Source organism: Nycticebus coucang, chromosome 2, assembly GCF_027406575.1.
Source record: "Nycticebus coucang isolate mNycCou1 chromosome 2, mNycCou1.pri, whole genome shotgun sequence".
Lineage (NCBI taxonomy): Eukaryota > Metazoa > Chordata > Mammalia > Primates > Lorisidae > Nycticebus > Nycticebus coucang.
The window spans coordinates 154,215,178-154,359,356 of NC_069781.1; the positions used below are offsets into that span (position 1 = coordinate 154,215,178).

At 41.4% G+C, this 144,179-nt stretch overlaps 3 protein-coding genes across 3 annotated transcripts; all 3 read left to right on the forward strand.

Moving 5' to 3' along the window:
- The first annotated feature begins 2,370 nt into the window (after window positions 1-2,370).
- MMP2 (matrix metallopeptidase 2) lies at window positions 2,371-29,080 on the forward strand. Its single transcript, XM_053601978.1, has 13 exons — window positions 2,371-2,835; window positions 5,737-5,963; window positions 6,716-6,864; window positions 8,157-8,285; window positions 8,501-8,674; window positions 11,271-11,444; window positions 12,672-12,845; window positions 14,638-14,793; window positions 15,959-16,100; window positions 20,407-20,543; window positions 21,770-21,929; window positions 25,841-25,950; window positions 28,179-29,080. Exons 1-13 carry the CDS (start codon window positions 2,683-2,685, stop codon window positions 28,280-28,282), a joined length of 1,989 nt encoding a protein of 662 aa, XP_053457953.1. The 5' UTR covers window positions 2,371-2,682; the 3' UTR covers window positions 28,283-29,080.
- Window positions 29,081-31,172: 2,092 nt separating this feature from the next.
- On the forward strand, window positions 31,173-111,625 carry LPCAT2 (lysophosphatidylcholine acyltransferase 2). The gene is made up of 14 exons (XM_053601992.1): window positions 31,173-31,490; window positions 47,170-47,309; window positions 50,197-50,414; window positions 51,654-51,766; window positions 54,043-54,103; window positions 54,934-54,992; window positions 56,649-56,683; window positions 59,872-59,926; window positions 72,463-72,545; window positions 75,642-75,767; window positions 78,112-78,265; window positions 99,027-99,125; window positions 105,628-105,763; window positions 109,621-111,625. The coding sequence occupies exons 1-14, from the start codon at window positions 31,320-31,322 to the stop codon at window positions 109,803-109,805; spliced, it is 1,635 nt and encodes a 544-aa protein (XP_053457967.1). The 5' UTR covers window positions 31,173-31,319; the 3' UTR covers window positions 109,806-111,625.
- Window positions 94,011-95,031, forward strand: CAPNS2 (calpain small subunit 2). The gene has a single exon (XM_053602002.1). It carries the CDS (start codon window positions 94,094-94,096, stop codon window positions 94,847-94,849), a length of 756 nt encoding a protein of 251 aa, XP_053457977.1. The 5' UTR covers window positions 94,011-94,093; the 3' UTR covers window positions 94,850-95,031.
- Window positions 111,626-144,179: the final 32,554 nt, after the last annotated feature.

Below are 144,179 nucleotides of genomic sequence, written 5' to 3' on the forward strand. Positions count from 1 at the left end.
CCTTATTTCCATGTGAGAATACATTCACAAGAGTTAGGACTTGAACACATCTTTCTTAGAGACATAATTCTACCCACCAAACAGTTTTTTTGCATGTATATTAGGATTGGCTAAAAAATGTAGTAACAAGTATATCCCAAAATCACCGTGGTTTATTTACTTATTAGCATCTTTATTTAGCAAGAAGATTATGTGTATTTTCACATTTTATTTATTTTACTTTTTAATTTTATTTTTTTCAGACTGATATGAGGGTACAAACAATTACATGGTTTTCATTTCTAAGGTGAAGTTCGACTTGTGGTTGAGCCCTTCACCCACACAGTGGTTTATTAAGTCAAAGTTTGTTTTTCCCTTATAAAGTCAGCAGCTGGTCTGGTTGCTTTCATCTTGTGCCTTTCCCAGATCTACATGGGGATCCCAGGGTTGCCATGGCAGGAGAAGAGAGATTCAAAGGGACACACAAGGGCTCTGGAGTATCTCTCACGGGCTCACCAATAAGTCCATTATCATTAGACATTACCTGTCCTTTCCTGGTCCCTTGGGCCTCAGTTTTTGCTGGGCACTGCCATGCTCTGCTGGGCATTGATGCCTGTGTCTCACTGACTGAGGTTTCTGCAACTGTTGCCAACTCTATCTAAATGGGCATCCAGAAGCACCCACACAAGACCCCGATGCTCTTGGAACGCCACAACTACATAGTTTGTGAAGAGGAGCAGTCAAAGCGGCCCTCTGCCAGAGAAGCCCCAAAGCTACCTTATTTAGGCCCCAGAGACTTTTCAAAAGGATTAAAATGCCAATCAGGCAAGTGATGTCAGTGAGCAAAACTGAGTGCTACAAGTCACGTGCAAGGCAATAGGGAATGGTGAGAACTGTGGCAAGCCAAAGTACACGCCTCATCTAGAGGGGGCAGCCACTGCTTAGCTTCACCTAATTATTGCCACATGGAAATTGGCACTCAGGATTGCCAGATCGTCGGGCATTTTTCAAAGAAAACCAGAAAGTCAGATTTTTACGTGAGGTTTCCCAAATTTCAGCATGCTGTTCAGGCTGGATTCAGCCCACAGGCCACGAGTTTGGAACCCCTGGTTTAGTGAGACGATGTTTTCCATTTTCACTCCCGGCTCTCAGCTCCCCAACTCAGCTCTCTGGCTATCCACAGGACATGGACCTAAGCCAAAGGGGCAGTACCCCTCCCCTACTGATCTCAGATTCACCCTCCCATAAATAGCCCAGGCTTCTCACTGGGTCAGGCTGATGGCAGTCCAGCAGCACGCTCCTTCAGGCAAGCCCATACTTGTCTGAAACCCACTGAGATCCAATCTGCAGAGGCTTCTCCGGCCCTTAAAATCAAGATTCTTCACCATGATCTCTGCTGACTCTTTCAGCCCCTGACCTTGCTCCTTAAACCAATCCTTGCTGACCCTGAATCCCATCCCCCCTTCCAGGCTGGTCCTCACTGACCCCTCCAGCCCCATCTTCTCACCTTGTGGCCCACTTTTTCGGAGAGAAGAAACATCTTTCTCCAGCGTATTTTGCTGTTTTTCATCACTGGACCTTTGTATACGTTGTGCCTAGACTGCGATTGAAACATCCTTCTCTCCCTCCCACCCAGCATTCCCACCTCTTCAGCTCTTCAGACCTCAGTTCTGAAGTCACTTCTTCCAGGAAGCCTCCTCTGTCTGTTTTAGCTCATTTTGGGTCTGAGGTCAGGCACTCCATAGCCTGCTGGAGTCCTTATGTCACCTACTTTAATTGTCCCTCCTGAGAGAGGGAGGTGACATTCCTCAGGGCTCAGACCAAGACTTCTCTCCTACCCAAAGTGTATCTACCTCAAGCACTCTGCCTAAGGCCAGGTTAATGCTTACATACTCTGGGAAGAAGAAAGGAAGGAGGGAAGGAAGCAAGCTGGGATCCTCCCCTTTGTATGTTTGCGTGTTTTTTACCTCTGTTCATCTCACCTCCCTCTCTCCATCTGTAAGCATCTAAAATCTCTGTCTCTGACTGATTATCAGTGCCGTTGACCATCCCTTACCGTCCCTAACCCCAAGGAATGCAGTGACCCCCACTTCCCTCCAATTAGCTCTGAACGCCAACCTCTGAAAGTCAAGGGCCCCAGCGCCAGATGTTTCCCAGCAGGGGGTCCTTGGACAGTGCTCCCGGATCGCGGGTGGGGGAAGTGGGATAGAGGGGTCGCACCCTGACAGTGGACGCAGTGGCCTGGGGTAGCCCAGGCGGGAGAAAGAGGCGGAGAACAGAAAAATGAGGAGAAAAGAGCAGGGGGAGAAAGGGGTGGAGCCGATGGGGGCGGGCCCGACTGCGCCCCCTCCCCCAGCCCGGCGCCGCCAGCGCCCTCCCATCCAGCCGGCCACATCTGGCGCTGCCCTCCCTTGTTTCCGCTGCATCCAGACTTCCTCAGGCGGTGGCTGGAGGCTGCGCATCTGGGACTTTAAACATACAAAGGGCCCGCCAGGACCTGCAAGAGCAGGCAGTGGCCGCGCGGGCTGGGGCTGGGGGGTCGGACCATGAGCCGCTGAGCCCGGCCCAGGCCGAGGCGACCGAGCCCGGGGACCCTAAGAACGCAGCGCGGCGCGGCCGAGCAGGCGCCAATCAGGCAGCAACGCGGCCACCAGCACAGAGCCAGCGACCCCCGGGCGACGCGCGGGGCCCGGGAGCGCAACCATGGAGGCGCGGGTGGCCCGGGGCGTGCTCGCGGGCGCCCTGCGGGCTCTCTGCATCCTGAGCTGCCTGCTGGGCCGTGCCGCAGCCGCACCGTCGCCCATTATCAAGTTCCCTGGCGATGTCGCCCCCAAAACAGACAAAGAGTTGGCAGTGGTGAGTTCCTACGCTGGCGTCGTGAGCCAAGTTCAGACAAACTTTGGAGGAAGCACAAGACGGGGGCTTCCCCGGTCCCCCGCAGTGGGCACATGGCGCGGGGGAGGAGCTTCGACCACAGCCTGGGGGGGTCTTTGGCTAGCTGTCGGAGGGATCTCTTGCGAAGGGTGGGGGAGCTTTGGTAAGTGAAGACTTTTGATATAACAATTTGGCAACCTTCGGGACACAGTGGAGGGGCAAGAAAGAAGACGGCGAGGGACAGAAGGGTATTTTGGAAAACTGCTGGAAAGGGCCCGTTTTGTAAATAACGGGGACATTGTCTAGTGTCTGGGGTATTTGGCAAGGGGGGGGGCTGGCTTTGTAAACAACTTTTGGACACATCTGTGGATTTGGAAACAGGCCCTTTGGCAAGCATCTTAGTAGGACGCTGGCAAACAGCTAAAGGGGTCTTTTTTATTTTTGCGAATGGAAATTTTGGAAAGGGGATGCTTTGGTACGCGATTTGGATAAAATTTTGCACACTTGAGGATGGCAGGGGGCTTTGGCTTAAGTGGGGCTTGCCAAACTTCTGGGACCTTTGGCACCAGTCTGGAGAGAGGCCTTAAATATTTAATGCAGCTCAAAGGGACCACTGGCAAGTAATTGGGGCAGGAGGGAAGCTGAGAGTGCATCTTTTCCGCTTAGTTTAATGGACTTCTTGGCCAGGAAGTCAAGGGTTGGGCCTCGGAAAGTTTCCTCGAACGTCCCCAGGAGATCGGAGGACAGGAGGGGACTGACCACGCGGGCTGGAGGAGGGAGGGAAGGTGCTGGAGGGCCCCTGGCGCGTGGGACGGGGGCGGACTCCAACCCGGCTCTGTCGGAGAGCAGCCAGCAAGCTCTCCTTTCTGGCCTGGCTCCCGAGCAGAGCTTCAGGCTCAGATGTTGTTTTGTGAGCCAGCGTGCTCCCTGGCTGGAGGGGCACCCTGGCCATAGCGTTGCATAAGGGGGTCTGAGGAGGGAGCAACTGAAAGATTTTACCTCCCATCCTGTGAGCACCTTGGGCTGAGGACCCCTTTGGATGCCCTCTCCAGCCCTTAGGACATCTGATACCTCCACCACATTGGCCTCCATCCAGCTTCCTCCCTAACCTGTCCAGGGCAGGATGCCCATGCCCTCTGGTCACTCTCCAGGATGTGACATTGACGCTCTCCCAACCCCCACCCTTGCCCAGCATAGATAGGTAGGTTGGGAGACCTCCTTACATTTGTAGAGGGCTGCTTTTTTCAAGGGTCTGGAACTGACTGTCATAATGAGGTGGCTATTGGTTGAGGGGTGAGAGTGGAACTTTGGGGTAATCCATTCCCATATCTACTCCGGGCAGTAGAAGTCCTGGCTCCCCAGAGGTAACATGGCAGGGGCTTGATGGCTCTGGACTTGGACTATATTGCTTCAAATTAAGGTGCACATGCATTACCTCATTGCCCTAGTAATCTGAAGCGAAGGACTTAACTTCTCAGTTTCTTACCTGCAAACTGGGGTATCTATCTCCAGGTGAAAGGAGAGGTGGTCTTAGAGGCTTGCCTGGCAGGAGGCAAGCCCTCAGTAAGCTTTAGCCATCAAGGGTATCATGTTACTGCTGCTGCTATACCCTGTAGCCCCCTTTCCCCACTGCCCTTAGCAGGGTTAGAGCCACCTTCATAAGCTTTCCTGCCTCCTTTCATGCGCCAGTATTTGTCACATATTCAATTTGTATTTATTTGTGAATTATCCACCTCCCTGCCTTGAGATTTGCACCCTGGAGACAGAACTGTATCTTGTTTTTTCCCTTTTTCTTTTTAGAATATAAAAGTATATTATGGGGGCAAGACATGATTGCAAGAGGGACTTTGTCTAACCATTGCAATCAGTGTGACCTGGCTTATTGTACCCTCAATGAATCCCCAACAATAAAAAAAAAAATTAAAGAAAAAAGAATATAAAAGGATAAGTTTATTTTCTATTAGAGAAAGGGAAGAGAGTGGGAGGGAAGCGATGAGAAAGAGAGAGAGCAGGGAGTGAGAGAAGGGAAGGTGGGGGAGGAGAAAAGGAGTGAGAAAATGGCGTGGCATCCCAGAGAAAGGAAGAATACCCACCCTGGCTATCTCGTTTCCCACTTTATCCCCAGCAGTGCACAGAGCTTGGCACGTAGTAGGTGTCAGAAAGTTTTCATTGAATAAATAAATGAGCCCATTGGTCCCTGAACATCTGTAGGTTCCTGGTCAGTTTTGGCCTCCATTTGGGCAGAGCCAGTTGTATGGTTTTGAAGGACAAAACCATTTTCTTTCTGGAAATGGCAGATCCAGGATTTGAGCCCAGGTCTATCTGCTGTCAGCACCCACACACATAGGCCTTGAGTCTCTTTATAAGAAAAAGAGAGGGAAATGATCCGTAAGTCGCCAGCTGCTTAGGTGGGTAGTGAGATGTCAGGAGTGAAGGAAGGGCTAGAGTGTCCTGGCCCTTAGCATGGGCTCTGGAGCCAGAGTGCTCCGTCTCAAATCCAGATCTGCCCTTTGTGAGCTATGAGATCTTAGGCAAGTTTCCTAACCTATATGTGCTTTAGTTTCTGCTTCTGAATGAAGGGGATAATATATCTGCATTATAAAGTTAGCATTAAATGAGTTAACAGATACTGACGTTAGTGCCTGGGCGTATAGTCAGCAGCCAGCACCCACGTGGTAGGCATGCTCTCTGTAGCTATTGTTCCACTCAATCAGTGGGTGACAGCGCTAGTTTAGGAACCCAGGACTCTCTACCCAGGGCTCTTGGAACCCTGGAATAAACCCTGTCTTTACTATGGGGCTGGAATGGGTCCCTGCAGCCCAGTCTGGTAGATACTATGCCATCCTAATGTGCTGCTTGCCTCAGGATGTTCATTTCTTCCAGCAATACCTCAACACCTTCTACGGCTGCCCCAAGGAGAGCTGCAACCTGTTTGTGCTGAAGGACACACTGAAGAAGATGCAGAAGTTCTTTGGGCTGCCACAGACAGGTGACCTTGACCAAAGCACCATCGAGACCATGCGGAAGCCGCGCTGTGGAAACCCAGATGTGGCCAACTACAATTTCTTCCCCCGCAAGCCCAAGTGGGACAAGAACCAGATCACATACAGGTGCCGAGGCTGGGCCGGGGAGGTCATGCCACTGGGCTGAGGGCCATGGATGCTCCCTGGGTCTTGCCTCTGCCCACTCAGGGGACCCACAAGGTATGGTCTGTGAGCACTTGGCATTTCAGGGAGTTTGGAGACAAAATTCTTAGGAAATGGAATCAGACAGACCTGGGCTTGAGTCTCACACTTACTAGGCATTGGTCTACTTTCCAGGGCTGTGAGTGTTGGCTTTCCATTCTACTAAATGGGGCTACAAAGATGCATCCTCACTGGGTAGGCTGGGGAACTAAGCTAGATTGCACTTACATAAAGAGCTTTGAGGGTGTTGGACAAGTTGCAAGAGCATAATAAATGTTAGTCATCATCATTTTATTAGGTGGGGTCATTAGGGCAGGCGGAGGGAATTTGATGATTGGGCGCTAATTGGGTTTTTATATTATAGAGTTGTTATAATTCATTGGTCATTGGGCTGAGAGCTCTATTCTGTATGTCTGGTGTTGGATTCCAAGGGTGGGATTTTTGTGCTGTGTCTCAGACACACTATTTGTGTCTCTACTCCACCCACCAGCCAGAAGTGAGAGATGGGAGTCCCGAGACTGGGCTTGAAAATGTTGACTGATCATGACCTCCAGGGGACTTCATGCCATTCTAGAGGGGCTGTTGTTGGCAGAGATCCCTGTTCAGCCTGCACACATGTACATACAAGCACACATGTGCACCCCTCACATACTTATGCATATCTCTACCATCTGTAGGATCATTGGGTATACACCTGATCTGGACCCCGAGACTGTGGATGATGCCTTTGCTCGTGCCTTCCAAGTCTGGAGTGGCGTGACCCCATTGCGGTTTTCTCGTATCCATGACGGAGAGGCTGACATCATGATCAACTTTGGCCGCTGGGGTAGGCAGAAGAAGGGCCAGCAGGGGGTCAGTGTAGAGACAGGGGGCGATGTAGGCATGCTTAGATCGCAGCAGAGCAGATGGTGTAGATAAGGAAGGTGGGAGAGGCGAGCAATGGCAAAGGCCAGCCACCAGAAAGGAACACCTGATTTTCGTGATAAATATGATAACGCTGTGTTAGCTAGTGGAGCCACTTTCTGTATTGCTGTATGGACATATGCAGTGACACAAATTGGAATAGAATGGAACCTGTCCCCTGTTGGCAGAGTCACCCCAAAAGAATGGAGAGATCAGTAATCATCCTAGCTGGGGTAATACTGAATTGTTTCAGAACCAACTCCTGGTTAGTTCTGAGATAGGGAGCAGGTGCTGAAGGGCCACATTGATGTGGGGGCAGGTGATGTGTTATGGTCTAACCTGGAGGCAGTGTCAGGCTTCATTGAGTGGTCTGCTGGACTGTCCAATGGGGTGGCCACTAGGCACATATGGTTATTTAAATTAGTTTAAAGTAAAAGGAAATTAAAACAGGTTTTTGGTTATACTGGCCACATTTCAAATGCTCAGTAGCCACATAGGGCTGGTGGCTATTGGATTGGACAACACAGGGAAAGTTGATTCCTATCACCACAGAAAGTCCTATGGACATTGCTAGTAGACCCTGAGGAATTATAGCAGGAAAGGGGGTCAGGTTCAATGGAGCAGTGTAGACATGAGAGTGTCATAGGACCGAGGGTCAAGGCGGCTGTGCAAGCTAGTGGTGTGAACACTGGCAGTAGCACAGACCTGAAGGAAGGTCTCGTAGGCACCAAGTAGTATAAGGGTGAGCATAAAGGGCCCAAGTGTGGGAAACAGTGTAGACATTGGGTGGTGCTATGGATGTCGGTGGCAAAGTAGGCCTGAGGGTTAATCTTGTAGACATTGATGACAGTGTGACCTAAAGATAGGGACATGGCCAAGAGGTCAGTGTTGATAGGAAGTAGATGATACACTAGGGACAGTGAGTGTAAGACACTGTTGTGGCTGTGTCGATATGTGGTAGGTAGAGTGGTGGTTTTGACAGTGAAGGGTGGTAATATAGGTCCTGGGTGCCAAGCAGACTTGAGGAAGCAGTGTAGACCACAGGATGGTGACTCTACTGAGTCCCTTTATTTCCCATCCTGGATAACCCCATTGGGATGGGGAAGGGGACAGAGGGTGGAAGGTCTAAAGGGCTCCACACATGGATTGAGGTATTGGATGGATTACAAGGTCCAGCTGGGGCAACTAGAAGCTGAGGCCTGGTGTGTGTTTCAGAGCACGGGGACGGATACCCCTTTGATGGTAAGGATGGGCTCCTGGCTCATGCCTTCGCCCCGGGCACTGGTGTTGGTGGAGACTCCCACTTTGACGATGACGAGCTATGGACCCTGGGAGAAGGGCAAGGTAAGAAGGGACGCTCTCCAGCCCTCTGTATCCCTCCTTGTCCCCCAGTGACAGGGGCTGTGGCTTCCCTGACAGCCCGGGAAAACTCCTTCTGCTCCATCCGTTGGACTAGGGAGATGGGAGGGGAAGGGAAGTCATGCACCTTGGTGAGTCAGAATTCTGGTCTCCAAAGAAAGGCCTGGAGGGTTGAACGTCCACTCTCTGTGCCACCCCAGTGGTCCGTGTGAAGTACGGGAATGCTGATGGGGAGTACTGCAAGTTTCCTTTCCTGTTTAATGGCAAGGAGTACAACAGCTGTACTGACATAGGCCGCAGCGATGGCTTCCTCTGGTGCTCCACCTCCTACAACTTCGAGAAGGACGGCAAGTATGGCTTCTGTCCCCATGAAGGTGAGCATCGCCCCACCCTCCACATTCCCAGGACTGGCACTTCCGGTCAACGGGTGTCCTCTCCACAGTCCTTCATTCAGGGCCCACCCTCCTGATTTAAGCCATCCCCATGTCTCTCCCACTGTACCATTATTTTCCTAACCCTTTGATGAAGTCAATTCAATTTTTTAAAAGTCTCACCACTGGCAGTGTTTGTGACATCACAGGTTTGATGCACTAATTATTTTTCTCATCATTTCCTAATTAGAATGAACTTAGAACTATTGAATTTCCCAGTAGTTTTCTCCAGAACGCATCTCTATACTCCAACCAAGATCAAGGGTTCGAAGGTATAAGGAGAGACTTGGGGATGGACAGAAAGGTCAGATAGGGAAGCAGGACACAGACCAAGGTTGGACCCCAGCCTGGCTACCAACTCGGGAATTTCAGTCATGGCGCCTGCTCTGTCCTGATGTGAACTCTGTTGATGAATGTGCCCATGTATGTCTGTGCATGTGTGTGAGTCTGGTGCCATCTGCCTCTCTTGGGCTGTGTCTTTCTCTTCCTCTACTCTGTCTAGCTTGTGTTTCTGGGTCTTGACAAAGGCATTAGGCTTGACTTAACATTTGCGTGTGTGTGCTTGTCATTGCTTGAAATGTAAAATTTTCAGAAATTTTGAAACCACGTGGGGAAAAATGTTTTAAAAGGGGGTAAAGAGTAAGGGTATTGATGTACTCAATCCTTTTGAAAATACCATTTCATAATCATAAATCACAAACAGACAGTGTTGTAACTTCATACTCAATCAAGTCCTTATACTTGATAGTTCTAGAGATTGGAAGCCCACAACATTTGGGAAAAAATAGGAGAAAAAAATCTGATTTCTAAATCCTACCTTCTTCCCCATCCCATGAAGACTCTTTCTTCTGCATGAAGATTCTGTGCCTTTGGGGCTGTAATTTTACATGTTTGTGAATCTTTCTGACCCCATTGCAACTGAACACCAACCATTGAGACAGAAGGAAAGAAACAAAGAACTAGTTAATTGTCTTCCTGTTTACGTTTTCCTTTCCAAAGCTGAACTTGATATTGAGCAAGAGTTCAAGCCATTCACTATTAGTAAGTCAGAAAATTTTCAGTAAAGACATTTTCTGTGTCTTACTTTTCCCAGTTGGGATTCAGGTGACGTTAACCCTTCCACATGTCAACCCTCTGATTGGAACAGAATGCCTTGATGATAGAAGTGAAAACAGCTGTGTTTCTTAAGTTTGGGAAGGGCTTTTCCCTGCATTGCACATTAGCTATTTACTTGGTGTCTAGCCAGGTATAAGCACAAACAACACGCACGTGTTTAGGTCGGGGCAGAGGTTCTTGTTACTCAGCCCCTGCTGACTGCTGAGTCAGTGTCTGATGCTTGCCATCCTCGTGGGGGATTTGGGAAGACAGGGGCTTCCTGGGTGGTAGAAACGCAGCTGATGGGAGGCCAGAGGCATCACTCAAAGTTAGCATTCTGCCTTTCCCCAGTCTGAGGCCATCAAGCTCTCTGGGCTCAGTTTTGCCTTTTTCCTAGGTCTCATTATTTCTGGCGTTGCAGGAAAAGGTGTCTTGACTGCGGGAGGGGAGAGGGGAGCAGTGAGGATGTGGGGCCCCAAGTCCTTCAGTGGGAGGTGAAGGACTGGGCTCCATTCTGGCCACAGCAGAGTTAACGGGGGCTGTGAGGTCACCTCTGGCGCCGTTGTACACAGATGGTCCTTGTTACGCATTTGTGGTTTGGCTAGTTGGCAATTCCAGAGACACACCATTCTGTAGCTTTGGGGTGGATGAGGGCCTGGGGGAGCAGAGGGAGGACCCAAGATGGGCAGACCGGGCTCTGAATTCCACTCTCCCCAGATCTTTAGTCTTGGAGAGGTTAGAGTGGGAGCCTGGAGTAAGTCAGAAAATTTTCAGTAAAGACATTTTTTGTATCTTACTTTTCCCAGTCGGGATGTTCCCAAAGACACCTCCTTCCTTCCTTCCTTTTCTCTCCTCCTGTCCCTCCTGCAGGAACTGCAACAAGGCCATCAGGGGGACGGGGCCTGTACATATGTGCACCCATGTGAGTGTGTGTGTGTGTGTGTGTGTGTGTGTGTCTGAGAGTGACAGAGAGAGTGGGAGAGGGACTGAGACAGTGTGTTTTGGAGTTTTCAGTTAGAGCTCTCAACCACTTCTGTGACCATGAACAGTTCCAGAACAGCTTTCTGCAAGCCTCAGTCCCCTTATCTACCAAGTGGACAAAGACTCGCAGTTCTGCCCACCATGGACAATATATTTAGCAAGCCCCTCGGGGTGGGCGTGGACCAGGCAGAGTGCTGGGGCAGGGTTCTGGGGGCTCCCGCTGTGTGCCAGGTGTTAACCATTTCCTTGCTGGGGATCTAGAAAGTCCCAGGGGAGGGAATGGGCTGCCCAGCGAGGCAGGCATCTCTTTAACAACCTGAAAGCGATAGTTTTTAGTATTTTACCAACACAGCAATCAAGCTGGTGCAAACTGGCTGGCGTGCAGCTGGCCAGAGGGCAGCCGGCCTGCCCTGTTTCTGCACAGCATCTCTCATGCCCATTCTCCCCTCTCTCCCCACCCCAGCCTTGTTCACCATGGGTGGCAACGCCGATGGACAGCCCTGCAAGTTCCCATTCCGCTTCCAGGGCAAATCCTACGACAGCTGCACGACCGAGGGCCGCACAGATGGCTACCGCTGGTGTGGCACCACGGAGGACTATGACCGCGACAAGAAGTATGGCTTCTGCCCTGAAACCGGTAGGTGTCACTGCCTCTTCCTGCCCTCTGGGCCCAGCACCTGACGTCTGACAGAAAACCCACAGAGTCCTCTAGCCCTCCTTTCCCCAGGACAGGGGTGGTGGTCAGAGTACTTGCCACCGGGACAGCCTGGGCGCTGAAATCAGAGCAGACATCAGGCATCAATGGCGGGTTCAGCAGAATTGGTGATGCCTAAATGTCAGGCCTGCCTGGGATCCTCTGACTGACCTATACCCCTTTTCTCCCGGCTTCCTGACTGGTGTTTCTCTCACCTCTTCTCTGACCTTGCAGCCTCTCTTTCTCGCCCTTCTAGTCTGTATCACTACCCCCCCCCCACTTTTTTTTGAGACAGAATCTCACTCTCTTGTCCCATTTTATTTATTTATTTATTTAGACACAGAATCTCACTCTGCTGCTACTTTAGAGTGCTGTAGCATCATAGCTCACAGCAGTCTCAAACTCCTGGGCTCCAGCATTCCTCCTGCCTCAGCCTCCCAAGTAGCTGGGACTATAGGCTCTTGCCAGGAAGCCTGGCTAGACTTTTTTCTATTTTTAGTACAGATGGAGTATCACTCTTGCTCAAGTTGGTCTTGAACTCCTGAGCTCAAGCAATCTATCAACCTTGACCTCCCAGAGTGCTAGGATTACAGGCATGAGCTTACCACTCCCAGCCTGTGTCTCCACCATTTAGTCTCTGTTTTTCATTAAGAGCTCCCTCCTTCCCTCCTTCCTCCTTCTCTCATCCCTCCCTCCTTTCTTCATGCCTTTCTTCAATATGCACATGCTTGGTGCAACAGACACAGACACTGGTGTCCTCAGGACCGGCCTGTTGGGACTCCCAGTCTAGGGAAGTGTGCCGGTGCCCCCAGCTCTGCCCAGCCCCCCTTGCCTCTGGCCCTGCAGCCCCATGCATGGGAGGCTAATTATAGCTCTGAATCTGGCTGCCTGGGTTTGAGTCTCAGCTCTGATATTTCCTAGCAGTAATATCTCAGGCAAGTTTCTTAATCAAGAGCTAGCTCCAGTTTCCCAATCCATGAAATGGGGGCAGTGTTGGCTCCCTACTGCTTGGGGTTGTTAGGGGGCTGGTCTGAGATTTGCATGAAGCATGTGATACAGTGGCTGGGACTGATGTAAGTGTGATTTGTTAATGTCGGTGTCATGTTGTGGTTTCCTGGGGGTGGCCTCAGACTCTCCGCTGGCCCTTGACCGGTGTCCCTAACTCCACAGCCATGTCCACTGTTGGCGGGAACTCCGAAGGCTCCCCCTGTGTCTTCCCCTTCACCTTCCTGGGTAACAAGTATGAGAGCTGCACCAGTGCCGGCCGCAGCGATGGCAAGATGTGGTGTGCGACCACAGCCAGCTACGATGATGACCGCAAGTGGGGCTTCTGCCCTGACCAAGGTACGAGGCCCTGGCCATAGGGCAGAGACACCGAGCATCACTCCCACCCCTACACCCAGGCTGAAACCTTCCTAAGACCCCACCCACCTCAAGCATAGACACTGCCCCTCAGACACCCACCTACCCTGGTGAGAACACTGCACCTCCTCCCAGTCTGGCCTACCTGGGTGGAGATGATGCCTATCCAGGCGGAGATACAGCCTCCAAAACTAGACCCTGTTCACACCAGCAGCCACCTCTTGGGTGGACATTGACACGCCTGAGGACATGGTACCTGCCCTTCTTTTCTTCCTCAGCCACCCTCTGGGTAGGGCTGTTACTACTAAAAACTGAATTCTACACCCACAGCCAGGTTGCTCTGCCCTGGAGAGATGATTCTCTTGGGAGACATTCCCACCCCAACAAAGAGAGGCCTTTAGGGAGTTGGGGGCAGTAGATGAGAGGGAAAAAGAAGTAGTTCTTGCTCTACCTTGACAGTCCACACAGCCTGGGAGAACCCCCAGAGCCCTGCCTGCCCCTTTACCAAGTACAGGGTAGGCCTCATCAGGGCTTAGGTGCTGAGGACACAGCCGTTGGGACAGGTCTGTGTCCTCTAAGACTCATGGGCTAGGGAAGGAGAGTGCCCTTACTGGGTTTAGTATGAAGAGCAGGGTACTTAGGGTACTGTGCCCATTTTAGTTGTGAGGGTTCAGGGTCCAGAGTCATTGGGCTCAAAGCTCCCTGATGGCCCATGGTGGCCAGCGGAGCAGGCTGCTCCAGAGCCTGCCAGAAATAGGCCAGCCTCTGCTTAGATTACTCTTATTCTTTTTACTTACAATGAGATGATGCTTGGCAAAGCCAGCTGATGGAAGCTGGGCAAGGGAGATTCTCTTTCCCTTGCTGAACTCTGAGCTAGGGTATATCCTGATTTTAGCTGCTCTCTCCAGCATTCTGCCTATAGGTGGGGTCTCCATCTGCCTGAGTGGCTCATCTGGGGTGAATATCAGTTGCCTAGGGCTGCTATGACAAAATGTCTACAATCAGTGTATCAGTGGAGCCATGTTCCCCTCTGCAGATCGCATCACTCCTGTCCCTGCCCCTGTCATGACGTGGCCTTTCCCCCTCTGTGTCTGTGCCTGTGTGTCCTTTCTTTTCTTATAAGGACACAGCCAAACTGAATTCGGAGCCCACTCTACTCCAGTATGACTGTATTTAAATAAATCTGCAAAGACCCTATTTCCAAATAAAGTCACATCCACGGGTTCCCAGGGTTAGGCCTTGAAAAAATCTTTTGTGGGGGAAGCACATTTAACCCACAACAGGGCGTGATGTGGAGTTTGCTCACTGTCTGTGGCTGAGCCTGGGACCCACTCCAAGAAGGAATGGTTTCTGCCGCTTTCCCTGGGGCAAAAATGGCGGTGCCACAGGGCCAGCCTCTCCTGACCCTCTTCCCTCTCTCTGCAGAGACCCCAAGGAATAGGTTTTGACCTGGGCTCTGTTGATAAACACAAAAAACCAGGAAGCATGATTTTCTTACAAACAGACATTTACATAGAAGATTTGCAGATGGTCACCTGTCCTCCTCTAAAGCATACCTGCAGTCAACACTGGAAAGGGACAAGAGGACTTTGGATGACCCTACTTGAAGTGATAGGCATAGTGTTTTAATCCTAGAATATCTACAGAAAGAAAACTCAATGCTTGCCACTTCCAGGGCTGTCAGCCCCACTGTGGGGATGTCCTCAAAAGTCTCCATCCCTGGGCCAGGTCCTGACTCCCTTGTCATTTCTCTCCCCTGCCTCGTGGCCCTCAGGGTACAGCCTGTTCCTCGTGGCAGCCCATGAGTTTGGCCACGCCATGGGGCTGGAGCACTCCCAGGACCCTGGGGCCTTGATGGCACCCATCTACACCTACACCAAGAACTTCCGTCTATCCCAAGATGACATCAAGGGCATTCAGGAACTCTACGGTAACTCTTAGTTTGGAGCCTCTGGGTGTGGTCTGGGGAGGCCATGCACCCTGGGATGGAGACCCAGTGGGTGGGGACTGCCAGAGACAAGGATGGGAGCCAGGAGTGTGTACCCAATTCTGGGGAGTTGGAGCAAGGCTCCACAGGAACATTGGAATAACCCTTTCCTTCCAGACAACACTAGCATCCATGTCACTCCTGGTTCTCCATTTCTAAGGCTCTTCATTTTCTAGATGAATAAACCAAGGCAGAGAAAGGTAATCTTTCTGGCCCAAGGTCACAGCGGTTTCAGCAACCGAGTGGAATTGAGGGTCTAGGAGAGTTAGCTAAGTATAGGGCAGAATTTTCCATTGTGTGGAATGACCATAATGATGCAGGAATAGAAGTTTCTACTGCTCATAATGTGTTTTTATTTTGTTACATAATAGAAACATAACAACTAGTGCCAAAAGCCTGTGATTTATTTATCATTTAGTGCTTACAGTGAGGCTGGAGTTTAAAGTCAGTCCAGTATTTGTTTTTTAAATTGAATATTTAACGGTTCTGGTGGTACCTGGACCAGGCCAAAGTAGAGTGAGCTGTGCTTGAGTGATAAAGCTTTGGGAACACTGGACTCGAGAGAGAACCCGAGATCTGGAGTGATAGGTGCCTGATTCAAGTGTGGCCTCCGCTGCTCACCAGCTGTAGGACATTGAACAAGCCTTTACTCATCTGGACTCAGTTTCCACCTTTCTCTGAAAGGTGGCTGGTAACATGAGGAGTGAAGGAATTAACCCTTGAGAAAGGGCTGAATCCCCAGTGCTGGACACAAGTAGCTTCCTGGCTACCTTGGTTGTAAGAATCTGAACTTTGGGTTTGAATTCTCAGCCCTTCTGGCATCAGTTTTCTCATCTATAAAATGGTATAATAATGCTACCTGTCACCCCCAGGATATGGAGGACTAATTTTGATGGTGTCAGTGAAAAGTATATATAAAGTACAAAGGGCCATGGATTCTGGTTTCCCCTAGTCCAGGTAGCTTGTCTTTATCTTAATGGGCTTACACTAAGGCCAGAATGCTACTCCATGGGACCCTTAGCAGGTGGGGTGGGCAGCTCTCTGGGCTCAGCCTGGGGAGGAAAACCCCTCGAGGTGGGGAGAGTCTGAGGTCGGTGTCTTCCCCCAGGGGCCTCCCCTGACACTGACATTGACACTGGTACTGGCCCCACGCCTACACTGGGACCTGTCACCCCTGAGATCTGCAAACAGGACATTGTCTTTGACGGCATCGCTCAGATCCGTGGTGAGATCTTCTTCTTCAAGGATCGGTGAGTGCCACAGCTCATCCCTTTCTTGCTCACCACCCCCGTCCTCTGCCCTTACCTTGTTATTCTCATGTCCCCACCCCTTGCTGAGGACTCTGTTGGCGACTTCACAATACTTGTATTAGACAGTGTTTGCTCCACACCACGCAACCTCCAGATCTCAGTGGTTTAAAACTCAGGCACTTTCCCTGGCGCCTTCAAAATCTGTGGGCCTACTAAGTGTGTTGGGTCCTGGCTGAACTTGGCATTCAGGTATGCTCTGCATGTCATCCTTTTCCCTGGGATTAGTGGCTACTCTTGGCAGATGACAGGGTGCAAGAGGCTAAATCAAATCACAAGCATATTTAAAGCTCCCACTCACATGTTCAACCCGACACCTACCCTCGGTAGGGGGTACTGCAGAGTCATAGGCCAGCACATGTGTGTTTAATTCTAAAATGCACCGTGACTCCATGCTAACAGTACAGTCTGTACAGACTTCAACCTTTCTGGGAGAGCACAGGTTATACCAGTTGTGATGTAATGGCATGAACTTGGGAAAGAGGAAAATAAGGGATGTTTTGGAGTTACCGGAAGACCATTATCTGCTTATTTTAACCACATGTATCTATTTCGAGTTATTTTTCCTTGATGGATATTCCACTTTCTTCCCCATGTTGTTTTTCCTTAGTCTCCCCTTTCATTTGTCTGCGGCATTTAGATAAATCTATCAAGGTGGTGGCTGATTTTATGTCACCTTGTGTGCCTGGATCACACTCGCTTTTGTCATCGCTGTGATTGTTGTTAGTGCCGCCGTATCATTTTAATGCTAGATCTTCTATAAAACTAATTCTTTTCATACCAGTTTTGCTTAGGAAGTTGGATTACAACCCATAGAACACACATGAATAATAGAATTTCAGTCTTATGGTTAGGAAATACATAGTTTGTATACAGTGAAGACATGGTTATTACACAACAGAAAGCATGAACTTTAAGCATGTTTGTGGAAGGTAGGAAGGTTTACCCCACTCCATCCTCTCCTGATCTCTGGTTGATATCTTACAAAAATTCTTACTATTAAAGCTTTACCTCTTTGGCTTACAGTGATAATTTATGTACCTTTCAATTCTTGTGCCATCATAGGACCATGATCTATTTATCTCAGCAGATCAGTTCTGTTAAAATAATATTGATTAATGAACAAAAAAATAATTAATTAATTTAATTTAATAAGGATGAAAGGAAGAAATGGGAACCATAATTCTGTTTACAACAGTCCTTCTGTGGCCTCAAATGGGCAAATTGCTCTGTGTGTGATTGTGAGTGACCACTGGGTAGAGAGAAGCAATATCCTGCATGCTATAGATAAAGGCTCAGTTGACCAAGGGATGAGATTCACCCTAATTTCAGAGACCCCTGGAGAATGGCAGGCAGTATCTAGGACCTCATTAAAAGACTCATCTATCTGTCTGTCTGTCCATGTCCATCTGTCCACCCATCACCGCCTCCATCCTTCAGTCATCCATCCAGACACACACAACTACACTCATCTTTTCATCATTCATCTGTCCACTCACCAGATGACCCCATCATTCATTACCCATTGTCCATCCATCCATCATCTATTACTTATCCATCTACCATCCATCCATTCTTTCATTCATTTTTAGAATATAGTCATTGAGAAAACAGATTTTGGAGTCAGATTGTGTCGGTTAGAATTCTGGACCTGCTACTTAATGTTAATGTGATCCTGGGCGAGTTAATTAAGTATCTTCCTTGTACCTTGGTTTCTTCTATAAAATGGGGGCTATTTTCCCACCAACTTCATAGGGCTGTTGTCAGGATCAGGTGAACATGGTGAACTTGCTGAGGGTAATGCTTGACTAAGAGTAAATGTATTCAGTCATATTAGCTGTTATTATTGACAAATAATTACTTGAAATCTACTCTGCTAAGTGCTTTGCTAGGTTTAAATAGGTGGGAGAGGGAGGCAGAGGGGCTACTTACCATCTAGATCGGTGTCCTCAAAGAGAGGTACCCGGGCTTTCTACACCGGAACCACCTAGAGTGTGGATATTAAAATTGTGGATTTTTGCTCCCAGCCCCAGGCCCTCTGATGGGGATTTCTGGAGGTGCGCCTTGGGAATCTGCATTTTAGCAAACTCACCCAATGATTCTGATGCACATTAAAGTTTGTACATCACCAGTCTGGGTTGGGAAACAGGCATAGGGAGTGACAGCGATACCTGGCAGAATGAAAGAGCCATCGGCAAAATGGTTTTGTGGGTACATCCCAATCTAGGATTGTTGCACAGATGAGGCAGCATTTGAGCAGAGGGTTTAAAGGAGAAACAAGATTCCAGTGGATGGTAATGGGACGACAGGTGGGGAGGGTGTTTGAGGCTGGGAACTGCCAAGCAAACCATAGAGATGTGACGGTTCCTAGCTTAGACCAGGAGGAACAGAGAGCCTGGCAAGGGTAGATGTTTCAGAAACTTTCAGGAAGGGCTTTCTCTGTTTTGGATACCGGATCAGGCACTGGGGTTCAGGTTCCCTGCCCCTCACAAGGCCTGGTGGCCAGCAGGGAGACGCCAGAAATGTGGTGAGAAACAAGACTCAGAATGCAATGAAAAATCCAGTTCCATCAGGCCTCAAAGGTCAAGCCAAGATGTGGAAAAGCAGGTATCAGTGCTGCCTGCAGTCCCCAACACAGGGATCAGCAGTGTCCTTTGCGTGGAGCACTTCCTACCCAGGAAGCCCTGACCATGTGCAGATCTGAGGGTGCAGCGGCCCAGGCTGGAGCCCTCTCTGGCCTGCCACATCACAAGTTCTTCCAAAAGGAAGTTGATGAGTGTTCAATGGGCTCATTAAAATAATCAACAAATATTGAAGCATTCTGATCCTGTGCAAAAGTTGATGCTAGCACTGGGGGACTAAGAAAGATAAAATTGCAGGGTGATTTAGCTCAGAGTTTGGAGTCAGATATGGATTTGAATCTTAGTAATAGCTAGTTTACTTAGTCATTTATTAAATGACTAAAGCTTAACCTTTCTGAGCTTCATTTGCCAAAGAAAGATTATGAAACCCTCCTGGATGAGGTTTGGCTGCAAATAATGGAGACACCGTGCTGCCGACACCAAACTCAACCCAGTTCAACAGTGGGGAGAAATTATCGTCATATGATATAAATTCCAGGAGTAGGACTGCCTGCAGGGACAGAGAGAGGGTCAGTGACTTAATGTCTTTGTCCACTGCCAACCTCTGGACTGATTTCCTCATGAGGCTGGGTTCCCTCATGGTCACAAAGTGGCTGCCAGGGGCAATTTGGGACTACAGCACCTGCCCACGCCCGGAAGGAGAGAGTGACAGACAGACAGACACACACACACACCTCCAGATGTGAAATACAAGTCTATTTGTTTAACTTTGTCAACTTATGGCAACTTCTGACTCTTATTGTTGACAAAGAATGCTAAGCTCTGACTGGCTTAGGCCAGTCATTCTCAAACTTCAGCATGCATTAGAATCATCTAGAAGACTTGTTAAAATACAGATTCTAGCACCAAGCCCAGAGTCTGATCTATAGCTCTTAGGAAGGACCCAGTAATTTGCATTACCAACAAGTCTCACATGATGCTGAGGCTGCTCGTCTGGGGACCATATTTTGAGAACCAGTGGCTTATACTAATCGGTATCTACTCCAAAAATGGGGATTACAGACACAGGGTAGGCGGAGGTGAAGGATGGGTCATAAATGTGGAGTTTTGCGAGGAAGGATGATGCAGAAGTAGGTAATAGTTGCTAAGTAGATCACCAGGAGTACATGTCATCTTAGACTATTGTGAGAATTAAATTATAAGATGCATAAAGTGCTTAGTACTCAGTAGGTCCTCATCTTGCCAAAGTGCATGAATCCATTCCATGTCAATGCCATTAAATGCTCTGGAGTGCCGTCAGCTTCTGCCTCAATTGGCATGTGATTAAGTAGGAGAGATAAGACAAATACACACACGCTACTGTTCCAAGCACTCCATGTTGATGACTTTGGGAGGCTTAAAGGAGGGAGGACATGGTGTGGACAGAGGTAGACAGGGAAGGCTCCCTGGAGGAGGCAGTGGGGGTGGGTGGAAAGGGGCAGAACGCATCTTGCAGAAGGGAACTCTGTCCGTCCTCCGGTCCTTCTCCAACCTTCCTTTGATCTTACCTCCCCTTCCCATCATGGAGTCATCCCTGGGATGATTCTGGGTGGGCTTGGGAGACGCATGTGGTTGGAGCTGCAGAGTGACTGAAGGTGTGGTTTCCTGTGTCCCCTGCCCGCCCCCAGGTTCATTTGGCGGACAGTGACACCACGTGACAAGCCCATGGGGCCCCTGCTGGTGGCCACATTCTGGCCCGAACTCCCGGAAAAGATCGATGCTGTATATGAGGCCCCACAGGAGGAGAAGGCTGTGTTCTTTGCAGGTGTGTGGGAAACATCCTGCCCCTGTCCTCAGCTCCCTGGGCGCTGGAACAGGGCTCTGGCCGGGCCAGGCTCACTCCCCTCCCAAAGCACAGTTCCTGTGCACCCATGGGTGCTCTCTTTTATGCATATGTCCCTTCAAGTTCATCCCAAAGAATGGGATTCCTTTGAGAGATGGGTTTAGACACCCAACATCAAGTAGCGTAAACCTGTAGAATGAACATTTTATTTTCTTTTAATTCTTCTTCAATCCTCCTGATTCCCTTTTTTAGAAGGAAAAAAAATCTCAGTTTAGTGCTGGCATCTCTCTAATACCACGCTAAAGCCTTAGGCAGGTTTTGTTTAGAATTTTTAATAAATGAATTTGTTTTTATTTTTAATGTTAAGCATGGAGTTATTTTAACAGAGGTTAGTTAGTTATAATAGGGTGGCATTTCAAACCAAGACACAAATGGATTACATGATAGATAGATGGTATTTTAGACAACCAAGACATTTTGAACAATAAATTTAGCTTTTAAGGATTTGAAAATGAATTCACCAAAAGCAAAATATTAAGTAAATCATAATAGAAGGACTCTCTAGAAGTGGTAAAAATTGTAAAAGGAGGGTTATTATGGCTGAAGTTTGGGAAGCCTGGCTCATTCAATACTGATTTGAGCATCTACCAAGAGCTGGGGTTTGCCACGCCCTGGGAGTACAGCCTCTGCCCTCACGTTGCTTGTAGACTATTCCAGGAAGGGTAGGCTGCTAGAAGGGAGAGCAGACAGGGCTGTGATCAGAGGGTCCAGGGGTCCCTGCCCTGGCCTGAGGGATCACAGGAAAGGCTTCCTAGAGGAGACACAGACTCTGCCAAGACTGTGGGGACTAAATGCCCCACCAGCCCAGATGCCATCTGCTCCATCCCGTAGTAATCGTAGGGCACATCTGTGCAAACAGGAAAAGATGCCTCTTTCTGGCAGGCATGGCCCTTGTGTGACTTGGTGAGCAGAGTGTTGGCTGATCTATTGTTCACTGGCCTCCTTGGCTGGCCACCTTCTACAGTCAATTTCTAAAACCCTATGTGTTAGCTCTGGTTCTAATTCTTCAGGAACCCAGAAGTAAGCAGAAAGCTGGGCCCTATTGAGAATGGTCCCAGGGGCGCACTGGCAGCCAAGTGACAGGAGGAACAGGCTGGCCTGGGGGACTTTAATATCAGCCACCAACATGCCCTTTGCTTCCACTCTAGGGAATGAATACTGGGTCTACTCTGCCAGCACCCTGGAGCGAGGGTACCCCAAACCTCTGACCAGCCTGGGATTGCCCCCTGAGGTCCAGCACGTGGATGCTGCTTTTAACTGGAGCAAGAACAAGAAGACATACATCTTTGCTGGAGACAAATTCTGGAGGTAACAGGGGGCGAGGGCGAGGGAGCAGCACATCCAGCCGCTGGAGTAGGGAAGACATACAGAGGCATTGTGCTTCCTGGGTCAAGTTCAGAGGTTGCTGGGCCATGGATGTCCACTCTTGGGTTTCGAACCTATCAGGGCTGCAGCTTCCGAGAAATCACCATTGCTGGTAAAATTTGGGTCAGTATCCCCTTTCCCTTTTTGGAAGTCTTTTGATTGGGCCTTTGTCTGGTCTGGATCCTCACATTTGGTGATAATTAGAATACAGAATAGCTGCTACTACTGACATCTTGTGCCAGACACCATCCCAAGGGCTCTGGGGGGTGGGTATTATTATTCTTCTCATTTTACACATGAAGAAACCTGAGTTCAGAAAGGTTGAGTAACCGACTTAAGGTCACACAGCCAGGTAGTGACAGGTTGCAATTTGAACCATTCTGGCTGCCAGAGAACATGCTCGTCTTCACTGTACTAGACTATACTATACCCCGGGTAGAGGGGTTGCCAAGAGATGGGAGTGGCAGAAACAGAGAAAGGAGGGAGCAAAATATGAAAGACACTGACAGGTCCTTCAGGGTACACCAGCCGTCCACAGGAACCATCTTTTGAATTAGGCTCTGGGAAGCAGCAGACACCTGCGGGAACAACCAGGGGCTGTCAGCGCAGATGGACAGGGGAGAAGCAGGGAAGCAGCCAGTTCTCTATGCTGGGTCATCTGCAGGGAAGGGTCCAGTTCTGAGAGGCCATGGTCAGGGCTAAGGGACCGAGGAGTCCAATATCCAGTAATGGTCAGTGAGAAGCAGTTTAAACCTCCAGAGATTGAATATAATTTTTCACACTGTCCACATAAGGAAACTGAAGTTCAAAGACATTAAGTAACTTGTCCAAATTATTTGTATGGAAACAAGTTGGCACAGAACCAGGATTATAGTTCCTTCTGCTGTCTTCTGACCCAGTCCCCCTCCATCCCCTGTGTCATTTGGTCAATGGGGTGGCCACAGAGGTTTCAGGGTGCCTTTCATCCCCTCTTCCCCAGTGTCCCCACACTCCTTCTGTGGGTGCCACTGCACTGGGGCTCTCTACCCAGGAGCTACTCAGAGGGCACCCCCTGGGCCCTTTGCCATTCTTAAGCAGTTGTGTTTCCTCCCTAAGGCCTCTCCATTCTCCCCCCCGCCCTGCCCCCAGCACCCTGCCCCCACCGCCCTGCCCCCAGCCACCCTGTGTCAGAAGCTGTTTCTATCCCAAGCCTGCCCATGTCAGGGTGGAATTCCAGACATATTGCTAAGACACTTAGCAACCTAAGCTGATTGATATCTCAGCCTCAACAAGAAAAACAGTCAGGCAGGAAACCACGAAGCAGGCTTTCTACCCACAGCTCCGAACACTCCCAGACAGGCGGCGAATGGTAGCTCAGCATTGCAGGAGCGTCCAAATCTGTGAATCTTAGCATTGTGGCTGGTGAGCAACACAGATCACAGACACATGAACCTTAGAAGCGTAAAGCCCTAGTGTCTGCGGATCCTGGTGTTGGAAGGACTTTACAATCACTTTCCCATGCACTCTGTAAACACACAAGAACAGATGTGTCCATATATGAACGTCGTGCACACACACTGACGTGCAGGCCGTGGCAGCGCCTTGCTGGGTTTTCAGGCAGACTTACCTGCCTCCTAGTCCGTTTCGACAACAAGCTCACCTCCAAAAGCCAGGGCCAGGATGGACAGCCCGCTCTGCCCAGGAACCTTCCTGAGACTTCTCTAAAGGGGCCAGAGCTGGAGGACCCATCAGAGGCTCTGCACTGGGCTTCCAAAGGAGACAGATCTGTCTCCCAGGAAAGGTGTTTAATGAGCTTGTGACCCTGGCCCAGGGGTGGAGTCTGTCGAGGCCTCAGAGGCCCCTTCTCGGAAGCTGGAGAAGGACAGAGAGACGGTTTGGGACAGAGGATGAGCCCTACCCCCTGCGTGCCAGGGAGTGCTTGGTCTCTGCTTTTAGAAGCTTCCACTAATCCCACAAATATCTGTTCACCATCTCCTATGTGCCTGGCACTTAGCTAGGTCCTGGGGAGACAGTGGTGAAGAAATAATCCCTCTACGCCCTCATGGAGCTTATAGTAGAGCAAGGAAAAGAAATGTAAACACGTCTGACTCAAATAATGGTGGCTTCTGGTACAGGGGACTGTGGCACATCCAGGCCTGAGGCTGTGCTCATCACCTGTATGTCTTGCTTTTGGTATATCCTATTATTAGCCCCTTCCTTCAGGTATGGAAACTGAGGCTGAAGGGGCTCAAGGATACAGATACGGACAAAATGTGGGTGTTTTGAACACCTGCTGTTCACTGCAGCTCCACAACCATAGATTAGATGGAGACCTTTCAAAATAGTGAGCCTTGTATTCTCCTGAATGAAAAGAACTTGGAAGCAAATTAGCTCACTCTCTAAGCCTCGGTTTCCTCATCTGTACAACTGAGTTGATTCCTGTCCTCCCCACCTTCAGTGGGTAGAAAGAGAAATAAACGAGGCCAAGGTCAAGCTTGGGACACATCTCTGAGCTATCACAACCTTAGGGAATCTAGTTTGAGGGGTGAGGGGAGGTGACAAGGATGGGAGTGTTGGGGTTTTGAGTTTGGGACCTTGCTGTTGATGACCCCAGTCATGAAGGGACATGGTAGGTTTTATAAGAAGTAGTCTCATGATGCGGCTGAGATTAAGGAAGGCTTTGCTGGCAGTTTGGGGGGTGATGGGCTGGGGTGGGGAGGGCCTCTACAGAGGTGGAGGTGGTCAGGCTGGCTGTGGGGAAGAAGAGGGTCTCCTGAAAGGCACTGCAGAGGGGGGTGCGGCAGCAAAAAGCTTGGCTTTCACCTGGACAGCACTCAAACACAGATCTCTCTAGAAAATTAGTTCCACAGGGTAAGACTTGATCTTGTTTACTGAGATATCCACAGGCACACAGTGGGTGCCCGTTAAATATTTATAGAATAATGAAGTGGAGAAAAGTAATCAAAACGTTATAGCATTTGAAAGGTTCTCCAAAAAATTAAGGAAAGACAGGGAGAAGAATATGCCAATGAATGCCCTGTGTGTTTACCTTAATTAAAGGCAGGGCCCAGGATAATGCCGTACCCTGCGAGCGGTGGCCGGAACTCAGCTGGCAGGTCATCCACCCTGTGACTAACAGGCCTTGGGCTCACATGCACCACCTTGCTCATTACCCTACTGCTCCAGGTTTGACAGATACGGGTTGGTATCTCTACCTGACACAAAACAAAGCAGGAAATTGTCAGAGCCACACAGTGAAAGAAGGACGGGGCAGGTACCCATTCCAGGCGGCTTCCTGGGGTGCTTCCCAGATGGGAGTGGGGTCTGTTTGTAAAGGAACTAACATTAAGTACCTGCTCAGTATTTATCAGACGTGGGAATAGATCTTTTGCATGGGCCATTTTATTTAATATATATTCAGTTAAATAAACTATAACCCAGTTTTACAGCTGGTAAACTGAGGCTCAGAGAGAGATTTGCAGCCCTGGTACCAGATGAGCTGGGTTGGATTCCATAAGGAAGCTGGGAGCCCATTTTAAGCCTCTGGTCTGTAAAATGGGCTTTTCAGTAATAACTGTGTCTTAGGATTATTGCAAGGATTAAATGAGAAAGTGCGTGGAAAGTGGTTAACACGCTGCTTGGCATGTAGTCAGCGCTTTATAAATGTTAGCAGTAATCACAAGATTGTTGTTATGGGACTGTCGGGAGTAATGTCATTAGTGAGTAGTGGGGTTGAGCCTCAGAGCCGAGTTCTGACTCCATGGCCTCCCACTGCCTCCAGCTGCCTCCCTGCAGAGCTGGTTTCTCAGGCCCACCCAGGAGCCGTCAGCTGGGCCCTCCTGCCCTGCTGGTTCACCCTGTCCACTTCTTTACAGATACAATGAGGTAAAGAAGAAAATGGATCCTGGCTTCCCCAAGCTCATCGCAGATGCCTGGAACGCCATCCCAGACAACCTGGATGCTGTTGTGGACCTGCAGGGCAGTGGTGAGCCTTCTAGGCCTCTCTCCACTTTCTAGGACTCCCGCCCCTAGCTAGGGCTCAGCTCCCTAAAGCACACACTCCCTCATTATGCCAGGCAGGCATGTGGTGCCGGGAAAACAAACCAGCCCCTTCAGCCTGGTGCTGGGAAGGCATCCAGACCCCTGACCTCTGCTGCCTGGGCCTGGCTCCAGGAAGGAAGGCCTAGAAAGGCTCCTCACAGCTGCAGGGGCTAGAGCCAGGGCAGGTCAAGGGGGAGGTTTGGAGGAGGTGGAGGAGGAACATGGGCTCCTTGCCCTGGATTCATTCTGGGGTTTGATCCAGCCCTTTGGGGTTCTGCAGGAGGCCTCGCTTGGGATCGCCTCCTGTTAGCAGAGGGATGGCGCCATTTGAGACAAGGCAAACTTTGTCATGCTCTGTTGCTCATGTGGCCGAGATCCCCTACGCAACCCGCTTTGCCCTGATCCCTCACTGAATAAAACACAAACCATATCAGCAAGGTATAGAATTTGGAGTTGGGAAACCATATTCTTGAGGTCTCTTCTAGGAACTCTCTAGGGCTCTAGAAATAAGTCCAATTTGGCTTTTTAGAAGAGATTTTAATTAAATTCCACAGAGTTTTTTGTTTTTGTTTTTTTTTTTTTTTTTTGATTGCCTACTATATACTAAGCACAGAGCTTTGTGACCTCTAGTGGCTATATGGCCAGAAAATGTGCTGTACAATCAGGTGCTAGATTAAGGATTATCTTCAAATCTTCAAGAGTAAACATCTTTTAAGCACCTATGTGCTAGGATATTTTAAAAAGCAAATGAGATCTTGTATGTCTGGAGTCACAAATTCCAAAATCTCCAGGGACCAGGCAGGCACCATACATGAATAAAGCAGGCAGTGACAGACTATAGGGAAGGGAGGGGTTTGTGGTGAACCAGCGAGCACATGGCTCATTTACAGGAACAGATGCTTCTCAGTTTCTGATGATTATTGGCTTGCAGGAAAAAGGTCCCAGTGTTGTTAGATAGACTAATTATTTTCCTTATTTTAATTTATTTTATTAATTTTTTTTGAGACAGAGTTTGACTTTGTCACCCTCGGGAGAGTGCGTGGCATCTTAACTCACAGCAAACTGGGCTTTTCAGTAATAACTGTGTCTTTAGGATTATTGTAAGAATTGAAGGAGAAAATTTCCAGAAGAGGACATTTTAAAAGTCTAAACCTCTGTTTCCTGCAGAGCACAGGTGATATCTGTTGGAAAGCTCTGAGGTTCCAAAGTAAACAGCAAAGCAACAAGCAATCCTCTTGCCTCAGCCTCCAGAGTAGCTGGGACTACAGGCGCCCACCACAATACCCAGCTATTTTTAGAGTCAGGGTCTTTCCCTTGCTTAGGCTGGTCTCAAACTCCTGAGCTCAAGCAACCCATAGGCCTTGGCCTCCCAGAGTACTGGGATTACAGGTGTGAGCCACCGTGCCTGGATAGTCTAGTTATTTGTAAAAGGAGCCAGAAATAATGTATTTTCGTGTGACTTTTCCAGATGTTAACATCTTAGCAACTTAGTCTGATTTAAAGACAAAACAAAACAACTTGGGTGAGTCAAATAAAACCCATCTGTGGGTTTGATAGGACTGGAAGCCTCTTGTTTTGCCACTTCGGGTACATGGAAAGTGCTTAGCTTGGTGCTTGTGCTAAGTGGGGTTGTTATTATTATTAATAGCATATATTATCTGATTAAATCCTTACCACAAACCTACAGAGTTGGTATCTTTACCCTCATCTTAGAGATGAGCTAGCAGAAACTAAGAGAGTTTATTTCTGCAGTTATCTCCCTTCCTCCAATCCCAGAGAGGTCTCTTCTGATTTAAAAGCTTCTCCCCAGGCCGGGCAGGGTGGCTCATGCCTGTCATCCCAACACTCCGAGAGGCGGAGGTGAGCGGATTGCTTGAGCTCACAGGTTCCAGACCAGCCTGAGCAAGAGCAAGACCCCATCTCTAAAAATAGCCAGGCGTTGTGGCGGGCGCCTGTAGTCTCAACTACTTGGGAGGCTGAGGCAAGAGAATTGCTTGAGCCCAAGAGTATGAGGTTGCTGTGAGCTATGACGCCAAGGCATTCTACCAGGGATGACAAAGTGAGACTGTCTCAAAAAATAAATAACTAATACTTCTTCCCTGTACCAGGCAGAACTTCAAAGCTCCCAGAACCTCCTGTGTGCCAAAAGTCAGACTTCTTTCTCTGTCCTAGGTCACAGCTACTTCTTCAAGGGTGCATATTACCTGAAGCTGGAGAACCAAAGTCTGAAGAGTGTGAAGTTTGGAAGCATCAAATCGGACTGGTTGGGCTGCTGAGCAGGCCCCAGCCCTCCCAGGCCTTTCCTCTGCAGTGCCTTCTGCACCCTGGGCCCTGAGCACCAGAGAGGGGCCTGTGGGGAGGGAAGGACCTGGCAGCCCAGCCCTCAGCTCTGTAGTTAACCAGCATTCTCACTCCCATCTGGTAATTTAAGATTCCAGGGAGTGTCTCGGCCCTGTGCCCAAGAATAGGTGCTGATTTGTACCTTTCCCAGGTGCCCTTCCCCCTCCAAACCCACCAACCCTCAGAGCCACTCCTAAAGAGATATTTTGATATTTTCAATGCAGCCCTACTTTGGGCTGCCCTGGTGCTGCCACATTTTAGGCTCTTCTCTACAACCTTCTGTGGCTCACAGCACCCTTGGAGCCAATAGAGACAGACTCTCAAGAGGGCACTGGTGGCCCAACAGCTTGGCATAGGGCAGTGGGATAGGGGCATGGCCAGGTGGCCATCCTGGATACTTTTCACTGCTGGCTGCCTTAGAATCTTCCCTACATTAGCAATTGCTTGGTATGCACTTTGTCCTTTTCTTTTGGTCTTTTTCATTTTCCACTTTGAAATTCCATTTCCTGACGGAAGGACTCAGGTCGTCTGAAGTCACTGCACAACACATCTCAGTCCACATAGTGGCGGTTCCCTTGTTCACTCAATTTAGTATGTCCTTTGCCAGCTGCTTCCTCCACTGGATGGAGGACAGCCAAGCCAGGGCTCCTGGCTCGGCCCTCCCTGCCTCTCCCTTCAACAGTTCCCCATGGGAAATGTCAACAAGTATGAATAAAGACACCAATTGAGTGGCAGTGTTTGCCATCTGTTTTAGCACAGACAGGTGCCGCGGCTCCCTCCAGAAGAAGAAATTTTAAAAGTCTGAACCTCTGTTTCCTGCAGATCACAGGGGATATCTGTTGGAAAGCTCAGAGGTTCCAAAGTAAACAGCAAGAGAACCTCAGGGTGGGTGAGCTCCTGTCTCATCTGCTCCTCTGTCCTGTAGAAAGAGCCCTGAAGTAGCAGCAACTCTTAGTTGTGGGGTCTGTCCACCATTAACTTTCTCTCTGAGTTTGTTCCTTCGTTAGCAATCAGCAATTCTAATGCTACCACTAATAATAACGAGAAACAACAATAATATCCCCCTCCATTAAAATGCTTGTGCCAGGCTCTTTACTCACATCAATTTAACCTTAACAACTACTGAAAGAGAAAGGCTATTACTAGTTGAGTCTTACTGATGAATAAACTGAGGAGTAGAGAGAAGTGATCCGCCCTGGGTCCTGTAGCTTTTAGGTAACAACATGCATTAAGGCCAAAGGATGACCAAGAGAAGGAGGTTTAGCCCTGAGCCCAGAGCCCCATCAGCAACTTTACCCTCCAGTACCCCCAAGACTACCCCAAGTAAACACTCCTAGGAGAGAAGTAATATGCTTGCTTCTAAACACAACTAGTGTTAATGGATAAGCTCCTTATTTCTCCTTCCTATCGGACTACCTCCCCTTAATCCCCTCCAATATATAAATTAATGGAGCCACTGCCAAAGAGAAATTTAAGGCCTGGGGTTTCTCAGAGGCCCCTTCTGACTCGGATAGTCCCATAGTGTATTGCTTCAGGCCTATCATGGTAGGGTTGAGGCGTAGACAGAACTCCTTTCTAGAGGTGACCTCAGTGGACCTAAAGTCCTCTTATCTCCTTCCAGGATCTACCCCCTGGCTCAGGTTCCTGAGAGTCCTGGAAACAAACTTTCTGTGAAAGTGTATGGCTAAAGAGCCTCAAGGGTCTGCCAGCCCCAGCTTGAAGACCTCCTAGGATGGGGAATCTTATATCATGGCTAGAATACAGTGTTCCATAACATAATTGTGCCTAAAATATGCCATTTCTTGAGTGATTTTCTGTGACCATTATGTGTACATTATTTTGTTTAATCCTTACTCTAACCCTGTGGGGTAAAAAATAATCTCCCATTCCTAGACAAGGAAACAAGCTCAAAGAGGTTAAGTGGCTAACTGAAGGCCACACATTTGTCTGGTAGCATTGGAAGATTGGGTGATTCAGTGCATATGTTTGGAGGAGCAGCCATTCCAGGGCTCATACTTAAATTCTCACTCTGGCCTACTTGCTTGCTACAAGCAGGGTTGAGCAGCAAGGATGAATTGTTTATGATTTCTACCTTTTAACTCCAGCCCCTCAGGGCTTGACCAGCTGTTCTCAGGTCCTCTTCTTCTCCCTCCTCCATCCCCCCATATAGGTCCATACAGGGCCTTGAACTTCCTCAGAGTGAAATGGAGCCACAGCTCAAGTCATTTCCCTTTTCTGAGTCAGGTTCCTCATCTAGTGTGGAGGGCAACTTGCTCCTGCCTTCTCTAGTAAAAGGAGCTCAATTTTCCTCTGGAAAATGATCTTCCTCCATCAGTCCATATGTTTTGAGTGTGACCGATTCCACTTCCTGCTACCAATTTCTGTATCAGGACTTTTTTGTTGAAACCAACAAATTGGTTTATGCAAAAACAAAACATACACCAAGAATCAAACACAGGTAAACAACCCTACTCTGGAAATATTTATGCATTTAATATTTAATGCATAAATAACAGTCCAGGGGAAGTGGTTTCTTCTAGTACTTCTGGATCCAGGTTCTGATTACCTGAGTTATGTTTATCTCCATTTTACAGAAGAAGGCATCTAAGGTTCATGGAGACAGCATTTTGGCCAACATTACAGACCAATAAAATGGATCGAAAATCCAGGTCTGCTAAAACTCTGCCTAAAGCGCTTCTCAGTCGAGTGTTAAGAATAAAGAACTGGGTCATTGCAAAGCCTTCACTTCCAAGGGGACGGGTTCTATCCCCAAGAGGGAGGAGCCAGATACCTAAGAGGGTGGGACCAGGGCGGGGCAACAACGCCGCGTCTTGGTGACCTGCGCCTGCGCAGAGGTACCCCAGAGGCGCCTTTGGCTGGGACTCCCTGAGACTCCGGCTGGGTTTCCACCGTGACGCTCTCCAGCGCGCTCCTCTTTGGTACCTTCTGTCGGGTCCCACGCCTGGCTCAGCCATGAGCCGGTGCGCTGAGGCGGCGGCGGTGGCTGCCACTGTGCCGGGCGCAGGCGTCGGCGACGCAGGGGTGCGGCAGTCCATGGTGCCACGCCAGGCGTCCTTTTTCCCGCCGCCGGTGCCGAACCCCTTCGTGCAGCAGACGCAGATCGGCGCAGCCAGGCGGGTCCAGGTGAGGGGCGTGGACCTAAGAGGGCGGCCCAGGGCGGCGTGGGTCTGACCCGGGAGGTGATCTAAGGGTGGCTGTGTCTCACTAGGGAGGTGATCTAAGTCGGGCTGTGTCTGACCAGGGACGTGACATGAAGGGAGCGGGGGTCTGACCGTGGAGGGCGCCCGATGGGGGCGTGGGTCTGACTGGGGAGGTGATCTGAGGGGGGCGTGTGTCTGACCAGGGAGGTGATCTAAGGGGGCGCGTGTCTGACCAGGGAGGTGATGTGAGGGGGGGAGGAGCGTGGATTTGACCGTGGAGTGGAGGGTGCTCAAAGGGGGCGTGAGTCTGACTGGGGAGGTGATCTGAGGGTGGCTGTGTCTGACCAGGGAGGTGACATGAAGGGAGCGGGGGTCTGACCGTGGAGGGCGCTGGATGGGGGCGTGGGTCTGACTGGGGAGGTGATCTGAGGGGGGCGTGTGTCTGACTGGGGAGGTGATCTGAGGGTGGCTGTGTCTGACCAGGGAGGTGACATGAAGGGAGCAGGGGTCTGACTGTGGAGGGCGCCGGATCGGGGCGTGGGTCTGACTAGGGAGGTGATCTGAGGGGGGCTGTGTCTGACCAGGGAGGTGATCTGAGGGGGGCGTGTGTCTGACCAGGGAGGTGATCTGAGGGGGGCTATGTCTGACCAGGGAGGTGACATGAAGGGAGCAGGGGTCTGACTGTGGAGGGCCACCGGATCGGGGCGTGGGTCTGACTAGGGAGGTGATCTGAGGGGGGCTGTGTCTGACCAGGGAGGTGATCTGAGGGGGGCGTGTGTCTGACCAGGGAGGTGATCTGAGGGGGGCGTGTGTCTGACCAGGGAGGTGATCTGAGGGGGGCTATGTCTGACCAGGGAGGTGATCTGAGGGGGGCTGTGTCTGACCAGGGAGGTGATCTGAGGGGGGCTATGTCTGACCAGGGAGGTGATCTGAGGGGGGCTGTGTCTGACCAGGGAGGTGATCTGAGGGGGGCGTGTGTCTCACCAGGGAGGTGATCTGAGGGGGCGGGGGGGATTTGAGCGTGGAGCAGAGGGCGCTCAAAGGGGGCGTGGGTCTGACTGGGGAGGTGATCTGAGGGAGGCTTGAGTTTGGGAAGCAAAGGCGTCTGAGAAAGAAAGAACTGTAGATCTGAGAGAAGAGGGTCCGTGAGTCTGAAAGGGGCAGAGGTGTGGGCCTGAGAACTGAAGACATTTGGACGGTGGTGTGAGGGTGTGAGAAGGGAAGACGCGGAGCAGAGGAGCACAAGGGAACCCGAGAGGATCTGAAACAGGAAGAGGCTGATCCGGCCAGTGGGAGAAGTGATATTCCATGCCTAAGAAGGGGGAGCGAATCCGACAGAACCTTCAACTTGAGATTGTGAGAGGGTAGTGGGAGGCGGATACCCCGCAGGAGAGTAGGTCTGGAAGTGTTTTTAGTTTAGTTTAGTTTAGTTTAGTTTTTTGCCTTGGAGAAGGAGAAGAGTCAGTCTGGGATGGATAGAGTGAAGGAGAAGGCACAGAGCCCAGCTCTGGATTAGAACAACGGGTAAGGCTGGAATGATCCAGCTGAGCAGGAGCAGCAAGGGTAGGAAATCAGAAATCAAAGAAAAGGTAAAAAACTGTGAGCTTAAGGTGTTCAAGCATTTTGGGTCTTGAATTTGTTTTTCCTCAAAAATTTTTCAATTCAAGACTGAGAGGTACCCCAGACTGTCTTTCACTTTTAAAATGGCTATACTGTATACAAAGGAAGTTTCTTGTAAAGGGCTGCTTTTACCATTAGCAGTTACACTCATTCTCTGAACTTCCTCTTTGTTGAAGTTAGTGATAAGAGAACAAGATAGCTCTGCAAACTGCATTGGCTCTGTGTGTTCTGCAAGGGGAAAATAGTTTTAATGTTTTCCTTTCCATTTCATACATTTCTTTGCTTTCCATCTGAAGTTGTGTAATTTTTGCAGCCTGCTTTTAGGCACCAAGACCACTGTCCTCTAAAGTGGGTGCAAGTTAAGGGCTAGTCTAAACAGCATGCTGTGGTGGTTAGAATAATTTTGTAGATGGGTGTCTAGTTAAAGAAGTATAAGAGAGGAAGGGGAAAATAAAGAATGTAGTAATAACCTCTTTGTAAAAATACCAAAAGTTAAGAAATTTGATGTTCATGTATTTAAATGGATAGATGTTTTCTTTGTATCTTAAAATGTCTGAAACACTTGTAAATCAATGACTCATTCAAGATTAAATTTAGTCTGATTTACTCAAATCAGTTGTATTTAAATGAAAATATGCCATCTATTTGATTCATTTTAAAGTGAGGGTCAGAGTGGCATATTTCTAAATATTTATATTGTACCTACAGTAAAATGTTAAGTTTTTAATTTCTTAGGTTGGTAATGTTTAAAGAGCTCTCCCAAAAAACTGTGGAAGTTGTATAATTGGAAAGATATCTAGTCTTAGTCAGAAAGGCCTGGTTATTTGTTAGTTATGTAACTTTGGCTAAGTCACTTAATCTCTCTAAACTGTATTTTTCTCATTTATTAAATTGGAATAGTAATACCACAAAGGAGTTTTAAAATTAACTGAAATTATGAAAGAATATGGTATTGTTTGCTGATCTTAAAATTGGTAGTTATGCTATTTGTTGTATACAAATCATACACTGTTCATAAAATTTGCTACTTGGATTGAATGGACTTAAACATGGTCTGGGTATGGAAAACATTTTTTTTTTTTTTTTTGCAGTTTTTGGCCAGGGCTGGGTTTGAACCCGCCACCTCCAGTACATGGGGCCGGTGCCCTACTCCATTGAGCCATAGGTGCCACCCTGGGAAACATTTTTAAAACTCATATAGGCCAAAGATACCAAAGAGGTTTTAATGACTTAAATGGTGGTTGTAACAGAATATTGTCCATATTATCCATTTTAAAAGATGGGCACACTGTCACTGAAGTATGATTTAATGTGATTAACTTACATTAAATGATCAAATTCACTAAATTTAATCTTGAATGATGATCAATGTCTTACTTAAGGACTGTTGTCCTTACATACATTTCACTGAGAAAGTTAAATGAGTACAAAAATATATAATTCCATGTTTTCATAAGTGACATGAAAGAAAACCACGGAATAACCCTGAGAGAAAGCTTGCCCCTACACAGATGACATATTACCAAATGGAAATACAGTGGATGGTCCCCTTAATTTATCAAAGAGTTACCTCAAAATTGATGTACCGTTAAGTACTATTTGTTGCAAATCTTAAAAATAGCACACAAAAAAAGCTGCCCAATATTTGGCAACTTGTTCAATTAAAATCCATATTGGTTGCTCAGTATAGATATGAGTGAATCTTAAGTATATGTACTTTCACCTCATTCCAGCTCTTTCTTCAGGTTCTATCTTATATAAGCTCCTTTCTTTGAGTCAAGGTTATTTCTTTGTCTTCTAGTAATGAGACCTCTTTGAAAAGGATCTCAGCTAATGACCTACCAGAGTGACTTAAGAAGTCATCTTCTCCACAGTACTGTTCTCTAGTACAGCAACCACTCAGTCATACCACCTACCCTAAATATAACTTTATCTAAAAGTAACTTGCCTACCATGTATATAGAGTTTCAAGAAACATCTTCTAGATCCAAGATGCCTTCTATGTTATAGTTCTGGAACTCCTATTTGTCTTACCTTATACATATACTATTTTATAAGAAGAAAAATGATAGCAGAGTTTCACTGGATTTGTAAGTCCAGTTCTGGTTTTTTTTTTTTGCAGTTTTGGAAAACTGGAACCCCCCCACCCCCACCCCGGTATATGGGGCTGACACCCTACTCCTTGAGCCACAGGTGTTGCCCTACATTTTTTAAGTGCAAAATAATTTAACAGAGCTGGTTTGGTCCTAGAAATGGTAGAGTATCATTTAGAAAAACTTTCCAATAGACAGTAATATTAAGTCCTGGTCAAAATATATAAAACTATCTTAAATGAAGGCATGATAGAGTGACAAAAATTAAACAAAAACCGAAGGATATTTGTTCCATGATGGAATAGTATTATACTATGTGTGATTCGCCCAACCACTCACTTTTTTCCCTGAAAGTTCTTGCTTGACACCTTGGGAGGGGATTGATAAAGCTTCATTTTTATTGGCCTGATGTATCAGATCACAGAGTTCAAGGCTACTGGTGTGGCTGGAAATTGAGAGGAGAAATGTCAGAAAGGAAGAAGCTAGAGATGAAAGAGCTCCCAAATTGGTACATAAATTTCTTCAAATTCTTGATTTCCAAACTGTGTTTTCAAAGAAAATTTCAAAGACCCTAGCGGAAAGCAACAATTGGAAGAATGAAGAAGCTGAGCAGACATTATAACTAGTGGACACCATGGTTAGAATCCCACCAAATAAAAGGGTCCTGGTAAAACCTCAGGCTTTACATTGAAACTTGACAAAAGTGACACTTTAGGAGAAAAGCTATATCCCTGTCTAAGACCAAAGGCAAACTTCAAACAATTTCTAATGAAGTATAAAACTGAGTCTCTATTTAGAGACAGTAATTAGCCATTATTTTACCTATATATTAGAAGAGTAATCATCACTCTTCAGAGAATAATGACAGAATCTAGAATATCTGCAATATATCTTCTAAAAGGGCCAGTATAATGTAAAAACAACACTACGAATTCAAGGAAATAGGAAAATGTGATTTATGGTCAAAAGAAAAAGGAGGAAATAAAAATAGACCCTAAAATGACCAGATGTGGGTTTTGACCTATATATATACTTTAAAGTCACTTTATAAACATGCCCGTGGACTTAAAGGAAAAGAATGTCATATGAGTGAAGAGTTGGAGGGAATTTAGCAGAGAAATAGAAATTGTAAAGAAAATCAAATGGACATTCTAAAACTGAAAATTATTGTATCTGAAATGAAAAACTTACTAGATGGAGTTATCAGCTCATTGGATATTGTAGAGGAAAAGAATTAGTGAATTTGAAGGTAAGTCATTAAAAATTATTCAACCTAAAAAGCTGAATAAAAAAATTGAGGTAGGACATCAACAAAAATTATATGATATAAAAGATTAAAAGATTATCAGGACTTCTGAAAATCATCTTCTCCATAAAAGCAATGAAAACACTAGCAAAAAATAAAAAAATTTAAAAGTAAAATAAACTTTGTTATAGCTCTGAAAATTAAGCAAATGCTTTCAATTGTCTAGAGAGCACTAGTCCAGCATTCAAGAGTGCTGACTCCTGTTCAAAACAATAAATTTTATGAGAATTTAACTTACTCTATTCTCATTCCCTCTTCTCAGCTCTGTAGTAGCCTTTAAAACCAACATCCTGCATTTACAGTAAAAGTCAGCAACCTGGTAGCCACTAAAGAGGGAAAAATAGTGTTGGAGCTTCAAGTCTCCATTCCCAGAGAATTATCATTATTTGCTTGGTCTGGTGGCTGCCTCAAAGACCTTGTTTGCCAAAGTTGTCTTTATTTGATTTGTCTTGGAGCTTTTGCAATGAAAATAGCCCTTTTTCAGGATATTTGTCAAAAAAAAATAAGAGGGAAGCTGAGCACAATGGCATTCACTTGTAATTACAGCTGCTCAGGAGGCTGTGGCAGAAGACTGACTTTAGTCCAGGAGTTTGGCGTTAGCCTGGACAACATACGGAAATCCTGCCTTTTTTAAAAAATCAGAGACAATTGCTTAACATCACAGCTGCCTGAGGCAGTGCCAGTTGGAGCAAATAATAGGCTAGCCAAAAAAGCCTAAAAGAAATAGGTAGGGGATGAGGTATCTATAGGAGACTTTGAACCCTTTGCTATATATTCCTGGGAATCTAGAATGCTATCTACATATGTAGGGCTGTATGCATGCTCAAGGATATGTATATGTCCTGAAAAGTTCTAAAAATACTCTAAGCTTTCTTAGTACCTCTGACTAACATTGAAGTTCTGTACAAGCAGGAAGAAGGGTAAAATAGAGCTGTGATCTTCTACTTGGCTTGAGTGTTTTGGTGTGACCCAAAATGGACACAGGAACTCTTTGCAAACACCAGGAAACTTATTGGTTCCAGGCACTGAAGAAAATCTCTAATTATTAGCTGACTATCTTCTAACTGATCAGAGACTTCAGTAACCACACATGACGAAGAATATAAAGTTTATAAAATTAATTTATAAAAGTCACTAAAAAAATAAATAACAACAATAGCAAGCAGCAACCGCAACAAACCCAGTAAGGGTGGAGAATTATACAGGATGTTTATGAAGTTTGTGTGCAATTTAAAATAGGCAACTATTTTGAATTGCACACGAACTTTACAGATACCCTGTATTTTCAGAGTTGTTTTGTTACATTTTTAAAAATGTTCAGTTTTCATTAAAAAATTGCAAGATGTGCAAAGAACAATAAAGCATGGCCTGTAAATAGTAAACAACAACAACAAAAACTCATCAATACGAATGTTTCCTGAGGAAGCCCTGACTTTGGGGCTATACAAAGACTTTAAATCAGATAATTTAAATATAGTCAAAGAACACCAAAAAAACTATGTCTAATGAACGAAAGAAAAATGTAAAATATTGTATGTAGCAAATGAATAATACCAGTAAAGATTTTTTTAACTAGCCAAATCAAATTTCTGGAGTTGAAAAGCACAATAGCTGAAATGAAAACTTTACAAGAGGGCCTCAATAGATTAAACAGAAAAAACAATCAGCAAACTTGAATACAGTTCAATTGAAATTACTCAGTTTGAGGAACATAAAGAAAAAGAAAGATGAAGAAAACTGTGGACATTATCAAATGTATCAACATATTTATAATGGGAGTCCCAGGAAAGGATAGAGAAAGGGGCAGAAAAATAGTTGTGGAAATAATGTCCCCAAACTTGCTGAATTTCATGAAAAACCTTAATGTGAAGAGCCAAGAAGCTCAAGAAAGTCCAAGTGGAATAAACTTAAAGATATCTATTTCTAGAGATATCATAAACTGTTGTAAGCCTAAGAAAAATAGTTTTGAAGGCAGAAAGAAATAACTCATCATGTACAAGGAATCCTCTATAAGATTAATAGCTGACTGCTTATTAAGATGACCAGAAAGGAGTAGGATAACATATTGAAAGTGCTAAAAGAAGTTGACTGTAGACAAAGAATTGTATAGTGGAAACTGTCCTTCGAAAATAAAGTAGAAATGAGCAAAAACTGAGAGAATGTGTTCTTAGTACACATGCTCTAAAATAAATTCTAAAGAGAGTCCCTAAGGCTGAAATGCAGGGATACTGAACAATAACTCAAATCCACATGAAGAAATAAAAAGGATTCTTTTTTTTTAGAGACAGAGTCTCACTTTATTACCCTCAGTAGAGTGCTGTGGCATCACAGCTCACAGCAACCTCCAGCTCTAGGGCTTACGCGATTCTCTTGCCTCAGCCTCCCGAGCAGCTGGGACTACAGGCGCCCGCCACAACGCCTGGCTATTTTTGTTGTTGTTGCAGTTTTGGCCGGGGCTGGGTTTGAACCCGCCACCCTCAGCATATGGGGCCGGCACCCTACTCACTGAGCCACAGGCACTGCCCAAAGTTTTGTTTTTTCAACAAATGGTCTGGGACAATTGGATTGACATATGCAAGTTAATAAAGTTGGATCTTTATCTTCTGTCTACTCAAATTAACCCAAAATGGATCAAAGTCCTAATTATAAATGTTATAAAATTTAATCTCTAAGGGTGGCGCGCGAAGCTCAATGGCAAGGGCGCTGGCCATGTACACTAAGGCAGGTGTATTTGAACCCAGCCCCAGCCTGCTAAACAATGATAACAACTGCAACAAAGAAATAGCAGGGTGTTGTGGCGGGTGCCTATAGTCCCAGCTCCTTGGGAGGCTAAGGCAAGAGGATTGCTTAAGCCTAAGAGTTAGAAGTTGCTGTGAGCTGTGACACCACAGCACTCTACCAAGGGTGACAAAGTGAGACTCTGTCTCAAAAAAAAAAAAATTAATCTCTAAAATTGAGAGAATTAAACAAAGAAATAGACAAAACATGATGGAGAATGTTAACACTCCTTTCTTAGTAACTGATGAAACAAACCAAAGATTATTAATATAGAAGATTTGAATAACAGTGGTAAGTGCTTTAGGAAGTGACATTTATGGAACACTATCCCCGACAACTGCAGAATACGTTTTCTTTTCAATGAAAGAAGAGAACATAGGTATAAATTTTCATGATTTTGGTTAGGCAGTGGCTTCTTAGATAAACAACAAAAGCACAAGCAACCAAAGAAAGAATAGATAAAGAGGACATCATCAAAATTAAAAACTTTATGAAAGCTATAAATTAGTTTTATAATAGGGCTGAGTACATTGGATACTTTTTCTTCCATTCTTAAGATACTTTGCTAAGTAGAATATTTTCCAGCTCCATCCATGTAAACATGAAAGAGATAAAGTCTCCATCTTTCTTTAAGGCTGCATAATATTCCATGGTGTACAGCACAAGAATATGGGGAAAGGAGCAAGGGAAGGGAGGTTAGGTGGAGGGAGGGTAATTGGTGGGACCACACCTATGGTGCTTCTTAGAAGGGTACAGATGAAAGTTACTAAATGCAGAATATAAATGTCTGAACACAATAACTAAGAAAATGCCATGAAGGTTATGTTAACCAGTTCGATGAAAATATTTCAAATTGTATATAAAACCAGCACATTGTACCCCATGATTGCATCAATGTACACAGCTATGATTAAATAAAAAAAGTTAAAAACTTTATGCTTCAAAGTACATTACCATGATATTAAAAAGATAATTTACAGAATGGGGGAAATACTTGCAAATTATTTATCACTAAGGGTAGAGTGTTGAATAAAGTATTCTTAGAATTCACCAATAAAAGGATATAGCCCAACCCAGGGATTAACTCAGAATTTTATATCCAATGAAAATATTCTTCAGGCTCAGCACTTGTAGCTCAGTGGTTAGGGTGCTGGCCACATACACCGGAACTGGTGAGTTCCAACCTGGCCTGGGTTTGCTAAACAACAATGACAGTTACAACAACAACAATAGCAACAAATAGCCAGGCATTGTAGCTGGAGCCTGTAGCCCCACTACTCGGGAGGCTGAGGCAAGAAGATTTCTTAAACCCAAGAGTTTGGGGTTGTTGTGAGCTGTGATGCCACGGCACTCTACTGAGTGCAACACAATGAGATTGTGTCTCAAAAAAAAAGAATTGAAAATATTCTTCAGAGATAAAGGGAAAATGAAGACATTTTCAGATAAGTAAAAATGGAGGGAATTTATTGTCAGATATGCATTCAAGAAATGGTATAGGAAGTTTTTTGGGTTGTAGGAAAATAACACCTGATTGAGACTTGGATATACAGGAAAGAATGAAGAATACTGGAAATGGTAAATATGGAAGGAAATATATGAAACTCTTTTTTCTCTTAATTTCATGAAAGAACTAGAAAATGTGATCACTTAATATAAAACTTTTAGTATTTTCTTATGTTTGCATGTATGTGGACGTAAACAATAACAATTCTGAAAGAATGGTATGTGAAAGTGTGGAATTATACTTTTTTTTTTTTTACACTTTGTGTGAAGTGATGGTATTAACTCTGAGTAGATTGTCATATGTTAAGGACACATATTTAAATCCTCAAGGGAACTGCTGACTAAAATTATAAAAATGGTATAGCTAAGGATCCATTAAATGAATTTAAGTGGAACATTAAAGAAAAATTTTATGACCCCCATAGAAAGTAGAAAAAGAGAAACAAAGAGATAAACTGATGAGACATAGAGAAAAGAATTAGCAAAATAGTAGACTTATACCCAAATGCATCAGTAGTTACATTAAGTATAAATGGACAAGCATTCTAACTTAAAGGCAAAGATTATCAGATTTGACAAAAAAAAATAAGACCCAGATATACATTATCTATCATACATGTAATTTAAATATAAATATATAAATAAGAAGGAAAAAAGTGTACTGTGAAAATAGTAAGTGTAAAAAGCTCATATGACCAGGTAAAGTAGACTTCAATACATGTTTTAATATTAGATATAAAGAAGGACTTATCATAAAAATAAAAAATTCAGTTCCAGGGCCTGTGGCTCAGTCGGTAGGGCGCCGGCCCCATATACCGAGGGTGGCGGGTTCAAACCCGGCCCCGGCCAAACTGCAACCAAAAAATAGCCGGGCGTTGTGGCGGGCGCCTGTAGTCCCAGCTACTTGGGAGGCTGAGGCAAGAGAATCGCTTAAGCCCAGGAGTTGGAGGTTGCTCTGAGCTGTGTGAGGCCACGGCACTCTACCGAGGGCCATAAAGTGAGACTCTGTCTCTACAAAAAAAAAAAAAAATTCAGTTCATTAGAAAAACTTAGCAGTACCTAACATCAGAACTTCAAAAACATGAAGCTAAAATTCAGAGAACTAGACAAAGAAATAGACAAAGCATGACGGAGAATGTTAACATTCCTTTCTTAGTAACTGATGGGACAATCACTAAAGATTATTAATATAGAAGATATGAACAACACGGGTCAGTGCTTTGGGAAGTGACATTTATGGAGCAGTACCCCCAACAATTGCAGAATACATTTTCTTTTCAAGTACATATAGAATGCTTACCAAAATATACCAAATGCTGGGACATAAAAACACTTAATACATTTCAAAAGATTGAAATATTACACAGTATATTTTCTGACTGTGACAAATTATATTAGAAATAAATAACAGAACTATATCTGATCAAAACCTACACATTTAGAAATCTGACAAAATCTGATAAAACCTACATAATTAGAAATCAAAGCATATACTTTAAGATAGTCTCTGAAATTGTAAATGAAATTACAGGGTGTTTTGAACTAAAGCAAAAATGCTACATATTAAAATTGTATTCTTCTTAGTAAAGTGTCTCAAGAATGGAAGAAAAAGTACCCAATGTACTCACCCTTATTATGAAACTAATCTAGGACCTTCACATGAAAGCTATAACCCAGTTACAACCTAAGAATAGGGAGAAGGGGGAAAGGGAGGTGAGGGAGGGGGGAGGTAAGTGGAGGGAGGGGGATTAATGGGATTACACCTGCGGTGCATCTTACAAGGGTATATGTGAATCTTAGTAAATGTGGAATGTAAAGGTCTTAGCAAAATAACTAAGAAAATGCCAGGAAGCCTATGTTAACTAGTGTGATGAAAATGTGTCAAACGGTCTATGAACCAAGTGTATGGTGCCCCATGATCATATTAATGTATACAGCTATGATTTAATAAAAAAAAAATTGTAGAACACAGTTTAAGCAGTCCTTGAAAGTAAACTAATACATTTAAATACTGAGAAAAGAAGAAAGTTTTAAAACTAATGATTTAGCTTCAGATGCTGGAAGAACAAATTGAACATAAAATAAGTCAAAGAAAGGAAATAATAAAGATAAGAGTAATAAGAAATGAAATAGAAAACAAACCACAGATAAAAGCAACAAAATAAACATTTGGTTAATAGAGTAATAGAATTGCTAAATCCCTACAAAATGAGAGAAAAATACAAATTACCAGTATTAAGAATAAAAGAACACACATGTGTTTGCAGGTTAAAAGGCAAATAAGGGAATATTATTAACAACTTTATGCCAGTGAATTTGAAACACATGTAGTATGAACAAAAATCTAGTGTATGGAAATAATCACAAGAATTAGAATATATGGCTAGCCCTTTATGAAAGTTTTTTGTATATATAGATATACACATATATATTTAAAGGAAACTTTTTGCTAATATTATAGTAAATTTTGTCAAACTTTTAAGAATCCAATAAAACTAAAGCAGGCTCTATCAGAGAGGGGAGAAGGATGGAATACTCCCCAACTGGTTTCACATAGCTTGATAACAAAAACTGAAAAAGACACTACAAGAAGAGAAAATTATAGACCAATATTCCCCATGGTCATAAGTCTAAGAACCCTTTTAAAAATATCTACAGGTCAAATACAGAAATATATAGAAAGGATAATATTGTACATAACTTCTAAATTTGTTTTATCTTAGGAATACAAGGTTGGTTTAACATATATGCATTTCAATTTAAGTGTAATCCTCCATGTGAGCAGACCATATGTTAAAAACCATATGATCATCTCAGTGGATGCAGAAATTTTGTTAAGTTGCTTTTCAAAATTCAACACCCACTGTTGATAAAAATTTCTCAGTAAATTAGGGCTAAAAGGGAACTCTCTCAATCTGATATAGGGTGTCTATGAAATACCTACAGTTACTATTTTAATGGTAAAATATTGAACTTCTTCTCTCAAAGTTTGGAAACAAGACAGATATCTTGTTTACCACTTCTATTCAACATTATACTGGAGGTCCTGGTTAGTAAAAAAGATAAGAAATAGAAATAAGAGGCATATAGATTAGAATGGAAAAAGTATAACTATTTTTATTCATAGATGACATAGATTGTATATGAAGTACTTCCTAAGGAATTAACAGAACAACTAATTACTAAAATCAATAAATGAACTTGGCTAGGTCATAGGATACAAGATCAAAAATTAAAATTAATTTTATGTCTATATTTTAGCAGCAAGTAATTACAGAATGAAATTAAATAATCTCAGTTATAATAGGAATAAAGTGATATTAAATACTCAGAAATACTTTTAACCCAAAACACATAAGACTACTCCACTGAAGGTATCAAAATATTGCAATGAGAAATTAATGAAGACTCACATAAATGGAGAGATTATACCATGTTTCTGAATTGAGAGAACCATTATTAGGTTGATAATTTACTGAAAATTGATACACAGATTAGTTGAAATCTCAATAAAAATCTCAACAGGCTTTGTGTACATGTGTATTTATTCTGACAAATTAATTTTAAAATTTATGTGGAAACGCAAAGGCTCGAGAATAGCTTCTAAAAAAACGTTGAAGCAAAAGTTGGAAGTCACACACCAGCTGATTTCAGGGTTTACTTGAAAGCCACAGTAATTAAGACAGTGGTATATTGACATAAGGACAGATGACTAGATCAATGCAACAATATAGAGAGCCCACACATAAAGGTTCAATTGATTTTGGGCAAAGTTGCCAAGAAATTCACTGGAGAATATCAAACCTTTTTCATAAAGGGTGCTGGAACGACAGGGTAAGTCTGTGGATAAAAATGAACTTTGATCCCTACTGCAAACCACACACAAAAAGTAATTTGAGATAGATCATAGATTAAAATGCTTCTTCTAGAAGCTGTGTGGTTTTAGCTTTTTATTTTGTGTTTAGTTCTTTTTTGTCCTTCTTAGAACTAAACATAAAATAAGAATTGATAAATTAGACTTTATACAAATTAAAATGCTTTTTGAAAATGATGCAATTATGAAAATGAAAAGGTAAGCCACAGAATAGAAGAAAATATTTTCAATACACATGTTGACAAAGGGCTTATATACAAAATATGTAAAAAAAAAAAAAAACTCTTACAAATTCATTAAGAAAAAAGACTAACAAGCCAATATAAATGGGCCAAAGACTTGATAAAACACTTAATATAAGAAGTTTAAGGAATGATCAATAAACATGAAAAAAGCACTCAGTATCTTTGTTCATCGAGGAAATGTGAATTAGAGTCACAGTGAGATGTCATTTTATGGCCACTTGAATGGCTAACATTAAAAAATTGATAACACCAAATATTAGTGAGGATGTGGAGCAACATTGTTAGTGGGGATGTAAAAATGGTAGCGCCACTTTGGGAAATAGTTTTTCAGTGTCAGGTAGTGGTAAATATATTCTGTGTCTTGATTGGGGTGGTGGTTACATGAATATACATTTGTTAAGACTCATTGAATTGTGTACTTAATGTCTGTGCATTTCCTGGTGTGCAATTTTTACCTCAAACTGGTAAGGGTCAGTGGTGAAAGAAAAAGTATGGAGTTGTTTGAGTAGTGTAATTAAATTATAGAAAAAATGGTGTACTATACCTAAGGACATTCTATTTCACTTAAAAGGTGGTACTTGTGTTTAAGATCAAAGATGTTCTATCAAACCGTTCAAATCCTGGTTTACCATCTACTAACTCTGTGATCTTAAGCAATTTAATTTAATTCTCCCTGTGCCACTCCTTTCTCGTATGTACAACTTAACAACTTGAGGCTATAAACACTTAGTAAATTACTATGTTCCAAGTGCTTCAAGTGCCTAGTACATAGTAAACATCCACATATTATCTACGATTCTTATTTATTTACTTTTCATTCTTATTTATTTATTTTACAAATCTGTTATTTTTATTAAATCATAACTGTGTACATTACTGCATTTATGGGGTACAATGTGCTGATTTTATATACAATTTGGAATGCTTACATCAAACTGGTTAACATAGCTTTCACCTCACTTAATTGTTGTGTTAAGACATTTATACTCTACTCTTAATAAATTTGACATGTACCCTTGCAATGCACAATAGGTGAGGTCCCATGGATTACCCTCCCTCCACCCAACCACCCCCCTTCCCTCCCCTCCCCTCGCCCTCCTCTTCCCTCCTTCATTCTGGGCTGTAGTTGTGTTTTATCATTCACATGAAAGTGTGGGTGATTATGTATTGGTTTCATAATAGTACTGAGTACAGTGGATACTTTTTCTTCCATTCTTGAGATACTTTACTAAGAAGAATATGTTCCAGCTCTAGCCATGTAAACATAAAAGAGGTAAAGTCTCCATCTTTTTATGGCTGCATAATATTTCATGATACACATATACCACAGTTTGTTAATCCATTCATGGGTCAGTGGGCACTTCTGCACTGCTGGTGGGAATGCAAGCTAATATGTTCCTTTTGGAAAGAAGTTTGGAGAACACTTTTAGGGAACTAAAAGTAGACCTCCCATTTGATCCTGCAATTCCTCTACTAGGTATCTAGATGACCAAAAATCATTTTACAACAAAGATATTTGCACAAGAATGTTTATTGCATCCCAATTAACAACTGCCAAGTTATTATTTATTTTTTATTCTTATTTTTTTCCATCTCTTTATTGTTATTAGGTCTAAAGGTCTGAAACGTGTATAAAACAATGAATGCCTCTACTTCTTCACCCTTTAATCATTAATGCCTTCATTCACATTCTTCCTTTTACGTATAACTCAGAAAAATAGATTTTCTTTCTTACCTAACTTCTGCTTATGTTATAAGACTATTCAGGGTACGCCTCTTCCAGGAAGCTTTTCCTGACTGCTGAGTCAGACACACCTGTACTTTGTTCCCCCCCGCATCCTCTATTCACTTCCATGAACACACATATCAAGTCTCTTAATGGTTTTCTTCACTTTTTCTTTTACTATTTAGTAGGCATTGTGAGGTTAGATATGTCTTAACTTTTCTTGATGCTTAAATCCTTGTCTAATACAGAATGATACTCAATTTATCCTTGAGTGGGAGGCTGAGGCAAGAGGATCACTTGAGCCCAAGAGTTTGAGCTGTGAGGTATGATGCCATGGCACTCTGCCAAGGGCAACAAAATGAGGGTGACAAAATGAGGCTCTGTATCAAAAAAAAAAAATTATCCTTGAGTGTATGCATGAATGGTGTGAAATTTTTCTGTTACATGTTTCTGTTTAGTGGCTATGCATTAAAGTCATGTCCATTCATGTGTTCTTTTTTTTTTTTTTAACTTACAGATTTTCCTTCTTGGAATCATCCTGCTTCCAATCCGTGCCTTATTGGTTGCATTAATTTTATTACTGGCGTGGCCATTTGCTGCAGTTTCAACAGTGTGCTGCCCTGAAAAGCTGACTCACCCAATAACTGGCTGGAGGAGGTAAGAAATAAAGAGGTCCAAATATTTGCACATAATATTAAGATAAGAAGTATTAAATCAAGATAAAAAAGAGTTTATCAGAGATTAGTCAGTGATCAATAGTTTTATCAAACTCCTGCCTCCTCAATTTCAATAGTTAATTTTTGTTTCTCAAATGAAACTGGTCTTACTTTATCATATGTGGAAATGACTGCTTAAGTATATAATAATAATCTTCTGTTGAAGCTATAATTTTCTAATGTTAAGACACTTTGTTTTCCGAGTTATTTCCAAAAAGTGATAGATCTCAGTTGTGAAAGGTATTGAGTTATGATACCTAAAACCATTGCAGCTATAAAAAACCTTTCTTGCTTACTTTTGCTTCTCATTTCACATTTATTCTTGTTCCTCTACATAATGACATGCTTTCTACAGTGATATGATTGTGCGTATTATTTTTTAAATTACTTTAGTAATTATTATTAATAACAATTTAATTATTAACCATTATAGCCTAGCTTTTGAAAATGTTAGTATTAAGGCAGAATGGACCTGCTTCTTAGGCTAGTATCTGTATGTCTTAAAAGTGGGACCTCTTAATTTGCCTTTTTTTTTTTTTTTTTTGAGACAGAGTCTCACTTTGTCACCTTGGGTAGAGTGTTGTGGTGTCATAGCTCTTAGCGACCTCAAAGGCTCAGGCAGTCCTCTTGCCTCAGCCTTTGGAGTAGCTGAGACTACAGGTGCCTGCCACAATACCCGGCTTGTTTTTTTTTTTCTATTTTCAGTAGAGACAGAGTCTCACTCTCACTCAGGCTGGTCTTGAACTCCTGAGCTCAAGCAGGAGTTGCCTTGGCCTCCCAGAGTGGAGGGATGACAAATGTGAGCCACCACACCCGGCCAGGGCCTCTTAATTTGGACTTCATGGATTCCACATTTACAGATAGGTTTACGGGAACTGCTTGAACTCTCTGAAATTATGCGGGATTTTTTTTTCCATGCCAAGAATATATTCCTTTCATCTAAATCTCAAATGTGAACACGTCCTCCAAAAATTTTGAGAAATACTGTTCTAGAAACTTTTAACGAAATATAGTTTGCTGTTCAGTTCATATTCTGGCGAACAGATGTCAATATCAAACACAAGGCTGGTTTGAAGTGGAAATGAATCCAGTGCTGCCCATGCCCTTGAGAATTCTCAATTCTTGCAAATCATACTCCTTTGTTTTATAACTCAGACTTGAGTGGTATAAAACAACACTTCAAGGGATGTTTTTCATGACTCACCAAATCTGTTCAGATCATCTCTTTGGTTTCTATTGTTGGTTGTTTATAAAACCTAGAATGATGGAAGAAATAGGCTAAGCATCCAGGAAATAGAATAAGTATTAGTAGATAGAATTAAGTATTAGAAATTTTTTTACTTTTGTCAATTACACCATTATCTCTGTCTCCTCTCAAACAGGTAGTGTTGAAGTTATTATTGAGCCATTTTTTAAACATTTAAAAAGAAGTGTTTAATGGGATAACATGAATATGGGATAAATATCATTATCAGAATAGTGCATCACTTTAGATAAAAAAATAAGAGGTTTGGAAATGTGTTAAAGAGGTGCACTTTGTATCCTTCTGTGAATAGAGATCTCACTACTACCCTGAACGGGGAGAAAGGGAGGTCCAGTCCCCATGGCCTCTGGAAAAGTACTTTAGTTTTCTATGTCTCACTTTTTACTGTGAAATAAAAGTCATAAAAACTTATTAGGAGCCAATCGCTAATTACTCTTCACTGTATTATTACAAGAATGTTGAGACAATTAAATAGGAAACCCATTTTTAAAAACGCTCATTAGATACCTCTTGGATGATGTATGTATTTTATTTTTCATGAAAAGCTACATACTTACTCACTTACTGAGATAACTACCCTGCATCTGCATTTCTGGGAGTACTTTCTGCTTTTCCTACTTGACTGAGACTGGATCTTACTTGTCTTAGTTGTCCAGCCCAGTTCCTGGCACAGTTTGATGACTTAATTAATGGTAGAATCTTTTTAGAAAGTAAGAAAAGCAGATTTCAAGAATTGCTGATGTGCATCTTTGTTCTAGGGAAGTGAGATGGTGAATATGTTTCTGAAGATTCTTGATGATGTCTGAGGGCTATAGCAATATAGATTAAGATTTTTTTTGAGTAATATAGACTAAGGATTACGGAAATGAGTGTATGTAAAGCATTTAGAATAGTGTCTGGCACCTGGTAGGAAGTGAGTCATGTAAGTATTAGCTCGTACCTTAACATGAAATTCTGTGACATGTTTTGGTTTTCTTCTTGTATTTTAGAGTAAAGCCCTGCTGCTAGCTTCAATTAGCAATATAGATATAGATTTTTTTTAAGACTTCCTTAAAAAAAAAACTTAACTGTAAGATAATTCTGAGGTCACTTTCAACATGAGAGTTCTAAAAGCGTTTTGGGACATAACAGCATCTTCATTACACTAACGTAGATTCTCAAGGGCAGCAGTGATTTGGATGTCTCCGTGGGGGATGAATGGAGAAGTGATTTATCTTTATCACTTTATCGTGTTAGAATGTTGGAGCCATTTCTTAGCCAAGTGTCCTTGGGTAAATTTACTTGACTTCTCTGTGTCTCAGTTGTCCTACTTGTAAAATGGTAATAATAATAAATAATGCCTACCTCCTAAGCTTAGACTAAGGATTACGGAAATGAGTGTATGTAAAGCATTTAGAATAGTGTCTGGCACCTGGTAGGAAGTGAGTCATGTAAGTATTAGCTCGTACCTTAACATGAAATTCTGTGACATGTTTTGGTTTTCTTCTTGTATTTTAGAGTAAAGCCCTGCTGCTAGCTTCAATTAGCAAAGCTAATTATGTCTTCTCTATATTTCTTTTCAAAGGCAAATTACTCAAACAGCTTTGAAGTTTCTGGGTCATGCCATGTTCTTTTCAATGGGATTTATAGTTGCTGTGAAAGGAAAGATAGCAAGTCCTTTGGAAGCACCAGTATTTGTTGTTGCCCCTCATTCAACTTTCTTTGATGGAATTGCCTGTGTCGTAGCTGGGTTACCTTCCCTGGTGTCCCGAAGTGAGAATGCACAGGCCCCTTTGGTTGGCAGTAAGTACTTGTAGCAGATAAAATATTCCGTGTGCATGCTTTCAATTAAAGGAGTAATATACAGTTTATTGATAAACTTTTTAAAAAGTTAAAATAATAAAACAGTTCAAACATGCTTATTGTAATATGGTACTAAGTAGGAAGAATGAATTTAGGCAAAAAAGATTAGAGACTTTATCTGAGAGCCTCATAATTCTTTTTAAAACTTAATCTTTACACCAGCATTTCTTTCTGCCATTGTATTTGTCAAGAAAGACTGATTTTCAGATACTAAACAGGCTTGATTTGAGACAATTTAGCGAAAAAATTTGTGCAAACACAGGTTACATGCTCCTTCATGAATCTTCAGGGTATTAGGCTGATAAATGCCCTAAGTCTGGTTTCTTCATTATTGTCCCCCAAACCTTCAGGAGGGACCAGTGCGGTAACTCTTTGAAAATTATGATGTGGCGGAACAATAAATGCTTCCTGCCATAAAAACCAATGAAGCAAGTGAAGTGTTTTTCCCACCAGATGCTTTGGTCTCTCTCTCTCAGGAATTAGTCTCCAAGTAACTGCTCCCTGTTGTCTCAAGTTTATTACAAACATAGAGATGAGAGTGGGTGTGAAAGTTGCCAATGTCGCCTTGGTGCTCTGGAGAAATAATAGTAGTTTTTCAGCTTTGTCATTCAACTAAGACTTTTTTTTTAAAAAAAATGTAACGAGTGTGCTTTATGTAATACAGCTTTTTCTTGAAAGATTATATAGCAATAGATTTTTGGTAAAATGAGGTTTAATTTGTCTGTGCTAGGAAGTTATTTATATACAAAATTGGTGTGCTGAAAATTTGAGTAAAATGAGTAATAATTGTACCCTCCTTACGTGAACTATGAATTTATATAATCACTTTTCAGGGGATTCCTAAAACGAAACGAGATTTGCAGTGTATTCCAAAGTTTTAAGGTGCACAGAGGAAGATGACTTTTAGGGAGAAAATTGCATTTGCTTCCTTTCGTACTATTGCAGCTTACTTCTACTAAATCAATGAAATATTTATAGTTCTAAATACCTACTTTTTCTTTGGAAATTAGAGGCTAAGTTCTAATCAACTTCGAATCGGAAGTTTTAAAAAATTGTTTACTTTGATTTACTGTCACTTAAATTTTCCGTAAAATTCGTTGTCTGATATATCCAGTATTATTGCAATGGTGGCTTTTACCCCCTAAATGGCTTGGTTGTGACTTTTTGTTTGTTTTAAAGGATTGTTACGGGCTGTGCAACCAATATTGGTGTCCCGTGTAGATCCGGATTCCCGAAAAAACACAATAAATGAAATAATAAAGCGAACAACATCGGAAGGAAAATGGCCCCAGGTAAAACACAGTAGAGGTTCACTTACATGTATGGACGGTTTATTTATCTGTACATCTGTAGATTTGCTCATTTGGATCCACAGGTCATATCTGGGGACATCTATGCTTGCTAGGAATCTTTAGCATAATAGATACAAAGTAAGTGGAGTCCTCTTTCCCATGAGATGCTCCATGGAATTAAATGTATCATTATTTTGTTTTATTCTTCAAACTTTTTATTTTTTTTATAATTTTATTTTTTTATTAAGTCTTTCGTACATAGATCATAAATACATTTATGCCCATTTCAGTGTGTTGATCATTAGTACAAATTGGACTGCTTACGAGCACATTGCAAGTACAAGTTGGTTCTATCATGTGTAGAAACAAATGTCCTAATGCTATAATTGGGTAAATGAGATGAAAGCTATGCTGATTTAGTATGATGTAAGCTCTTCAGACTTTTTAAACCAATTTTTTTTGTGTGTATCATAAAACACTTCTTTGAGTTTAATTACTGTTTCAGGTAGGGGATACTAAAGCTCAATTATACTTAACAATATTGGGTTTACTGAAAAAGTGATTAAGATCTTTAATCTTATCTGAAGTGTATTTAGATGTTTTTCAGTTCAAGGGGCACATTAAAATCATTGTAGAACCTTTTTTTTGAACTGTACCATGTCACCACCCCCTTCCCTGGAGTGCTTTTTGAGGGCAAGGAAGAGACAGCATTTCTGGTGTCATAAACCATGGGCGATTCTAGTAAGTATCCTTCTATTTTTGCCTGGTTGAAAACAAGTGGTATTTCCAGACTAATAGTCCTGCAGTGACCTGGCCACTCATGATAACATGAAGATGTTAAAGTAGAAGATATTAAAGTTGAAAGTATGACCAACCAGGTGATTTTAGAAACCAAGATACACAAGGAAATATTAAAAAGATAATTGGGAATAGCTGGTGTTTAGAATATAGGGTGTCCCAAAAGTCATCTATAGAAGTTGCAATGCATAGGGAAAATGGGTAATTGTAGCTAAATGTACCTTTATTTACAAAAAATTCATTACAAAATGTTTGCAAAATATTCTCTATGTGATGGCCACCTCTTTGTAAAATTTCCGTGTTTGATTTTTCTCTGTGGCTCCAAGGAATCTAAGACTAGTAGGTGGGAGATAACAAGTAGGCAGATTTCAGCTCGTTTTGCTCATGTTGAGAAAGAATTCTGTCTATACAGAGGTAGAATGGTCTGATTTGGAATCCTTTTCTAGAATCTTTAGGCATGGGCTGAACAACTATTTGGGCAGGGGTGGGGAAGGTTGGGGAGTGGATACTGTAGAAAGAATTCAAGCATTAGAGATGCTAGGTTACTTTTAATGCCCCTTCCAGCTCTCAGATTTTTATGATTTACTCTATATCCATCCATAGTTAATAGTATAACTGTAGAATTTCCACTTAATAGAATATATTTAATATTGTATCCCATTACTATAGGAAATCCATTTTTTTTAAATTAGAGGATGAAATTATACCTACTCATAATTTTCATTTTATGAATAACTTGTTATTGTGGCAGCATAGCTCAGTGTTTTCCCTCTTGAGTTATAGAATATGTACACATTGCTAACTGTAATAGCAATTTTCTCATGGCTAAATTTTAGAAGTATCAGAAAAATCAAGCTTCTATTTTATTTAATGAGAGAACTAACCGTACTACTTATCTTTCATATGGAAAGCAGAAAGAAACACAGTAAAAGCTAAAAAAACTCTCTTAAAAATAAAAGAAACATACTAAGTTGTATTCCATATGTCAACTGATTCAAATAAGCAAAAAGCACATTTTAAGCATTTCTTCCTGTCTCCAAGATATCCTTGAGACATATATGTATGTTGTAGGAGTGAATATCACTTAATGAAAAGTGAAACAAAGAAACTAGGAGATCATTCGGTTCAGGATGTATAGCAGAAGAAAGAATTTGCTATAATCTAATGTACATTTTGTGTGCCCTTTGACCATGACTTATACGCTACACCTCCTTTTAAGTCTATTCAGATCATTAGTGTCATCTTTAAGATTCATTTCAAAGCTTAAATCCATTTTTTGATCTTAACCTTCAGACTATACTTCTTCTAGAGGAGAATCTAGCAATCTGTTTCTAGCTTTCATTAGAATCAAGTACTAGGCCTTCATTTCATTTTTGTATTTTAAGCATTGACAGCTGTTTGTGAAGTCATAAGAAAGTAAGTAAAGAGGTAATTTATTAATTAGACTGAAATATTAAATCTATTCCTTTTCTCCCAAGCTACTAGTTTTCCCAGAAGGTACTTGTACTAATCGTTCCTGTTTGATTACTTTTAAACCAGGTGAGATAAATTGAATTATGTATTGTAATAAAGTAATATGGAAGATTTCTCAAATGATTTGATAGCAGTACACACGGTAACTGTAGTTTGCTCTGAGCGTTTCTTCTTTTCTGATAAGTTTTTAATGTTGCAGATCCACCGAACTCATCCCTTCCTTTCTCTTTTGGTATCATAACCCCTTTTGTAATGTTTCTCCCGTGTGTGTGTGTGCGTGTCTTTGAGCAGAAACCACCTATATTTTTCTTTTCCTCCAAGGAACCTCAGAGACATGTGGGGGGTTCTGTGTCATCAAGTAGAAAACCTGTATTTCATTATCATTATAAAGTCTTCACCTGCCTTATAAGGTTCACTGTTTTTAACATTACCATGTCAGTGACTACAGCTTTGGTTGTAATTTGTGACACTTTAAAATGTTGTATCAGCTGCTAGAATGCTCACCTGCCTAAGTTATGACTCACTTACTAGCAAGTCTGGTGGTTCTTGCTTTATGCATTTGGTTTCATGGAAACTTTCTTCTTATTTTCTCCTTCTCTTGATTGTGTCATTACTTTTTTAAAAAATCCTATTGAAGGATACGTATTTAGACAATGAAAACAGGTGGAGAAATAAACAAGTAAATAGATAGATAAATAGATAAATATTTTAAGTGGCTTAGGCACCACATTTAGTATTTTCTTAAATAGTTCTTAATCCTAAAAATTCCTCATTTTGGTAAAGAACATTAGGGATTTCTCAACATTTAGCAAATAATTTTAGTTATGTGCACTCTTATAATGTGCAGTATGTTTATACTATTTATTACTGATTTTTTTCTTTATCATAAAACTTAGGAGCCTTCATTCCAGGAGTTCCAGTACAGCCAATCCTCCTCAGATATCCAAACAAGCTGGTAAGCATAGTATTTTACCACGGGAAGAATTTAAAGGATTCCAAACAGCACACATTCCCTAGAACTTCTTTTAATATTTGAATAAGGTTGTAAATAGATACATAGGCAAGTGATGGCAGCAGATGGGCAGAGACTCATATTGCTCGCCACATCTAGTTTTCAAAATTCTGCAAGACAGGCGTATATGGTGATTATTTTGCTATTATTGAACTTCAGGAAGACATTTCCTTAGCCTCTGCTCTGTTGTTACCATGATCATGTGATTAAGTGTCATGTTAGGCTCTTGTTAGACTGAATGGTAGACATTTGTGATTTTCATTAAGCCTAGAAGGAAACTTTCTGGTTCAGGGGCCATGGCTAGCAGAGAAGTATTGAAATACCAAGATACATTTGGGAGAGGCTTGGTCTTTAATTGCTGCCTGAGCACTTATTACCTGTGTGACCCTTGGCAAGTAGCTTAGTTAAATAAGGAAGAATCTGAAAAGAACTGAATGTCTTTTTTTTTTTTTTTTTTTAGTATTAGATCATAGCTATGTACAGTAATGCGATCATGGGGCACCATACACTGGTTTTATAAACAGTTCGAGACATTTATATGAAGTCCAGAGCTGACTCAGGAGATAGTCTCTTCTGCTCCCGCTGGGTACATTGTTGTCCTCTGGATATTTATCGGTTGTACCACTATTTTCCTAAAAGAAAGATTTTTGAGGAGATATTTTGGTTCTGAGAGGAACTTTAAAAAAACCCAGAATTTTTATGCAAAGGGAGGATGTAATTATTAGTTATCTATACTATTTAAGATTAAGAGTTCTTGGCTGGGCATGGTGGCTTATGCCTGTAATTCTAGCACTCTTGGAGGCTGAGGCGGGTGGATTGCCTGAGCTATGGATTCAAAACCAGTCTGAGCAAGAGTGAGACCCCTGTCTCTGCTAAAAATAGGAAAGTTTGCCAGGCATGGTGGCAGGCACCTGTAGTCCCAGCTACTTGGGAGGTTGAGGCAAGACGATCGCTTGAGCCCAGGAGTTTGAGGTTGTTGTGAGCTGTGATGCCACAGCACTCCACCCAGAGCAACAGAATGAGACTTTGTCTAAAAAAAAAAAAAAAGAAAGATTAAGAGTTTTTGATTAGTTCAACTGTTCAATTTTGGAGGCTGATTTTGCAACCCTGGGCATCTATGATTAAAAAAAGAATTAAAATCTTTCAATTCTTATTCATTGTACTTCTACCTATAGGTTTGAATTTATCATATATTCGAATTCTTTTACTACATCCTACTTTAATCTTTTCTCTTCAATAACCTTTTTTACTTGAGAACTGATATATTCTGTTTTCTTGTGTGTAATTTAATGTCCAGACAGGTTCATATTAGGAGAAAAATAACTAAGTACATACAATAGGCTTTAAAAAAAAAAATTCATAGCAAATCTTCCATACAAAGGTAGGTGATGACATAAGGAAGAGGGGTCTTTGCTGTGTATGTATATAATCTAAGAATTCATAGATCCATTTACTGTTCTTTAATAATAATAATAGGCTTATTTTAGTTTTTAACATGTTGTTTTTAATTTCCGAAAAAAATGTGCACAAATGTATTACTCATCAAATAAGATGTTCGTTTTATTTGGGATAACAATTTAGACCTTTCTGTTATTGTAGGATACTGTGACGTGGACTTGGCAAGGATATACATTGTAAGTCACTTATATCTATTATTAGTTTTTATACATCTTATTTTAGTTTAGAAAAAGAAATGCCATTTATTCTTCTAAAAGAAAGTCTTGTTTATATAAAAGTGAAGATTTCTAATCAGTCTTAAATCTTGTAATGAATAAAAAAAAAAAAATCACTACCTTGCCCGTAACCACCGGTGTCACCTATGTGCAGAATTCCCGGCGTCTGTCATCTTCAGATGAGTCTCAAGTGTTTGTCTGCCAGTTTTTAAGTGAGCTTGTTTGCATCATACTTAGCTTGTATTTTGTGATTTCATTTAGATGGCACATTTAGCATTATCCGGTGTCTCCATCTTATTACTACATTGATTTGAGTAGTGAAGAGCAAGTTAGTCATATGCCCTGAAATAGCTGGGATATGTCTGATGTGAGCTGAGAAAATAGTCAACCAGGATTTCAGTTCCTGTTCTGGATTTTGAAAGCACTGGGATCAGCAGTTTCTATAAGCCTTTAAGAGAGGAGAGGAATACGGTTTCACTGTTTAGCAAGCTGAAGTGAAATAGGCCTTTAAAAAGAGCAGACCGTAGAGAAACTTGCTTTCTCTCAAGATATTTTGTTTTATTTCTCCCCGAGTAAGTCTGAGCCTGTTTAAGTTTTGGTGAGAACCATATGAAACACCTAGTTTTGAGGACTTTCCCCAGGGGCTTGCTTACTTTTGGTACTGTTATGCCCAGAATTAAAATAATGTTGTTGACTTGTAAATAGGTGACACTTAAAAATATTGAATAGGAAATCGTAATTTACCTTCAAGGACGTAGTGGGCCTCTTCAGATACCTTTTATATAATCCAACTAACTTCTGAAAATCAGATTTTTTAAATACTGCACAATTACTTACATTTCTTATCAATATTATAATTATCAGAATTTCTGCATTTTTGTAAAATTCTTTGAAATATGAACCGGTGGAATAAACATCAACATATGTGAAACATCTGTACTCTTGTTACAGTCCTTGGTAGTTGAAGATAAGCAATAACACCAAAAATAAAATGAATTGTAAAAGGTATCTAGACTGTGGATTATCTTTAACTTTTCAGAAACATCATTTTATTTACTTGTCTAGAATATAATCTCGTGCCACTACTGATCGTGAATTCCTGTTTTTCATCTTCTATAGGAGGGAAAATTAGGAGAAACTAATATAAGAGCACTTTAGAAAAAGAAGTGCCTTAAAATTGGATGAGTAGCTTGTTTATATCTCCTGAGGTTTGTTAATCTTTGGGCCTTTACAGGTTGAGTTTCACATGGAGGTAGCGACTTAATGGGTTTATGATACAATCTATATGACTTTTTTTACCTGCGAAACAACCCAGGTCGATGTGGAAATCAAATAGGAGAAGGCATTTTTGGAAGAGGAAATGAAAGGGTCTAGTTAATCTAGGCTTCTAAGCTGGGAAGTATGGGAAAAGGAGAAAAAGTAGGAAAGAGAATTCTGAACAGAAAGGAAGAAAAAGTATTTCAAAAGATTTCCTAGGGCTTATTAACCAAACACAAAATCTTTAAAACTCACAACTTTGGCTTGTCCAAATGCTACATTGCACTTGTAAAAAATCTTATTTTCACCTTTGTCTTCTCATCTTCTTAATGTTGTTATTAGTGCTGTGTGTATTGCTTCTAGAGCAATTTTCTCAATTGCCTTTGCTCCAAGTCTATTCTAGACACAGATGTAAGGAGGAGATTTTATACCAAGGGAGATAATCCTAAGGCAGAGAAGACTCAAGGAATAAACTTTGAGAAGGGCAGCTATGAAAAGCTGTTTTGTATGAGTCAAAGAAGTATTTGGTTTGAAGTATGCACAGACAGGTTTAATGAGATCTTTTGTGTGGTTTTTCTTTTTTTTTATGTTTCCATTCAAAATTTTCAGAATAGAATTTATATCTATTCAAATAATTGAATTCCATAGCTCCATTTGAATAATTTAAAAACAATTTACTTTATGGTGCATAACCTGGATTGACTTGGTTTGGAGTTTATAAATGTTTTTTCCCTTTCAGATGGAAGGTTTGAGAACTGACACATTAAGAGTTTATAATTATAATTTCTTCTTTTAACTAAATTCTTAAACTTCTAAATTTAAATTCCTAACTTCCTCAAGTTAGCCCCTTCAGGTAATTTTTACAGATAAATTATATCTGAATTTCTTAATAGAAAATAAAAATGTTGGGCGGCACCTGTGGCTCAGTCGGTAAGGCGCCGGCCCCATATACCGAGGGTGGCGGGTTCAAACCCGGCCCCGGCCAAACTGCAACCAAAAAATAGCCGGGCGTTGTGGCGGGCGCCTGTAGTCCCAGCTACTCGGGAGGCTGAGGCAAGAGAATCGCTTAAGCCCAGGAGTTGGAGGTTGCTGTGAGCTGTGTGAGGCCACCGCACTCCACCGAGGGCCATAAAGTGAGACTGTCTCTACAAAAAAAAAAAAGAAAAGAAAAATGTTGGTTGTTTGTTTTCTTAAACATGTGATATAATACATTCTGCCTGATTTCTGGGTCGACTGTCTAATGAGGCTAAGCTAAAAATCTCAAATCTTATCCAGATAACAGGTCAAAGTATTTACTAGAGTAGTAACTTAGGACTGTTGTTATAAGTAGTAACAACAATTACAAAAATTATCTTTGAGAGGTTTGGTTAACCACTTTAAAGAAAGACTTTGTGTAACTTTGCAATGAAATTGGGCACTTTTCAGATTTCCCCACAGTGAAAACTGGGAGAATTTTGATAAAATTTTTGCCTCTGAGGAAAAGTCCAATTTTTTTTTTTTTAATATCAGAAACTTTAGAAATGTAAAGTTCCACTCAGGACGTTTTCTATAAAACTCTCGTACCTTGAAACATAGCGTTTGGTAATTTCTCTGGAGACTTAGGCCTGTGAGTCTGTGTTGTTCAGGAAACTTCAACTTTGAGGTTTAATCTATTAAAGTGAAGCTCTGGCTGACAAATATGTATTGAGTATTCATTTGGTAATTTAACTTTTGAATATCAAGAATAATTGCGTAAGCCCAAGAAGTGTTATAGCTGCAGTGTAGCCTTTATTTATAAGCACATAATATACATGAAGTGTGATGTGGGGGTTTCTGTAAAGAAAGGATTGTTGGGTAATATTAGATGGCATTTGTATGACTATTTGAAGACAGCCTTCTCTTTTTTTCTTCAGCATTCAGCTTTGTGTGCTTACTTTCTGCCAGCCCTTCACAAAGGTAGAAGTGGAGGTAAGTCACTCAGACGGTAGCCTTGGTACTTGAAATTTGGCCTTTAATTTTGAATTTCTAGTCTAGGGAGACCATTTATAAAGGTTTACCATCTTCAAAATAAGCCCTGATGCTTTGCAAATTATGTATCTAAGCTGTCAGATTTAACCCTTAAAATTATGTCAGGAAGCACCTCTGACTTCTGGAAACTTGGAACATGTAATCCCTGGCAGAATGGCGCCACCTGTTCTTATCTTTTACTCCTCATAATTCTGACCTCTGCCAAGTTCAGTAATGTGCTTTCAGATCCTGCCAAAAGGAGCTTAGGGTAACTGATAGAGACCCACATTTCCTTGAAGAGTATGTTTTGTGAAAGCTGAGCAGTACTTTGGGAGGGCTTAGGGTGGAGACACTGAAGTCAGAAGCCCTCAGGGATCACTCTGCATATGGAAAACATGAAGAAATCACATCGGGGAGGCAGCTTGGACCATCATTCAGAAGACAGAGTCTTTTGAGCTATAGTGGCAGGTGGGATGTGAGGGTAAAATTAGAACATGTGGAAAATTCCAGCCAGATTTTTTAAGGTTCTAAAGGTTGACTCCAGAGCTGTTTTTAGTTTCTAAACATGATGCAGAATAGACCCCTGAATTCAGAATCCAGTGGGTTTTAGTGATACTCCGCACCGTGGTCTATGAAGAGAGAGGGTTAGAGCAGTGAGTCCCTGTATTTTTTTAATTGCATCCATGGACTACGCAATGAAAACCTTCAGTTTGCATATGTACTGCACAGTTCTGAGTCAGGTTCAAAGTGACAGGACTATGCAATTTAATTCACAGGAATACTATCTTCCTTTATTGGATAGCTTAGTGCTTCAGCTTAGAGGTTGTCATTAATGCCAAATGATATGGAGGGAAAATTATATTTCAAAATTAGTTTAACTTAGTGAAATTTTCATGAGCTATGTATGTTGTCTGCCTATCTTAAAAATATCTCTTTGTTAATTACATTCTATACCATTCCACTTTTAAAACCAGCTCACCATCTCTCAGTGTGGCAGAAAAACACTAGTTTGGGGAATGTACTTAGATGTTTTTTATTTTTTCATTTTTATTTATTTATTTATTTATTTATTTTTATTTTGTTGAGACAGAGTTCAACCCTATGCCCTGAGCAGAGTGCAAGGGCGTCATAGCTTACTGCAACCTCAGACTTAGGCTGTGGGCATCCTGCTGCCTCAGCCTCGGAAGCTGCTGGGATTACAGGCACTCGCTGGGGTGTCCGGCTGGGTTTTTCCATTTTTTCCCATGAGTTGGGGGTCTCACTGTCGCTTAGACAAGCCTTGAACTCCTGAGCTCAAGCGATCCTCCTATCTCAGCCTTCCACAGTACTGGGATTACAGGCGTGAGCCACCGCACCTGGCTTACTTAGATTTTTTTTAAATAGTGACTAATCAGTTGAGGAAGTACCAGTGTAAACAAAGTGAATCAGGTTTTTTTTTTTTTTCTTTCTTTCTTCTTCTTTTTTTCTGAAGACTTCTCAGTGCCTTCAAAATGTTTGACCACAGAAACCCATTTTGGGGGTATCTCCTGGAGCCAGTGTTCTATAGAATATATTTCAGGAATTCCTGTATCGTAATATTCCTGGGTACTCCAAGCCCTGCTCTTTTCTTCTTTAATAGCTGCTTGGGTAGTCTAGCCCTGTTTCGTTTTTCTAAAAAGAAACCAGAAACACCCATATTTAAAACAGCCGTGCTATCTTCTCTGCAAGATAACATCCCTCTTTCTCAATTGACTCCTCTGCAGCTAAAACACGATCTAGCAACAGATGAGGAAATGCGCACAGCGCTGTTCTTTTTTGTCTAGCATACGTGTCAGCGGTTAGGCTGTGTTACACCAGGAGGTACGCAGATTCCTCTTTTTTTTTTTGCCATGACCACTATTACCACATTTCCTTTCCATGTCATGGCTTTCTTGCTTTCTCTCTCTCTCTCTTTTTAAAATTACAATATTTGCATTCTCCAGCTGTTTCTGAGACCTATTTGGATAATATCTGCTGGCAAAGAAAATAATGTATCCTTTGTTCAAGAACTTCACAAACAAAACGGCATTCCTCTGATTGAAATAGCTGAATCGGTAGAGATTTGATGAATTTAGAATTACGGCACAAAGCAGGAAGATGAGAATTTGTGGACTTGAAATTTGGCACAGGTGTTCTTATGTTAATTATACTTCTTTTAGATTTATGATACTACTTTTCACCCAGCAACTCCTCAGTGCTTTATGATATTTGAATATTTTCATTCTTCCTGCTTAGAAGTAACTGAAAATGTATTCCAGCAGCCCTTCGGGCATTGGGTATATCCACGCCCTGGCTTGAGGCTGTAAAGAGCTGAGCCCTGTCTCTGAGGCTCCAGCTTTTCCAGCACGTCTGCCAAGGCCACGCTTGAGATTGGCTGGCCCTGGTCTCAGTTCATCAGTTGCTCCAATTTCAGTCTTACTCGTTCAGAACTAATCCTTTCTTCTTGTTCTTTAAAATGGATGGAAATCTTGTCATTATTTTGAACATGTTTTTAGAACTTCTTGAATATTAGTAAACCTAATTCAAGATGTATTATTTACAAACTCTAGTCTACATAGTATCCCACTTCCCCGAAAATAAGACAGTGTCTTATTTTAAGGCTTGCTCCCAAAGAAGCGCTAGGTCTTATTTTCAGGGGACGCCTTATCTTTCCTGTAAGTAGGTCTTATTTTCGGAGGATGTCCTATTTTCGGGGAAACAGGGTATTAGTTATATGGATTTTCAGATGAGCTGTGAGTGGACTGTTAAAGTGCTCTTGTAGACACTCTTGCTCCTGAAAGTCACAGGACTTCCCATTCTGTTGACTGTCATGTCCTTTAATTCTCCAGGTTTCCCCTCAATAATGGTGATTACCAAATTCTTTAGTTATCAACATCATTCAATATATAAAATTAACATAATATTGGGGAATATTTTCTTATCTCCTTTTCCCCATCCCTCTCTGCTTCCCTAACATAGAGACATAATATTTTTAAAAGGTGCTATACTTTTGACTCTTAGATCTTAAAACCATAAATTTGAAACCTCATGTCCTCTGTTATTGGTCTTCTGGCATCCTGGGGTAGTGAAGACATGTGTGTCTGCAGAATAGTTCTACTGAAAGTTTTTCTTTAAATCATCATGAGGCATCATGGATATGCTTACAGCTGTTTCACAAGTGTGGCTGAGTAAAGATATGGCTTGGAGGACAGAGAATAAGATAACGGGTAGGAAACCGCAAAACAGAACATAAATGAAGAAGCTGCTGGTTCATCTCAGGAGACAGAATACACCCTAGGTCAGAGTGCACAGTGGTTAAGTGGGAAGCTGCTAGTTTATGAGTGGAAACATGGCCTTCACCTTGACTGTCCAGTTTCCTGCCTCATAGGCTATCTGTTAGTTTGTATTCAAAGCATGTTAACTTTGGAAGTTATCCAGTATATTATGGATACATAAAAATGATTTGTCTGTGGGCACGTAGACAGGTGATAGTCCCCACTTGTCCTTGAGGGATGCATTCTAAGACCCCCATTGACGTCTGAAACCACAGATAGTACTGAACCACGTATGGACTATGTTTTTTCTTAGGCATAGTTATATGAATGTGCTCGCTGTCTCACTCAAAATATCTTACTAGATTATATTCAATTATATAGAAGAAAGGATGGAGCAGGCTGGCATAAGATGTCATCATACTACTCAGAACAGCATACGATTTAAAACTTAGGACCATATTTAGATAGAGGGCCTCATTCTTTTGCCCTGGCTGGAGTGCAGAGGCATGATCATAGTTCATTATAGCCTCAAACTTCTGAGTTCAAGTGATACTCCTGCCTCAGTATCCCAAATAGCTGAGACTACTGGTGTGTATCAGCACACTCAGCTAATTTTTTTTAATTTTGTAGAGACAGGATTTCACTGCGTTGCCCAGGCTGGTCTCGAACTCCTGGCCTCAAGCAGTTCTCCCACCTCCGCCTCCCAAAGTGCTGGGATTACGGTGTGAGACATCATGCTTGGCTTGAATTATTTATTTCTAGAATTTTTTTTTAATATTTTCAGACCTCAGTTGACTGCTGGTCCCTAAAACTGTAGAAAGTAAAACCTCAGATAAAGGGGGGCTACCTTTTTCAGGAAAATTTCTTTACAAAGGTTATCGCAAGCTTCTTGCTCACTAAAGCATTAGGCCTGAAATATACTTGATGGCGGAAACTTCATTGCCTTAAGTAATAGAAAGTGATTTTTTTTCCACTTGAAAGAATTTCTGATTTAGAAAAGGATTAAAATTTAATATAGAGTGCTATGATCGACACCTTTACATATATATCATTTTTTAAATTTTCAAAGAAGTAATTACTTAAGGAAGGTTCCAATACCTTTATATAATTTATTTAAATATTCAAACACACTAAAATTATTTGTAGTTTTGAATATAAAGAAAAACCTTCATACAACTAAACACATACAAATACACACATATATACTTGTCCTAACAAAGCTAATTTCTTCTGGAACTTGGTAAATTCTGGAATTTGTAAGTATTTATAGAGAAATGGAGTGGCATAAAAGGGTATTAGCTAGAGATTTTGTTGTAATACAAATAATCGTATACTTGTATGTACTTGAGAAAATTAGTTAAACCTCTCTATACCTGTGTTATCACTGGCAAAATGGGGATAATAGGAGTTTCTTTTAGGACTGTGAGGATTTAGTAGGTTACTTATGTGCTGACACTTGCTACTTTCTCTATAAACATTAACTTTGACTGCCCTTCTCATTTAGATGTTTCTCTGCTTTCGGGAAGAAAGCTGCAAATGTTCACAAATATTTCTTGTTTTGCATTTTCTCTCTTTGAAGGTTTAAGAGAATCACAGAAAGAACTAGAACTGCACATTTGTTAAAATTGATGGTAGTGCTGCGACTTACCAATCTACGTCTTCATCCATGATTTAGTTAATAGAGAAAAAAGTGCTTGATGTGGTCAAGAAGCAAGGAAGAAACTAGTTTTACTGGTGCTGAGCATTTGTGTAAAGGCCTGGCTCTGGTTAATGGACAGTCTTAAATAATACAGGGTGCCCCAGAAGCCCCCCCCCCATAAAGTCACCATACTCAGGGAAAAACGGGAAATGGTGGCTAAATCTACATTTATAAAAATATTCATTACGAAATACTTACAAAATATACTTTACATATTGGCCACCTCTTTGTAAAAATTTTGATGAATATTTTGTAAATAAAGGCTACACTTACCCTAGGTATGGACAACTCTGGGAATACCCCGTATACTGAAGAATTTTGACTTTATCTTGTGTGCATTTTAAGGCCCAGAAGCAGGTGGGGACTCAGGGTCCAAAAGTGCAAACAAGGGCGGTGCCTATGGCTCAGTGGATAGGGCACTAGCCCCATATACCAAGGGGGTGGTGGGTTTGAATCCAGCCAAACTGTAAGAAAAAATAGCTGGGGGTTGTGGTGGGCGCCTGTAGTCCCAGCTACCTGGGAGGCTGAGGCAAGAGAATCACCTAAGCCCAGGAATTTGGAGGTTGCTGCGAGCTGTGACGCCATGGCACTCTACCGAGGGTGATAAACTAAGACTGTCTCTAAAAAAAAAAGGGCAAACTAGAGGTTCTAGTCTGGGAAATGTGCTGATTATTCTCATCTGGGACAGGATGGTGTGGAGTTAAGTGTGGTAAAAGTATAGAGAACTCTGTGTCTGAAATGGGGAGGGGAGCTGAGCTGTAGAGCTAATCTGGGGTGCAGTGGAAATAGATCACATAGGCTGTCTTCTTTATAAAGTTGAAAGCGAAGTGCCATTGGGCCAGGAAGAATAAGGTCAAAGTGGAATTGCAACTTGAAAAGCATGGCCCTTGTAACTTCCTTTAGCCTCTGTCTGCGGTAACAGGAGTGGGGAGGCAGAATCAGAAGAGTGACCGAGGAAGTGATTGGCACTGTGAGTGTGGCAGAATGAGACATTCTGGGTGACAGAAAGGCCTATTGACATGTGTGACTCCCAAGTCCCGGGTATAAAGGAAGGTGGATGTTGCCAGAGGGAGTGGATAAAGAGGAAGCGGGGAGGCAGTCCTGATGTGACCATCAGATTGTCACAGTAAGACCAGATTAGGGGAGAAAAAACACTAAAGGACAATGAAGGGAAATTGCCTGGAGGATTTGTCAGGGGGAGATTAGATAGGTTTGTTTCCCTGACTGAGGGGGAGCTGAGGGGAGTGTCTGGGGCTGAGGTGTCAGGTGGGTCATCAGGGTGAGTACTGAGGATGATGAGGGAAGATGAAGGCAGACAGGAAAATGTGGGTCCTCGGAAGCTACAGTGTGTGTGTCAGGGGCCGCAATAGAGAGTAGCAGTCAACTTCCCCTCTCTTTGGTTCTTTCTTTCCAAATAAAGGGCATATTCATGCTATGAGTCTTGAATGACTTTGTACTAAATGAAAATATGATCTAGAGGCCAAATTCTTTTCCTAAGAGAGGCAACTTTTTATTGGAATTTCCTCTGAATTGCTTCTCGGGAGGCATTGGGCCTCCGAGGTCCATGAATGTCAAGTCCAGGCTTTTAATGATTTTGAACTCTCAGTGAAATTTTTTTTTTCCTGAAAAATAAAATGCAGTGCCAATATGAGAATTATTAAAAATGATTTTGTGGAAAATATTGCCTAACAGAAACCAAACCCCTAGTTCCTTGGGTTATATTTGATTAAAGGTATATCAGCGATTTACGTTTCAAGGTTTTTAGTATGTGCTTTTATGGCCTACAAATTATGCGTACTATAAATCGTCATTTTGCTTTTTTTTAAATGAAGAATTATTTGGCAACATAAAACTAATTTTTATACAGTTTTGTTAGAGATTTTATGAATATTAATTGTAATTTATGGTTTTCTTCCTCGGGTTTCATACTAAGCAAATATCAGAATTTTACTAGATCAGGATGAAGGGAATTTTTAGAAATACAACTTTCCAAGGTAGTTGGTTGTTCTGGATGTATTAGTATGTGGGGACCTCTGGTGGCTTAATTTATTTTTCCATCTGAAAGACCGCATGCTAAATGGAGAGCTGCACATAGAATTCCAGTTGGGGAAATGACGTTAGGGATCATCCAAACTTTTTCACTTGGCAGAAGAGTGAACCGAGACCCATAAAGGCTCAATGACTTTTCCAGGATCATAGCAGAGGCCGGCAGCAACCCTGGCCAGGTCCTCTTACTGCAGTATGCATGGTCCCCTTAGAGGGGCAGTAAGTAAGATACATGTTTTGAAAACTAAAAGGTCCTGTAGCACATTATTTCATCATTCATATGCATTTTAGCTAAAAAGTGTCACTGCATCCATGCTGTTCCTCTGCATCCTCACTCCCTCCTTTCAAGATCTGATCATCTCTCCCAACGGTAGTAGCTCCCAAATGTTCTCCCTGCTCTCGGCGCGTCCACTCCCTTCCAATGAAGTTACCTTTTAAAAACTTAGACCCTGGGCGGCGCCTGTGGCTCAGTCAGTAAGGCGCCGGCCCCATATACCGAGGGTGACAGGTTCAAACCCGGCCCCGGCCAAACTGCAATCAAAAAATAGCCGGGCGTTGTGGCTAGCGCCTGTAGTCCCAGCTACTCGGGAGGCTGAGGCAAGAGAATCGCTTAAGCCCAGGAGTTGGAGGTTGCTGTGAGCTGTGTGATGCCACGGCACTCTACCGAGGGCCATAAAGTGAGACCCTGTCTCTACAAAAAAAAAAAAAAAAACTTAGACCTGGTCACATTAAACTTGCTTAAATTTCATCCCTGATGTACCAATGCCTATAGGCTTCTTAACACGATTTCAGATCAATTTCAAGAAAGTGGTATAACTGTGCCGCTCATATGTGACCTTGGCTATATTGTCTAACCCACCCATGCTTCATGTATCAAATGCAAATGATAGGACTTGCCTCAAGGAATTACTTAGAGCAGGAATCTCCAACCCACCACTCAGGATGGCTATGAATGTGCTCATAAAATCACAAAATCATAACCTTACTTAAAACATTATGAGCTTTTTGGTGTGTGATTTTTTTTTTTTTTGTGGAACCCAATTGTGCTGTTCTGAAGTGAGAACTTTGCGTCACATTGTCACATAAAATAAACATAGGTACACTCTCACTGTTTACACACAGGTGTGGCTTCCAGTCTGTTATCTTCCAAGTGCAAATAGTTGAATTGACAACATAGAACATATCCACACTCTGGTGACTTGGCAATGACAGCAAGTTTCAATAGTATTTCAACCTACCATTGCAACATTAGGGTTTAATGTTATTTAGAAGTCAGGTCAGCATTCTTACGTGATTACTGAGGTTCTGCCACACCTTGGTGGCATCCTCTACAATCACCCCCTACCCCTGCATCAGCAGCCCAGATGTGGAAGGGCCCAGACCTTACTTTCTATTTGCCTCTCAATTTTCATAACAAAATAAACATAGTCCCTTATCTATTCATATTTGTTAATACCAACACAGCTTCTACAACAGAACCCCAGAAAGAAAAATCATGGATGAAGGAAGATTATTCAATGGAAAGTGGACAGATAACTACTTTTTTGTCAAGGCAAATACTAAGGCCCTCTGCTTTATTTGTAGGGAATTTGTGCAAGGTTTTAAAGACTGATTTGAAAGGCGTTATATGTAAAAACGTGCTGCCAAATTCGACGCATTATGTGGTAAGGACAAAATAGTGGAACTAATAAAGTCTGAACAAAAAAAATTTTTTTTTAAGTTACAACTTAGACAGATTTCATTGTAAAAGCTAGTTTTGCAGTAGCATATTTAATAGCAAAAACACCAAAACCATTTATTGATGGTGAGTTTACTAAGCACTGTAATGGCAGATACCATTTGCTGTGAAAAAAAAGGGAATATTTCTAAAACGACGTGTCTCATCAGCCTGGAGAATTGAAGATATTGGAAAAATCTATCAAAAAAGTTTGGAGAGTAAAGCTGCGATTTATTTTTTTGAGACATAATTTTACTCTGTTACCTTCAGTAGAGTTCCACGGAGTCCTAGCTCATAGCAGCCTCAAACTCCTGGACTCAAGTGATCCTCTTGCCTCAGCCTCCCAAGTAACTGGAACTACCAGTGACCACCGCAATGTCTTAAACTCCTAAGCTCAAGCAATCCATCCACATTGGCCTCCTCCTGTGGTTCTAGGATTAGAGGCGTGAGCAGCCAAGCTGCTGATTTTTAATTTTATGCTTTGGCAATGAAGGACAGCGCTGATTATACAAATACCGCTCAGCTTGACATTTTTATTAGAGATATCAATGATGAATATACTATCACTGAAGAAATGGCTTATTTCATGCCATTAAAAGGCACAGCTAAGTCAAGAGATTTATACAAAGTGGTAAAAAATATGTTAAAGTGATTTTCTTTGTCCATCATCTCTGTATCTGGTATAATTACTAATGGAACCCCAGCAATGGTAGGTAAAAGAGAGGGACTTATAAAATTAATAGAAGATGATGCAGTTGCCACCCCAAACTCACATTTGATGAAGTATCATTGCATAGTACAGCAAGAAAATTTATGTGCAAAAGCTTTAAAAATGGATAATGTCATGCAAATTGCCATCAAGACTACGAATTTTATAAGGGCCAAGGAGTTGAATCATTGTCAATTCCAGGAATTCCTTAAAAGTATTGATGTTGACTATGGTAATATCATTTACTTTTGGAAAGTAAGATAGCTAAGTTGAGACCAAATGTGGAAAATATTTTATGATTTGTAACATGTTATTGTGTATGGTTATCAAAAACCAAAATTGTGCCAGAACTTGATGATTATAACTGGCCCCAGATTTTGCATTTTTAGGGGATTTAACCATTCCTTTAAGTGAGTTAAACAAGTGTCTTCAAGGTGAAAACCAACTTCTTACAATGTTTCAAACCACAGTAGCATTCCAAATAAAACTGAAGTCATGATAAGCTTAAATTAAGGCAAACAATTTAATGCATTTTGACATTCAGCTGAACACAGTCCTGTGGGGGGGGGGGGGGAGGAAACAATGTAGCCTTGCTTTTCAATTTAATATAAGAATTTGAAAATAGATTTCAAGATTTCCAGGATTGCGTTTGGGACTCCATATTCAGTCTACATAAATATGTCACCTGCCAATTTTCAAACGGAATGCGTAGAGCTACAATCTGACATTCATCTTAAAGAAAAATTTGATGTCTCTTTGCTGGACTTTTGTAAGTCCCATCTTCCCAGGGACAGTCATGCCCACTTCACAGTCGCGTCTTGTCACTTTTTAGCAGCTCCCACATTTGCAAGCAACTATTTTCAAGAATGAAGCACATTTAAGAGCACAATTAGAACCAGAATATCTGACGAGCACCTTGAGAACTCACTGAGAGTTGCTGTTACTTCCATGGAACCAGAGATGGATGCATTAATTTCTTAAATACAATGTAATGTCAGGTATCTCACTAGTTTTATGTTGCCCACTTTTCTTTTACTTTTATAATTAAAAATATCAAAAAACAAAGGCATTTTATTACTTAGAAATGCATATTTTCCATGTTACATATTAGTGATTGTAAACTTGCTTGATGATTTTAAAAGCCTCTCTGAACAGGCTGCTGCATATTAGGATTATAATGTGAGGGTTCTTTTGCTTATCTGTGATGGTGGATATCATGCAAATTATGCACAGACCTTTTTTTTTTTTTTTGCACATCAGGTTTTGTTAGTGTTTGTGTAGATGTAGTGTAATGTGGGGCCTAAGACAACTCTTCTTCCAGTGTGGCCCAGAGAAGCCAAAAGGCTGGACGCACCTAGAGTAGAGTGTTAATCATATGAAGCCCCTCATGTAAAGTACCAGCACACAGTAGGTGCATAAAGGATGGGAGCTTTTTTTTTTTTTTTTTGAGACAGAGTCTCAGTATGTTGCCCTCGGTAGAGTGCCATGGTGTCACAGCTGATAGCAACCTCTAACTCTTGAGCTTAAGCAGTTCTCTTGCCTCAGCCTCTCAAGTAGCTGGGACTACAGGCGCCTGCCATAACCCCCAGCTAATTTTTTTGTTGTTGTTGTTGCAGTTGTCATTGTTGTTTAGCTGGCCCGGGCTGGATTCAAACCTGCCAGCCTCGGTGTATGTGGCCAGTGCCATAACCCACTGTGCTATGGGTGCCGATCCAGGTGTAATTTGGTTCCTTATATCATAAATTTCCACCCTACTGCCTGGAGAGCTTCTTGGGAGCAGGGACTTCACTGTCATGTCTTCAGGGCTTGGTGTAGTGCCCGACTCATCACAGGGACCTAAGTAATATTTGCTGAACAGAATTTAGCCGTGCAACTTTGAGCAGGTCATTTAACCTTTGTGAACCCCAATTCCTACGACAAAAATAGAGGAAGAGTTAATAAAAGAACGCACGTAAGACACTAGCAGGGTGCTGGATGGTGCTTGGTTTATAGTTATAACTCAGTGGACAGTAGCTACTGGCAAAATCACACTTAACCTTAAAAAGCCAAGATCAAGTATTAGCTCTTCTGTAGAACTCCTTCTGCCCAGGTACCACCTCCCCCAATTGGTTGCATTTCCCTGCCCCCTAGCAAAATTAATCATTCCCTGTTCATCACTCTCATACTCCAGAAAGTATGGTTTAGTGGGGAAAATAAAGTTTTTTTAATCTGATAAACATTGTATGATTTTGAATAGGTTAATTCAGCTGTTAAGCCCCATCTTTAATTGGATACTCAGCATAGGAGATTATTTTTATGTTGGTCTATCCTACTAAGCTGTGGATCTTCTTTAGAGCAGGAATAGGGTCTTATTAATCTGTCTTGCTATATAGTCGGTGCTAAAAAAAAATAGGTAGTGACTTGAATATGACGCCAAAACCTTGTTAATGTTAGCAAACCATAGATACAAATAGAGACCGTATAAATGAGGCATCACAGAGTATCAGGTGGAGGAAAAAAAGTAAAACTAAAAAAGACAAAGCAAAAAAATGATGTTAAGCCAAAAGCTAGAAAGCTAAGGGTCTTTAAAAAGCAGAAGAAATAACAAAACATAAAATTCAATCAAATAATACAAATATAGTTGATGCTGAATGGATTGAGAAGATAAACTATTTTAAAAAAGAAAGGAAATTAAAACATTTTCATATAGAGGAGTGTGAATGGTAGAAGATGCCGCTCTGAGAGCAAGATCGTAGTGGGTACAGTTTTAGAACTTCCAGAATTCCGGACATTGGCTCATTTCACAACAACTGGGGAAGTAATGGTCATAGTCTTATTTATAGTGTTGAAGAGACAGTTCAGCAAGGTGAAATAACATGCTAGTTAACACACAAGCAGAGCCAGGGGTTGGACGGGGAACTCCTGAGTATAAGCCCATTGCTCGTTTCTTACGTCATGTACCTATGCTCTAAGAAGGTAGGGAATTTAATTTGTTGAGAATTTATAGAAATTTATTCAGCGCTTAGTATCTTAGGCCTCAGGATTGTTACAGAAAGGTATATTTTTGTCTTTCAGTTTATGCCTGTTCAAGTTCCAAGTGATGAAGAGAAAGATGATCCTGTCCTTTTTGCCAATAGGGTTCGGAATTTAATGGCAGAGTAAGCGTCTGTAATTTTCAGTAGATCACTTGAAAATTATTTGTAACTATCATTTAACATAGTTTTAAGGCTCCCTCTCCCCCCAGAGGACCTCATTTCCCAGCTTATTTTGGTAAGTAAACTAATGTGCCCAGGACACCGTCAGTAAAACAATCTATAAATAGTTTCCCCAGCTGCAGCCCCCAAATGAGGAAATATGTCTTTACCAGAGAGACAGAGGGCCCAGGCTGGCCCATCTCTGTCAGACAAAGCCTTAGCTGCCCAGGGTCGGGCGTTTCGTAGGCATTAGTGGTTATAACACTGAAAAGGAGAGATTTTGCAAGGGACAGAGATAAACAGAAAAGGGGAAAGTCATTCCTATAGAGGGATGTCTATAAATTCAGGATTTAGGAACTGTGAAACGTAAGGTAAATATTTTCCTGCACTTAAGGGAGTTTTAACTGGCCACTGTTCTGAGTGGATAAGTCACTCCATTTTGTAATGAAACAATGTATTATGCTGTACTATCACCCAGCCATGCCAGAGCCCTCCAGGTGTGTGTCCCCCTGCCTCCCGCAGCCCTTACCTCACTCACTTACTCCCGATAGTAGATTTAGAGCTAATAGACCAGAAATATTTATTCTCTTAGTAAAAATCCAGTGGGAACTCTGAATTAAGCTTCATAGCTGAAATTTAGCTTTATAGCTAGATTTTTTTTTTTTTAATTTGGAGGCAGAGTCTCACTTTGTTGACCTCAGTAGAGTGCCGTGGAGTCACAGCTCCCAGCAACCTCAAACGCTTGGGCTCAAGCAACTCTCTTGCTTCAGCCTCCCAAGTAGCTGGGACTACAGGCTAGTTTTTATATTTTTAGTAGAGATAGGATCTCACTCTTGTTCAGGCTGGTCCCAAACTCCTAACCTCAAGAGATCCATCAGAGTATAGCCTGATTTTTAATTATACATATGTGTTTTAAAATTATTCATACATGTACTCGGGAGGCTGAGGCAGGAGAATCGCCTAAGCCCAGGAGTTGGAGGTTGCTGTGAGCTGTGTGACGCCACGGCACTCTACCGAGGGCCGTAAAGTGAGACTCTGTCTCTACAAAAAAAAAAATCATTCATACATGTTTTATTCTGACATATGTGCATATTTTTAGTATTTCACTATAGACTAACTTTATTTCAAAATATAATCAATGTTTAAGAAAAAAATTGCTGCTGTTTCTAGAGGTACTTGTTTTATATAGTTTCTAGACCAGCTACAAAATTTGTTTTTATGTTGTTTTCTTTTCTTGTTTTTTTTTTTTTTTGTTTGTTTGTTTACATATACATGTGTTTATTAGGTTTCCACTTTTGCCTTCACGGAATTAAAAAGGCTTAAAATTTAATAACAATAACAATGTTTAGAAACAAAAGCCTCGTAAAGAACGAATGACGATAAATACATTCAGAAAAGAAATCAGATTTTCTTGTGTTTTTATACCAGCTTCTGTTCAAAAGGTAGCCAATAAGGTAAATATTAGAAACTGACAGAACTTATATCAGGTATTTTTGCTTCCAAAATGTGCCTGAAAACAGAGAAAGGATTCACGTAGCCAGCGTTTTTCTTAACTTGGAGGTGTGGAGTCATAAAGGCGTTGGATAAAGAAAAAGAAAGACCCCGATTAGCTTCGCAACCTTGGACAAGTTTCTTTCAAGGCTACTTCTCCACACACGTGAAATAGGAATTAAAGTCATTGCCTTACGTTGCTCATGGTTTTAATTATTATGAGAATCAAGTAGGAACTTAAACGGTAAAAGCATTTAAAACCAGCAAAGAGCAAAGGAGGTGGCAGGTAGTGGTGTACTACAGCTGAATAAAGTATTTGTCAAGCATCCTGCTAGGCCTTGGTGTTGCTTAATGTCATGCTCACAGCAACTCTATAAGGTAAATAAGAATCAGACTAATGGAAATGTGTCTTACTGGAAAGACTGGGTAGAGGACTCAGGGAGGTGGGTAGTTTGCCCAGAATCAGAGTGTAATAGATAGTGACTGTCTGGGCTGAGACTCAAATCCACATTTCCTCTTTCCAGAGCCTAAGCTCTAAACTATTCAGAGTTTATACTGTTTATTATTATAATTCCTGAGCTATCTTAAAATTTTATTTTTCATCTTATACATATATTCCAACACCAAAATATTTATTAGCCAAAAATAGCCTAGAAAAAATGTTTTAGATAAAAAAGTTTTACTCTGATTACACTCATTCAAAATTTAATGTTTCTAGCAGTGATTCAACAAAATCGAATATAGCCAAAGACATAATTTTATGATTTTCCCAGAATACTGGTGAATAAAAATTCAGTGAAGAGAGATCTTGAAGAAATTATTTTATGTACTGCACAGCCTTACCTGGTATTTTTGCAGTTTTTATTAATATATTTTTTTCCAAATCTAGTCCACAATCACTTGCTCTTTGAGCAGGAGGAGTTGTGCTCTCTTTTGAGGATGGAGGATGTTTAAGGTGTGGGAAAAATATCAGTTTATTATCAATTCATTTCAGTATTTTTAGAAGATTGCTAAGTAGCAAGAAGGTGATTTCTAGTTATAAAAGAAGAAAAAACACAGATAACTAGCAGTTCAGAGAGATTGTTCACTTCCAAGTACATGCAAATGCTATTTGTCTATTTAAACAGTACCACGGGCATTGTTTTTTGTCCTTACAGTAACCCTTGGGAGTAAATAGAGTAGTTATTCCTATATACAGATGAAAAAAGTAAGGCTTAGGTCAAATGCAGTAAGTCCACAGCTGGGAAAGATTCTGCTAGACTTGAACTTTAGTCTCCTAATTACTTTTTACGAAGGTCAAGTCAACTATTATTATCATTAAAACACAAAACAAAAATTATCAGCGATAGAGACAGAAGCATGCAGACATAAGGAGATTAGCTTGGGCCACTGTGAGTCCATGAAGAAGGAGAGAAATACAGTATGTCTCTTCCAAAAGAAAAGCAGAGCTACTACCAGTTTAAAAACTAGTAAATACTTTTTTTGTTGGCTGTTATTAACCAGGCCTAATGAAAAATCATTACTGTTTCAAAAAGAACTGAATTTCAGTCTGCTTCTTGACACATTTAGAGCTCTGGGAATACCAGTAACAGATCATACCTATGAAGACTGCAGACTGATGATTTCAGCAGGACAGCTAACATTGCCTATGGAAGCTGGGTTGGTGGAGTTTACTAAAATTAGCCGGAAATTGAAGTAAGTGTCATTTTAAAATTCCTGTACTTTCACAGAGTTGTTGAAAAGGGATTTGAAATCCTATTTGTTTATTTTCTCCTGCCTTGTTAATGCTCAGCTCAGGACCCACTTGATGTTTATTATGAAAGTCAAGGTTGTAAATTCATCTTCCCTTTTATTCTATTGTTGTTTCTTCAAGAACAGTTAACTTGGAGATATGCACTGGTTACAGGAGGAGACCAAGGAATGATAAACGTGGTTCTACACAGATCCCCTCCCTACTCACAAATGGCCCTGAGTAGTCAGCCTGCCACCTTCTTTTTCAAGGGTAGCCTCATTGGGGATATTGACATGTGGTGGTCACCACTTACCATGTGAAACATACATTGACTTGTCCAGTAGCAGTACTGCCCATCACCGAATTCTAAATGCTTACCCTATTCTATCTTTTTATTCTGAGTACCTGTTTCTTTTTTTAAAGGTGAAAACTCTCCTTTGTGCTTTCATTATCTAGTTTAAACTAGACACATTTAGAGCTCTGGGACAGTGGTGCCCAACCGTTTTGGTACCAGGGACCAGTTTCATGGAAGACAATTGTCCATGGATTGGTGGGGAGGGACATTAGCTTCTCATAAGAAACAAGCAACCTAGATCCCTTGCCTGCACAGTCTATTTCGCACTCATGTGAGAATCTACTGCCACCACTGATGTGACAGGAGTTAGAGCTCAGGCTCTAACAGGGAGTGACAGTGACAGGGAGCAGCTGTAAATACAGATGAAACCTTGCTCACCCGTCTGGTATAAAACGTGTCACCTTCCAACCCCCCTCTTATTATAGTTCATTCTGTTCTCCATCCTATTAAGAATTTGCAGGATTTATGAGTTGAGTAGACGTGGTGCTTTCTCTCGGAAGGAACTGTAGAAGCAGTTAACTATATCAAAGTTCAATATTAAAATATAACATTTTGATAACTGATATAGAAAATACTATGTATTACTTACATCTTCTAGATAACAAAAATGTTTTGCCTTTGTTTAGATGTTATGTTCATAATGTTGCCTAGATTTGAAAAGTTTAAAAAGTCACTGAAATTGGGCACAGAAGGAATACATGTTAGGTCACTTATTTAATTCTACAGGGCAAAAACAGAATGTGATGTAAGCTACGGTGTATTTCACAGTGTTTTTTATCTCCCTGATTTTTCATAACTAATATTGGAGGAAGCGCATCACGAATCTCCCTATCACAGTATTTTGTGAACTGTGAATTCATTATCAGCCTGAAAGCTCCTTGAAAACAAGAATTGTAATTTCTTTTGTAACAACTCAGTAACTACTATTGACTTAGTAGTTTAGATTAAAATATGCTTTCTTATTTTCTTATCACCAGTCTTTATTCCACCACATTGTTCTGCTTCTCGTTTACTTTTCTTTCCTTGAAATATTTGGGATAATTATCAGTTATATTAATATCTTTTTTATGCATCTTTTGTCTTTTTTTTAATTTTCTCTATACATATACATGTGTTTATTTGATTTCCATTTTTTGCCTTCACAAAATTAAAAAGGCTTAAAATTTAATAACAATAACAATGTTTAAGATAAGGACTAGAAACAAAAACCTTGTAAAGAACTAACGAAGATAAATACATTTAGGAAAGAAATCAGATGATTGCTGCAACAAAATATTGAGCAATAATAATAATGCAAAAAAAGTAACATTCACATTGTCAGATAAGAGTATGTCTATCATAGAATGCTTTGACTCTGAGGTTCAGTATGGAGTCATCAGTTAACTTCTTCTTTTATTTTTTTTTCCAAAGTCTCAAAAAATAGACAACTAATATTTGTAAATAAAAATAAAACATACTTTCAAAAAACAAATCATGCCAAATCTTATAGACAATAGAAAAAAGAAGAAATACTTTAAAATCATTCTACTTCATCTGGATACACCTGATATTAAAATTGGAAAAAATATATTATTATAAAGGGAAATTACTAACATATTTCACTTATAAATGAGGATGCAGTATCCTAAACAACATATGAACAAGTTGAATTAAAAATTAATGCTCAGGCAATGTACTTTGGTCAAAATTAAATCCAATTTATGTGAGAATTAGTCACTATTTTCTTTTCTTTTTTTTTTTCTTTTCCTTTCCCTCACCCCCTCTCTTTTCCCCTATATTAATGTCTTTTAAAAGACTAGACGGCTGTATATGTGTTCAATAGGTACTTTCAAATGCCTATTTTCATTCTTCTTTTCAAATTTAACACTTCAAATGTTTTCCCCTCCAACAAGTTAATAAAACACTGTGAATTGTGAAGGATTAATAACACATATTTATAATTCTTTGTTTAGATTAGATTGGGATGGTATTCGCAAGCATTTGGATGAGTATGCCTCTATCGCAAGTTCCTCAAAAGGAGGAAGAATTGGAATTGAAGAATTTGCCGAGTATTTAAAGTTGCCTGTTTCAGATGTCTTGAGACAACTTTTTGCACTCTTTGACAGGGTATGTCAAAATTTAATCTTTACTTTTTCACTCTGCTGGTCCCCACTGGGCATAAATCAGTATGGCAGGCATTTGAAAAACCTCTTAGGTCAGAGTTAGAAGAGTCCAGGCTGAGCCTATAGTTTAATTGTGTGATTTTATTTTTTCCCCTTAATAATAATACTAATAATTGTGTGTATATTGCAAGATTTATGATACTGTCATTTCTGACATGATATGATATGATGGGATCTGATATGATATGACATGATACAATAGTGTCCATTTATTTTAAATGCTATAGCAGAAACAAACAGTGTGTCCATATAACCACATTTGTTATATAGGATTAGAAGAGTTTATATAATTGTGAAGAATTTTAAAATTCATATCAAAACTCACACACTGAAGACATGGATGGTAAAATTCTATTATGAAGGTTTCTGGACTTCCTCAAAAGTGTATAGAGACCAAATAGATTTTATTTTCAAGTGAAATTTTATAGCAAAGATTTCAATCAAAATCTGGTCATTTGCCTTTATTTTGGGGATATAGTTTGCTGCTTATGAACATGTAAGTACATGCAATTAGATAATTGAATTGTTGAAAAGTTTCCTTAAGTGTCAAGATTTTAAATTGTCTATTTTTAATTTGTTTTTAATAGGCAAAATTGATAGTAAAATGTGTTCTTGTAGTTATAGCTATGTGAGTTCTAACAAATGCTTAGAGCAGTAGTTCTCAACCTTCCTAATGCTGTGAAGTATTTTCACTGTTACAAAGGGGTCACGACCCACAGGTTGAGAACCGCTGGCTTAGAGGCATATAACTATCACTACATTCAAGACATATAGCAGCTGCAAAATAATAAATGTTCCCTTGTAGCTATCCATGTAGTCAAGCTCTTACCCCAACCTGAACCCCTGGCAATCTCTGATCCATTCTCCATTTCTAGTTTAGCTTTTTCTAGATGCTACATAAATTGAATCCTATAATATATAGTCTTGGAGTCTGGCTTCTTTCACTTAGCATAATGCATTTGAGATTCTGCCATACTACATGTATCAATAATCTTTTCTCTTAGATTGCTGAAGAGTATTTCATTATACGGATGTACCAGAGTTATTTGATCTGTTCTTCAGTTGAGGAACTTTTTGTTTGTGTCTAGTTGGGGACTATCATTAACATAGTTACGCAATCATGTATAGGTTTTTATTTAAATATAGGTTTTCAATTCATTTCATTTTGGTAAATATTTAGGAGTATGATCGCTTTATTTTCCCTTATCTGATAATTGGCTTTTATTTTGCATTCGTTCCTCTGAGACATTTCTGTTGTATAAGAGATACTACAGATTGGTTTCAGACCACCACAATAAAGTAAATATTGCAATAGAACAAGTCACACCAATTTTTGGTTTCCCTTTGCATACATGTATAAAAGTTATGCTTACACGATTCTGTAGTCTATTCAGTGTGCAACAGCATTATGTCTAAAACACAAGGTACATACCTTAATGAAGAAAAATAGTTGATTGCTAAAAAAGGCTAACCATCTTCTGAGCCTTCAGTAAGTTGTAATCTTTTTGCTGGTGGAGGATCTTGCCTCATTGTTGATGGCTCCTGACTGATCAGGTTAATGGCTTCTGGAGGTTGGATTGGGTGTGGCAATTTCTTATAATAAGACAAAAATGAAGTTGCTGCATCAATTGACACTTCCTTTCTCGAAAGATTTCTCTGTAACATGTGATGCTGTTTTGTAGCATTTTTACCCACAATAGGCCTTCTTCCAAAATTGAAGTCAGTCCTCTCAAACCTTGCTGCTGCTTGATCATCTAAGTTTCTATGATAGTCTAAGTCCTTGTTTGTCCTTTTTTTCCCCCATTTCATTCCTTTATTAATTGGTCATTTCCACTTAGAAGTCCACTATAATCCTGCTCTTCCATAAGACACTGTTATGCTGGAATATTTGTGTTTCCCCTGGGGCACATTATTCAGAGGTGGGGCATTTGGGAGCTCAGTAAGTGACAAGAATAGAACCCTCACTAATGGTGTTAGTGTCCTATTGAAAGAGACATGAAAGAACTCTGTTACTATTTCTTTCTTTTTTTTTTTATTAAATCATAGCTGTGTACATTAATGTGATCATGGGGCACCATACACTAGTTTCATAGACCATTTGACACATTTTCATCACACCGGTTAACATAGCCTTCCTGGCATTTTCTTAGTTATTGTGTTAAGACATTTACATTCCACATTTACTAAGTTTCACATGTACCCTTGTAAGATGCACCGCAGGTGTGATCCCACCAATCCCTTTCCCTCTGCCCACCTCCCCCCACTTTCCCCCTTTCCCCTATTCTTAGGTTGTAACTGGGTTATAGCTTTCATGTGAAAGCCATAAATTAGTTTCATAGTAGGTCTGAGTACACTGGATACTTTTTCTTCCATTCTTGGGATACTTTACTAAGAAGAATATGCTCCAGCTCCATCCATGTAAACATGAAAGAGGTAAAGTCTCCATCTTTCTTTTTTTTTTTTTTAATTTTTTTTTTTTTTTGTAGAGACAGAGTCTCACTTTATCACCCTCGATAGAGTGCCGTGGCCTCACACAGCTCACAGCAACCTCCAACTCCTGGGCTTAAGCGATTCTCTTGCCTCAGCCTCCCGAGTAGCTGGGACTACAGGCGCCCGCCACAACGCCCAGCTATTTTTTGGTTTGCAGTTCAGCCGGGGCAGGGTTTGAACCCGCTACCCTCGGTATATGGGGCCAGAGCCCTACCGACTGAGCCACAGGCACCGCTTTCTTTAAGGCTGCATAATATTCCATGGTGTACATATACCCCAATTTATTAATCCATTCGTGGATCGATGGGCACTTTCTGTTACTATTTCTGTCATTAGAAGCTGCAACCCAGAGCAGGACCATCATCAGAACCTAATACCCTAGCACCCTGATCTTAGACATCTAGAATCTAAAACTGTGAGAAATAAATTGTTTTTTTTATATACATGTTTATTTGGTTTCCACTTTTTGCCTTCACAAAATTAAAAAGGCTTAAAATTTAATAACGATAACAATGTTTAAGATAAGGACTAGAAACAAAAACTTTGTAAAGAACGATTGAAGATAAATACATTCAGAAAAGACATCAGATGATTGCTGCAATGAAATATTGAGCAATAATAATAATAATGCAAAGAAAGTAACATTCACATTGTCAAATAAGAGTATGTCTAGTCAGTTAACTTCTTCTTATTATTTTTTTCCAAAGTCTCAAAAAATAGACAACTAATGTTTATTTATAAATAATTCAGATCTGGGTTTTTTTTTTTTGAAATTACCTTGTTTGTCCTTTTAACAGTGTTTCCCGCACCTTCACTAGCAGTAGATTCTATCTCAAAGAACAATTCTTTTTGCTCATCCCTGAGAAGTGACTCCTCTTCTTCAAGTTTGGTCATGATATTGCAGCCACTCAATACCATCTTTAGGCTCCACTGCCATTTCTGTTTCTCCAGCTATCTCTCTAGCTATTTCTACCACATCTGCTGTTATTTCCTCCACTGACCCCACGAACCCTTCAAAGTCATCCTCATAGGCTGTAATCAACTTCTTGCAAACTCCCGTTAATGTTGCTATGTTGACTTTCTCCCACAAATCGCAAATGTTCTTAATGGCATCTAGAATGGTAAATCCTTTCCAGAAGATTTTTAATTTACTTTTCTCAGATCCATCAGAAAAATCACTGTCTATATCAGCTATAGCCTTATGAAATGTATGTATTTCTTAAGTAATAAGCCTTAAAAGTTGAAATTACTCCTTGGTCTATGGGCTGCACAATGGATATTGTGTTAGCAGACATTAAAACAACATTAATCTCCTTATCTGTCTCTATCAGACCTCTTGGGTGACCAGTGCATTGTTATTGAGCAGTTATAATTTGAAAGGTATTTCTTTTTCTCAGGAGTAGTTCTCAACAATGGGTTTAAAATATTCAGTAAACCATGCTATGAATAGATGAGCTGTCGTGCATCTTTAGTTGTTCCATCTACAGAGCACAGATAGAGTAGATTTAGTATAATTCTTCAGGGCCCAAGATTTGGGGCATGAAATTAGCATTGGCTTCAACTTAAAGTCACCAGATGCACTAGCCCCTAACAAAAAAGTCAGCCTGCCCTTTGAAGCTTTGAAGCCAGGCCTTCACTTCTGACTAGCTGTGAAAGTCCAAGATGGAATCTTCTTCCAATAGAAGGCTGTTTTGTCTACCTCAAAGATCTGCTGTTTAGCGTAGGCACCTCCATTGATGATCTTAGCTGGGTTTTCCGGATAACTTGCTCCAGCTTCTCCATCAGCGCTTGCTGCTTCACCTTGCACTATTACAGAGACCCTGCCAGTTTCCAGCTTTTCGTATGCAGCTTCCTCACGTCTCTCAGCCTTCATAAAATTGAAGGGAGAAGGGCCTTGCTCTGGATTAGGTTTTGCTTAAGGGAATGTTGTAGTTGTATAGACTTCTACCCAGACCACTCAAACTTTCCTCATGGCAGCAATAAGACTGTTCTGTTTTCTTATAATTTGCATGTTCACTGGAGTAGCACTTTTAATTTTCTTTAAGGTTTTTTCCTTTGCATTTAGAACCTGGTTAACTGTTTCATGCAGTAGGCCTAGATTTCAGCTTGTCCAAGATTTCGACATGCCTGCATCACTAAATTTAATCATTTCCAGCTTTCAATTTAAAGTGGGCATTCTTTTCACTTGAATACTTAGGGTTATTAATCGGCCTCATTTCAATATTATTTTGTCTCAATACAGGGAAGCCGGAGGGGAGGGAAAAAGAGAGAGACTGAGTTAATCTGAGCAGTCAGAACACACATATTTATCAACTGAGTTCACCATTTTGTGTGGGTGAAATTTGTGTGACACCCCCAAACTACAATAGTAATATTGGAAATCACTGGTCACAGACCATCATAACAGGTATAACAATAATGAAAAAGTTTGGAGTATTGGGAAAATTACAAAACTGTGGCACAGAGACATGAAATGAGCCTGTACTGTTGGAAAACTAGAGCTGATTTGTAGAAGAAAAATACACAAGAACCCCGATATCTGCGAGGGGTAACAAACTGAAGCACAATTAGAGGAGGTGTGTCTGTTTATATAATTCTGAGTCGACTGTCCTTTTCTTTCAGCAGTTTAAAGACGTCCTACTTTAAACTGGCCCCCGTGGTTTTGCAGCCTTACTGGTTTGTTCTTCCAGTTCTGACTTTCCTCACCAACCCTCCTTCTATGGCATTTTGTGCAGCGGTAGTTCCTTTTTGTATTTCGTCCAAAGTTTCTAGTTGTGATTGGGAGAGAGAGGCTAACCTGGGCTTCTTCCCTTTTGGCTGGCACCAGAAGTCCCAGCTGGGAAAAGATATTTTGAAAAAAAATTATAACTTGGTGACAGAAACCAGTACAGAGCTTTTTTTTTTTCTTTCTTTTTTTTTTTCCTCGAGCATGCTAATATTTCCAGTGATTTATTCTGTGATCTCATAGATGAACTATTCTTTAACATGATGCTGTTAAGTGACCTTCTTCTATATATAGTACCTGAGCCTCTCTTCTGGGCTTACTTACACATCCAAATCATTTGTCCATGAAATGATAATGAATCACTGTATCAGTATCAGTATAAAGCATGATGCAGATTAGGGCCAAGAGAGAAGTAAATTATTGGATGTAATTGTGCAAATTGGGAAATTAGAGATACCTTTTCACTTGGATGATTACTAATCTTTCTGTGATATTTATTCATGCAAGTAATTTTAAATAAAAAATGTATATAGATATAATTGGTTACAGGAAAGAATATGGCAAGGGCTATACAAACAAGGACAGGAGATGGGGAAAAGGGGACTCACACTGAGAGAGGAACAAAGGAGGACGTTTATAGTACATTTTAGACATCTGCTCACCAGAATTCTTAATCGAATTAAAAATAATATCTATATATGGTTACCCTGTCCTTCAGGTGTCAAACTGTCATTGCTGGCAGTTACAGAATTATTCTGACACCAATTCTGTCTCTTGATGATGGATGGTACCTACTGACAGCCTCATTCTTTCTACAGCGTTGTTAAGTACAAGAAGATTTGGGAGTAGGGAAAGGCCTGGAAACCAAGGATTAAAATAACTGCCAGTTAGCCAGATTAACTCACTCGGAACTAGTGAAGACAGCTGTCCCCAGGCAGAGACTGGTGGGCCTTTGTCACTATTTGTTCAATCACACTTCTGCATGCTCACCTATCATAAGCGTGGGCTTTTTTTACTTCTATGTGTAGTGTGATTTAGGTTGGGATATACCCCATAATCTGGTCTGTAAAGTTTTTTCTTTTGATCTCCAGCATACTGGAAGGTCAAGAAAACAGTCTTGGGAATTCATGGCTTAGGCCTTTGACCTTTCTTTTCTTCTTTCCTTTTCTCTCTCTCTCTCTCTCTCATTCTGTTATTAACACACTTGCGTGCCTGTGCTTGTGAAGATTTGTTTTGTTTTGAATGCAGAATTGTGCAATTGTTGCCACACCTTGTGCACATACCCACTTCCATGCTAGGCTTGTTTTCTCAGTCTCTTTCAGTGACTGAGCTGGGCCACATTTGATAGGGAAGGCAAGGAAGTTCAGCAACTCCGTAATTTGTTCCTCTCACAGTGGCTTGTGTTGCTAAATTCAGTGCCTGAATGGGGAGGGGAGAAAGGAAGGGTAGGAAAGAAAGGGGTGGGGAGCCCCTGTCGCTCTTTCAGAATTCAGCTATAAATTCCGGCAGTGCAAAATGCTTCCACGAGTCCCTCCCATGTTCCCTTTCCACTCTCCACCCCTTCCCTTCCTTCTCTGCTTTTCTCAATTTCCTCCAAATCAAATACAGTTGTGGTTGCAGTTTGGGGGATGGGAGGAAGACCTGACTATCTCTCCATCACTCCCTTACTCCTTCTTCTCACCTACATTCTTGGCTAGTCTACAAAAACTTCATAATGATTTTTTCCTCAATTTATTCATTAAAAAAGTATGCATTTGCTTCTTCTAACATATTATTTAGATTCTCAGATATTCGATGGCTTACAGTTTGAAGGTCCAACAGAAATGTGTCACTCATGATCTAAAGTATGGCATAGTTCACTAGTTTGGGATAAGTTTCTTTTGAAAGGTCCCATCTCTTTGGTTTTTTTGTTGTTTGTTTTTTTACCAGCTTTACTTTTTTTTTTTTTATTAAATCATAGTTGTATACATTAATATGATCATAGGGCACCATACACTTGGTTCATAGACCGTTTGACACATTTTCATCACATTAGTTAACATAGCCTTCCTGGCATTTTCTTAGTTATTTTGCTAAGACATGTACACTCCACATTTACTAAGTTTCACATATACCCTTGTAAGATGCACCGCAGGTGTAATCCTATCAATCCCCCGCCCTCTACCCACCCCCTCCCTCCCCACCCTTTCCCCCTTCCCCCTATTCTTAGGTTGTAGCTGGGTTATAGCTTTCATGTGAAGGTCCTAAATTAGTTTCATAGTAGGGGTGAGTACATTGGGTACTTTTTCTTCCATTCTTGAGACACTTTACTAAGAAGAATAATTTACATGGATGGAGCTGGAACATATTCTTCTTAGCAAGGTCCCATCTCTTTGAAAAAAAAAAAAAAAACAAGCAAAAGAGCTTTTTAATCTTTGGGTTTAATTTAACTTCGTTATTTTCATGACTGTGTACTGAACTCTCCAGATCAGAGGTTAAGTGGAGATTGGTCGAATGTTCGAATGATCTGAGGGCTGAAGCAGTGCTTTAAAACAGTGGCTTCTCAATATTTTTGATATTCATAATTCAGATTAAGTACTAGTTTTTTGTTGTTTGTTGTACTGTTACACTTGTAGAGATTTTAAAACCTTTAATGAGATTAAGAAATTACACTGGCTAACTCAGAAATAACTATGTTAATAGCAGAGTCATTTTTGTAGCTATAGTAATGTCTTGTGATGCCCATTCACCATCAATTTTCATTTTATTCTCACACAGCTCTGTGTTAATTGAGCAGAGTTGTGTGCCCTGATAGCAGTCTTTTATGTGCCAGTGAATCAAAGTCCGCAAACATTTCAGCGAGGATATAGTTTTTTTTTTGCTGGCTTGCCAATACACAATGTTATCATCTCCTATTTCTTACCATCAGCAAGGCATATCTCTTCATATGCCACTTCTGATATAAAGGAATCACAATGTGTCTTTATTCTTAACTAATCTTTCTGCCTCTTGTTAATATCTTCCCACTGGTCTAATCAGTAGTATATCATTAATCTTCACAGATGAGAGGGAAAGAATGAGGGAATTGATTTCTTATTCTTAGCCATGGTCTGGCATGAGCTCACTTATTCTTTTTACCAACACCATTATGTGCAGGACAGATCATTGCCCAGAGAAATTTAGATATGTGGTTACGATTTCCATCCTGTAAAATAATGTGACAACTATTATAATTTTTTTGCATTTCTGCCTTCTAGCTAGTAGTCAGTTCTGGCATCCCTACTTACTTTGTTTAAATATTAGACAGGAAAAGTTTGTGGATACTTTAGCACTTAGGCAATCCAGCCTTTTTGGCTATTGTAAACTTCTGTAGCTCTTTTATTACTGTTCTCATTATTTGGAATGAATGTGTTTCTTTATCTTAAGTTCTTCCTGTCTACCCTGTTCCTGGTATTAGTTCAAGAGTTAAATCTTAAGTGCCAAGAATAACAATCATCCTTGCTTCCCTCTTGCAGTTAGAAAAGGTAGGGTGTATGGAGTGTGCGGGTTTTCTGCTCATGTGGAGAGTTATGACAAGGTGCTTCGATGGCTTAAATGATTGAAAATAAACAGTAAAATCTTTTATCCTTTAAATTTCCAGTTCAGATTTTATACATAATACACTATTTTATAATTGATGTGAGAAGAATTCATTTTGATTTCAATATCAGTTCATCAAGATCTGTTAGGTGAAAGCCCACTGTAATTTACAAAATATAACTTCCAGAAAAAGGCTATTCTTTTCTGGGCTGGGTGGGTGGGACTGATGAACTTTTCTATTCAGTTGTACAAGTTATCTTGTCCTGAAAATTTGGTAGTCCTGTATGTCAGAGCATTTCCCACTGCAATGCTCAGATTGTCTTAGCTCCCCCATTGAGTCCATCTGAGTATTTTCTATGTCTGGGTTTAGTTACACAAGAAATGCTCATTTAGATGAGAGACTTATATCCCTTCTTTTGGTTTCTCAAAGCAAGTATACCTGGGAGATGCATAGACAAAAAAGAAAAAAGACTGTAACAATTAAAACTCAACTTTTATAACTAGAACAAGTGAGCAATTCCTGGCCTCCTCTAAGAGCAGAAAGAAAAACAAAGCTTTGTAAAGAGCACATTGTGTCAGACCAATTTAATTTCCCTCTGTGACACAGTGACAGTCCAAGATGATAAAGGAAAAGAAATAGATTTTATCTGTATGGACTCTAGAAATGCTTTTGATTTCATTGAACATGACATTCTTATCAACAAATTAGGAAGTTCTGGTCCAGATCACCTTGTAGGTAGGTGAAAGCCCCTCTTGACAGAAAGGCTTCACTCAAAGCAGGAGTTGTGAATCCTTCTGTGTTATTCCAGACCAGGTCCAGTCCCCCTTGGAACTCTGTTTGGAAGAGGAACATACCAGACAGCTTGCAGTCAGGAATATTAATTAAAACCAGACAATATGTCAGAGGAGGGATAAGGATAAGTCAGCTTGTCTTTAAAAGTTATGGAACCACAGCCAAGATAAAGAAAGTTTAAATTAAATTAATATATAGTGTAAAAAGGCTTAAGCGCCAGAAGGAAACTTAGCTCAATCTAAGAGCGATGCTGCTATCACTGTTTACTGGTACATGAAAATCCAGACTCAGAGAACCGTAGAACTGGAAGGACGCATGGTATCAAATTGCCCATCCTCCTCAGTACGCAGAAGGCCGCCAGCTCCAGAGAGGAAGTTTCATGCCCAAGGCTGCACAGCTGGTTAAGTGTAGCACTGGAGCTAGAACTCCTAATTCAACATTCTTTTCACTACAAATTATCACTGTTGACTTTTTGCACCCTCTTCAAGTGCACCCAATTCAATGATCATGGTGTGTGTGGGGGGAATTTACAAGTTGCATAACCATCACCTTCAATCAGTTATAGAAATTTTCGTCACCCCAATGTGATTCCTGGTGTCATCAACTGTTAATTCCTGTCACTTATTTATCCCCCAACCCAGGCAACCACTAATCTACTTTCTGTCTCTGTAGATTTGCCTTTTCTGGACATTTAATATAAATGGAATCACATGGTCTCTTGTGTCTGGCTTCTTTCACTTAGCATAATGTTTTGAGGTTGATCCGTGTTGCAGCGTGTAACAGTAATTCATTCCACGTTACTGCTGAGTAGTATTCCTTATATGGCTATATCACATTGTGTTTATCCTTTCACCAGTTGGTGGACATTTAGGTTGTTTCTACTTGTGGACTATCATGAATAATGTGCTAATAACATTCACGCATTATTGTGTACTTTTTAAGTTCAATAACTCTTCTCCCGAAATTGAGGTTAAATTTTCCATCAGTCACAGCTTCTTCTCTTACTACCTTGCCCCCAACCCCGATCTGGACAGTAGAGCTCCCCCAGATAGCAACTAAGGTCTCTATTAATGTTCTAATAAATAGCCATAGGGGATTAAATCGTCCAGAGAAGAAAAAGCTTGTTAATCTAATAACAGTCTTTTATTCTATGATGGCTTATGAGAAACTGTTAGCCAAATGTCCTCCATCTTCGTAGAAAATAAATAAGCACAATTGGATTTAAACCTCAGCAAAAAAACACTTCAGATGGGCATAAGGAGGTACATTTTATATGACAGTGGATGCTATCAAGTTAATTTGCAGTATTATAAAAACAAAGCCCATGTAATTTCCTCTGAGAAAAGCTTATATGAAAGTGTCTAAATCTGCCTAAGGCCAGATGGCCCTTTATGATTCCCTTAAAGGAAAGACAGTTCTTTTGTAGTACTTCTTCTATGTGGCTAAGGAAAACATTTGTCCTTTGGTGTTCACAGAGACCATCTCACTGTGCTCATGAGATGTTGTGCTGGAGAGTTGTACACAAACCTCTGGGTGTGGCAGAAGACGGGACGTGGCTCCCATGTCCTAAACAGAGCAGTGTGCCCTATCTACTATTCTCCCCCTGATAATAGCTAGAAAACCATTATTTAATTTTAGAATTATACAGTTTCCAAAGTAATGTCACATCTAATCTCCCTTTGACTTTACCTTTGAGTTGTCAGTGGTTTCTATGACTCCATGTGAGAGAGGCTCTGTTGTGTGGCAGTTCAGAGCCTTTTGCAATCCAACTCCTTTTTGTTGATCTCCCTTTATCTCCCAACACTCCCAGCATCAAACTCATCACATTGCACTACTCACCATCTTTTGAGTACCTTATATCTTTTAGCACCTCTGTGTTTTTACTATTCTGTCCTTTTATATCCCTTAACTATTTGAAGAACTCTTACTCAGCCTGTAGTCAAGCCTAAATATTACCTCTTCTATAGGTACATGTTGTCCTTTCTTTTGCTTCAACAGAATGCATTACTCCTCTTTTCGGCACTCATACTGGTTTGATAATACAGTACAGTGCATTAGCTTCGAATAAGTAGTGTAACTGCTTCGAATTTTTCTTTCCTTAACTGGAATATTTTTGTATCTTTCAGAGGAATTCTGTGAAACCTAAATACCAAAGTATATTATATACAAAATTAATGTTAATATCAATAATAGAAATGTGACCATGAAATTCCAATTATAATTTCAGCCAGTTTTCTGTGGGTCTCCTTGATCCTTGAGCATAGAAATGTGTTGTATTCACTTTTTTATCCTAAGCACAAGTCCTAATAGTTAATAAATCAGATTGAATCATTTGAAGCAAGCAAGGGAAATACTATTATCAGCATTTTGCATATTTGAAATCAAGACCCAAAATGCTAAGTGATATAATAATTTATTTAGTCCTGAAGTCCGGACTACCTTTCCCCAAGTTCACTATTAAAACTTCTGAAGACCTTATACTCTGACTTAACCTAATAACAAAGGTAAAGTTTCTCAAAGTATTGTCTGGGACTACCTGTGACAAATTCACTTCTCAAGATGCTTATTGAAAATGTAAAATCAAATTTTACAAATGTAAGTCTTAAGGGGAAAAAAACCAGACACATAAAATCGGAAATGAAAGAGGAAACACTGCTACCAGTGTTTACAGAAATTTACAGAAATAAGGACTATAAATTAGTACTATGATCAATGGTAAGCCAACAAATTGGATAATCTAGATGAAATGATCAAATTCCTAGAAACACACAACCTACCAAGACAGAATAATGAAGAAGTAGAATACCTGAGCAGACTTATAGTTAGCAAAGAAATAATATCATAGAACAATAATCCATATGAATACTGACACAAAATTCCTCAACAAAATACTGGCAAATAGAATTCAACAGTACATTGAAAGGATTATACAACATGGTCATGTGGGATTTATTCTTGGAATGCAAGGATGGTTTGATATATGAAAATCAGTCAGTATAATACATGTCATTCCCCGAATAAAGGAGGGGAAATCACTGGTCATATTAATTGATGCAGAAAAATCATTTGGCAAAAATCAATACCTATTCATAATAAATAATAACAGTCAACAAACTAGCAATAGAAGAAAAGTACTTACTCCACTTTAATGAATACCATATATGAAAAGTCCACAGATAACATCATATTCAATGAAGAAAGACTGAAAGATTTTCCTCTAAGATCAGGAGTAAGACTAGGATACCCACCCTTAACATAGTGTTGGAAGTCCTAACCAAGAACAGTTAGAAATGAAAAAGAAGTAAAAGCCATAACAATTGAAAAGGAAAAAATAAAATTATCTCTGTTATTTTGTAGCAAACCTTACAGATTCCACCCATGCTCCCAACCCCCCAAACCCTATTAGAACAAATAAAATAGTTTAGCAATTGCAGGATATAAAGTTAACACATGAAAATCAGTTGCATTTTCTAATACACCAACAATGAAGAATCCAAAAGGGAATTAAGAAAACAATTTCATTACAATAGCATCAAAAAGAATAAAATACTTGGGAATACACTTAGTGAAAGAAGCTAAAGACTTACACACTAAAAATTACAAAGCACTGCTAAGAGAAATTAAAGAAGAAACAAATAAATGGAAAGAGCTTCATGTTTGGGATTAGAAGACTAAGTATTGTTAAGTGGTCAATATTATCCAAAGCAATCTACAGATTTAATGCAATTATTATCAAAATTCCAACAATATTTTTTTTGTGAAAATAAAAAAATCCACCCCCAAATTTATATGGGGGATGGAATTTCAAGGGATCCTGAATAGCCAAAATAATCTTGAAAAAGAAAAATTGGAGATCTCACATTTCCTGATTTAAAAACTTACTACAAATCTATAGTAATCAAAACAGTGTGGTATTGGCATAAAGATGGACATATAAAACAATGGAATAGAATAGAGAGCCCAGAAATAAACTCTCCTATATATGGTCAAATGACTTTTGACAAGGGTGCTAGGACCATTCACTGGGGAAAAGGATAGTCTTTTTAACAAATGGTACAGGGAAAACTGTATATCCACATGGAAAAGAATGAAGACCATATATAAAAATTAACTCAAAATGGATCAAAGACCTAAGCATAAGAGCTGAAACTATAATACTCTTAGATGAAAACATAGGGGGAAAGCTTCATGACACTTGATTTCTCAGTGATTCCTTGGATATGACTGCAAGAAAAGGTAACACAGGTAACAAAAAGAAAAATAGATAAATTGAACTACGTCAAAATTTAAAACTTTTGTGCATCAAAGGATACTAACAACAGAGTGGAAAGATAATCCACAGAATGAAAGAGAATATTTATAAATTATATATCTTATAAAATATTAATGTCCAGAAAATGAACTCTTATAACTCAACAGCACAAAAAAAAATAACCTGATTAAAAATTGGCCAAAGGGGCGGAAAAAATTTGGCCAAAGGAGTTGAACAGACATCTCTCCAAGCAGACATACAAATGGCAATAAAAACATGGAAAGACGTTCATTGCTAATCATTGGAAAAATGCACAATGAGATACCACTTCACACCCATTACTATGACTATTATGAAGAACAAAAAAACAGAAAATAATAAGTATTGGCTAGAATATGGAGTAATTTGAACCCATGAATACTGCTGGTGGGAATCTAAAATGGCGCAATGTGGAAAATAGTATGGCAGTCCTGAAAAGGGTAAAAATGGAATTATCTATGATTCAGCAATTTCACTTTGGGGTATATACCTGAAAGAATTGAAAGCAGGGACTCAAATAAATAACTTGTACATCTATGTTCATAGAAGCATTATTTACAATAGTCAAAAGGGGGGAGCAACCCAAGTGTCCACCAATGGATGAACAGAAAAACAAAATGTGATGTATCCATGCAATGTGGTATTATTCATCTTTAGAAAGGAAAGAAAATTTAAACACATACTATAGGATAGATGAATCTTAAAGACATTATGCTAAGTGAAATAAGCCAGTCACTAAAGGACGAGTACTGTTTTATTCCATTTATATAAGGTTTGTATTCCATTTATATAAGATAGTCAAATCTTCATGATGGTAAGTGGAATGGTGGTTGCCAGGGGTTCAGGGTGGGAGAATGGGACATAATGTTTAGTGGGTACAGTGTCAGTTTTGTAAGATGATGAAGGCTCTGAAGATGGATGGTGGTAGTGGCTGCACAGCAATGCAAATATACCAAATGTCACTGACCTATACGCTTAAAAGTGGTTAGGATGGTAAATTTTATGTTATGTGTATTTTATTGCAGTTTTAAAATGTTAAAAAAATTTCAAGTAAAGCAAAGCACAAAATAACATATGCTGTATGGTTTCATATATTTAAGGTACAGAAATTAATCTATGATATTAGATGTCAGGACAGCAGTTACCCTGGGGAGAGGGGAGTAATCACGAGGAAGTGTGAAGAGGCTGCTGGGGTGCTGGTGATAGTCTGTTACTTGGCCCGGGTTCTATAACATCATTGTGTACAGTTTGTGGAGCTTTCTAAGCTATGATTTGTATATTTTTCTATATGAATGTTACACTTCAAAAAAGATTCCAAAATTGTTCATCATGGAGCCCATAGCAAACCTACAAAATCATGACCTCTGGGCGTGGGAACTGGAGACCTTGCCTTTTAAAAATCCCCCTTCCAAGTTTTTCTTCAAAATGTTGAATACTGAGAATCTTTGCAAAAGGAAGAGAATTAGGTAAATATTCTTGCAATGCCCAAGAATTCTAACAAATCTTTCTTAGAAAGGAAACTCATGATTTTCCTGAATCACTTCTCCTGTTAGAAAAATGCACGTCGTTTTTTAGATGCTGAGACAGAGATCTAAGAAATAATGACATATAAAAAGCGTAGTTTTCTATTTAAAAATATTATTCTACTGTGTCACATATACTGTAATTTATTAATATCTAGAAGAGTATAAAACAATTTCATGGAGGCCTATGTAATGCGGCAGGTGCTAGGACCTAATGGAATGCAGGCAGTTTCTGTAGGAGGTGAGACATCACATCATGGGTGTGGTGCAGTGTAAGCAGGTGCAGAAAAGCCAGTTCTCCCACACATAAGCTACTTGGATTCCATTTCATCTCTCTTCATACCATCTCCAAGATTTCGGCAGCTTTTACCCTTGCTTATTAAACTGAAAGCATGTTTCTTGCAAAGGCTTTTCTGGAAGGGGCAGATCGTGGTCTTGGAGAAGCTCTTGGAGGCCTTCTTGGAGGAGGTGGTCAGAGAAGAGGAAGAGGAGGAGGTGGAGGAGGAAATATCGGAGGGATAGTGGGAGGAATTGTGAATCTTATCAGTGAGGCTGCCGCAGCTCAGTATACTCCAGAACCACCTCCCACTCAGCAGCATTTCACCAATGTGGAGGCCTCAGAAAGTGAGGAAGTTCGGCGCTTTCGGCAGCAATTCGCACTGCTGGCCGGACCAGACATGGAAGTGGGTCCCTCTGGCCTGATGAATATTCTGAACAAAGTCCTTTCTAAGCACAAGGATCTGAAGACCGACGGCTTTAGCCTGGATACCTGCCGGAGCATCGTGTCTGTCATGGACAGTGACACGACTGGGAAGCTGGGCTTTGAAGAGTTTAAGTATCTGTGGAACAACATCAAGAAATGGCAGTGTGTTTATAAGCAGTATGACAGAGACCGTTCCGGGACTCTGGGAAGTTCTCAGCTGCGGGGAGCTCTGCAGGCAGCAGGCTTCCAGCTAAACGATCAGCTTTACCAGATGGTTGTGCGCCGCTATGCCGATGAAGATGGAGGGATGGATTTTAACAACTTCATCAGCTGCCTGGTCCGCCTGGATGCTATGTTCCGTGCCTTCAAGTCTCTAGATAGGGACGCAGATGGCCTGATTCAGGTGTCTGTCCAGGAGTGGCTGCAGCTGACCATGTATTCCTGAAGTGGGCACTAAGGTTCAACACCCTCCCTGGAGGACAGGACTTCCGAAAGCCTTGCCGTGCTGTGCTGTCCACACAAGTTGCTGATACCCCGACCCACAGCTGTCGCTTCCCAGCAAGCTCTCTCACAACCCGACGTGATTGTGTTTTATATTTTACTGCCTAATTAAAGCTCATTTTTTATGACAAATGTTCTGAGTGGTTTGTATATCAGTTTTTGGAGATACTGGATTTATATGGATATATACATATAGGTCATGGGGGCGGGGTGTAGGGCCAAGTTGTCCTAGAGTAGATTTTTAAAGGTCGTTGCTTATTTGGTGAATGAATTCCAAGGAGTAGGAACTTTATCATTGTTACTATTGTTGTTGAGAATGAATTCTTTTTAAATCCTGGAATAAATCAAGAGAACACTGAAGAGATATATTTTTCCTTTTAAACAGGTGAGGAGGGAAGTTCGAAATCTGTTTTTCTCATAATTTTACATCTGATCTTTCCAGTATGTAAAAAAGTGCTTTCCAGGAAACATATTTAACTATATAGTAACAGGTTCAGAAAGTGAAATCAAACAATTTTATGTAAGGGTAACATTTTTTTAAATCATGCAGCAACTATCTAAAATTCTAGGATTCTTTAGTTCTGTTTCTCTAATAAAAGAAGCATATAGCGATTTTGTTTTTGTTTTGATATAATTTATAAAGAGACTCACAGGCTTTGGGGGAATAAAAGAGTATACCCGTAGTTCAAAAATGTCTCTGGCTGCCTTAATGAATCAAAATGATCTCTCTTACGCGTACTTCATACAAAATCAGGCATGCCCCGCTGATGTTAGCCAGTTCTTGTCACGTCTTGCCCTGCCTTAGAGCAAGGAAAATTCTCTTGTTTTGTCTTTGGAAACTTCAGGCAGGAAATAAGCACACAAAAGAAAAAAAAAAGAAAGAAAGAAAGAAAAGCACGTACATAGTAACCAGTTAAATGGAATATTAAGTAATGGAGAGACAGACATTGCTGACTATTGTAGTGGATCTCCGCCCTGGCTGCCATTTACAATCACTGGGAGAGGTCTTTTGGAATACTAATACTGAATCCCACTCCAAGTATGTTCAATTTGGAGATGGGGCCCAAGGGTGAATATTTTTAAAGCTCCCCAGGTGATTCTAATGAGCAGCCAAGGTTGACAACCTTGACTGCTTTAAAGTAAGGCTGTCTCACGGTATTTTTCAAAGCTCTCTCAGCCAAAACTGAGGCCAAGCAGCAGAGTCAGTGCTGCCAGCATCCAGGAGAGGGAAGATAGGAATACCCAAGCACTGCCAGCCCCGAGCTGGGCGGTTGTGCCTGTCTTTGTGGCTCTTGCTTTGGCTTTCTGATTTTGGTACAGAATATTATAGTGGAGCAGCAGATCCAGAATCCTGGTGGGAGTTGTTTGCAAGTGCTGTGTCCCCTGCCTGCTCTTTAATTGGCCACAACCTCTTCTGCTCCTCTGGCTGTTAATGCCTTCTCTCTATCTCAGGCTATACTGGAGGGTCCTCCTGACTCCAAAGAGAAATTCTCCTTTCCTTTTTTGACTCATGTAGAAGAAAGTTGTGGCTATGGAAATGATGATGTCCAGAGTCTCACCATGTTGCTTAGGCTGGCCTCAAATGATCCTTCTGCCTCAGCCTCCCAATGATGTAGCCTATTTACAGCCCCCAGCTGCCTGTTGGAAATCCCTAGTGCAATATGGAGAGGCTGGCATTTGCCCCCTGTGTTCACCATCATGTAATATTTATGAAACACTACACACCTATAACTCTGAACTGAGCCAAGCACAGAGATCACATTCACTTCCTTCAAGGGGCTTGTAATTTAACTTGGTCTGCTATGCTACCTAGACCAGGTGTGCTTATATAAGAATGAGGCTTCTGCCAGCAACCACACATTAATTTTAGCCTCCCTATTTTAGAATGAGCCCAAGGAATATGTTAGACATGGGTGTAGGAGAGTAGCCAAGAAGTGGGAAAGCTGCCAGACATCTTCAAGGTCTCAGAAAATTAGGTTTATAATTTAACCTGTCCATAGGATGGTTGTGGAAAGAGTAATTTTCCTCACCTCATTGCTAATGTGTTATAAAAGTTCAGACAATCATCTCACAGAGGGGTGTATTTCCCTCGCTCCTCAAGTTGAGGAATTACTTTGATGATTGTCTTCCAGCATATGCATGGAAAACCATCCTGAAGTTACTTAAGATTTCTTTCTGTTCTCTTCTGAATTTGTATAAATAACCTCAGTCATCAGAGTGTATACTGGAAAATTAAATCCAAACTCCAGACTTTTCCAAGCAACCAAATATTTGGCATTGTGTAGAACCAATAGCCTAACAAGGGATTGAATTTCTCAATTCTCTTAATTTTGGTTTGGTTTTTGTTTGTGTGTGTGTTTGTTTTTGAGATAGGGTCTTACTCCGTTGCCTGGGCTAGAGAGTACGGTATATCATCATAGCTCACTGTAACCTCAAACTCCTGAGCTCAAGCAATGCCTTAACCTCCTGAATAGCTGGTACTAGAGCTGTGCACCACCACACCAAGCTAATTTTTCTAATTTTTTTTTGAGACAGGGCCTCACCATTTTGCTTAGGCTGGCTTCAAACCGCTGGCCTCAACTGATCCTCCTGCATCAGCCTCCCAAAGTGCGAGGCATGAGCCACTCTGCTCAGCTATAATCCACTAAATTCTACAACCTGTAAACAGGAAAAAATAACTGTGTGCTCTTTGCCTAAAAATAGCAATTTCCAAAAACATTCAAAATTTGTATGTCATCTTAAAGCTCAGTTTTTAAATATTGTGGATCAGAAGTGCGTGTATTTTTAAATGCTGATTTATTTAGCAACCTGAACCAAAAATCTTATCAGTAGTATTACAAGTTTATTTGTAGTGGGGGCCTAAATATCTGTGGAGGCACCTTTAGAGTACTGATATTTATTGTACCTATTGATCTTGAAGAACCTTCAGAATTACTTTTTAAAAACATTTATGTGTATTGTCCTTGCGAAGCTCACCCTGCTCCCTGCACCAAAATGTTGTGTGAAAGTTGCGTGGTGTGGTGCCACAGAGATTAAGACCCGCAATGAAATTGTATGGGGAATAAAAAAGGTTGTAGCTCAAAAAAAAAAATAAATTTACATGTATTAAACAATTTATACAACTTCATTAGAGAACTTGAAAAAATAAATAGATAAAACAATTTAATTCTAGAAAATTGTTATAATCATGTGGGATGTGGGTAAAAATATGCTCTTCATGTTCAGAACACCTCTTCCTAGACTCTTTTGGGTAACTACGATTTTATTATCTTTTAATAATTATACTCCTTTGGATTTATAAAGTATTTTCAGAGACTTGAAGACTTTGTTGGTTGCTACACATAAATTCTGTTTTATGTAAATATTTTAAAATTATTTTGAGGTGGCTCGGTGCCAGTAGCACAGTGGTTATGGCACCAGCCACATGCACCGAGGCTGGCAGGTTCAAGCCTGGCCCAGGCCAGCTGAACAATAATGACAACTGCAACAAGAAAATAGCCAGGCATTGTGGCAGGGGTCCCAGCTACTTGGCAGGCAGAGGCAAGACAATCGCTTAAGCCTAAGAGTTTGAGGTTGCTGTGAGTTGTAGCACAATAGCACTCTACCCAGGGAGACAGCTTGAGACTCTGTCTCAAAAAAAAAAAAAAAAAAAGAATGAATGTAGTTGTGATTTTGCCTCAGTTTCCCCTTTTTCTTTCCCTTCCCTTTGCTTACTAGCCCTTTAGAATCCTTAAAGACCCTTTCATGTCACCCATTATGGCAGGAATGAATGCTTAGTCCCACCAAAGAGGAAAATCATATATTAAGCCTCCAAAAAGGGCTCCCATCAAGCAAGGCTGAGTTCAAGAACCCACACTGGGTGCCCCGGGGCCATTCTAAATGGTGCCAGTGATAAAAATGTATATATTTATTGATGCACAGAAAATATATTTTTCTTCCTTCTGAATTGGGAATGGATGGTCCACTTTCTTGCTGTCCCATCTCAGTGAGAACTTTTCTCCATATAGGCTCAGTGCATGATGATGTTGAACTATATACCATACCTGAATTTCATGATGTATTATAATTAATAGCAATTCAACCAGCGGCCCTCCTAATTGCTTTCTCCCGTCCTTTCGCAGAACCACGATGGCAGTATCGACTTCCGAGAGTATGTGATTGGCCTGGCTGTCCTGTGCCACCCTGCCAACACGGAGGAGATCATCCAGGTGGCCTTTAAGGTACTGTCGCCCCGCTGAAAGCATCTTGGCCTGCCTCAGAAACAAGTGTTGACTCTAAGTGTATTATTTGAAAATCAGTGAATCTATTACATGAGTTTATAGATCTGCTGTGACAGGTACAGGAGAATAATGCGATTAAGCCAATTTCCACCAAGAATAGAGAAAACACGAGCATTCGTTTAAACAAAAGGCCTTTGGAAGCAGCCTAGTTAACAGCATCAAGATTGAAGAGTGGGTAATTTAGCAAATTAAATTAAAAAATTATTTCTTTTCAGTCTCCCCATTTTGAAGCCCCAGAAGGTGGTTTATAAATAAACACCACCTGTCACAAGTCATCTTAATTCACTTTCTGGAAAGTTTTGATCTATCCTTTCTTTTCTCATTCTGTACATCAGAGATATTTTAAATGGCTGTTTTCCTGATGGAATTTATTTTTTCATAGTGGTATCAGGCGAACACCCAAGTTTATATATGTCCCAAGTTTATAGATCTTCCTATGTCACATATATTTTCATAGCAGTAACAGGGACCTAAATTAGGAACAGCTGAGTAAAATTCATGTCTCTAGGCCCCACAGAGCTTGATGAAAGAAAGCTTGAATTGTGAGGTCCCAGACTTCATGAAAAATACATTTCCAAAGTGTGTTTTCAGTTCTAAGAGTAAAGGTGCTTCATCTAATTAGTATTTAAACATGATGCCCCTTTGAGTTCTATGCTTGTGTGGTTAGGTCTTAAGTGAAACAGAAACTGGATTTCCCTCCTTGTCTTACAAAGCTGTACAGCCTTTAAACTCTTTGCATCTGTGCAGCAGGAGGGCTGCTTCCTACTCTTAACTCTCCCCAACTTTCTTGGACAATATCCTACTGTAACTCCCAAAAGTTTTTCTTTTTTTTCCCTTCTACTATGTATTATCCAGAAAGACTCTCTTCCTCCCAGAATTTTTTCTCTTAGTGGCCACCAGGGATAGTCTCAGGAATTTTCATGTGTTCTATCATTGACAGAAGAGCCCTGAGTTTACTTTTTATTTCAGATTGTTTTAAACTGAGTTAACTGCTAGGCCTAAGAACCTAAGTGGTTGATGCTTAGCAGATGGTTATAAGGGCCAGACTTTTTCCAAAGTTAAAAACCTTTCGCTTTCACAGACTTATTCATCATAAAACCTAAAATTACATACATAGCTAACTTATTCCAATCTAGATATTTATGTTTCTGTTTTGGAATTGCCTGTGTAATTATAAGTTTAGTTGCATAAGTGGTCACTTTTGGTTTACCAATGAAAGACTTGATAGAAAACTTGGCCCTTAATCACAGTAATTATTGTCTTTAAAGAAGTCATGAGATTTTTTATCTTGCCTAGACCTCAGTTTGGTTGAGGAGAAGGAAGGAAGGAGGACTTAAAAGTATAATTAGCTTTTTTTTTTTTCTAGTAAGGCAAGGGTCATGCTTTACATTAATTATTTTTTAACCTTCCTTTTCAGATGTGTTTCATGTTTTGGAAATACTTTTGCATACTTTGATTTTTCATTTACTAGTGGACTTTTTTTTTTATTAAATCATAGCTGTGTACATTGATATGATCATGGGGCATCATTCACTAGCTTTACAGACCATTTACCAAGTTTCAACAATCCCCTTTCCTCTACCCACCTCCCCCCTCCCTCCCCTCCCTTTCCCCCTTCCCCCTATTCTTAGGTTGTAACTGGGTTATAGCTTTCATGTGAAAACCCTAAATTAGTTTCATAGTAGGGCTGAGTACATAGGATCCTTACCATCCTTTTATTTAGATAGCACTTGATAGTTAAATTCCAATCTTTCATCTCATCTCACTTCACAGTGAACAGTAGAGTTGGGATACTTGTCAGGACTCTTCAGCTGCAAACAATCCCATAGTCTCTGGCTGGTAGATGCCAAAATGGAGTTAGTTGAAAGAGCAGGGAGTAGGAAAACTCCGAATGATAGCTCAGAAACTGCCCTAAAGGCAGTACCCAAGGGAGGGTACTACACTTAAAATGAGCAAACTCCAACTCTGTTCATAATTCACATTCCAAAGAGGATCCAAATGGTCTTGGGCCATATGCTTGATGGAAAAACAGCCTGTTTGAATAAGAGTCCCACAGTGTTCTCTACAGTGGGAGAGGTCGTTCCCCCAAAGGAAACTGGGGGAACTCTCTTCCTCCCAGAGTTTTTTCTCTTAATGGCCACCCGGGATAGTCTCAGGAACTGCCAGAGCCCAGAGCATGGGCTTTATCTTAGATCGGGGAACTTCCTACCAGGAAGTGATGAGCAGAGGAGGGAAATGGAGGGGTTTAATGAGAGGAGTGCCCTGGGATAGTTGTGGCAAAGAACAAATGTAGAGGAAGTAAAAGTCTCCAGTGTGGACCATGTGAAGGGAACTGACACAGAAACAGGAGCCACCAAAGCACCAAATCTGGCAAGAACTGAGACTGTCAAGATGAGTTGATGGCAATAATTTGGGAATAGAAGATGTTTGGAAAACGTTTAGAGTTTGTGAGGAGAGACCTGTGACTGAGTCCTGGAAGTTACTGTTTAAATTCCAAGATGCATAAAGAGCCCAAGATCTAAAGCTTCTGGAAACGGACGCTAATTGACTTTTCACTTTCCGTCTATCTCTTCCCCTAATGAGGGGCTGAGTGGTAGGAAATAGACTAGAAGCCAGTGCTTTCTCAGTGAAGGCAACTTATCCCAACTTCAAGTTACATTTTAGTTTTACTCCCTTCTCGTGGACACTTAAAACACTATTCACTACACGTGTTATACTTCACATGATTATCACACCTTGTCTAATGCCCATTCTTCCGTTTGTCATCTTGTATTTGGTCAGTAGAGACCTCAGCAGCAGGAACGATAGGTATTACCTGCCTGGATTTGGATGCCAGATCTGCCACTTACAAGTTGTGCCACTGTGGGGAGTTCCCTAACTCCCTGGGGCTCAGCTTTCTCATCTGTGAGATGGCGCTATTGTGAGGGTTAAGTGAGTTAACGCGTGTAACATGATTTGAACCCTTTTGATTAGTGCCTATAAAGAGTAAGTGCTCATATTATTAAAAATTCTTAAGACCCAGAGAGGCTTTTGATCATGTGATACTCATTATCTGTCACTTATTCCTATTTTGCTACTTGACTTTTTTTTTTTTTTAATTGTTGTGGATTCATTGAGGGTACACAGAACCTGGTTGCACTGATTGCTTTTGTTGGATAAGGACCCTCTTAGATTTGTGTCCTGCCCCCAAAAGGTGAACCAAACTCCTTGATCCCCCCACCGCCCTCCCTCCTTCCCTTTCCCAGCTCTCCCCATCCCCCATCATGTACTAGGACATTAATTATCCTCATATCAGAATTGAGTACATAGGATTCTTATTTCTCCATTCTTGTGATGCTTTACCAAGAATAATGTGTTCCACGTCCATCCAGGTTAATACGAAGGATGTAAAGTCTCCATTTTTTTTAGTGGCTGAATAGTATTCCATGGTATACATATACCACAGCTTGTTAATCCATTCCTGGGTTGGTGGCATTTAGGCTGTTTCCACATTTTGGCGATTGTAAATTGAGCTGCAATAAACAGTCTAGCTCAAGTGTCCTTGTGGTAAAAGGATTTTTTTTCTTCTGGGTAGATGCCCAGCAACAGGATTGCAGGATCAAATGGGAGGTCTAACTTGAGTTATTTGAGGGTTCTCCACACTGCCTTCCAAAAAAGTTGTATTAGTTTGAAGTCCCACAGCAGTGTAGAAGTGTTCCCTTCTCTCCACATCTACACCAGCTTCTGCAATTTTGAGAGTTCGTGATGAGGGCCATTCTCACTGGGATAAGGTGATAGCTCAGGGTGGTTTTGATTTGATTCATCCCAGGGAGGCAAGGCTGGTTTAACATATGCAAATCTATAAACATAATTCGCCATATCAACAGGAGCAAAAATAAAGACCATATGAACCTCTCAATAGATGCAGAAAAAGCATTTGATAAAATTCAACATCCTTTCCTTTTTTCTTTTTTTTTTTTCTTTTGCAATTTTTTTTGGCCGAGACTGGGCTTGAACCCACCACCTCCGGCACATGGGGCCGGCACCCTACCCCTTTGAGCCATAGGCACTGCCCTTCAACATCCTTTCCTAATTAGAATGCTGAAGAATATAGGCATTGGCAGCACATTCCTTAAACTGATCAAAGCCATCTATGACAAACCCACAACTCATATTATACTGAATGGAGCAAAACTGAAAGCTTTTCCACTCAGGAGTGGAACAAGACAAGAGTGTCCTCTATCGCCACTACTATTCAACACAGTGCTGCAAGTTCTAGCCAAGGCATTCAAATGGGGGCAGAGGAAGTGAAACTCTCCCTCTTTGCCAGTGATATGATCTTATACTTAGAGAACCCCAAAAACTCAACCACAAGACTCCTGGAAGTGATCAAAAAATACAGTAACATCTTAGGATATAAAATCAATGTCCCAGAGATCACTAGCCTTTGTCTATGTCAATAACAGCTAAGATGAGAAGGAAATCAAGGACATAATACCCTTTTCAGTAACTCCAAAGAAAATAAAATACCCAGGAATACAACTCACAAAAGAGGTGAAGGACCTTTTTTTTTTTTTTTTGAGATAGTCTCACTTTGTTGCCCTTGGTAAAGTGCTGTGACCTCATAGCTCACAGTAACCTTAAACTCTTAGGCCCAAGTGATCCTCTTGCCTCAGCCTCCCAAGTAGTTGGGACTACAGGCACCCACCACAACAACCGGCTATTTTTAGAGACAGGGTCTTGCTCTGTCTCAGGCTGGTCAGGAACTCCTCGGCCTCCCAGAGTGGTAGGATTACAGATGTGAGCCACTGCGCCCAGCCTGCTACTTGACTTTTGATCTTTCCCACTCCTGTAACATATCCAGTCTCTCCCCTCCTAAAGACAACCTCCTTTTGTGCTCAGCTGCTACCCTGTTTATCTCTTTCCTTTTATTCCATCATTTCTTAAAAGAAGAGTTCATGCCTCTAGCTCTCACTTTTGTTTAGCCCTTGATTCTCATTACCATCTGGCTTCTAGTTCCCTGAAACCATGTTTACTAAAGCCATCAGGATCTCCTAATTACTAAATCCAGTAAATCTTTTGGCTTTTTGCATGGCTTTTCTATGGCTTTTTACTCTGTCAGCCATTACACTGTCATAATCTCTTCCTCATTCTTGAAAACCCTTCCTTAACTTCAAGATGCTTGCTTTTCTCTCCTGTCCTCCTATCCAACTTCTTCTTCTAAGTCTTTTCTGTTAGTCCCTCTTCGGGCAGTGCCTGTGGGTCACTGAGTAGGGTGCCAGCCCCATATACCAAGGGTGGTGGGTTCAAACCCGGCCCCAGCCAAACTGCAACAAAAAATAGCTGGGTGTTGTGGTGGGTGCCTGTAGTCCCAGCTACTGGGGAGGCTGACGCAAGAGAATCACCTAAGCCCAGGAGGTGGAGGTTGCTGTGAGTTGTAATGCCACAACACTCTACCAAGGGTGATAAAGTGAGACTCTATCTCTACGAAAAAAAAAAAAAAACACTGTTAGTGCCTCTTCCCTCCTCACCCCTCAACTGCTGCTTCTCCCAGGGCTCTGCTTTGCTTCATTCATTCTCTCCAGGTAAACCCAAACACACAACGTAGTTTCAGTTCTTACCTGAGTTCCTATCTCAAGCCTCATCAGTCTCCTAAACTGATGTGCTGAATCTCTTCCTTAGTCCTGGCACCTCTAACTCACACGTATCCTTTCCAGGTCCAACTCTTGATCTCCTTTGGCACTCACTCTTTTGACTGTTTGCCCACCCTTGGTTCATGTAATCAGCTTTTGCCCATTTGCCCAAGCTGGAAAACGTCAGCCATCTTTATTTCTTCACCTCAGACCTCTTGCTGATATGCAAGTCGTGTCATTAATGAATTCTGTCCCTTGCTATCCTTCCCATTTCTCTACCCCAGACTCTTACTTGGTTTTCCTGCCTTTGGTCTTACCAACGCCCTGCCCCCAGTTTAGCCTCTGCACCCTGCCTCAAAGGTTCTCACAGTTCACATAAGTCAGCACCACCCAACCTACAGGAGAATCCTGCAGGATTAGGTGAGGAATTCTGATTCCTGCTTGTCCCTGTCTTACAACTGGAGCACCAGGCGATTGCCTGCCAATCCTTATATATTCTGGTAACGTCTCTTCATCTTCTAAGACCTAAGTCAAATATCAACTGCTATAAAGCCTTCTCTGACGTCTCTGGGTAGGTTTCCTTGGGCTCCCCACAGGACTTCCATATCTACTCACGGTTGATGCAGCCCCTGCTTCCGTTCTGCCTCTTTCACCACCAGACTGTGGTGTGGTGAGCGTAAGCAGAGACCCTACTCTCGTCATACACATATTCCTAACCCCGGCCACAATGAATGTTTCAATTATTAAAGAGTTCATTTTCTAAGATGATTTCACACCACCATTTGTTCTGAAGGAGCTAATTCATATATTTTATTTTCTTTTTCTTTCAGCTCTTTGATGTTGATGAGGATGGCTACATAACTGAGGAAGAATTTTCCACCATTCTCCAGGCTTCCCTTGGAGTGCCTGACCTTGATGTTTCTGGTCTCTTCAAGGAAATAGCCCAAGGGGACTCTGTTTCCTATGGTGAGTAGGCGATTTGGCCTCCTGATTCAGTTTGCAAGGAGGGCATCCAGACTATGTGTTGACACACAGGAGTGTTGTGACCCTTAACTATTTATGTTAATAATAGAAATAATACTAATAATGTTGATGACAATAATAATAGTAGTATCTAATTATCGAGGACTTATATGCTAGACAGTCTTCTATCTTTTGCATATATTAACCTACTTAATTCTTATAGCATTACTTTTGGGGGGAGTGTAGAGAAAAGGGTCTCACCATGTTGCCCAGGTTGGTTTTAAACTTTAGGTCTCAAGCAGTCCTCCCACCTGGGCCTCCCAAAGTGCTGGGATCACAGGTGCAAGCCACCACAGATGGCCTAATCAGTTTTTTTGTTTGTTTGTTTTTTGGTTTTTTTTGAGACATAATCTCCTTATATTGCCCTCGGTAGAGTGCTATGGCATCATAGCTCACAGCAACCTCAAACTCTTGGGCTTAAGCAATTCTCTTGCCTCAGCCTCCCAAGTAGCTGGGACTATAGGCGCCTGCCCACAATGTCTGGCTATTTTTTTGTTGTTGTTGTTGTCATTGTTGTTTGGCAGGCCCAGGCCAGGTTGGAACCCTCTAGTCCCAATGTATGTGGCTGGCACCCTGGCCACCGAGTTACAGGTGCCGAGCCATAATCAGTATTCTCAATTATTCTTACTTTACTGAGGTACAAAGAATTCAAGTAACTTACCTAAGAGCATCCAGCTAAAAAGCCTCAGAGCCAGGATTCAAAAATCAAGACAGTCTGGCTTTACAGCCTGCACCCTTGACTCTGTCCCTTGGTGCTTCTCATACCTGCGGCCCCTCCTCAAGGGCCTTTTCCTTTGCATGTCCAGGCAAACCTGAGCAGGTTAGCTGAGCTGTATTGTAAATACAGTAGAGAAACATGGACTGGATAACAATGATAATTATAGTCACTAAGCCATTTACTGATGTTTACAGTTAGCAGTTTACGTAAGCTTTCATATTCACGGGGTCACATCATCTTGATAGCAACCCCTGTGAGTCAGGGACTGTCGTGGAGGAAAACCTTGTGGCAAAGAGGCAGGTCTGTCCATCAGTGACTATCTTTCCTCCTGATGGCTCAAGTCTACGCATCAAAACAAGCTCCACGGGGGGAAAGGATGTTCTATCTTTTTGCATGTATTTCACAGGGCAGTCTTTGAGAAACACACCTCCATGGAAAGGTTTAGATGGTTGTTTCCCTGCCTTAGGTGGCTGTGGTCAAAGATATCAGGCTGGCTTATCTTTCCGACTCTTTCCTCTCAAGCTGGAGGGGGATTCCTCTTTAATTACTTTTTCCTTACAGTGTTCAGAGAGTTTCCGCTTGTTAACTTTCACAGGATGGGGAAAGAAGATCAGATCCTTCTATTACTCTCTGTTTTTAATTACTGTCATTTTGGCTGCCCTGTGTTTTATTTTAGGTAATTAAATGCCTGGGGCACTTAATCTACTTGAGTTCATTAAAAAATAGAAAGGATAAAGTGGGAAAGTATATACTGTGGACTGAGATGAAACTTACCAATCATAAACCCATGTGCCCTGGTTCTTCTCTGACCATTTGCCTTCTATAAGTAAGACTGTTACTCTGAATTAACAGATTTCAAAAAACTATTTGGAATAACTATTTCCATGGAAGCTAATACTAAAAATGACTTGTAGGTAACTATAATTTTACCTGTCAATCTAAATAACTTTTTTTTTTTTGAGACAGAGTCTCAAACTGTTGCCCTGGGTAGAGTGCTGTGGCATCATAGCTCACAACAACCTCCACCTCGGGCTCAAGCAATCCTCTTGCCTCAGTTTTTCTATTTTTAGTAGAGACGGTCTCATTTTTTGCTCAGGCTGGTCTTGAACTCATGAGCTCAAGCAGCCCATCCACCTCAGCCTCCCAGAGTGAAAGCCACCACTCCTGGCCTAATCTAAATAACTTTTCAAGGAAATGTTTGGTTTTTAGAGTTTAACCTTTTCTTTTCAGAATACATTGAATCTCTCCCCTTCCCCAATATTACGCAAGTCTCCTTCTCTTACAGGAATGTTTGGGGTATTTAAGTACAATTCTATTTAAAAAATAGGTATTGACCTGTGTCTTGAATGTGACCATTTAAATTATTTAAATGTGATCCTTTAAATTGTTTTTATTCTTGACTTCCCATCAGCCAAATTAGTGCTCAAATTCCACTTAGAGCCAATCATAGCAATTCTAGAAATGAGTTACTCTTCAATGCCACTGACATTCCAACAGAGGATCTTGATCTTTTGAAAAGAGCATAGATCTTGAAATTAAAGTTCTTGATTTCAGATGAGCTGTCATGCTTACTTACCTTAGAAGTCACTTACGTCCTCTGTATCTTCATTATTGAAATGGACTCATGCAAATAAACCTTTATTTTGGATGTTAAGAAAGAACAATTAATTAACATTGCCTGATTTGGAAATATAAAGTGATCTATTAATGCAAAATAGTATTGTAGTTGCAAAGAGTGGTTTGGGCTCATTCTGTTGACTTCCTCATCCTTAAGACCTATTTTTATCTTCCAGAGTTGTTAGGTAGTCTAATGTGTCATGAAACAGACTACTGGTCTTTTGACAGAGGACTTTTTTTTAACAGAGGACTTTTTAAAAATGAATGGGTAGGAATAGGATATCAAGTTAAAATCCTTTTGATATAAAGCCAAAAAGGAAGCTGATTCGAAGACCAGGTTTCCCTTCATTCTAATAAGCTCAATGATATTTTACCCTAAAAGAAGAGAATAAAGAAGTTTCCAAGTTGTGGGTCAGTATCGTATTTCAGAAACTCTAGGTTATTGGACTGTTGAGATTCAAATCCTGATAGTAACTTAGCAAGCCTTCATACACATATCCCTGAAATATACCTCTATCTCAGTTCCTAAATCTTAAACACTTGAGATAAAAAGAAGTCCTCTACTCAGATGTCTTATAACATTTTATACAGTGTACACTTTCCTAGCCATTACTGATCGTAAGTCAGGGCTCAGCTTTTCAAGACTGCATTTTTCTATAATAGTTGAAGGCTAAGCCAGTAACAGAAAGTCCTGGGTAATAGAATTTTTTTTAACATTTTTATTAGCAAAAATAACACAAATACAGAAAACTGACTAAAGCATGAATCCAGAGCGTGATGAAGTCTTATCAAGTGAACACTGGTGTGACTACCAAGGAGCAGAGCTTTTCCAGACCCCAGAAACCCCAGGATGCCCCTTCCCAGCCACAACCCTTTCCTCTCTCTTAAAGGAGGAGACTCTATCCTGACTTACTCAGCATTTTACCACAAATGTATGTCTCTTTCTATGTTATATTTTAGTTTTATCAAGTTTCTGAATTTTATATAAATAGGTTCAGACAATATGTGCTCTGCATCTGGCTTTTTTCATTCAACCTCATGGCCTTAAGATTCACATTGTTACTACATGGCTGTTCATTTTCCTTACTATGTAGTATAAAGTTTCATGAATATGCCACATTTTATGTATCTGTTTCTACTGTTGATAGACATTTGAATTGTTTTCATTTTTAACCTGTTTTGTGTAATGTTGCTGTGAACATTCTCATGCTTGTCTCTCAGAACAGTATGCACAGATTTCTCTAGGTTGTGTATTTCAGAATCGAATTAATGGGTCGTAAGGAAGCCATATCTCAACTATGGAATAGCTACCTTCTAAGGTGGTTGTCAAATTTATATTCCCATCAGCAAAGTTTACGAGTAGTAGGATTTTGAAATAATTCTATTATTAGGGTCATTTGTTAATCTGCATCATGTCAAAAGAAGATTCACCCCACTTGATTGGATTTTTTTTCTCCCTTTCCAGAGGAATTTAAACTATTTGCTCTAAAGCATCCAGAATATGCGAAGATATTTACAACGTACTTAGACCTTCAGACCTGCCATGTGTTTTCACTACCAAAAGAAGTCCAGACGGCTCCTTCCATTGCAAGTAATAAAGTCAGTCCTGAAAAGCATGAAGAGAGCACCTCAGCCAAAAAGGATGACTGAAAGCTGCGTTCCCCACAGCGAGAAGGCAGTGGCTTCCACTTGAACTTGTAAAGGCATTTATTGAGAGTATTTTTAATGTGTTTATTAACTAATGATGTTTAAAATGGAAAGCTTTTTTTATAAAAATGATTTTCTGAACTAAAAATGCTTTTATTAACCTGCATAAATCAAGCAATTTCCTTTTCTTTTGTGTTATATTGTGCTTTACTGATCGGTTTACTGGCAATGGGTATGCTTTTATGGATTTCCCAGTTTTATTTGCATATCCAAATGAATCCAGTGGTCTTACTATTTACTGGTGAGCATTGTTCAATGTTGTAAAGAGTTTAAAATGTATAAATACTTTTGATCAACATTGTAAAGAGTTTAAAAAGTATAAAGCTACTTTTCTTAAAAAAACAGTAAGAATCTGTTATAGTCAATCCCTTTCCATTCTGGAAATGAGAAGGAAGAATCTGAGAAGCATTGCAGAATTTTATACCTTTGACTTCACAGATTTATTTTTCCATTTAAATTTCAGCTTCTTAGATCACTGAATGTAAGAGGAGAAAACTCCATTAATTATCTTAAAAATTCATGTACTCTTTAACATGTATCTCTGTTGCAAATTTTCTTGGCCATCTGCTAAAGAAATCCTATCTTTCATGTAGTTTACATGAACTACAGGTTTAGAACTTTGTTTTAAAGACAACTGCCATGGCCAAAGGCTAAGTGGGAATTGCCTTATTGAAGGTAACATTGATTGCCTAATGAGAAAATGAATTGTTTGCCACAGAGTTGAATTTAATTTGAGTTGGATGGTTCAGAATATAGCACTGGCTCAATGAAGGAGTCAGACTTGTTCTATTTATATAATATTAGAATTAATATGTGTTACCTTCCAAGAGGGAATTTTATTTTGTTAACTGTCCTCTTAAATTTTAGAGCTTGTGTGAAATAGCTTCATGGAAAACACAAAAGGTTCTGAAGTATCAGCAAAAGTTAGGGAATCCAAAAACCTATTTTATGAATGCAAGACCACAATTTAAGCCCCAGGCAGGAATCCAACTGTAACATTTTTCCTTTAGGCTAAGCCATAATTTCCCCGAAGTGCCAATTTTTATTAGGTCTCATGCATGCAAATTGTTAATATCATTTATGTTTGAGACTCTGAACAAAGAACCAATTTATTAATGTACAAAAATAGTTGCTGTATATTCTAAATTTAGTCTTTGGAATAAAACTCTTTGTTTTGGCTATGTTTCTGAATGTATTGGTGATTCACCCCCAAGCTAGTATTTTAAAGTCATTTTTGAAGTTGAGAAGTCTCATGAGAGATTTTGAAGTATATATTTAATTAAGTGTCATGATTTCAAACTAATTTTATATATTAAGCAGTTAGTGTTCTAATTTAATGAGTAAATATGTATTTGGATAATTGAATACCAGAAAATTTCATCTTTAAGTATATGGAACTATTTGCTTTTTATTTGTTTTAAAGCCATTTAAACAGGTCATTAAATGAACTGAAACAATTGCTTAGATAATTAGGATGGTACATTATAATAGTGTCTGTTGTATGCAGTGAATGTACATAACACTCGGGTATCATGATTGCTTTTTGTCACTGAAAAGCCACATATTAATCCTATTAAACATGAAAGTATAAGATTGTAAATTAAAGGCTTTCTATGGGACCCTTGAAAATGATCCCATGGTTTTCCTGTTTTAAAATGATATTTTATGCTCTTTAATTCCACTTATGTGAATGTAATATTTCTATTTTATGATTATGTTACTGAATACACAAACTTACCACCTATATTTCTTGGCACTTAAAACATTCTGGTTGTGCTATTTTGTTTCACATGTAATATCATGGTTTGAGTATCATGGTTTAAGCATATTTGCATATGGATGAATATGATTAATTTTTATATATTGGTTTAAGTATGTTTGCATATGGATGAATATGATTTTTTTTTTGCATTTAAACTTTTTGAAATACCAAACATGATTTTACTCTAATGAAAAACTCAAATTTTGCCCAAAGCAGCAACAGTTATTCTTAAAGAGGTTGTCTTTTGCCTGGTTGAGTTGTGTATAATAACACAAGTCATGATCTTCAGTATTACTACAGACCGAGCCTCTACTTACATGCCCTGCTAACAATTATTTCTTTCAAAGAGGCTTATCTCTTAAGATTTAAAGTAAGAAATTAAATATTGTTAAATCAGTTAAATGCTCTGTGGTTATATATAATAATTTGAAATGAAATTATTCTTTGAAGTGAGAAATAACTAGATCCTAAAACCTCTATCCATCAAAACCATTCTGTTGAAGGATACTGACATCCTGAATGCCTAATAAACCAAGTTGCTTGCATGGTGCATGTTTAATCCTCCTCTGCCACTGCTTTTAGAGCCTTGGAAGGCTGAATGAGAGAGTTATTAAAGCAGTGCTAAAATGCTAATGGGTAGTTAAAGGAGACTGCCTCCCTTGTAAAAGACATAGGGCTGCTCTCTGCGTGAGGCACAGCACTCAAGCCTTCTGATTCCCAGACACAAGAATTTTCCCCTTCAGACCATTACCAAATGCAAGGTGGTTAATTAAAGGCAATTAATTGACACTCAAATAGAGGAGCATTGACTATATTGGAACAGATGGGCTTTCTACTACAAAAGTCCTTGGGCATTTGTTTTTTATATAGCAATCAGTAAAGTGGATAGAAAAATACAAGTAGGAAACCATACCCTAGGAAAGCAGACATATTTATGTTTTTTTCCTTAAATCATTGTATCAGAGTTATAAATAAGTCTTATGTTGTGGCTTGATAGAGGTGAAGGCCCTCACAAAGTTCTTGATGTATTAATATTTTCAGTGTACATATCGCAACTTTGATAAATAGGGTAATAACCTGAAGAGCTTTTAACTTTTTTACCCCATTTGATGTAGCTCCTGTTTCTGAGTAATCATTGTCTCCCAACAAACCTCCCTGGTGTCTGTACAGAGACCAGCACGTGTTCTAACAAATCATCTCCTTTGCATTTTGACACCCAGATTGCCATTTTTTATAACATGTTAACTTCATTATTTTCTTCTCATTACTACAAAAGAATCTGCACATTAGAAAAAAATTAAAAGTAGAGAAAAACATAAATGGGGAAAAAAATCACATTTACTTCCACCACCTAAATCAACTATTATTAATTTTTGATATATTTTACTACACTCTTTTTTTTCTGGGTATTCATATGTTCTCAAAATAACTATTGGTTGTTTTATAGCCTACTATTTCACTGGTAGCAGAACATTTTCAAGTGTCATTAAAATTCTCTATAAGTGCAATTTTTTAAAAGTGTACCTAGTATTCCTTTGTAAAACTGTAATATATTGCTTTGTGTAATCATTCTTCCAATATTCAACACCTGAGTTTGATTTTGGGGAGTTCTTTTATTTCTTTGGCCGGGGCTGGGTTTTGAACCCGCCACCTCTGGCATATGGGGCTGGTGCCTTACTCCTTTGAGCCACAGGCGCCGCCCTGATTTTTGTTTTGAAACTATTAAAAACATCCAACTCAGTTCTCCACAGTAGTTCATAATTAGGAATAGTTTTCTAAAATACTTATACTTTTGAATTTATAATTATAATCATTAAAATTTAAATTTATTACAGAAAAAATTGATATTATCCTAGATTACATAGTTTGATAGTTTTAATTTTGTGTAGTGATTAACACGTTCATGTCTCTTAAAGGTACATTTCATCTTCTGAAAATATCTATTTTTCCCCTGTACTTGTGAAAGTAACAGACTTATACTATAATAAGTAATAACAGTGATAATAATAGCTACAATTTGGAGTACTTACTGTGTGTCAGGCATTGTGTTAAGTGATTTACTGTAAATCACAGTGATTCACATGAGTGAATTTACAGTGATTTACTGTTCACTCATGTGAACAGTCAATGAGGCATAGATATTTTTGTCCCTGGTTTAATTGAAGAAAGTTTAGAACTATCTTTAAGTCACTCGTTAAATGACAGAGCTTAGAATTAAACCAAATTTTGTCTGATTCCAAAGGCCATAATTTGAATCACTTATATAAAGCCACACAGCTGTCTGACTTACAGAATTTAAGGATTTAGCCTCTGCCATATACAGTAGAACATCCGTAGTTGACCACCTCCCTACATTGACCACCTCATACGTTGACTTAATTTTGATAGAGTGGACATGCACCACGTATCAGTACTGTGGTCCTAGTTCCTTATGGTGACCATCTCCTGTGTGTTGCCCAAATTGTCCCTTGGGTGGTCAATTTATAAAAGTTCTACTATAGTTTCCTACTGGTGGTTTCTAGATATAAAAGTTTGACTTAGTTCTTGAATGGAATGGAGGCAGAGGTGGTTCAGAATGATTCCGAGCTGTGATTGAGATGAAAAAAAAGATCAGTAACCACCGTCTAACAAGGGTAACACTCCCGACTCCCCTCCTGGTGACCCCAGATAATCAGTCGCTGACGATGGAGACTCCTTCCTATATGGATAATACAGGAAATCAAGGGCAAACTGAGTTCAAGATATTAAAATAATTGTTTTCCTTTGTGGGTTGGGGTAGAGCATGAATTCTCTACTTCCTGATTGCTTGTTCTGCTGTAATAGCTGTTTCAGTCACATCTCTACTCTCACAATAAGCATATAATCAATAAGCAGAATTTGAAGAACTAAGGACTAACTCAACATTGTGATACCTAGAGCTTCATTCTAGCTGTTCTCCCTGCCTGTGCTTTTTCTGTCCTATTCATTCTCATGGCTCACAGAAAGCACAGTTGACCATTTGAAAACATAAGCGAGGTATCACTTCTCCAGTTAAATGTTTTCCAAGGCTATTCATTGGATAAAATCCAAAATATGTGACATGGCCAATAAAGCCTTCTCTGGCCCAGCTCCTACCTGTAGGACAGATCTCAACTGTCTCCTTCCTCACTAAACTCCCACCACCAAAGTGTTCTTTTCCTCAAACTGGCTAAAGCCTCATTCCAGCCTCAGAGTTTCTGTATTGCTGTTCCCTTGGTAGCATCCTGTTTCCCCAAGATGTTTACCTGGCTTTCTCTTCTTCATTCAGTCTTGTTAAAAAATAGCTTCACTGACATACAATGAACATACAATTGACCCATGTAGAGCATATACAATTCAATATTTTAAGAACATTCCAGGGTTATGCAATCATCACCACAATCTAATTTTAGAATGTTTTCATATCAGATTTTAAATCAAATGTCACAACAGCAAATACGAATTCACATCGCTAATCAGTAAAACGTAAGTGTAGAATTCTCAATCCTGTTACTTTTTTTATGGCATTTCAACTCAGATGAAATTATTTGCTTATTTAACACTTTCATTGTCTCTTATTCCCAGCACTTAAAAGGTTGACTGACACACTGTAAACACTCAACACTTGATTAATGTGAATGATTAATGACGTCGTCTTTTGCTTATTGTGCCTTGTATAGCGTAAGCAGAGAGATAATCTTTTCAACATACTTGAAGACCTGAATTTAATGATCCCTAAAATTTATATATAAATGAAGGCACGGAAAGGTTTCAGCATTCGCTCAGAGTTATGTAAGTGGTGAGTACCAAGGCTGGAATTCAAACCCAAGGCTATCTGACTCTAAAGGAGGGGATTTTGATTAGGCCAACGTAACTTGAACCCACAAAATTCCCCAAGAATTATTGGACAGGCTTTAAGTTCCAGAAACATGGGAACTAGATAATCTTGAGAACCCTCTAACCACAAAACCCTTGGAATGTTGAATAGAATATCATGAACATACTAATTTAAAAAGCAGAGAGGAGCATTCAAGGTGCTGACGGAAGTCTTCAACAGCCAAAGTGGAAAGGGAGCTGAAAACCAGAACCGCACGGAGGCATGGAAGTAACCACTGCCCACAGACCTTGTCAATCTCAGTAACACAGAGGCTTAGTATTTTTTAGTGATGGGAGAAGAAAGAAATTTTTTTTGTTGTTTTTTAAGAAGGTGGGGATTTGGAGTTGAGATCCTGGCGTCATAGCTTACAGCAACTTCAAACTCTTGGACTCAAGCGATTCTCCTGCCTCAGCCTCCCAAGTAGCTGGGGCTACAGGCACCTGCCACAACAATTTTTAGAGACAAGGTCTTGTTCTGGCTCAGGCTGGTCTCAAACCCGTGAGCTCAGGCAATCCACCCACATTAGCCTCCCAAGTGCTTGGATTATAGGGGTGAGCCACCACTCCCAGCCCTAAAATGCATCTCTTGAAAAAAAATCATTTTATCATAAACACATTTGCTCTAGATTGTTTATTGCAGCTCAATTTACAATCACCAAGATGTGGAAACAACCCAAGGCCCATCAACCCAGGAATGGCTCAATAAACTGTGGCATATGTATACCGTGGAATATTATTCAGCCATAAAAAGATGAGGACTTTACATCACTTGTATTAACTTGGATGGAGATGAAGAACATTCTCCTGAGTATAGAATTCTCCTTCACAAGAATGTAAAAGCAAGTATCCAATGTACTCAATGCTAACACAAATCCAGTAGATGAACTAATACACACCCACACGAGAAAAAAACATTCAATTCAAGTTCGGGGGAGGGGAGGAGAGAGGAAAGGAGGGCAAGGGATTGGTGCGCTCCCAACTAATAGGCACAGTGTAAGGGCACATCTTCTGGGCGCAGGACACAACTAAACAGTGACCTTGCCTGTTGCTTGACATCTGAACATAGTTGTTTTATATATTTAGTTCATTTAAATAGCTTTTTTTCTTTTTGTGACAGGAGGGTTTGTTCAATCCTAGCTATTCCATCATCAGTAGGAGCAGAAGTGCCCTGATCTTCCCCTTTCCCAGCTCCTGGCCTCACAGATGTTTGCAGTTTGAAATGTAAACTATTGATATGATCCATGAACCCGCCCTCCCCCCAGCTGAGAATTAAGAAGAAATTCCCTAGGATATCTGCTAGAAACAAGTGCAAATCTCTGGAGGGATGAGTCTCCAACCTAACTTGTACTGGGCTACCAAATAAAACCCAGCCAAACCGAAGAAGCTCTACAATTACAAAATATGCAAGGAATAAGGCGAGAGTCAGCATAAACAAACACCAGGAAAAGATCCCAGAATCGCTGGATTGCAGAGCTGTTGAATATAAAATTTAAAACAAGACTTTAAAGGCTTCTCAGGAAATACAAGATGAAAATATGAGAAATGAACATTACGTACCAAAACTGATAAAGATCAGTTAGAAAAAGCTCCTACAAATAGAATTTCTAGACAATGCAAAAATATGTTACACTACATAGATGAATTACAGGGTAAATGTTGACACAGTTTAAGGAATTAGCAAACTGATAATAGATTTGAAGAAAGGAGTCTATGAGAGGCAAAGAGAAAGAAAGACAAAGGTGGAAACGAAGATTGAAATAAAATAGAATGAAAATAATTGACACACGTTGAATTGGAATTGGAGGAGAGAGTAGTGAGAGTGAGGGAAAGGCGTTCTCAGAAGAATGAATAAGTAATAATACTCTAGAGTTGACAGACAGGACGCTCTTGGAGTCAGAATTACAATGAGTCTCAAGGGAAAATTTACAAAATGAAATCTGCATCTCAATTCAACACAGTAGACTGCAGACACAAAAAGAGAAAAGACCTTTAAGGCAGCCAGAAGTAAACATGCTCCTTAGCAAGGAACAGACTTGTCAGTAGCACTGACAGGTTTGTCAACAGCAACCACAGCAGCCAAGGATGGTAGAATAATGTCTTCAAAGTGCCGAGAGAAAATATCTGTCGACCTAGAAATAAATACACTACTAAGCCAGTTTGTAAGGAGTGAGAAGAAAGCTATTTTCAAACAGACAAAAATGAATTTTCACAAACAATTTATTCAAGAAACGTTCAGGAAAAAGGACCAAAATTCAAGGAAGAATGGTAAATAAATGAAATGATTAGCAAGTAGATCAATATTTTTTAATGGAACTTGGTTATTTATGTTTAGGTATTGTTATTATCAATTTTTAAAATGAAGATTAATACAGAATAAGATGAAATATTACTACTAATAATAAAATAAATGGAACTTGGAATAAAATAAATGGAATAAAAGAGGAGAAATAGGAAGAAGAGGAGAAGACTGTGTCTGGATATTAGTAGCTAAAATACTACACAAATACAACAGAAAAGAGAAGAAGCGTGTAAGAAGGGTACGAGCAGGGTTAAAACTTCAATCAGCAATTGAAACAGCTTCAAAAATACACTACTGGGACCTGATCAAACTAAAAAGCTTCTGCACAGCCAAGAACACAGTAAGTAAAGCAAGCAGACAGCCCTCAGAATGGGAGAAGATATTGCAGGTTATGTCTCCGACAAGGGTTTAATAACCAGAATCCACAGAGAACTCAAACGTATAAGCGAGAAAAGAACAAGTGATCCCATCGCAGGCTGGGCAAGGAACTTGAAGAGAAACTTCTCTGAAGAGGACAGGCACACGGCCTACAGAAATATGAAAAAATGCTCATCATCCTTAATCATCAGAGAAATGCAAATCAAAACTACTTTGAGATATCGTTTAACTCCAGTAAGATTAGCACATATCACAAAATCCCAAGACCAGAGATGTTGGTGTGGATGTGGAGAAAAGGGAACACTTCTATACTGCTGGTGGGAATGCAAATTAATACATTCCTTTTGGAAAGATGTTTGGAGAACACTTAGAGATCTAAAAATAGATCTGCCATTCAATCCTATAATTCCTCTACTAGGTATATACCCAGAAGACCAAAAATCACATCATAACAAAGATATTTGTACCAGAATGTTTACTGCAGCCCAATTCATAATTGCTAAGTCATGGAAAAAGCCCAGGTGCCCATCGATCCACAAATGGATTAATAAATTGTGGTATATGTACACCATGGAATATTATGCAGCCTTAAGGAAAGATGGAGACTTTACCTCTTTCATGTTTACGTGGATGGAGCTGGAACATATTCTTCTTAGTAAAGTATCTCAAGAATGGAAGAAAAAGTATCCAATGTACTCAGCCCTACTATGAAACTAATTTATGGCTTTCACATGAAAGCTATAACCCAGTTATAACCTAAGAATAGGGGGAAGGGGGAAAGGGAGGGGAGGAAGAGGGAAGGTGGGCGGAGGGAGGGTGATTGGTGGGATTACACCTGCGGTGCATCTTACAGGGGTACATGTGGAACTTAGTAAATGTAGAGCGTAAATGTCTTAACACAATAACTAAGAAAATGCCAGGAAGGCTATGTTAACCAGTGTGATGAAAATGTGTCAAACGGTCTATAAAACCAGTGTATGGTGCCCATGATCGCATTAATGTACACAGCTGTGATTTAATAAAAATAAATAAATAAATAAATAAAAATTCCAAAAAAAAAAAAAAAAAAAAAAAACCTTCCATCAGGAGAAGGGTTCAGATACAGATTTCTTATATTTTATTAATTACCTGTGTTAAAAGCATTAAAAGAATAGAAATAGGTACAATATAAAATTCCAACTTCATAGGAATTTTAATGAAAAGTTTTATCAATAATCAAGCACTAAAGCATAAAAGAGACAAATTACACATGTTTGATATAGGGCACTTGCCATGTCAGATATAAATGACCATATACCGTAGTAATTATAATAGTAAAATAGAGTGAAATCATGCCAGGGTAGAGAAGTAGACCAATGGAATGGTAGCTAGCCCTGAAAACAATCTCTGCTTTTCTCTTCTTAGATTCTTCATTCACTTCAATTCATTTAACAAACACAGATTTATTCAGCACATAGTGAACGTCGGGCCCCAACGCAGAAGCCAGGGATACAATGGTGAACATGATGTATAGTTCCTATTTTTTTAAAGTAATAATTATACGTGAGATGAGGCTACAAAAAAAGGAAATTAAGAGCCTCAAAGGGGTAGGGCGTCGGCCCCATATGCCAGAGGTGGTGGGTTCAAACCCAGCCATGGCCAAAAACTGCAAAAAAAAAAAAAAAGAACCTAGTTCATAATATCTCTGTATTATCCTTTTCATATCTGTTCAGGCTTGGCGATAGCTTCTCCTATTCCTAATATTGATAAATTGTATTTTCTCATTCTTTATCAGTCTCGCGATATTTTTTAGTAACAGATTTTTTTTTTTTTTTGGCCGGGGCTAGGTTTGAACCTGCCACCTCCGGCATATGGGACCGGGGCCCTACTCCTTGAGCCACAGGTGCTGCCCAATTTTTTTTTTTTATTAACAGGTAAAACTAATAGATTTGTTTTACTGTTTAAACAAATTGAATCTTAACTTTGTTAATGATAACCATTTCTTGTGTGCTTTTCAATATATTTGTGCTTTTAGCTTTATTATTACCTTTCTTCTAGTTTTGGTTTTCATTTGCTCACTTTTTTTCTAGCTTTTTAATGTGGATACTTAAATCCTTGATTTTGTCTTTCTTCATTTCTGTTGAAAGAAAAATTTCAACAAATGGAGTTCAAAGATATCACTGGTTTTTATTAGTGACTCGTGAATCCGGCAAAGCACATCTATAAAAAATTCGGAAAGTGCTCTGTGCGGTCTGGCAGAACAATCAGTTTTTATAAGGTAGCTTGAGCAGGAAGAAGGAAACAGAAAAATCTCAAAAGCAGACTGGTTACCATCAGATTATTTCCTTGCAGAGGCTGAAGCAGAGGGGACTTCATTATCATGCCAGCCTAGGCTGTCTGGGCCCTTTCTAATGGTTGCTGTGAAAAACTGTCTTTAGGAAAAATTTATCTGTTTGGGGATTTTGCCACTTTTTTAAAGTTTCAGTTTGATTATATGGCACCCTGAATGCGTGACTATTTTGGTTTAGTCTTTTGGAGTCTAGTACAGGAGCTTGGTACAAAACAATAGTCTCTCATAAATTTATTTAACATTTCCTAAATAGGCAATTAAACTTGTAAATTTCTCTGTACAGTCTAATTTAAGCACTTTTCACAAATTTTATATTTTCATTGTCATTCAGTTCCAAATATTTTCTAGTACCTCTTATAATTCTCTTTTAGACTCATTTAGAAGTCCATTACTTAATTGGAAAATAGCTGGGGCTTTTCTAGAATTCTTATTTTTAAAATAATACCTAATTTAATTCCATGTGATCACAGAACATAACACATAATATATCAATCTTTAAAATTTGTTTATATTTTTGTGGTCCAGTAAATGGTTTATCTTGGTGAATGCTCTCTTTTGTACTGGTGTTTTCCAAATCTTCTGAATCATTACTGACTTTTTTTCTAGAAATCTCTGAGAGAGAGTTATTAAAAGAATGATTATGGATTTATCTTTTTTCCTTTTAAATTTATTTATACTCCATGTACTTTGTAATGTTATTATTAGGTGAATATGCATTTATAATTGCTATGCATTTCTGATGAACCCTTTTATCATTGAGCAATGTCCTTCATTGTTTCTGGTGATACTTCCTTAAAATCTATGTCTTCTGATATTAATATAGCTAGTTTGGGTTTCCAGTGCTTATTGTTTTCATACTATGTATTTTTCCATTTTTACTTTCAATCTGTTGATGTCTTTGTATTTAAAGAATGTCTCTTATAGATATCACATAATTGTGTCTTGTTTTCTTATCCAGCCTGACATTCTCTGCCTTTTGAGTTTTTGGTCCAATTATATTTATTATAATTATGGATGTGATTGACTTTAGGCATACTATTTTGCCATCTTTTCTTTGCTATGTCTTCTGTTTTCTCTTAGATTAAATGAAAAAAAAAATTTTTTTTTTTTAGAGACAGAATTTTACTTTATTGCCCACACTAGAGTGCCCTGGCATCACACAGCTCACAGCAACCTCCAACTCCTGGGCTTAGGCAATTCCCTTGCCTCAGCCTCCTGAGTAGCTGGGACTACAGGCGCCCACCACAATGCCCACTATTTTTTTGTTGTTGTTGCAGTTTGGCCGGGGCTGGCTTTGAATCTGCCATCCTCAGGGGCCAGTGCCCTGCCCACTGAGCCACAAGTGCCACCTAATTTTTTTTTTTAAGATTCCATTGTAATGCATCTACTAGATTTTGTTCTATACCTTTTTACATTATTTTTGGAGATTGCTGTAGAGCTTACATTATACATCTTATCAAAATCTATTTACTATTGCAATACTTCATATAAAACAAAAACTTTCAACATTATGGCTCCACTTACACCTTCCATTCTTTTTGCACCGTTATCACATACATTATATCTATATTTTTATTTGCACAGCAACTTTTTCTATAATTTTGGTTTAATGAATCATATGTTATTTACTTGCTGTTCAGTTTAAAACCCATAACTGCCTTGGAATCAATGTGGGTATTTTCCTTTTAGTCCATGATTGGTAGGGTCAATTTTATATTTGGATATTGGTCTGGCATCCCATTTGCACGTTGGTATCCACTCTCCTTTGTCCTTTAGATTTCTAAACCTGGGCTTCCTCAACACTGTGTTGTTAATAAAGAGATCGGTTTCTGCTTCAATAAAATAAAATAAAAGTCATATGTTTTTAAATAAATGTAGAGGAAAAAAATAAATGCAGATTTTTATATTTATTCAAATACATGCTATTGCCTCTGCTCTTTACTTCTTTCTATATGTTTAGTCACCATCTGGTGTCACTTCCCTTCAGCCTGAAGAATATCCTTTATCAATTCTTATAATGCAATTCTGCTTGTGAAAAATTCTGTGTTGATCTGAAAATGTCTTTATTTGACCATCAGCTTTGAAACATACTTTCATTGAATATAAAACTCTAGACTGACAGAGACTTTTGGACTACTTGAAATGTATCATAGCTATTGTCTTCTGGCCTCTAGTGTTTTGCTTCAACAAGAAGTTGGCTGTCATTTGTATTACTGTTGCCCTATATGTGATCTGCCATTATATTCAGACTGCTTTTAGTCCCCGGAGGTTGACTTGTTTAGACAATATGTTTCTTGTTTTCCTATGTCCTATTGGGTTCAGCCAATGTGGAGCTCTGGCAGGAGATCAGAGGGAGGAAGAGCATGAAGTCAGAGTATTTATTTACCACTGCAGCTTTCTCCATATAGTGTTTTTCTTAGGCTGGCTGCATCCCTTTGTTGAAGACCGCAGCTCATTTCAAGGAAGCTCTACATGATCCTCTTACCAAGATTCTGGTAAATAGTAGTTTCTCCACTTTACCCCTTCAGGCCTAAGGGTAGTAATGGCCCCCACACATCTTCCCAGTTTCCCTATGTTAGCACACAGCTTTATAAACTAGACCCTTTGTGAAGTCCTCCCCAAACTACCCTAATTTGACTGTACCATATCTTTCTTTCAAGGAGGCTTACAGTTCAGGTAATTTAGAATTTGAAGTAAGCTCTGAGGGCTCCAGAAACCCTGAGTTAGTTTATTATGTCTGGCCTCATGAGAGAGGCCTGGAATGTTTTCCTAAAAGAAACAAAATTCAAACTGAGTCCAGAAGCTTTCCCTAGCTATGGAAAAAGCAAGGGAAAGGCCCAAGGAGGCTTGGTGCTCTAAGTACTGCCCTCAGTGCAGACTGACGTGGGGTGAGTGTGAGCCTGAGAGCTGAGAGGATGTGGGAGCTGAGCAGAAAGAGGTCAAGGGCCTGATCGTGTAGGGCCTCTTGACCCATGGCAAGGAGTCGTAGCTTGAAACCCGAAGAGAGTGATACTTAATGCTTGGTTTCGAAATATATCGTAATTGATAACATCTCCAGAAAGCCTGGGAAGTTGTGTAACTTAACAGTAGAGAAATCATACAAATCCTGTCTTCTTAGAAACATCCTAAGGATTTATTAATGACTGTTTAACACCGCAGCAATAAGATGCTCTAAAGTAATTAATGCCCCAGGAGATCACACGGCCCCTGTGTCTTTTTACCCTCTTCTCTGACCCTGGTTTAATAGATACTCCAATGGAGGACAGCCACTGCCCTTTCCTTCTATGACTTGTGGTGATATCTCTTTCCCAGGTCCTTGATATATGCTTCATCCATTGGTGTTTACGATGCAAAATTCTTTCTACATCACCATGAGATGATAAAGACTTGAACTAACACTTGAATTATCTTCCCAATTTTTCTTCCATTTAATATAAAACCAATACCGACATCCAGTTGTTTTGGCAGCTAGGTGGCTTTACACACAGTCCTAGCATCTCAGGGTGAGAGGGAACGATGCCCTCCTCCTTCTCTGACCCCACCTAGCAGAGAGATCCTGGGGCCCGACACACCAATAAAATGTAGTCCTAAGAATATCAAGTTTGGGCCCGTCATGTTATCAGATCATCAAGTGAGTAAGACGAGGCAGAAGGTAAGGGGACCAGGGGCAGAGTTGGGAGGAGCAGACTCCACTCTGCTCTTTTCTTTTTCCTTTTTCTGCTAATAAAGTTTTCCCAATCCCTGGCCTGACCTGGAGAGGAGGTCAGGCCAGGGATTGGGAAAACTTTATTAGCAGAAAAAGGAAAAAGAAAAGAGCAGAGTGGAGTCTGACTTGGAGCCAGCTCAGCTTTCACACAGTTTCGAGGAACTTTCATTGTCCCTTATCAGTTGAGTTGACTGTGGGAGTGGGGGTTCCCAGAGGCAGTCATCCCTTCTGCAGAGAAGCTAATTTTTGCACTCAGAGCAAATCTAGGAGTTACTCCTTTAATTGGCTGCCAGCTGAGGCCAGAATAAAAGTTACTATTCTGTTGTTTCCCCGGAACACCGGGATGGGCAGGGGGTTTGCTGTGATCATGCAGTCTGGTTTCTGGCCTGTTCCTTCCCACCAGCTGTCTCCAAAAATGGCTCCACTCCTGTCAGGGCCATCAGCATTTCTTTCCCACAGAAGGAGACCATCCCTTACCCTTCTCTGTAGCCAAAAGTATAAGCCTTTTGGGTTAATTAGAATGTTGGACTGGAAAGCTCTGTGTTTCTTCTGCCCCGGCATTGTGCTTTCTAGATTTATTTCCCCAGTAGGCAGTTCAGAAATTGTTGCTCCCATTTTTGTCACCTAGAAAGATAGAGCATGTGTGACTGATAAAGAAGATTCAAAAGGATGAACAGACTAATCATTTGCAGAGCTGGAATCGGCGGAGAACCCCTTCCAAGGTGGTACTTAAATCAGCATTGATCATTTTTAATTCATTTCTGTAGAGTAGACGCTTCCCTTAAATTTAGTTTGTACACATACACATACAGTTTTCTTCATTTGTAATATACATTTGCAAGTTTTTTCCATTTCTTTCTTTCCTTTTTTTTTTTTTTTTTTGCAATTTTTGGCCAAAGCTGGGTTTGAACCCACCACCTCCAGTATATGGGGCCGGTGCCCTACTCCTTTGAGCCAGAGGCATGTTTTGATTACTTGGCCCCAATCACCTGCTTGTCAGTGGTTCAAGCTAAGCTAGAAGGCACCTCAAAGTAAACTGCGATAACTGAAGCTAAATCTCTGTGCTTGGCAGAACTGTTAGGGAAAAACTAAAGCCATTTCTTGTGAAAGGGAGGCACCGGCCTGTGAGCAGGTTGATGGGGCCTGCAGAAATCACTTTTCACTCTATTTGGGGTTACTCTCAGATTCATAGGCTGCAGGAAAACAAATGATTTGTCGAAGCTGAAAGGAAATGGACAGGGAAAAGTTTAGAAGGATAAAATGGATTTCTCTTACAACCAATTGTCTTTGAAAACAGATGTTTTCCCAGAAAATAGACACAATGGCAATAAAATGCAGCATAGGTTCATTCATCCCTCACCCATCCCCCTACATGGGTTTTGTCTTCACAGATACCATTTCGTTTTCATCCAAATTCTGCCACATCTTTTTCACCTCCCCTTCCCACCCTCGCCGTGATATTTCTGGGCAAACTAAGCCAAATATTTTCAACCCAAAAGTGTCTTGGTTAGAAAAATAAAAACACACAAATTCTTGAGAGAGAAATTCTGTCACTTTCGCAGTGGCAGTTTGTTTGGCTCTTTGTTTAATGACACGTAAGCAGAAGCCCAACCTGTGGGTAATTTAACACTGCCAAGTGCAACCTCTGTCCCCGTCACCCTGAAATGCCTGCGTCACAGACATTGCTAACAAGTGTGGCAAGCGGAGGGCAGTTGTGGAAACAATTTAAACATAATCCGCAAGTGGGTCAGAAGAGAAGGAACCAGACTGTTGCTCCCGTGACATGTTCTGTGGCTCCCTGATCGTCAGAGGACATTTTTGGAGAATGATTTTGTTTTCTAGCTTGGGCTCATGGAAGGGCTTTGTTGTGGGACCCTGGCAGTGTCTGGGAGAAGGAGTGGCCCTATTTTACAAAAAAGGGAAGCTGAAGCCCTGTGAGGAGGCTGAGCCACTGCTCGGTGCCAACTCTGGGAGCACAACTGACCTGAGATTCCAAGTCCCCTAATTCTTAAGTCAGCTCTGTTTCCTGCACACCATTACTAAGCCCATGTCTGTCTCTCCAAGGCTCAATTTCTACATCACTGAGAGGAAATATTAACGATCCTCAGAGCTGGGCAGTGCCTGTCGCTCAACAGAGTAAGACGCCGGCCCCATATGCCGAAGGTGGTGGGTTCAAACCCAGCCCCGGCCAAAATCAAAAACTGCAAAAACAAAACAATCCTCAGAGCTTTGCCCACCACACGGAGCCTCAGAGACATCAGAGGAGATGAGATGGGAGAGAACCCTGGATGCTGATGCAGCCACACGTGAGGGTGCAGGAGGTAACATGACCTGGAAGGGAGTCCCCGCGGATGCCACATCAAAGGCCTGCACTTCCTGAGCCATTGTTTGTGTGATTATGGATGAGTTCCCGCGGAGGTCGCCCAGGCCCTGGTCTGACAGCTGTGACGCATGGCGCTCCAGAGTGGGGATGGAGTGTTCTGGCAGTGGCAAGAGGAAAAGCCTTGTTTATTCCCAGAGAACTTGGTCACCAGGCGCGGGGCCAAGACAGCTGGGCACCTTTTGGGGGTGGGGAGGTGGCACCCAGAAGAGGCTGCAGAGGACAGCAGCTCAGGAAGGATTCCCGCTCAGTCCTTTCCTGTCCCACATCACCACTGTGCCTTAACTCATTGTTCTCAAAGTGGGCCTGTGATGCAGAAAGTTTGTATTTACCTGGGTGGATTTGGAGGGCATTCTAAGTAAAGTATCTCAAGAATGGACAAGCAAGCAACCCATGGACTCAGGACTGCTCTGAAAATAGTAGACCAACAACTACAGGCCTGCATGAGAGAAAAATGCAATTAAATTCAAGAATGGGGGAAGGGGCTCCATCAGCTCCCACCTGTCGGGTACGATGTAGGGGTAAATGGCACACTGCCTGGGTGAAGGACTCAGCTACATCTCAATCTTTGTACTTGACCTTACAACTGCAAATACTGTAACCTGATCGTATGTACCCTCATATTAACCCATAACAAAAACAAACCAACAGAAAGAGCATGTGATGCTAGAGGCAGAGATTGAGGCCGTAGGACTGTGGGCCAAGGCACACCAAGGGTTGCCATGAAACACAGCAGCTGGAAGAGGCAGGGAAGGAAGGATTTCTCTACAGGTTCAGAGCAGTGTGGCTCTGCTGATACCTTGATTTCGGATTTCTAGCCTCCAGAACTATAAAAGAATAAACTTGTTATACAACAGCTACAGGAAACCACTAACAATAGTTTTGTAACTTTCTGTTTCCAGAGACAGAGCTGAACAAGTGTCGGCAGCAGCCTCCAGATCCGCAGCCTCCCCTGGGGAAGCACGTGCAACCCTTGTTGGGGGCAGCAGGCCGTGTGCAGGCCGGACCAGGGATCACTGGACACTTCCCCGCCCCCTCCTGACTTCTGAGCACCAGGATGCCAGGTGGGGCGTGTGCTGAACAAGACCACAAAGTTTTCGCCCTGGGTGAGAGCAGGGAGAAGCCTGAAGCACAAGTCCTGGTGGTGCACGAATCAGCATCTTAATCATCCTGGTTGAAACCTTGGTCATGAGCAGTCAGCTTTGCTCGGTAGTCTGAGTTCTTGCCCGCTGTGGGGTACTTGCTGGCTACTCCCTGTCTTGGGTATAGTCTAAGATCCTCAGCCCGGCCCTAGAGGCTCCCTCAGGTCAGGGCCCTGCCTGTCTCTCCGGGAGCTTCTCTCACTCACCTCCCAGCTTCACTGCAGCCACGCTGGTCCTTCTAAGTTGCCCACTGTGCACAGGCTGGTCCTTCTGCCTGAAAAGGCCTTTCTCTTCCTCTTTGCTTGGGGAGTCCCACCTCCCCAGATCTCAGTCCCAACTGCTGTGGCCCCACAGATGGGTGTTTCAGCTGCACCCAGGAATTCTCATCCCAGGCATCATTCCACATGCTGTTAATTAATGATGCACCCCCTGCTGGCCTCTAAGCTGCTATGAGTCAAAACCCAGTCTGACTCAAGGAGAGAAGCCAACTCCAGCCTCAGCCCACAGAGACTGATGCCATCCCCCAAATGTGAAGGTCATGATTTCGTGATATACCTGCCTGCCACCTCCAGCAGCATAAAGAAACTACTAGACATTCTGAGTTTGTCCCTAGGCCCTGGTCCATGTGTCATTTATAAAATTGGAGAAACTGCCTGTTGCTAAGGACTCCTAGGGTTTAGTCTGGCTATCCTGGGGGAGCTTTGTCACTTGGGGTCACTTGGGGCTACTCAGGGACTCTCAGTATGTGCCAAGCTGGCTTCATGGCCTCCAAACACCAGGCTCATCAGATGGACAATGACCCAGAGAGGTGTCACACTGGGCTGTCTCACTTTTTGTCCTTTGCCTTACTACTTCACCTTTGGATAATCTCAAAGGACATCATGAATGCGAACATGTATTGAAACTCTAAAGACCATTTTTTGGAGATATGGTCTCATTCTGTCACCCAGGCTAATGAGCTGTGGTGTCATCAGAGCTCACAGCAACCTCACACTCCTGGGCTCAAGCGATCCTTCTGTCTCAGCCTCATGGGGAGCTAGTACCACAGGTGCCCACCACCACATCCAGCTCCTTTTTGTGTGTTTTTGTAGAGATGGGATCTCGATCACGCTCAAGCCAGTCTCAAACTCCTGATCTCAAACCATCTTCCTGCCTCGGCCTCCTAGAGTGCTAGGATTACACGCCTAGCTTGACACTCTGAAGTCCATTAAGGGTGACAATAACAATTATTTTATGAGATTATACCGTCTTCTGTTTTACATGTATGGATCTGAAATCACTGAGTACAGGGGCTTTGTTTTTTCTTCTTTCCCATGTAAAAGATGAAACAGCCCAAAAGATGCCGAAGGTAAATAAATAAATAAATAAATACTAATGGACCCCGGGGAATAGAAGAATGATGACCATGTGGGATGGATGTTTGTTTATCAGACAAGGGGCAGAGGCAGGGTGGCGCTTGGGTGGGGATGGGGTTTTAGGCAGAGGGAATGGTAGATGCCAAGACCAGAAGGGCTGAAGGAGCTTGACCTGGTCAAGAAACGGATGACAACACTCACATAGTACATGTGAGTTCAATGGGTGGCCAGCAGAGGCTAAGGGGATGGGGATGCATGGAAAACCCTGGGTGCTCATGGAGAGGCAAAGTGATATCTTTTTCCCAGATAGCACTGGGGCAATGCTGGTGCAAAGAGAGGAGGGTCGAGGGTAGGGATTGCAAACTCTCAAACATCTTGGAGGCCAATTGGAAAGGTAAGGCACACAGGAAGTCAGAGTCACGTCAACCAGAAGAGTTTGTATCCTCTCCAAAACTCAAGCATGCCAGACAGCTCATGATGCTTTTGGAGAAACCAGAAACTCAGAGGTTTTATGTGAAACCACCTGATTTGCAAAGCACCAGGTAGACCAAATAAAACACTACTGGGGTCTTGCTGTCCCGTGAGGTGCTGGACAGTGCTCCCATTAACAGAGGTAATTCCTTCCACAATCCACCCTGAACATCTGGCTGTGCGGTGCCACAGCTGTTTGAGTGACCTTCGGGGTCCTTCCTGAGTGATCACAAGTGGTTATGGTCTATCCCTGGTGAAAGAGAAGGGGTAGGTCTGTCAAGGGTGGTGAAGTGGTGCCAATGTGTGTGTTTCACACGGATGCAATCAATATAAACCAGATAGAATGGAACCAGAAAAAGCCAATGAGTGAGGCAGGGATGAAATGTGTCCCTGTGGCCTCTTAAGCAATTAGCTTTGATGCCCCTGACAGCTGCTGAATTCCAAAGGCAGTTTCAGGAGCTTTGACTTGAAAGCAGTCTCTAAAGACCTGCTTACAGGAGAGGGGTCCAGTGAAGAGAAAACCCAGGGCAAGTAGTCGTGGTGATGGGAGTGAGAAGAGGGAGTTGTCATTCCCATCCTCAACTGTCTGCCTGGGTATTATATGTAAGTGTGAGCATCGGCTTCTTTTGTGTGAATCCAAGCACTAAACCCAGGGCTAGCAGGTGGAGGCTCTAGTGAGGCAGATCTTGACCTGAAGAACTTCCTGACAGTCAGAGATGCCTGGAGGGGAAATCAGTTGCTTGTGGATGCAGCAAGCACTCGATCAGGAGAAGCATCTAAGCACATGTGAATGGCTGCTGTTTGGGGGTGATATGGTAGGAGAATTGTTGTTTTTGGATAAATTCTGAAGTCCTTTCCAACCTAGAAATTTTGTAACTTATCTTATTAGCCATAGTTATGATCTCCAACCCCTCTTTGTGTGAGGTCTTTTTTTCTTTTTTAAGAAAAGGTGCAGAAACTTCAGAATTCTCTTTCTTCTCTGGAAATGGGACTCAAGAGCTCTCTTCACAGGAAAGAGCAGAAGGTATTCCAGAAGCACAGAACCTTAGAGGCACAGGTAACAGGGAGCCACTGACGGTGGCTTAATTTGTGGCTTCCCAGGAAGAGTTAAAATATAAGGCAGGCTTCTGAGCAAAAGGAAGGGGAGTGGGCAGATAGGCGGACATGGGAGCCTGGAAGTAATAAACCAAATGGCTGAGTCACTGAACTAATTTCAAAGTCTGAAGGTAACAGGAAAAAATTAAAAAAGAAAATCTGACAATTGGAAAGTAATGAAGGCTTTGCAAAGACCCCAGGTGGCCAAAACAACAGGAGAAGTCGGGAAAATGTAATTACACGCTGATAAGAGAGTCCTGTGTGGCAGCCAGACCACCCTGCCCCTGGCTCTTCCCTCTTACTTGATTCCTGCCTGGCCAGTAGCAGCTTCCTCCCCCACCTCCGACTCCAGTATACAATTAGAGAGGCAAGGGCTTCACCATGAGCCCAAAGTGGTTTCTTATATTGTCCCCTGCTATGGTGTCTGAAAGTCAATCGTTTCCATCACCCACTCTTGGTAAGAGCAAAAAAAGAGAACAGAAGTGAATGCTGGGGAGCATCTCACCCCTTACACAGAAGGGAGAACCCAGCCCAAGGGGCAGGTCCTGTGCAGAGTGCTACAGGGAAGACCGAGGCATACAACAGTCTGTTCATTTTATTTCTCCTGAATTAAAAGAAAAAGCTTATTGTGCAGGCAGGCACGGTGGCCTGTAATTCTAGCACTCAGGGAGGCCGAGGAGGGAGGATCAGTTGAGCTTGGGAGTTCAACACCAGCCTAAGCAAGAATGAGACCCAGACTCTGAAAAAAAAAAACTAGCCGGGTGTTGTGGCAGGCGCCGGTAGTCCCAGCCACTCAGGAGGCTGAGACAAGAGGATTGCTCGAATTCAAGAGTCTAAGGTGGCTATGAGCTGTGATGCCATGACACTCTATCCGAGGTGATGGAGTGAGACTCTGTCTCAAAAAAACAAACACAAAAAAGGTTCCTACTGAGAAATCACTTTCTTACACTGTGCCTCTGTTCTCAGGAGCATTCTCTGAACATGCAGGTGGACAGGCTGTCAAACTCAGTAACTGGCATCTGAGGACTAGAGACTTTCTCTGTTCCATGTACCAAGAGTCACTTTTGTGCTGATGGGGTGAGGTTTCAGATGTGCTTAAGAACAATCAAAAGCTGTGCTGTGCCCTGCTCACAGACTGATTGAAAGAGTCAGTCATTTAGGGGCCCACAACCTTCCCAGCTGACCAGTCCTTTGCATCTGACTATGAAAGGCAGAGAGAGGCCCCAGGATATGGACAGGATAGCCAGTTTTCTGAGCCAGGCAATCGGATCTGTAAAGATCTAGAAAGAGCACCTGCATTTAGACTGTAGGTATTTCTTTATATGTTTTCAGAGTCAGAAAATATCCCCCTAGGTCCTTGTGGGGCAGACTTTAGGATGTCAGTAAACCACCTTTGTTTTCCCTCCCATTTTTCGCTCCCTGAGCCTCACCCCTTTCTCCTCACACTCGCCTCTCCTGGGTGGTTCCAAAGCCTCCTGACCAGCCCGGCATCACCCTTGCCCACCACTCTTCCCCCAACAGCTCTGCCTGGAAGCTGGGACAGACCCTGTAAAATGCAAAGTGATCATGCCGCTGGGCTACAGAGTCCAGGGGCTTTTCCACCGTGTTGAGAATAAAAGCCATCCTCTCAGAGTGGCCAAAAGGCCACTGGCCACCCCTCTCTTCATTCGCTCTGAGGCCCCCTTGCTCACAACTTGGTGGCACTGCCCTTCTCGTTGCTCTGACGCCTGCCGTGCACACCCGCACTTTAGCAAGTGGCGCGGCCCCTTCCTGAGTAAGGCAGGCTCCTACAGGGCAGAGTCCTGCCCACCCGGACTCAGCCCGCTCAGCCTCTGGGAGGGCATCCCTGAGCTCCGGGCCAAGGGACCTGCCAAGGCAATCCGAGCCCAACCTGCCCCTCGGGTACCTTCTCCAGAGCACTCGTCAATATCTATCCGTATATCCATGTTTCCTTTATTGCTTGTTTGTTTCTAGACTTTTTCTCCCTGCTTGAGTTTAAGCAGGGGCCTGGTCAGCCTTGTTCACCACTGTAATCCTGTCTCACAGGATTCTTCCTGACCCTTAGCACTGACTCAGGAAATACCTGTGGGAAGAACGGAAGGGAGGGTAGGAGGGAGGGAGGAGGGGAGGGAGGGAGGATGGGAGGGAAGGAGGGAGGGAGAAAGGAAGGAAGGAGGGAGGAAGGAGAAGGAAGTTTCTTGGCTCTACCTATCCTAGTTGGTTTTTAGCCAGAAGAGGGTGACACTTAAAACAAGAGACTTAACTATGGACTTTAAGGCACAAGAACAGCAATGTTTAGGGGCAGGTTAAAAAAGTCTGGAAGTCCCAGCTCTCACCTTGCAGGCAGCTGTGTGTGTTGGGGGTGGGCAGACAGAAGCTGAGGGAGGCCATAGAATAAACAGAGGAGGGAAGAAATTTCGGCCCTCACAGGTTGGCAGGCCTCTTCCCGAAGCCAGCATCTACGTTTTGATGAATAGCATCAGGACTAGCATTGTCCCCAATTAACCTAGAATCAATCAAAGAGCTGGTGGAATGCAAATGTTGGGTCGGAGAAAGGGAGTTCCTTGGAGACTGGGCTGGGGTCTTCTGCAGTTCTGCAAAGGTAGAATCTCAGCTTGAGAACCAGTCGCAGTTGGCACTCTGCACACAGTTGTGCAATGACAGATGATGTCACGAGGGTGTGGAGGCTTGCTCCTGGGAGGTGGGATTGATTGCCTTGACCTTCAGTGTCCCAGAGGGTAAGACTCAAAAGGGTGGACCCAAGCTACACAAAGCAGCTGGGCAGCCACCAGCAGAGAAATCTCTTCTGACCAAGAGAACTGTGCAGATGCCGGATGGCTTGCCTGGGGGCATCAGCTGGCTCTGGTTTGGGGAAGGGGTTGGTGAGGCTTGTGGTCAGGGGTGCCTGGCAAGCCTCAGATACTGTGATATTCAGACCAGGTCCGTTTCCCGCTGATGCCCCTGTAGACTCTCTAAAGCCATCAGGGGGTGTTCAGCTCATCAGGGAAAAGTCAATTCCCCAGGGCTTTTACTTATAACTTTGTTTGCAGATAGCAAGCCTTTTCCGTCCGGCTCCTCATCCCCAGCCTTTCTGCCTGTAACAATCACATTATTTAATTTAGACGAGTGAAGTTACCTTAGATCAATTATACTTATTTTTCCTGTGTAATTTCCAAAGCTTAATATCTCCATTCGGGCCCAGCCTGGGGGACAGGTTGTCTAGCAGAATCCTAAACGATTTCAGCCTTTAATTCAATTGTACTTTTACCATAGCCTGGCAGCAAGCATAATTCTTTTATCCCTAAGATGTCTCATTAGCAATAATCTAATAGCACATATTAAAATATAGGTCATCGAGGTGGGCTGCCAAGTAGAAGACTTATCATAACTTTGAAGGCTGGACAGCTGCCTCGGTTGGACGGGGTCCCCCCAACATTGCACCACCCAACTCTGGGCTTAATTTAAAACAATCGATTCAACACAAACAGCTTATTTTCTCTAGTTCAAGGTTAAGAGTCAATGCTGACTAGAAAACAGGGCTGCTCTCTGTTGCTGTGGGGTGAGGTAAGGTGGAAGGGGATATTTTTCTTGTCAACATGATATAGTAGAAAAGATCTCTGGTCTCAGGATGACCTGGGCGGCAGTCCTGTACTCCCCCTGGCGTTGGGCTGCACACCTGTAAAAGGAAAAGGTTGTGGGGTTAGAAACAACGTGTCCTGAACTCTGGCACTCAGGGCTGAATTTGTCCTGCTATGCACTTCACCTTTTCCTTTGAATCAACTCACCCTTCTTAATGAAATACATTTGTTTCAAAAAGGAAACTAGACTATCAACATGGAAAAAATCTTTAAGAACTTTTGCAGAAGGATTCATGCGAGATGAGGCCATTTTTATAAACTAAACATACGCAAAAGAGATACCCAAAAATTCTTTAGACAGGAAAAATTAATCTATGCAGTTCAAGGTCAGGATAGTGGTTGCCTTTTGGGAGAAGGGAGGAACTGTTGAAGGGGATGGGTGACAAGGGACTCCAGGGGTACTGGTCATTTTTTGAATGGCCTGGGTGTGGTTTGATGGGTGTGTTTATGATGTAAAAAGTGCGCTTATAATTCACTTTTTCTGTGTGGTATTAAGCCTCCTACATACACACATATACATATATAATATACAATTCAGAAATATGCACTTAATTTTAGTTTATATGAGTATATGCCTAATAACATATATTAACGTGTGCTACTAGGCATATATCGTATACTACAAAAGCTCTATGTAATAAACACATAGTGTATGTATACATTAACTGTATGTATACAGAGGGTGCCAAAAATGTATACTCATTTAAAGAAAGGAAAAAACTACATTAAAATTGTAATACTAACCACTAACAAAAGGTGAATACAAGTTACTTTTAGGCACCTCTTGTAAATGCAAAAATCAAATGTGACTGGAATGTTACAAATTTAATAGTTTTTTCCTTTCTTAAAATGTGTAAACATTTTTTGGCACCCTCTGTATATGTACATAGTACACAATATTGATTATTCCCAAGAAGGGTATATTACCACATATTTATACATTACATATGTACACCATACATGTAGTGTGTGCTATTCAACATATATCATGTATATCTATGGTGTGGATTGTTCCTGAGCACATAGCTGTGCTTTCACCATGTCACACCTGTCACACTACACGGCGTGTGTCTAATGACATCACAGACCCTCTGTAGTGAAAGCATGAATACACATTACAGAGTAACCCATGCTATCTACGGATCACGGCTGGTAAAAGGAGGTGTGGGAGGAAGGAACACCTTCAGAGAGGGCTCCTGAGGCTGGAACATTCTCCCTCTGTGATGTTTATAGCAGATTAAAGCAGGGCATACACAGACCTAAACCATCCTGATCCTACGGGCTCCTTCAGGAGAGAGCCCCGAGGTCCCTTAAGCTTTGACCGTCCCCACCCTGACTTCTAAGCAGATGAGGGCATAGAGAGCCGTCTCGTTAGGGCTGAGCTGGGGAACAGGTAGAAGAAACAGGAGAGAAATCATTCGCAAAATTTAGAAAACGTTGAAGCAAAGCCTCTTCCTTCCCAAGACCTCTTTCTCCAGCTCCCTCCCCAGAGTCTTCCTCCTCATCCCTAGGTGAATGATTTTCCCAGAGGCTCAGCCTGGAGCACCTCTGGAGCACAGCAGGACACTCCATCTGGGAGGCAGCGCTGGCCACCCCAGACACACACTTACCACTTACAGGCTCAGTGAGCTGGGGGCTGACTCCCTGGAGAGCTTGTCTGTGGGCTCGGGTCCCACTCTTGGGCCACACAGAATATATGTATGGTCTCCTCTTGAAGGCTGCATGTCCACTCCAGAGGCCTGCAGGTGTGTTCCTCAGCCCTTCTCCTAAGGCCTAGCTGTCTTCCCCACCTGTCCCAACTCACCCTTCCCAGCAGGTGTGTGGGGGAAATGAGTGTCACCTTGTGAGGATTGGGGCTGAATGTAAAACTGACTTCCACTCAACAGCCTAATCCACACGTGAGCAGTGTAAACCAGCTCCCAGTCCCCTCGCAAGGGAAGTGTGCACGTTGGAGGGCTGGCTGGGGATGCCTAATGATGACCAAGAATCCTGCCCAGTCTGGCCCCTCCTCCACCAGCCACTTCAAAGTCTCCGCCTGGACCTGTGGGTCTTCTGAGTCTCCTTATCAAAACTTAACATGTCTCATGTCCCATGCAGAAGATCTGGTCTGATAAACGCTTCCTAGAGAGGATACAAATGTGGACAGAGCCGGGCCATGCCAGGAGCCAGGGTCTGGGCCGGGGTTAAGCTGTCCTTCTGCCCTCGCCTGTGCCACCTTGGGAGCAGAGTGACACTGGGAGACGTGGAGTGGGGCTGGAGTGGAAAAAGGCTCTTCTTCCAGAGACCTGAGAGGAAGGGCAAAGAGCATGACCTGGGTGTAGGGTGGGGGGATGCCACAGAGGCTGAAGTGCTGGACAGGTGGGCAGGACAAAGAGAAGGAAAGCAGAGAAGAAAAATAGAAGAGAAACAAGGTGGGGTTTGGGGTAGGCCCAGGAGGCAGTGGGAATAGTGTTCCTAGGGCTTGGGGTGGGAGGACAGAGGTAGGCCTTGTAAAGGGCAGGACTCCCGCTGCTTGAGGAGAAAGAGGCAGAGGAGTCGGTGGTTGAAATGCAGACAGTGTTGGGGTTCAGCCAACATCAGCATCAGCCATGGCCTCAAGGTTCCCAGCCAGAAAGGCTGAGCAGCCCTGTTGGGAACAGGGAGCTCCAGCAAGTAGGGGACAGTAAGGCAGGTAGGACCCAATGAAGAGCCACTGAGCCTCCAGGATAGAACAGGAGCCAGCCTGGATTTGAGTTCAAACCCCACCTCTGGCCCTCTCTAGCCATGCAACCCACTTTCAGCATTTAGTCTTGAATCCATAAAATGGGAATAAAAATATTGAGTATTATATGAAATAATATTTAGCACAGTGCCCAGACCCAGTTTTCCCAGTAAATGAGAAGACTGTCACGCAGATAGCAATAGCTGCTGCCTCCAGCATGCCTGACACTGTCGAGGCACCCCACGGTCACCGATACACCCAAGCCCAACGATTGCCCTATGAGGTAGGTTCTATGATAAGCCTCATTCTCTACAATGCGGGCACACATCAGCCCAGGGTGACACAGCTGGTGAGAGCGAGGATATTAACTCACAAGCAGTTAACATGGGAGTTGAGTGCCCCTGCGTCTCTTTGCCACATTAAGGAGGCTGAACATCAGAAGACTGGAGGATGGAGGCAGGGCTGTTTATCACAAAGAGGGGGCAGCAGGTCATTGCCCCAAGCCCTGCCTCCCTTTCTTTTTCGGAGCTGAGAATACAGGAGGAGGCAGACTTCTCAAGAACATGTCTCAGGCAGGTGACCCCTATATGTCGTCCAGCCTGTGCCACCATCACTGAGTGGACACGGTGCAGCCTCCCCCAGAACTTGGCTTCATTGTGGACACCCCTGTGCTGAGTCCTCACAAGGTTTCCCTAGAAGAGGCTACAATTCACACCTCCGTCCCCTCACCCATCCCACATACCTGCTCTGGGGCTTTGATGAATGCTTCTGGTACCTCCAAGACAGTCCCCTAGCCAGCGAATGTGAGGCAGCTTTTCTCCCTTCCCTGTCTCGGCCTCCCTGGAAAAGGGAAGCTCAGCCAGGAAGTGGCTTGTGTGGTTTTTGCCAAGTGTGGTCAGAGCAAAAAGAGGACATACCAGTGAAAGGGAAAGAAGGCATTCAGGTTGGGCAAAGCAAGTATGAATCATTACACCCATTCTCAACTTGACGAAGAGGTTATGAAAGAGGTCATTGATACTGTAATTTTATTCAAATCAGGAGTAAACATGCCACAAACATGCAGATTCCCAGCTCCCACTGCAGACCCACTAAATTGAGATTTCTGGGCTGAGGCCCAAGGGAGTCTGCAATTTTATAAAATCTGCAAGAATGGTGTGAGCTAGGGAATTGACCAAGAGGCAAAAGTCTTTAGGAAGAAGCAGTGACCTTGGAGGACATGACTGCTACTGGCATCATAGAGTCTTGATCAATGTGACCCTTCCTGTGTGTTGTCCATTGATTATCTTGACAGGTGGTGTTGTTCCCATTTTGCAGGTGGGGACACTGAGGCTCAGAAACCAAAAGTCACTTAGCAGGCAGGCAGCAAAGCCAGGCTTTGAACCCAGCTTTTATATTTTTTAAACTCTAAAGGCAACAATTGCAAATATTGTGCTTAGTACCAACTCTTGTTTGCTGTTTCACCTCAGTCTTAAACATTTGAAGTCAGATAACCAAATTTAAAATCCTGGAGAAGAGCTCTCCCGGTCTCCCACATGGAGAAATTAAACTTTTTGATAACAAGAGGGAACACTTAGGCTACACCCAACACTGTTCTAAGTGTAGTACATGTATTTTCTCATTTAATTCTCTCAGCAATTCTATGAGGTAAGTCTCTCATCATCATCATCATCATCATCATCTTACCCACTGTACAGATGAAGAAACTGAGGCATAGAGAAGTAGGAAGACTTTGCCAAGATTTCATAGATAGTCAGTGGCACAGCCAGGTTTAAAATTCAGGCAAAGTGACTCCTAAGTCTGTGATTTTTGCCTCCACACTACTCTGCCTCTTTAGGTTGTGGTAAAAATTTAACTTGGTGAGTTTCCCAGGAATAGACATCAGAGAGCCAGTGAGACAGGTATGAAGGAATTGGGAAGGTGATTTTAAGAATCACTTTGTTCCAAATGCATCACAAGTGAAGCAATTGCAAAGTGTTTCTGAAAAAAAAGAAGAGAGAGTTTAGAAAAGTAATTTTAAGGGATTCTGAGATGGATTTTATCCCCCCAACTATATTAAAAATACTACATACAACTATATTAAAAATACTATATATATCAAATAAGACAAATACCTGGATACATGTCTTGTATTCTTGGATGGGAAGACTGGCTACTCTAAAAATCCCAATTCTCTCCAAATCAGTCTAAAGATTCAAAGCAATCACAGTTGAAGTTACAAAGGGATATTTCATGGATCTCTGCAAGCTGATCCTGAAATTTGTGGGGAAGAGCATGGTTGAGATACTTGGAAAGAGCTGGAGAGTTTTGCTCTACTGGATAGAAAAGCTTCTTATATATAAAGCAACATAATTAAGACAGTGTGGTACTGCTCAGGCACAGAGAAACAGGTCAACAGAACAGAAGACAGAACCCAGTAAGCACCCAACTGTGCATGGGAACTTTGTTTATGGTAGAGATTTCTTTACTGACTAGAGCAGAGAAACTGTAACTACTTAACGACTGGGTCAGGGCAATGTCTTCTCTGTTATTCCTATGACGAATAATGGAATCCCTACCTCACACCCTATGCAAAAATGAACCCAGGTGGGTGAAAGACATAAATGTGAAGGGCAAAACTCTCAGATTTTGAAATATAATTTTTTTGTTGTTGTTGTTGAGACAGGGTCCCACCCTATGCCCCTGAGCAGAGTGCAGTGGGCATGGTAGCTCACTGCAACCTCAGACTCGGGCTGCGGGCACCCCGCTGCCTCAGCCTCCAGAAGCCGCTGGGATTACAGGCACTTGCTCGCTGGGGCGCCCAGCTGGGTTTTTCCATTTTTTTCATGAGTCGGGGTCTCACTGTCACTCAGGCGAGTCTTGAACTCCTGAACTCAAGCAATTCTACCTCCTCAGCCTCCCACAGTGCTGGGATTACAGGCGTGAGCCACTGAGAAACTATCAAGTGGGAAACTATTTCTTAAACTAGTCATAAATCTGTAAACCAAAAGAAAAGATTGATGCACTAAATTACATTAAAATTAATAACCTCTACTTTTCAAAATCACCATAAATAGAGCAAAAAGTCTTCCGATATAACCAAGAAAAATGTTTGCAACATAACAAAGATTAGTTTCCAGAGCATATTATGAACTACTGTGAATCCGTAAGAAAAAGACAAACAAGGCAGTGGTAAATTGTGCAAACAACATGTATCATCACCTCACAGAAGAAGAGGAAACACCAATGACCCTTAGCATATGAAAAGATGTCAACAGAAAATTAAAACCACAGTGAGAGACCATGTCATACCCAAAAGATTGGCAAATCTTAAAAGCCTAGATAATACCAAAGGTTAGAGAGGATACGAAGAAATTAAAAGTGAAGCATTGACACACTGCTTAGAGAGCCTTTCAATTGGTACTACCGCTTTAGAAAATAGTTAGATGTTACTTGACAGAGCTGAACAAACACATACCCTCCAAACCAGCAATTTACCCTTAAGAACAAATTCACATGTGTGCAGGACTTAAAAAGTTCACAGGCAGCATTGTTCAAAATCTGAAACAGAGCATACCTGGAAACAACCCAAATACCCTTCACAGTTGAATGAAAACATAAATTATGATTAGTCATACAAGAAAATGAATGTAAACAGCAATGGAAATGAGTGGACCGTAGCCAACCTCCTCACCATGGGATTGAATGTCAAAAATATTATATTTAGCCAAAGAAGTTGCAGAACAATATCCATAGTGTGATTCCTTTTATATAAAGTTCAAAGAAGACATAAACTAAACAACGCATTGTTGAAGGAATATATTCAAAGGAAGTAATACTACAAAGGAAGGTAAAGAAATGGCAATTGTTAGATTTGGGATAGTGGTTAAGCGGGGAGGGGCTGGAGACTTGTAGGGCATGGAGATGTTCTGTTTCTTAACCTGGAGTCATGAGTGGGTTCCCATATGTTCATATTATTATTATTTAAACTGGCTGGAGGAGGTGGTTCACACTTATAATCCCAGCACTTTGGGAGGCTGAGGTGGGTGAATTGCTTGAGCTTAGAAACTCAAGACCAGCCTAGGGAAGAGTGACACCCATCTCTACTTAAAATAGAAAAACTAGCTTGGTGTGGTGGCACATGCCTGTAGTCCCAGCTACTGGGAGGCTGAGGCAAGAGGACAGCTTAAGCCCAAGAGTTTAAGGTGCTGTGAGCTATGACTCTGACCCAGGTCTACAGACTGAGACTGTCTCTAATAAATAATAAAATAAGTAAATAAACTGTGAACTATTCATACTTTTTTTTTTTTTTGCAGTTTTTGGCCAGCGCTGGGTTTGAACCCGCCACCTTCAGCATATGGGGCCAGCACCCTACTCCTTTGAGCCACAGGCACCACCCTTTCATACATATTTTATATACTGTTTTCTTACATATGATAAATTTCACAGTAAATTTTAAAATGGTGTGTGAATGTGCATATTTCTGGGAAGAAAGTCCATGTTTCGTTACATTATCTAAGGAACACATAGTCTTCTAACAGAGTACAACTGGGCATGAAGGTTAATTTCTTTCTCTCCTTCCTTCCTTCCTTCCTTCCTTCCTTCCTTCCTTCCTTCCTTCCTTCCTTCCTTCCTTCCTTCCTTCCTTCCTTCCTTTTCTCTTTCTCTTTCTCTCTCTCTTCCTTTTTTTTTTGAGACAGAGTTTCACTGTTGCCCATTCTAGAGTGCCATGGCATCAGCCTAGCTCCCAGCAACCTCAAACTCCTGGGTTCAATCGATCCTCTAGCCTCAGCCTCCTGAGTACCTGGAACTACAGGTGCCCTCCTGACACCTGGCTAATTGTTCTAATTTTAGTAGAGACAGGTGATCTCCCTCCTGCTCAGGCTGGTCTTGAACTCCTGAGCTCAAGCAATCCTCCCACCTCAGCCTCTCAGAGTGGTAGGATTACAGGCATGAACCTCTGTGCCTAGCCGGTGAGAAGGTTTCTGAGTCTGTCTTGTTCTGATATTCCCAGTGACAGAGCCTTTGCAAGCAAATTTGGGCTCATCCTTGCCAGCTGACCAGACCCCCCTCTGCCATGGAGGGAAGCTTGAAGCAGGTGTCCACAGAACTCGTATGAACATCTTAAAGCCAAAGGAGGTCTCAGGGCTCACTCGGGGAAGGGCTAACATCCCTTTTCCTCCAGGAGGACTGAGTCCCTAGCCCTGGGCACCTCCTTTCCTTCCTCCCTCCCTGGCTCTTCTCCTGACATGTGTTCTGTTTCTTCCTTCTTTCCATGGCCCATCTCCATCTTGCTGATGTACTTGGCCATTACCACAGAGCCTGAAAACAGCAGAGCCTAAGTCAGGATCTGGGCTGCAGGCTCCCAGCCCAGTGCTCTTTCTGCCGTACCAGTGACCAGTCCTGGTCTGTTCTCCCTGAGCACCTCAGTTTCTGCTGGGTCTGGCTTCCCATGAGGATGGGCCCATGGGCTCAGCCAGGCTTTCACTGGCAAGTCCAAGAAAGGATGCCTTTACCCATTCATTCACGTTGGCCATGGAAGGATTTCGGATTTTATTCTGAATGAGACAGGGGCTGTTGGCGATAGAGATGATAGATTGTACACTTGTTTCCAGAGGGGCTTTCTGACAGCTTAATCTTTAGGGAATGATGAGACAACAATCACGGAGACTATTCAGATGCCACCTCAGTAATCTAGGAAAAGAATGACAAGGGCTTGGAACAGGAGGTTGCAGTGAAGTGGGGAGCCAAACTTCTGTAGTAGGATCAGATGAGGGAGGAAGATGAAGAGGAGTCAAAGGTGTCATCAAGGTTAGTGGCCTGAGGGACTAAAAGGAAGGAGATGCCATTGTCAACTGGAGTGAGTTGACTACAGAGGAGCAGGTGTGGGTGTGGGTCGGGAAGGAGGTCAAGGACCCTACTTTGGATGTGGCAAGGCCCAGGTGCCGTTTGTTAGCCAGGTAATGTCCAGTCTGCAGGTGGATAAAGGCACATGGGGTTCGTGGGGGTGGCCCAGGCAGAGATAGAGATGTGAAGGTCCACAATGGGTAGATGCTTTTTAATGCTGGCACCTGCTCGTGGTCAATTAGGTTAGGAGTTAGTAGAGAAGAGTCTGAGGATGGAGTCACATCTGAGGAAGTCGGAGCCTCAAGCGCCCCCAGGGGACTTCAGTGGGAGCTGTCCTGAGGAGTCTGATCTCAGCTCATGAGAGTTTTTATCCAGGAGACTCTTAAGCTACTTGTAAATGCAGCACAACTTACACCAATGACAAACGATCAGCTGCAATGAAACTCAGGTCTGTTGCACCTTGATCAAAAAAGAAAAGAAAGAAGTACAAGAAGAAATACAGAAATAGAAGGAGAGAAAGAGAGATAAAGAAAAGGAAAGGAAGGAAAGGAGAGGAGAGGAGAGGAGAGGAAAGGAAAGGAGGAGAAGAGACCGGGAGAGAGAAGGAGAAAGAAAGAGATATTGGTTTTCCCACTGGCGCAATGGAGGTGTAGTTTCCGGAAGTGTCCCCGCAGGACCCAGCCCCTTGGGTTCCGTATGTGTCCCAGCTCAGCTTCTGTGTGTCTTGGTGTCTGTGGGGCGATGACCAGAGCTGTACTCACCAGACCAGCCATTGCCTTATACCCCATGGCCTGTGTCACCACATGCCTGGTAAGTGGAAGTGATGCCTCCCTAGAGATCACATCAACTCTGATAATTCTCCAGCCTCCTGTGCACAACTTGCCCTCAGGCCACCTGGGGGAGGACAGGCAGCAGGGCACCTAGACAAGCCACATGGCCCCGTGGCAGGGAGTCTGGGTTGGGGATAGAGAGAGACGCCTTCAGCCCAGCCCCAGCCTGGTGTCTGCACTGCTAACCCCAGGCAGTCTCTGAAAGCACAGGTGGAGCCCACAGGACTTGCTCATCGGGCTCTGAGGCTTGTTGTGTGCAGCAGGGTAGTGTCTCCCTCCACCCTGTAGTCAACACTCCAGGGTCCTGGGCACACCCTTGTTGTTCACTGCTCCTGCCAACACCAATCGACCCTGCAGCTTCCTGCTGCTGGGACCAGGGACTCTCCTCCTCCTGCTCATCAGGATGGACATGCTGGCAAGGTGGCACCCTGGGGACAACCTTCGTGGATAAATACTCCCATGTCCTTGCCCCTTGAGGGAGACAATTCTGAAGCATGCTCTGTGCAATCCCCCCGGAGGTCCCTATAAAGATGAA

What these genes read in the sequence shown, in the direction of transcription:
- MMP2 (XM_053601978.1), top strand. Translation starts at nt 2,683, where the DNA reads ATGGAGGCGCGGGTGGCCCGGGGCGTGCTCGCGGGCGCCCTGCGGGCT. An exon ending in TGGCTTCTGCCCTGAAACCG is followed by an intron (nt 11,445 to 12,671) that starts GTAGGTGTCACT and finishes CTAACTCCACAG; the next exon opens with CCATGTCCACTGTTGGCGGG. An exon ending in GGGCATTCAGGAACTCTACG is followed by an intron (nt 14,794 to 15,958) that starts GTAACTCTTAGT and finishes GTCTTCCCCCAG; the next exon opens with GGGCCTCCCCTGACACTGAC.
- LPCAT2 (XM_053601992.1), top strand. Translation starts at nt 31,320, where the DNA reads ATGAGCCGGTGCGCTGAGGCGGCGGCGGTGGCTGCCACTGTGCCGGGC. An exon ending in TCAGATATCCAAACAAGCTG is followed by an intron (nt 54,993 to 56,648) that starts GTAAGCATAGTA and finishes CTGTTATTGTAG; the next exon opens with GATACTGTGACGTGGACTTG. An exon ending in TCACAAAGGTAGAAGTGGAG is followed by an intron (nt 59,927 to 72,462) that starts GTAAGTCACTCA and finishes TTTGTCTTTCAG; the next exon opens with TTTATGCCTGTTCAAGTTCC.
- CAPNS2 (XM_053602002.1), top strand. Translation starts at nt 94,094, where the DNA reads ATGTTTCTTGCAAAGGCTTTTCTGGAAGGGGCAGATCGTGGTCTTGGA.